Source organism: Anomaloglossus baeobatrachus (genome assembly GCF_048569485.1).
Source record: "Anomaloglossus baeobatrachus isolate aAnoBae1 chromosome 5 unlocalized genomic scaffold, aAnoBae1.hap1 SUPER_5_unloc_11, whole genome shotgun sequence".
NCBI lineage: Eukaryota > Metazoa > Chordata > Amphibia > Anura > Aromobatidae > Anomaloglossus > Anomaloglossus baeobatrachus.
In genome coordinates this window covers 455,265-580,176 of record NW_027441786.1, presented here as the reverse complement: position 1 = coordinate 580,176, position 124,912 = coordinate 455,265, and the positions used below count along the sequence as shown (strand labels likewise).

Genomic DNA, 124,912 nt, shown 5'->3' with positions numbered 1-124,912 from the left:
TTTTTTTCTATATTTCCGTTTTCTTTCTATGTGTGTTCTATGTGTCTGTGTCTATGTGTTCTGTGTCTGTGATGTGTTCTGTGTCTGTGATGTGTGTGTGTTTACTCTCTGCACGACTTCCTGTTCCTGTAATGACATCACTTCCCTGCAAAACCGCAAGCAAGTGATGCACATTACCGGAGGTAAACCGCGAAATACCGCAGGGAATAACGCAGGAAAACGCAGTGAACCGCACAGAATTTGCTGCCTGCGTTATTCCCTGCGGGATTTCATGATTAACATTGAGTCAATGGAGTGAAATCCCGCAGCGATGTGCGGAAAAGAAGTGACATGCACTTGTTTTTGCTGCGGGATTCCCGCAGCAAAACATGCAGCTGTCAAATTCCGCCTAGTGCGCACAGGATTTTTTTTCTCCATAGGATTTGCTGGTGATTCACTGCAGAGATGTTATGAACATTTTCTGCAGCGAAACATGCAGCAAATCCGCGGCAAAATCCGCGAAAAATCCGGTAAGTGCGCACATAGCCTTAGAGGGCAACAAGTTTGCATTTTTGACAGTTGAAGTTGGATTCTTGGTGTGGCAGATCCGTAAATATGTGGCATGTGTTGCAGGTGACCATGTAGATTTTATTTTCTTCCATATTGCTTAATGCAGTGTATGATGGGTGGAAAGTCTTTTGAAAGACTTTGCGATGTCCTGAAACAGCGAAACCCGGCAAGTCCCAGCAATCGATTAGCTTAAGGCGACTCTTCTCCTCTTCCCAAAATGCACTGGAAATATGCAGATGAGCTTCCTGCTTCTCCAATCCTTGGTTTTGCGATGTCCTGAAACAGCGAGACCCGGCAAGTCCCAGCAATCGATTAGCTTAAGGCGACTCTTCTCTTCCCAGAATGCACTGGAAATATGCAGATGAGCTTCCTGCTTCTCCAATCCCTGGTTTTGCGATGTCCTGAAACAGCGAGACCCGGCAAGTACCAGCAATCGATTAGCTTAAGGCGACTCTTCTCCTCTTCCCAGAATGCACTGGTAATATTCAGATGAGCTTCCTGCTTCTCCAATCCCTGGTTTTGCGATGTCCTGAAACAGCGAGACCCGGCAAGTCCCAGCAATCGATTAGCTTAAGGCTGCTTTCACACATCCGGCTTGAGCTGTGCGGCTCAATCCGGCTGTGCAAGCTATGCAACGGATGCGGTGAAAACACCGCATCCTTTGCATAAGTTTTTCCCATGCGGCCCGTCCGGTTTTTGCCGCTTGCGGCATGCTACTGAGCATGCGCAGTGGCAAAAACCGCATGCGTCGGCCGGATGCGGTTTTTGCCGCATCCGGACGCCATAGGCATGCATTGAAAAATGCGCCGCATCGACCGAATGCGGCGCGATGCGGTTTTTTTGCCGCATGAAAAAACGTGCCAGGCAACGTTTCATCCGGCCGCCGCATCGGCTAAATCTGCCGCATGCGGCAAAAACCGGACCGAACGCGAGCCCATGCGGCACAATGCGGCACTAATTAAAGTCTATGCAGAAAAAACGCAACCGGCAGCAAAAAAAACCGGTTGCGATTTTCCTGCAAAGTGCCGTATTGTGCCGCATTGCAGAAACCGGAGGTGTGAAAGCAGCCTTAGGCGACTCTTCTCCTCTTCCCAGAATGCATTGGAAATATGCAGATGAGCTTCCTGCTTCTCCAATCCCTGGTTTTGCGATGTCCTGAAACAGCGAGACCTGGCAAGTCCCAGCAATCGATTAGCTTAAGGCGACTCTTCTCCTCTTCCCAGAATGCACTGGAAATATGCAGATGAGCTTCCTGCTTCTCCAATCCCTGGTTTTGCAATGTCCTGAAACAGCGAGACCCTGCAAGTCCCAGCAATCGAGTAGCTTAAGGCGACTCTTCTCCTCTTCCCAGAATGCACTGGAAATATGCAGATGAGCTTCCTGCTTCTCCAATCCCTGGTTTTGCAATGTCCTGAAACAGCGAGACCCGGCAAGTCCCAGCAATCGATTACCTTAAGGCGACTCTTCTCCTCTTCCCAGAATGCACTGGAAATATGCTGATGAGCTTCCTGATTCTTCAATCCCTGGTTTGTCCATAGTTTAAACACAATTTTATAGTTTGGAGTTTTCCTTACAAGTTTCCCATTGTTTTTTTCTTTGTTTTTATAGTTTTATCTGCACTGTTTATCCCCATTTAATAGGTGCTCCATGGACAATGCTACCAGGTGTGTGTCTTGTCAGATGTATGCATGCCTTGAGCAGCCGTTCGAGGGTAAATATATCGGCACTCGATGCAAGCATGTTGCGTATTTGGAAGCCCAGGTAACTGATCTAAATAAGTAGCTTGCAACACTCAGGGGCATTACAAACCTGGAGAGGAGTTTAGAGCTCACTGAGCTTTCTCTGGCTGGAGCCAGTGATATGGAGGAGGGTGGAGGTGGGGAAGGTCAGGACCCAGAGGTAGGTAGCTGGGTAACAGTTAGAAGAAGAGGTAGGCGGAAAAGTGTTAGGGAGCCTAGTCCTAACCTGGCACAACCTAGTAAATATGCCTGTTTGGCTGATATTAGGAATGAAGGGCCAGGACTAGGGTCACTACAGCATTACGTTGCTCCTAGCAACCAGGAAAACGACTGCTGTAGGAAGGAGGGAAATAGGAGTGCAGCAAAGCCCAGACAGATGTTGGTGGTAGGGGACTCTATAATTAGGCAGACAGACAGGGTCATCTGTCGCTGAGACCGTGAATAGCGAACAGTGTGTTGTCTGCCAGGTGCTTGGGTTCGGCATATTGCAGATCGGATAGACAGATTGCTGGGTGGGGCTGGGGAAAACCCAGCGGTCATGGTGCACATTGGTTGGAGTTTTCCTTACAAGTTTCCCATTGTTTTTTTCTTTGCTTTTATAGTTTTATCTGCACTGTTTATCCCCATTTAATAGGTGCTCCATGGACAATGCTACCAGGTGTGTGTCTTGTCAGATGTATGCCTGCCTTGAGCAGCCGTTCGAGGGTGAATATGTCTGCTCTCGATGTCAGCGTGTTACATATTTGGAAGCCCAGGTAACTGATCTAAATATGCAGCTCACAACACTTAGGAGCATTGCAAACCTGGAGAGGAGTTTAGAGCTCACTGAGCGGCTCTGGCTGGGGCCAGTGATATGGAGGAGGGTGGAGGAGGGGAAGGTCAGGACCCAGAGGTAGGTAGCTGGGTAACAGAAGAAGAGGAAGGGGGAAAAGTGTCAGGGAGCCTAGTCCTAATCTGGCACAACCTAGTAAATATGCCTGTATGGCTGATATTAAGAACTAGGACTAGGATCGCTACAGCAGGACGTTGCTCCTAGCAACCAGGAAAATGACTGCTGTAGGAAGGAGGAAAATAGGAGTGCAGCAAAGGCCAGACAGATGTTGATGGTCGGGGACTTTATAATTAGTCGGACAGACAGGGTCATCTATCGCTGAGACCGTGAATGCTGAACAGTGCATTGTCTACCGGCTGCTCGGGTTCGGCATATTGCGGATCGGATAGACAGATTGCTGGGTGGGGTTGGGGAAAACCCAGCGGTCATGATGCACATTGGTACTAATGACAAAGTTAGAGACAGATAGAAGGTCTTTAAAAATGATTAGAGGGAACTAGGAGAGAAGCTGAAGTCCAGGACCTCCAAGGTGGTGTTTTCAGAAATACTACCGGTGTCACAAGCGTCACTAGAAAGACAGCTTAGGGAGATAAGTATGTGGCTTTTAAATTGGTGCAGGAAGGAAGGGTTCGGGTTCTTGGAGAACTGGGCCGAATTCTCAGTCGGCTACAGGCTGCACGGTAGGGACGGGCTGCACCTCAACAGGTAGGGTGCAGCTGTGCTGGGGGAGAAAATGGTCAGATGGATAGAGGAGCTTTTAAACTAGGATCTGGGGGAGGGAGGGTAGTGGAGCAAATAAGGGGATAGATAGAGCAGATAGAGACAGTGAGACAGTAGGGGTCAATGAAGGTTTGGGGGGCTTGAACATGCAAGGAAAGTAGGGAGGCAAGGAGTAAGGGCTGTGTTAATAGTATTAAATATCTACTGGCAAATGCAAGTAGTCTTGCAAAGAAAATGTATTGGAAACTCCTATGTTAATCATGGATTATGATGTAGTGGGCATTACGGAAACCGGACGAGAGCCATGACTGGGTGACAAACGTAGAGGGTTATACTACATTCAGGAAAGACAGGAAAGACAAAAAAGGTGGAGGGGTATATTTATAATATCTAACCTAAGACCTGTGCTCAATGACGACATTGGGCGGAGCTGCAACAATGTAGAGTCATTATGGGAAAATGTACATGGGGAGGGGAAGAACGGAAAGCTGCCTATTGGAGTTTGCTATAAGCCGCCTAACATACCTTAACAGGTAGAGGGTGAAATGCTGCAACAAATTGAAAAGGCAGCTAATAATAATTATAATAATAATAATAATCGGGTCCTTATTATGGGGGATTTCAACTAACCAGACAATCAGTGGGACATAAAAGTGGTAAGTTCTTATCTACAATTTAAGACAATTTCCTCTCTCGGATGGTAGATGAACCGACCAGGGGAGATAATTTGCTAGATCTGGTCCTGTCAAATAGACCAGATATAATTTCAGATCTACGGGTCCGGGAGCACTTGGGCAACAGTGATCATAATATGGTAAGCTTCAAAGTAATATTCAATAGAGCATTTGAAATGGGAAATGCTAAAACCTGGAATTTTAGGAAAGCTGATTTCAACAAATTAAAGGAAAAGCTTAAATGTTTAGATTGGGACAATGTCATGGTTACTGGGGATACCAAACATGAATGGGGCAAGTTTAATGATATACTCCTAGAGTCCTGTAAAAAACTAATACCCTTTGTTAATTACATAGTTACTTAGTTACTTAGGTTGAAAAAAGACCTAGGTCCATCTAGCTCAACCTTCCTCCACCAATTATACATTTGGTCATTTATAACCAACAATGTTTTGTGTACTGCAACCTCCTGCTCTCTGGCCTCCCTTCCAACACTCTTGCACCCCTCCAATCTATTCTAAACTCTGCGGCCCGCTTAATCCACCTCTTAATCCACCTCTCCCCCCCCGCTATTCCCCAGCCTCGCCACTCTGCCAATCCCTTCACTGGCTTCCCATCGCCCAACGACTCCAGTTCAAAACATTAACCATGACATACAAAGCCATCCACAACCTATCTCCTCCTTACATCTGTGACCTAGTCTTCTGGTACCTACCTGCACGCAACCTCAGATCCTCACAAGATCTCCTTCTCTACTCCTCTCTTATCTCCTCTTCCCACAATCGCGTACAAGATTTCTCCCGTGCCTCCCCCATACTCTGGAATGCTCTACCTCAGCATATCAGACTCTCCCCTACCATGGAAAGCTTCAAGAGGAACCTCAAGACCCACCTCTTCCAACAAGCCTACAACCTACAATAGCCCTCAGTCTAGTACACCACTGCGCAACCAGCTCTGTCCTTACCTATTGTACCATCACCCATTCCCTGTAGACTGTGAGCCCTCGTGGGCAGGGTCCTCTCTCTTCCTATACCCGTCTGTTTTGTACTGTTAATGATTGTTGTACGTATACCCGCTTTCACTTGTAAAGCGCCATGGAATAAATAATAAGAATAAATAATAATAATACTGAGGAAATCATCCAGCCCTTTTTTAAAAGCTGTTATAGTATCTGCCATTACTACCTCTTGCGGTAGGGTATTCCGCAGTTTTACTGCTCTGACTGTAAAGAACCCTTTCCTATTTAGCTGTCGGATCGCTTTTCTTCCACTCACAGTGAGTGCCCCCTGGTCTTTAGTATTGTCTTTGGAAGAAATAAGTCATGTGCCAGTCCTTTATATTAACCACACATGTATTTATACAAATAAATGAGATCTCCTCTGAGATGTCTTTTTTCTAAGCTAAACATATCTAACTTTTTCACCTCTCATCATATGGGAGGCCTTCAATTCCTTGTAGTAGTCTAGTTAGTCGCCTTTGAACTGACTAACTTCTGAATGTAATTTTTAAAATGTGGAGCCCAAAACTGGTTCCCATATTCCAGATGTGGCCTTACAAGTGATTTATAGAGGGGTAACAATACATTGGGATCACGGGATCTAATCTCTCTTTTTATACACCCTAGAATCTTGTTTGCTTTTGCAGCTGCTGCTTGACATTGAGTGCTGCTGCTGAGCTTATTTGTAATAAGAATACCCAAGTCCTTCTCCTGTTCTGTAGTCCCGAGTTTACTTCCATTTAATGTATACACAGTTATAGGATTACTCTGTCCTAAGTGCATTACTTTACATTTATCAACATTAAATCTCATTTGCCAAGTATCTGCCCATTCTGACATCGTATCCAGATTTTTTTGTAATTTTGTACTATCAAGGTCAGTTTTTAATATCCTACATAGTTTGGTGTCATCAGCAAAGATTGACGCTTTACTATCAATCCCATCCACAAGGTCATTAATAAAGAGATTAAAAAGGATCTGTCCTAGCACAGATCCCTGCGACACCCCACTGCTGACTATAGCCCATTTAGAGAATGTACCATTTATGACTACTCTTTGTTTCCTATCTTTTAGCCAATTCCTTACCCAAAAATACATAAACCCTATTAAAACTTAACATTTAATTACTCGATATTAAAAAGATTGAACACCACATAATATGAAATATGTGCACAGAGGAAAAAGGGAAAATTCCCTACAATCTCCACTCCCTCCTGTGCATTACCTAGCCGCGGAGGTTGGCACCCTATATTCTGCGCAGCGGCGCCCCCGCTCCTCGACGGCTATCCCTACTATGGCCCTGTGAGTCCCTAGCCAAGACAATAAAGTGCAGTGCAAAAAATCAATTAAAGTGCAGTGCAGACCATAAAGTGATAATGTGCCAATATGGGACTCACAGTCACCCTCTAAATGCAAGGGGGTGTCAGCCTTGTCACAATGATACTGTTCTAATAGCAGGGATATAACACTTAGCTTATGCTGCCTCTCAGGCTGCCTCAACGCGTTTCCCCATTTTCTGGTTCATCAGGAGGCCGATACAAGTCTCTTGTGGTATGATAAGACCGTGACAGTCAAAATGCTGCCAGATTCACATGATGCTAAAGGGGCCACCAGGTGAATGATTCACCCTATAACCCCTCAGACGTCCTCCAGGACCAAGCGTCACCCAATGGGCACAAGGATCCCAATTACCTTATTGATTAAAGCCGATTACCATCCTAACACAAGGTGCGGGCATTTACTTCCGCGTTCCACACCGGACCGCACGCCAGCCCACCCCCAACCACGTGGGGCCGCGTCAATGCGCTCCAGGGTGGTAACCCCGGAAGTACGCAGACGCGGCTCCCACATCCCCCTGTTCATTTCCGCGTTCCACCCTGGAGCGCACGGATGCTCCGCCCCCGTCACATGGGGCCGCGTCTACATGCGCTCCAAGGGGCGGATATCAGGGCACAACACCACTACGTCACATGCTCGTCCCACAATCTGGGAGGAGCCAAAGTGCAAGCCAGCATAACCGGGTATAACTATAATCCTACCGCACTCAAAAGCGGAGGGTATAATGCTGGCAGAGGTGTACCACACATCGGTGCCCCGATTGTTCAGATACACTATTTCCCTCTATCCATCTGGACGCACACATGCGATATCTCATGTCCGAAACAAGGGTTATTAATATAAACTGTCCCCTTATAAGAAATTGATATATTAAACAGGTAGAATGGGGAAGGGGGGGGGGGGTTATTACTTGATGTACATCATTTGCGGATCTATAAGGCACCCAGGCTGGTATCCTTTATTGCACACTGGATCCTGGAGGACAACTGAATATTATTATAAATCCATACTTATTGCTACCCCATAGACAAGGCAGCTAAGGCCATAGCTCCCCATTCGAGACCCCCATAGGTGTTACCCTGTTACAGAAAACACGCATAAGACAACTGTTCATTGATTCCATTGGGGGTCAGGGAATCAAATCTAAAAGTCCATTATGCGTGTTTTCTGTAACAGGGTAACACCTATGGGGGTCTCGAATGGGGAGCTATGGCCTTAGCTGCCTTGTCTATGGGGTAGCAATAAGTATGGATTTATAATAATATTCAGTTGTCCTCCAGGATCCAGTGTGCAATAAAGGATACCAGCCTGGGTGCCTTATAGATCCGCAAATGATGTACATCAAGTAAACCCCCCCCCCCCCCTTCCCCATTCTACCTGTTTAATATATCAATTTCTTATAAGGGGACAGTTTATATTAATAACCCTTGTTTCGGACATGAGATATCGCATGTGTGCGTCCAGATGGATAGAGGGAAATAGTGTATCTGAACAATTGGGGCACCGATGTGTGGTACACCTCTGCCAGCATTATACCCTCCGCTTTTGAGTGCGGTAGGATTATAGTTATACCCGGTCATGCTGGCTTGCACTTTGGCTCCTCCCAGATTGTGGGACGAGCATGTGACGTAGTGGTGTTGTGCCCTGATATCCGCCCCTTGGAGCGCATGTAGACGCGGCCCCATGTGACGGGGGCGGAGCATCCGTGCGCTCCAGGGTGGAACGCGGAAATGAACAGGGGGATGTGGGAGCCGCGTCTGCGTACTTCCGGGGTTACCACCCTGGAGCGCATTGACGCGGCCCCACGTGGTTGGGGGTGGGCTGGCGTGCGGTCCGGTGTGGAACGCGGAAGTAAATGCCCGCACCTTGTGTGAGGATGGTAATCGGCTTTAATCAATAAGGTAATTGGGATCCTTGTGCCCATTGGGTGACGCTTGGTCCTGGAGGACGTCTGAGGGGTTATAGGGTGAATCATTCACCTGGTGGCCCCTTTAGCATCATGTGAATCTGGCAGCATTTTGACTGTCACGGTCTTATCATACCACAAGAGACTTGTATCGGCCTCCTGATGAACCAGAAAATGGGGAAACGCGTTGAGGCAGCCTGAGAGGCAGCATAAGCTAAGTGTTATATCCCTGCTATTAGAACAGTATCATTGTGACAAGGCTGACACCCCCTTGCATTTAGAGGGTGACTGTGAGTCCCATATTGGCACATTATCACTTTATGGTCTGCACTGCACTTTAATTGATTTTTTGCACTGCACTTTATTGTCTTGGCTAGGGACTCACAGGGCCATAGTAGGGATAGCCGTCGAGGAGCGGGGGCGCCGCTGCGCAGAATATAGGGTGCCAACCTCCGCGGCTAGGTAGAGCACAGGAGGGAGTGGAGATTGTAGGGAATTTTCCCTTTTTCCTCTGTGCACATATTTCATATTATGTGGTGTTCAATCTTTTTAATATCGAGTAATTAAATGTTAAGTTTTAATAGGGTTTATGTATTTTTGTTTGACATCCCTAAACTAGTGGATTTGTTTTGACATGGACAGCTTTTTATCGGGACCCATTAACACTGATTTATGGGTAGAGGATGCCAATCAGGCGTTCTGTACTGAAGTGTTACCTGGTGATAGTAACGTTACATCCTTGAGAACACGCTTTGGAGACCTGTACTCCCTCTATAAAGAATATAGTAAATCCTGGTGGGAGATCAAGACACTAGAAAATTATCTAAAAAACAAAATAGTCCCTAAAGGACTACGGATCAATCTGTGCCCCTCCCCTCGCACCTCTAATCCACGTTTACTGGAGGCCTGGGCTAAGGAGTCGGTAGAATCATCTTTTAGATTCATGAACCTTCTCCTAATAGAGGAAAAGACACTACTTGAACAGGCCACCCTGAAACTAAATAAAAGTATTGAGGAGATCTTGAAGTTTAAATCAGAAGCAGACTTCAATAGGAGGGAGATCTCCCTTCAGGTATCCGTGGAAAAATATCAGGGTTTTCTTAAAGAAAGAAAACATTTACAGTTCCAAAGGGACCTGAGGGAGTTCAGTAATAATCAGGCATATAATTTTTCTAGCCAAAAACAATCGGACGTATCATCGTCTGATTTTGAGGTCTCTGACACTGAGAGAGCAGAAGGAGCATCTTTTAGGGGGAGGGGACAGAGGAAAGGTAGGAGGAACAAAAGATGGCAGAGACACGGAAACCAAAGCGGAAGGGCACTGAATCCAGGTATGGGACAACCTGGTCCCTCTGGGCCCTTGCAGTCTGGTGGATCTATACAGGTTGCTACACCCTCCTACCCTGCTCCCCCCACTTCCTCTTTTTTAGAGAGAAGGGTGGGGGTTCCGTACGATTTGAGGAGCAGGGTCCAGTAACTAGATATACACGTGGGGAGAATATCCCTCTGAACAAAGGCCAGATTATCAACCTGACAAACACCCGATTTAATGCACATGACTATAGTATTCTGAGGAAAGGATTGTCATTTATCCCCACCAACAAGTTTAACTGTTTTCATTGGGTTAAGGATGTGAACCTATTTTGTAGGAAATTAAAATGGAGGAGGTTTTTCCTTAGGAATGACAGAGAGAAATGTAGAGAGCTGGGACTAACAGAGGATGATCTCGAGTGTTATCAAACGCTTATGGGTTTGGCACAGGAGCAGACAGGGTTACATCAGGGCGGTTTTGGGCCCTTCACTGATCTAAGAGCGGGCAGCACTAAAATGCCACCAGGAAGCGACACAACTAGTGTGGATATTTTTCTGACCCTGGTGGAAAGAGACCTCCGTAAAATCCCAAGTAAGAACAGAGGGATGGGGTCCAATTTATCGGAGGAAGAATGGACGGCCCTGGAAAAACTTGAAAGAGACCAAAATTTGATCATAAAACCCTCTGATAAGGGGGGGAATTTGGTAATAATGGACCATAAGAGATACCTGGAGATGTGTAATGCTATACTAAATGATAAAGATACGTATGAGATCATCCCGGGAGATCCCACACAAGAATATCTTGAAACTCTGTCACAAATCCTTGAAGCAGCTAGGGAGGAAGGGATCTTGTCCCTCAATGAGTATAAATTTCTCAAACCAAACTTCCCGATAACACCTACGTTTTATTCATTGCCCAAGGTACATAAGGGGTTGGAGCCCCTTAAGGGGCGACCGATCGTATCTGGGATAGGATCATTGACCCAAAACTGTGGGATATATGTGGATCGCATCCTACGCCCCTTTGTTGACGCCTTGCCTTCATTCACCAGAGACACCATGGACCTGTTGAGGAAGTTGGATGGGGTGTCAGTAGGTAGGGATGTGCTGTTGGCCTCCATAGATGTGGAGGCGTTATACAGTAGCATCCCACATGAGAAAGGACTTGAAGCAATGCGCCATTATCTTGGTAGTCGCAATAGCGATTGTATGAGACACAATTGCTTCATGACCGACTTGATGAATTTCATCCTGCGGCACAACTTCTTTATTTTCAACAGGAAGTACTTTCACCAGCTCAGGGGCAGGGCGATGGGGAGCCCCTGTGCTCCCTCGTACGCCAACGTGTTCCTGGGCTGGTGGGAGGAAACCATTGTTTTTGGTGATGAGGAGGTTTGGTGGCACTCACGGATCATGTTATGGTCCAGGTACATCGACGATGTACTTGTACTATGGTCCGGGTCGGAAGAGGAATTTGTGAAATTTGTGGAGGTCCTGAATGTTAATGATATAGGACTCAGATTCACATCAGAGCATGATTGGACATGCCTTCCGTTTCTGGATATTTTAATCACACGCGGAGCTGATGGGAATCTTGTAACAAAAACATTTCGCAAACCGACAGCCACGAATAATCTATTGAAATGGGACAGCCACCATCCACCTCCGCTGAAGAAAGGCATCCCAAGGGGTCAGTACCTCAGGCTACGTAGGAATTGCTCCAGGCTGGAGGATTTTAGGGATCAGGCAACTGACATGACCAGAAGGTTTATGGATAGGGGTTATCCGGGGGAGGTTCTCTATCCAGCACGTGAACATGCGGAGAGGCAAAACAGGGAGAATCTATTAAATCCCCGGAGACTACATGAGGAGGGAGACTCCCTGACTAGATTGATAGGGACCTTTGACTGCCAGAATGGCCGCATCTTTGAGATTCTCAAGAGGCACTGGGGGGTGTTATTGGCGGATCCAGACATCAATAGGTTTATCCCCCAAAAGCCGAGTATCACCTATAGGAGGGGTCGTTCACTTAGGGATCATCTTGTACACAGCTTTTACAGGAAGCCCACACCATCAGGGACATGGTTGGATAGAAGGGTGTGTGGATTTTTTCGCTGTGGGGACTGCTCCTATTGTGGCTATATGAGACCATCTAAGTCAGTCAGGAGTTCATTTAATGACAGGGAGTTCTTCATAAGAGATTTCGCTAACTGCAAAACTGCGGGGGTCGTCTATGTGGCTACCTGCACCTGCCCCCTGGACTATGTGGGAAAGACTAGGAGAGAGTTCCGGAGGCGGGTGGGTGAGCATCTGGGTGACATTCGCAAAAAACGTGACACCCCCCTGGCCAGACATGTGATTGAAAAACATGGGGGAAGCCCACACCAGTTGTCCTTCTGTGTCATTGAGGTTGTTAAGCCTAACCCTAGAGGGGGTGATTTTGACAAGTGTATACTTCAAAAAGAAAGTGAATGGACTTTTAGATTTGATTCCCTGACCCCCAATGGAATCAATGAACAGTTGTCTTATGCGTGTTTTCTGTAACAGGGTAACACCTATGGGGGTCTCGAATGGGGAGCTATGGCCTTAGCTGCCTTGTCTATGGGGTAGCAATAAGTATGGATTTATAATAATATTCAGTTGTCCTCCAGGATCCAGTGTGCAATAAAGGATACCAGCCTGGGTGCCTTATAGATCCGCAAATGATGTACATCAAGTAATAACCCCCCCCCCCCCCTTCCCCATTCTACCTGTTTAATATATCAATTTCTTATAAGGGGACAGTTTATATTAATAACCCTTGTTTCGGACATGAGATATCGCATGTGTGCGTCCAGATGGATAGAGGGAAATAGTGTATCTGAACAATCGGGGCACCGATGTGTGGTACACCTCTGCCAGCATTATACCCTCCGCCTTTGAGTGCGGTAGGATTATAGTTATACCCGGTTATGCTGGCTTGCACTTTGGCTCCTCCCAGATTGTGGGACGAGCATGTGACGTAGTGGTGTTGTGCCCTGATATCCGCCCCTTGGAGCGCATGTAGACGCGGCCCCATGTGACGGGGGCGGAGCATCCGTGCGCTCCAGGGTGGAACGCGGAAATGAACAGGGGGATGTGGGAGCCGCGTCTGCGTACTTCCGGGGTTACCACCCTGGAGCGCATTGACGCGGCCCCACGTGGTTGGGGGTGGGCTGGCGTGCGGTCCGGTGTGGAACGCGGAAGTAAATGCCCGCACCTTGTGTGAGGATGGTAATTGGCTTTAATCAATAAGGTAATTGGGATCCTTGTGCCCATTGGGTGACGCTTGGTCCTGGAGGACGTCTGAGGGGTTATAGGGTGAATCATTCACCTGGTGGCCCCTTTAGCATCATGTGAATCTGGCAGCATTTTGACTGTCACGGTCTTATCATACCACAAGAGACTTGTATCGGCCTCCTGATGAACCAGAAAATGGGGAAACGCGTTGAGGCAGCCTGAGAGGCAGCATAAGCTAAGTGTTATATCCCTGCTATTAGAACAGTATCATTGTGACAAGGCTGACACCCCCTTGCATTTAGAGGGTGACTGTGAGTCCCATATTGGCACATTATCACTTTATGGTCTGCACTGCACTTTAATTGATTTTTTGCACTGCACTTTATTGTCTTGGCTAGGGACTCACAGGGCCATAGTAGGGATAGCCGTCGAGGAGCGGGGGCGCCGCTGCGCAGAATATAGGGTGCCAACCTCCGCGGCTAGGTAGAGCACAGGAGGGAGTGGAGATTGTAGGGAATTTTCCCTTTTTCCTCTGTGCACATATTTCATATTATGTGGTGTTCAATCTTTTTAATATCGAGTAATTAAATGTTACGTTTTAATAGGGTTTATGTATTTTTGTTTGACATCCCTAAACTAGTGGATTTCAATTCCTTACCCAGTTGCATATAGTTTCCCCTAGTCCTTGCTTCTGGAGCTTTAGTATAAGGCTATTATGTGGTAGAGTATCAAATGCCTTTGCAAACTTCAGATAAATCACATCAGCTGCATTACCAATATCCAGGTTTGCACTTACCCCCTCATAGAACCCCAACAAGTTGGTTAGACACGACTTATCTTTCATGAATCCATGCTGTTTGTCAGTTATTATACTATTTTCTGCAATAAATTTTTGCATGTCATCCCTTAAAATGCCCTCAAAAATGTTGCATACTACTGATGTCAGGCTTACTGGACGGTAGTTGCCTGGATCTACCCTCTTACCTTTCTTGAATATCGGTACCACATCTGCAATCCTCCAATCCTGAGGCACCAACCCTGTTACAAGCGAGTCTAAAAAGATGAGATACAGCGGTCTATTGATTACGGAGCTCAAATCCCTCAATATTTGTGGATGAATGCCATCTGGCCCTGGGGATTTGTCAATGTTTAATTTACTCAGACACAGGCGTACTTCTTCTTATGTTAAATTAATTATATCGGGTGGTGAACTTTGATTTTTCACTTGTTGAATGATCCCTGGTACAGTCAGTTCCTTGGTGAACACAGATGAGAAATGCCTATTTAATATCTCAGTCTTTTGTTTGTCCTCTATAACTAACTTGTTATTATATTTTAAGGGGCCGATACTATCCTTTGTTTTCCTTTTTGCATTAATGTATTTAAAAAAGATTTTGGGATTTATTTTAATGTCCTTGGCGATTTTTGTTTCAGTAGCTAATTTTGCTTGCTTGATTTCTTTTTTACATTTCCTATTGATATCTTTATACTTCTGATATCTTTATACTTCTGAAATGCTATTTCTGTATTCTCAGCCTTTAAGATTTTAAACACCCTTTGTTTTTGTTTTATTATACTTTGTACAGTCTTATTTATCCAAAGTGGTTTCTTTTTATTCCTGGACATTTTATTACCAGAGGGTATAAGTTTGTTACAGGACTCTAGCAGTATATCCTTAAACGTACCCCATTTATGTTCGGTATCCCCAGTTACCATGACTTTGTCCCAATCTACACATTTAAGCTCTTCCCTTAATTTGTTGAAATCAGCTTTCCTAAAATTCCAGGTTTTAGCATTTCCCCTTTGAAATGTTCTATTGAATATTACGTTGAAGATTACCATATTATGATCGCTGGTGCCCAAGTGCTCTCCGATCTGTAGATCTGAAATTGTATCTGGTCTATTTGACAGGACCAGATCTAGCAAATTATCTTCCCTTGTCAGTTCATCTACCATCTGAGAGAGGAAATCTTGAATAGTAGATAAGAACTTACATCTTTTAGCACAACCAGAATATTCTATGTCCCACTGTATGTCTGGATAGTTGAAATCCCCCCTGATTATTAATATTAGCTGCCTTTTCAATTTGTTCCAGCATTTCACCCTCTATTTGTTCAGGTATGTTAGGAGGCTTATGTGATTACCTGGACTCTGTGAATGCTTGGCAAGGGTTAAATTTCTTAAAATTCAGCCAGACATGAAGATAGTTTGTTTAGATGGGGGATAATCCCTCTTTGTTTCTACAAGACTCTTGTTGACTCATGTAATTGTTTTCGCCACTGAAGGCCAGACACGCAGATAACTCAATTATGCGAACTTCCCATTGTATTACTGTCACGCTGTACTCTAAAGGTCCAGTCACACAAAGCAACTTACCAGCGATCCCAACAACGATAGGGATCGCTGGTAAGTTGCTAGGAGGTTGCTGGTGAGATGTCACACTGCGACACTCCAGCGATCCCACCAGCAACCTGACCTGGCAGGGATCGCTGGAGCGTCGCTACACTAGTTGCTGGTGAGCTCACCAGCAACCAGTGACAAGCCCCCAGCGCCGCGTGGAAGATGCTGCGCTTGGTAACTAAGGTAAATATCGGGTAACCAACCCGATATTTACCTTGGTTACCACCGCACGGAGCTACACGTGCAGAGAGCAGGGAGCAGTGCACACTGAGCGCTGGCTCCCTGCTCTCCTAGTTACAGCACACATCGGGTTAATTAACCCGATGTGTGCTGCAGCTAAATGTGCATAGAGCAGGGAGCAGCGCACACTGCTTAGCGCTGGCTCCTTGCTCTCCTAGTTACAGCACACATCGGGTTAATTAACCCGATGTGTGCTGCAGCTAAATGTGCACAGAGCAGGGAGCAGCGCACACTGCTTAGCGCTGGCTCCTTGCTCTCCTAGTTACAGCACACATCGGGTTAATTAACCCGATGTGTGCTGCAGCTACATGTGCACAGAGCAGGAGCCGGCACTGACAGTGAGAGCGGCGGAGGCTGGTAACGAAGGTAAATATCGGGTAACCAAGGACAGGGCTTCTTGGTTACCCGATGTTTACATTGGTTACCAGCCTCCGCAGAAGCCGGCTCCTGCTGCCTGCAGATTTAGTTGTTGCTGTCTCGCTGTCACACACAGCGATCTGTGCTTCACAGCGGGACAGCAACAACTAAAAAATGGCCCAGGACATTCAGCAACAACCAACGACCTCACAGCAGGGGCCAGATTGTTGCTGGATGTCACACACAGCAACATCGCTAGCAACGTCACAAAAGTTGTTCGTTAGCAGCGATGTTGCTAGCGATGTTGCTTAGTGTGACGGGGCCTTAAGATGTACAGTAGCAGTACAGCGCAGTAATGTGGGACTGAGAGGATTCCTGAAACTATCTGAGAAGGTAGTTAGCTGGTAAACCACTAGGGGGGTGTAAAAGTGGAGGAAACGTATGAACAGGGAATTCCCTAGCAGAGGTAATACTAGTCAAGCCCACCAGATGGCAGTAGAATCGTCAGAAAGCCGTGTCACAACATGAGGTCTTGTAAGTACACAAGGGCAAAGTCTAAACGTAGTCAGAGGGAAGCAAATAGTCAGTAGCCAGGAAATCAGAGCCTAGAAGCGAGGGGGAGTGGGAAGACAAGACAGAATTAAGGTAAACAGATAAGGAACAAACAGGGAGACAGCGGGAGAGACACTGATGGAAACAAACAACAGAGGAGGTTAACAGGTCAGGTGAACACGGAGATCAGGAGGGGGCAGGGCAGACAACAGGTCACTCAAGAGCAGAACACAGCAGAGCCAGAAATATCACTGGCGAAGTCCAAGAGAAACAGTGCCCTAATAAAGCAGCCTGACCTCCAGAATGAGGCAGAAAGGATTAACCCCTAACGTGACCTGCATCAGAAGTGAAACTAAAAAAAAGGCTCAGCTCCAGCTGAGCCAGGAGTCAATCATGACAATTACTAAGTGAATTGCTAGATGTGAGGTAACATACCTGTCTCACCCTTGTCTCTGGATATTTGAATATAGCTTGAAATCTAGCCAATAAGAGCCCAGTCTTTTCCACCAATCATGAAGACCCCAATGGTCTGAATGGAGAGCTCAGGGGTATAAGAAGGAGGACTGTCCATTGCTCAGGGACTCTAGCTACATGCTACCAATCTAGGACCTGCGGATCTGATTGGCAAGCCTGGATTATAGCACTATATGGACTTCAGCACTGAATGCAAGGATTCGGCTTTGATATCCAGGACTACCTAAGGAAGAAACTCAGGTTGGGACAATTTAGTCACCTGGCTACAGACTTTGCGGACCTCTGCCAGCTTCCCAAATCTGGCATTATTCCATTCTCGGTGGGTGCCCGCCAAAAGCGGGGTGCTGCTGGATTGGAATAAGTAGCCCTGGAAGCTCTGAAGCACGGACATTCTAAATCCCTGGTGAGCCAGCGGAAGGGTGAGACTCTGTTGCCTGTTACATTTGTGTGTTTTGCTGGTTATGTGTTATGTGCCGTTAATATTTTGGGGATCCAATAAAGTATTAGTATTGTAATTCCCTCACCCTGTGTTGTCTGAGTAGTGTTCCGCCCACGGTTAAGGAGGTTGTGCGTTCAGTTGGGATGAGCTCTGAGCCACGCTGTCTTTCTAAAGGCGGCTGGGCCAGCGGACAAGAGCACCCACTGAGCCCCGTGTCTCCACAGCTTATAGCAAACTCCAATTAGAATTTTTTCATTATTCCCCTCCCCATGTACATTTACCCATACTGACTCTACATTGTTGCAGTTCCCCCCAATGTCATCATTCAACACAGGTTTTAGGTTAGATTTGATAAATATACACACCCAACCACCTTTATTGTCTTTCCTGTCCTTCCTAAATGTAGTATAACCCTGTATGTTTACCACCCAGTCATGGCTTTCATGCAGACAGGTTTCCGTAATGCCCACCACATCATAATCCATGGTTGACATAAGAGTCTCCAATTCATTCATTTTGTTTGCAAGACTTCTTGAATTTGCCAGTAGACGTTTAATAGTAATAACACATTTATTACTCCTAGCGTCCCTACGTTCATTGCAAGTCCCACCCCCCAATCCTTCATTGACCCCTACGTCTCACTGTCTCTATCTGCTCTATTCCCTTATTTGCTCCACTACCCTCCCTCCCCCCAGATCCTAGTTTAAAAGCTCCTCCATCCGTCTGACCATTTTCTCCCCCAGCACAGCTGCACCCTCCCTGTTGAGGTGCAGCCCGTCCCTACCGTAGAACATGTAGCCAACTGAGAAGTCGGCCCAGTTCTCCATGAACCCGAACCCTTCCTTCCTGCACCAATTTCTAAGCCACGTATTTATCTCCCTAAGCTCCTGCTGTCTTTTTAGTGACGCTCGTGGCACCGGTAGTATTTCTAAAAACACCACCTTGGAGGTCCTGGACTTCAGCTTCTCTCCTAGTTTCCTGTAATCATTTTTAAGGACCTTCCACCTGCCTCAAACTATGTCATTAGTACCAATGTGCACCATGACCGCTGGGTTTTCCCCAGCCCCACCCAGCAATCTGTCTATCCGATCTGCAATATGCCGAACCCAAGCACCTGGCTGGCAACACACTGTTCGCTATTCACGGTCTCGGCGACAGATGACCCTGTCTGTCTGCCTAATTATAGAGTCCACTACCACCAACATCTGTCTGGGCTTTGCTGCACTCCTATTTCCCTCCTTCCTACAGCAGTCGTTTTCCTGGTTGCTAGGAGCAACGTCCTGCTGTAGTGACCCTAGTCCTGGCCCTTCATTCCTAATATCAGCCAAACAGGCATATTTACTAGGTTGTGCCAGGTTAGGACTAGAGTTGAGCGCGGTTCGTGGTTCGTGGTTCTCCAGTTCTAGGCTCGAGTGATTTTGGGGCATGTTCTAGATCGAACTAGAACTCGAGCTTTTTGCAAAAGCTCGATAGTTCTAGAAACGTTCGAGAACGGTTCTAGCAGCCAAAAAACAGCTAAATCATAGCTTGGTTTCTGCTGTAATAGTGTAAGTCACTCTGTGAATCAAACTATTATCACATTTCAGTGTATAGTGTGCGTGAACAGCGCCTTCAGATCACTGCTGTTTCTATAATGGCGATCGCCATTTTTTTTTTTTTTTTTCTTGTCTTCCTTCCCTAAGCGCGCGCGTCTTGTGGGGCGGGCCAGCATGTCAGCCAATCACAGACACACACACAGCTAAGTGGACTTTGAGCCAGAGAAGCAACGGCATGTGTGATAGGATCTGCATGTCACATGTCCCTGCATTATAAAACCGGACATTTTCTTCACGGACGCCATTATCTGCCTTCTGCGTCTTTGGTGTCAGACATCAGTGTCGCAGCTCCGTCCTCCTGAGTCCTATAGCCGATACAGCTGTATGCGCTGCATACACAGCGCTGGACAGCATAGGGAGAGCACTTTATAGCAGTCCTTTTAAGGGCTCAAACCGGCAGGGTCAGAGTTAAGGTGACAGGTCCTGAAAACAGCGTCAGCGTCTGTGCAGCCAAGGTCAGGGATTTCCTCCCTGCATTTCACCATTAGGAGGGAATAGAAAGGCAGGCTTCCATTCCTCTACCCAGAGCACCACAATCCTGCCACTGTACCCTCTTGTCCTCTGCACACTCCAACTGATAACTAAGCCATTATACTAGCAAACACTCAGTGTACCTAGTGGCATCCTATCTGTGGCTATTGGACTTTGCTTTAGTCCCACTAGTGCCAAGACATTTGCAGAGCGCATCTGCCTGCGTTGCACACTCCAACTAATTATAACTAAGCCATTATACTAGCAAACACTCAGTGTACCTAGTGGCATCCTATACGTGGCTATTGGACTTTGCTATAGTCCCACTAGTGCCAAGACATTTGCAGCACGTCTGCCTGCGTTGCACACTCCAACTAATTATAACTAAGCATTATACTAGCAAACACTCAGTGTACCTAGTGGCATCCTATACGTGGCTATTGGACTTTGCTATAGTCCCACTAGTGCCAAGACATTTGCAGCACGTCTGCCTGCGTTGCACACTCCAACTAATTATAACTAAGCCATTATACTAGCAAACACTCAGTGTACCTAGTGGCATCCTATACGTGGCTATTGGACTTTGCTATAGTCCCACTAGTGCCAAGACATTTGCAGCGCGCATCTGCCTGCGTTGCACACTCCAACTAATTATAACTAAGCCATTATACTAGCAAACACTCAGTGTACCTAGTGGCATCCTATACGTGGCTATTGGACTTTGCTATAGTCCCACTAGTGCCAAGACATTTGCAGCGCGCATCTGCCTGCGTTGCACACTCCAACTAATTATAACTAAGCCATTATACTAGCAAACACTCAGTGTACCTAGTGGCATCCTATACGTGGCTATTGGACTTTGCTATAGTCCCACTAGTGCCAAGACATTTGCAGCGCGCATCTGCCTGCGTTGCACACTCCAACTAATTATAACTAAGCCATTATACTAGCAAACACTCAGTGTACCTAGTGGCATCCTATACGTGGCTATTGGACTTTGCTATAGTCCCACTAGTGCCAAGACATTTGCAGCACGTCTGCCTGCGTTGCACACTCCAACTAATTATAACTAAGCCATTATACTAGCAAACACTCAGTGTACCTAGTGGCATCCTATACGTGGCTATTGGACTTTGCTATAGTCCCACTAGTGCCAAGACATTTGCAGCGCGCATCTGCCTGCGTTGCACACTCCAACTAATTATAACTAAGCCATTATACTAGCAAACACTCAGTGTACCTAGTGGCATCCTATACGTGGCTATTGGACTTTGCTATAGTCCCACTAGTGCCAAGACATTTGCAGCACGTCTGCCTGCGTTGCACACTCCAACTAATTATAACTAAGCCATTATACTAGCAAACACTCAGTGTACCTAGTGGCATCCTATACGTGGCTATTGGACTTTGCTATAGTCCCACTAGTGCCAAGACATTTGCAGCACGTCTGCCTGCGTTGCACACTCCAACTAATTATAACTAAGCCATTATACTAGCAAACACTCAGTGTACCTAGTGGCATCCTATACGTGGCTATTGGACTTTGCTATAGTCCCACTAGTGCCAAGACATTTGCAGCACGTCTGCCTGCGTTGCACACTCCAACTAATTATAACTAAGCCATTATACTAGCAAACACTCAGTGTACCTAGTGGCATCCTATACGTGGCTATTGGACTTTGCTATAGTCCCACTAGTGCCAAGACATTTGCAGCGCGCATCTGCCTGCGTTGCACACTCCAACTAATTATAACTAAGCCATTATACTAGCAAACACTCAGTGTACCTAGTGGCATCCTATACGTGGCTATTGGACTTTGCTATAGTCCCACTAGTGCCAAGACATTTGCAGCACGTCTGCCTGCGTTGCACACTCCAACTAATTATAACTAAGCCATTATACTAGCAAACACTCAGTGTACCTAGTGGCATCCTATACGTGGCTATTGGACTTTGCTATAGTCCCACTAGTGCCAAGACATTTGCAGCACGTCTGCCTGCGTTGCACACTCCAACTAATTATAACTAAGCCATTATACTAGCAAACACTCAGTGTACCTAGTGGCATCCTATACGTGGCTATTGGACTTTGCTATAGTCCCACTAGTGCCAAGACATTTGCAGCACGTCTGCCTGCGTTGCACACTCCAACTAATTATAACTAAGCCATTATACTAGCAAACACTCAGTGTACCTAGTGGCATCCTATACGTGGCTATTGGACTTTGCTATAGTCCCACTAGTGCCAAGACATTTGCAGCGCGCATCTGCCTGCGTTGCACACTCCAACTAATTATAACTAAGCCATTATACTAGCAAACACTCAGTGTACCTAGTGGCATCCTATACGTGGCTATTGGACTTTGCTATAGTCCCACTAGTGCCAAGACATTTGCAGCACGTCTGCCTGCGTTGCACACTCCAACTAATTATAACTAAGCCATTATACTAGCAAACACTCAGTGTACCTAGTGGCATCCTATACGTGGCTATTGGACTTTGCTATAGTCCCACTAGTGCCAAGACATTTGCAGCACGTCTGCCTGCGTTGCACACTCCAACTAATTATAACTAAGTTGCATTGTCAGGGATATTTATTCTTTATTATTCTGCTGTTAATAAAGCTAGACCACCACTGCAATCTTCACCACCTCTCAATTTTTACTACCACATTTTCAGTCCACAATCTTGTCGCAATCAACATGAGTGGCAAAATGACAGATGCTGGTGGAAAGGGGAAGAGGCGTGGTGGAAAAGGCAAAAAAGGTTTTGTCCGTGGGGAAGGTGGCAAAGCTCCATTATCATCTGCTGAAGATAGACCATCTACCAGCAAAAGTAAGATGTCTACTACTTACCGTGGACAATCCGATGTGCTCCCTTTTTTACGGACACGAACAACAGGAAGAAAGGTAGATGATGGGCAAAAAAGGAAAATGCTTGAATGGATCTCAAGTGGTCCAACAAGTGCCCTCTCAGCCACTTCAAGTACCGCATCCAAAAAACACCAGTCCTCTGAGTTGTCATCCCAATCACACTTGATTTCTCCCAGCTCTGAAGTCTCCATCAGCCCTGCACAGTATGGTGGAACTGAGATGGCTGAGTCTGCAGAGCTGTTCAGTCACACTATAGCCTGGGAATCAGAGGTCTGCTCCCAAGCTACAGTGAGTACAGAACAGGAAATGGTCTGCAGTGATGCCCAGAACCTTTGTGACTCTGATTCAGGCCGTGAGGACCAAGTTTCTGAGCATAATGTTGACCCTTTGTCACAAACTGTAACACCTGTGGTTATAGACAATGAGGAACATATTGATGAAGATGAGACGCAGATACCCGATTGGGATGACAACTTAAATATTCGGTCAGGGCAAGAAGAGGCTCGGTCTGAGGGGGAGGGGAGTGCAAACACAACAATTGATGATGACGTTCTAGATCCCACCTACTGTCAACCCCCAGTCAGGCACTCGAGGAGGTCAACAGAGGCGGTGGAGGAGGATGCAACCGACGACGAAGTTACCTTGCGCCTTCCTGGACAGAGTCGGAGCACTGGTAGCACGTCTACAACTGCATCCTCAGCCACCACTCTGCCTATGAGCATTATTCGGGGTGGATCAACAGGTCGCATGGCCTCTAAGCCTTGCCTAGCCTGGTCCTTTTTTGACATCGAAAAAGATCGCCCAACTCATGTGATATGTAACATTTGTCATGATTCTCTTAGTAGAGGTCAAAACCTCAGCAGTTTGACAACTTCTTCCATGAATCGTCACATGAATAAATATCATAAGTCCCGGTGGGAAGCTCACCGTGCTGCAATGCGGCCTAGCGGAGCGAACCATCCACCGCCCGCCCCTTCCAGTGCATCCGCGCGCTCTTCATCTTCTAGGACTGTGGGGACAGCTGTCACACCTGTTTTTCCACGCAAAACTTCCACCACTGTAACCGCAACAGGCAGTTTGCTTGGTAGGTCGTCAGTTGGTTTGGAAGGGGAAACAAGTGAGTGTGTACAGCTCTCTCAGACATCGATAGCACCAACGTTGGATCAAGGCAACATCATGTCTCCGCCTGCACTTTCCTCACAAACCTGCATTTTTCCAGGGACACCCTACTCAACACCGTCTACACACAGCAGCCAGATCTCTGTCCCTCAGATGTGGTCAAATAAAAGGCCACTTCCTCCGACCCATGACAAAGCTAAGAGGTTGACTCTATCCCTCTGTAAGCTGTTGGCTACCGAAATGCTGCCTTTCCGCCTAGTGGACACACAGGATTTTAGAGACCTTATGTCTGTCGCTGTGCCCCAGTACCAGATGCCTAGTCGCCACTACTTCTCTAAGAAAGGTGTGCCCGCGCTACACCAGCATGTCGCACACAACATCACCGCTTCCTTGAGAAACTCTGTGTGTGAACAGGTGCATTTCACCACCGATACTTGGACCAGTAAGCATGGACAGGGACGTTACATGTCGCTGACTGGGCACTGGGTAACTATGGTGATAGATGGTGAAGGGTCTGCTGCACAAGTCTTGCCGTCCCCACGACTTGTGTGTCAATCCTCTGTCTGTCCAAGTTCCGCCACAGCTTCTGCATCCTCCACCTCATCTGGGTCCTCCACCTCCGCCCCAAGCCTGCCTGGTCAGGCCACCAGCGTTCTCACTGCGCAGAAGGAATCACGCAGCCCTCATTACTATGCTGGCAGCAGAGCGCAACGGCATCAGGCGGTCTTTAGCTTGACATGTCTTGGGAATAAGAGTCACACAGCTGAGGAGTTGTGGTCAGCTCTGCGGTCCGAGTTTAATAAATGGTTGTCTCCACTCAAACTGCAGCCTGGTAAGGCCGTGTGCGACAATGCTGCAAACCTGGGTGCGGCACTTCGCCAGGGCAAGGTGACACACGTACCTTGTATGGCTCATGTGTTGAACCTTGTCGTCCAGCAATTTTTAACACACTATCCCGGCCTAGATGGCCTTCTGAACAGGGCACGAAAACTGTCAGCTCACTTCCGCCGTTCAAGCGCCGCAGCAGAGCGACTTGCATCGCTCCAGAAGTCTTTCGGCCTGCCGGTTCATCGCCTGAAATGCGATGTGGCGACACGCTGGAATTCAACTCTCCACATGTTACAGCGACTGTGGCAGCACCGCAGAGCCCTGGTGCAATACGTCATGACGTATAGCCTGGGCCAACGAGATGCAGAGGTGGGGCAGATCACCCTGATGGAGTGGTCTCAGATCAAGGACCTATGCACCCTTCTGCACAGTTTCGACATGGCGACGAATATGTTTAGCTCTGACAATGCCATTATCAGCATGACGATTCCAGTCATTTACATGCTGGAGCACACGCTAAACACTATTCGGAGTCAGGGGGTGGGACAACATGAAGGGGAGGAACTACAGGAGGATTCATATGCGCAAGGGACAACAACATCACCAAGGTCCAGACGTTCATCATCACCAACGCAGCAGGCATGGGACCATGGGGGACAGGGATCGACAAGGGCGCATAGTAGCAGGCGAAATGTTGAGCAAGGTGCAGGAGAACATGAAGAAATGGAGGACGAACTGTCCATGGACATGGAAGACTCAGCGGATGAGGGAGACCTTGGTCAAATTTCAGTTGAAAGAGGTTGGGGGGGGGTGTCAGAGGAAGAAAGAACGGGTAGCACCTCTATGCCACAAACACAGCGTGGACTTGGTCCGCATGGCTGCGCAAGACACATGAGTGCCTTTTTGTTGCACTACCTCCAACATGACAGTCGTATTGTCAAAATTAGAAGTGATGATGACTACTGGATTGCCACACTATTAGATCCCCGGTACAAGTCCAAATTTTGTGACATAATTCCAGCCATAGAAAGGGACGCACGTATGCAGGAGTATCAGCAGAAGCTGTTACTAGATCTTAGCTCGGCTTTTCCACCAAACAACCGTGCAGGTGCAGGGAGTGAATCTCCCAGTTGTAACTTGACAAACATGGGACGGTCTCGTCATCTTCAACAGTCTACCCGTACCAGTAGGACCGTATCTGGTGCCGGTAACAGCAATTTTATGGAATCTTTTCATAATTTTTTTAGACCCTCTTTTGCAAGGCCACCAGAGACAACAAGTCTGACACATAGTCAACGGCTGGAGAGGATGATACAGAACATCGATGCCATGACTGTGCAACTGGAGCCTTGCTCCTTTTGGGCTTCAAACCTAGAAAAATGGCCAGAGCTCGCAACTTACGCCTTGGAGATTTTGTCGTGTCCAGCTGCCAGCGTTGTCTCTGAACGTGTATTCAGTGCTGCTGGGTGTGTGCTGACAGATAAGCGCACGCGTCTGTCCAGTGACAATGTGGACAGACTGACGTTCATCAAAATGAACAAGTCATGGATCCAGAAGGAATTTACTACCCCTGTGTCATCCTGGGGAGAGTAAATGCTTGTTGATTTGGAATGTGCTTGATGCAAATCAAAACATCCTGTTTGCAACTAGGGCACAAGTGCTGCCACTGATAAGGTGTCTGTGTGGGGCCCAATTTTTGGAAAAAAGGGAGACTCCGCTTGGAGTAACCCTTGCTTACATTGTTTTTAAAAGAAGCCAAGATGAACAGAGCTGGGATCAGGAAAGACTTTGCTACCTACCCCGGTGTCATCCTGGGGACGGATAAGAATGGCGTATTTTGGAATGTGCTTGATGCAAATCTAGCTGTGAAGTGTACAACTAGGGCACAAGTGCTGCCACTGAATGGGTGGGTGTGTGTGGGGCACAATTTTTGGAAAAAAAGGGAGACTCCGCTTGGAGTAACCCTTGCTTACATTGTTTTTAAAAGAAGCCAAGATGAACAAGTCATGGGTCAGCAAAGACTTTATCTACCTACCCCGGTGTCATCCTGGGGACGGATAAGAATGGCGTATTTTGGAATGTGCTTGATGCAAATCTAGCTGTGAAGTGTACAACTAGGGCACAAGTGCTGCCACTGAATGGGTGGGTGTGTGTGGGGCACAATTTTTGGAAAAAAAGGGAGACTCCGCTTGGAGTAACCCTTGCTTGCTGTGTTTTTAAAAGAAGCCAAGATGAACAGAGCTGGGATCAGGAAAGACTTTGCTACCTACCCCGGTGTCATCCTGGGGACGGATAAGAATGGCGTATTTTGGAATGTGCTTGATGCAAATCAAAACATCCTGTTTGCAACTAGGGCCCAAGTGCTGCCACTGATGGGGTGGGTGTCTGTGTGGCCCAATTTTTGGAAAAAAGGGAGACTCCGCTTGGAGTAACCCTTGCTTGCTGTGTTTTTAAAAGAAGCCAAGATGAACAGAGCTGGGATCAGGAAAGACTTTGCTACCTACCCCGGTGTCATCCTGGGGACGGATAAGAATGGCGTATTTTTGAATGTGCTTGATGCAAATCTAGCTGTGAAGTGTACAACTAGGGCACAAGTGCTGCCACTGAATGGGTGGGTGTGTGTGGGGCACAATTTTTGGAAAAAAAGGGAGACTCCGCTTGGAGTAACCCTTGCTTGCTGTGTTTTTAAAAGAAGCCAAGATGAACAGAGCTGGGATCAGGAAAGACTTTGCTACCTACCCCGGTGTCATCCTGGGGACGGATAAGAATGGCGTATTTTGGAATGTGCTTGATGCAAATCTAGCTGTGAAGTGTACAACTAGGGCACAAGTGCTGCCACTGAATGGGTGGGTGTGTGTGGGGCACAATTTTTGGAAAAAAAGGGAGACTCCGCTTGGAGTAACCCTTGCTTACATTGTTTTTAAAAGAAGCCAAGATGAACAGAGCTGGGATCAGGAAAGACTTTGCTACCTACCCCGGTGTCATCCTGGGGACGGATAAGAATGGCGTATTTTGGAATGTGCTTGATGCAAATGTAGCTGTGAAGTGTACAACTAGGGCACAAGTGCTGCCACTGAATGGGTGGGTGTGTGGGGCCCAATTTTTGGAAAAAAAGGGAGACTATGCTTGGAGTCACCTTGCGGTGTTTTACATGATTTTAGAATGGCGTGCCATGCCTATATCTGTGTGTCCTCCTCTTTTTCCTTGTCCAGCTGTTTTGTTTTCGCATGAGTATATGTCCTTGTCACTTTCCAATGTGTTTGAGTTGTTTGTCACCTTTTGGACACCTTTGAGGGTGTTTTCTAGGTGTTTTACTGTGTTTGTGATTGCCTGCCATTGTTTCCTATTGGCTCGAGTTCGGTTCGTCGAATGTTCGACGAGCCGAACTCGAACGGGAGGTCCGTTCGGCGAACCGACCTCGAGCCGAACCGGGACCGGTTCGCTCATCTCTAGTTAGGACTAGGCTCCCTAACACTTTTCCGCCTACCTCTTCTTCTAACTGTTACCCAGCTACCTACCTCTGGGTCCTGATCTTCCCCACCTCCACCCTCCTCCATATCACTGGCTCCAGCCAGAGAAAGCTCAGTGAGCTCTAAACTCCTCTCCAGGTTTGTAATGCCCCTGAGTGTTGCAAGCTACTTATTTAGATCAGTTACCAGGGCTTCCAAATACGCAAAATGCTTGCATCGAGTGCCGATATATTTACCCAATTTATATGAATCAGCTCACCGTGTAAGGCTCAATCCTGATTCCGTCCTGGAGCACGGACAGGCACTGCCACAGCCCAATGAAATGCAGAAAAAAGAGGATGTCCAGCTCTTCAGGCAAAGAATCACGTCTTTATTTCATCATGCAGACACAGAGAATGACATGACCAGCACTACGCGTTTCAGGTGAAAACACTCACCCTTAATCATGATGCTGGAGAGACGGCGCTACAGAGTTTATATGAAAATGCTAATTAGCAAAACAGATGTTTAAATCACTTAAGCACTTTACATATTCAAAAATAAAGTTACCATGAAAGTTATTACATGTAAAATAAAATGCAAATACAAATACAATATAGGTATCAATAGTTTTCTGGACTAAGTTAGGAATGTATATAAATTCTGACATATTAATTGTGGTGCACAAATATACATGTGCAGATATGACATCTACAAGTAAGTGCACATAAAATATATGCAAATGCATGACTATATATATGAATGAATCTGCACATATATGAGGATGCACACAATATTTTTTTATGTACAGAGCTACAATATATTTTTTTTTTTTTTAAAATGTATTTATCTCCCCCTCATGTGCTATTGAAAAATCATGCTACCTTTAATTACAATTTTGGGTGCAAAATGACCAGAGTTGCCTAAAATGACCCATTTTTGTGCAAGCGCTGTACTCCAATGAATTTTTAATAAATTTTTTTAGGGAAAAAAAATTTTAAGAAAAAATTTTTTTTTTATTTTTTTTATTATATAGAATTTTTTTTCCCGGTTTATTAATATTAGGCTGTACCCAACTGAGTGAGATGAAAATATATATTGTGTTCAAGCAGAGGCCACCAAATCGTATTGTGAGTTATAATTATCTGTCAGATAATACTGACAGAATAAGCAAACTCTAAAAGTGCCACAACTGGATTTTGCAATGCATTCATTTCTGATTACAGCATTTGGGATTAAATTTCAACAATTTCAAGAGGAACTAAAAATGCACCCTGCGGCTAACATGCATTCCAACCAATATGAAAGAATCCATGCGCCGAAGACAAGGCAAAGAAAATCGCATTGTGACTGAGCAGACATAACACACAGAAACCACACAAGCCGCACATAGTGTGAATTAAGATCATATTGATTAACGATAAAAAAATTTTATGTTGTAAGTGACTAGGTTACCAATAAATATTTTCAGACCTAATGCTCATGCATCTGGTCAGTATTAATGAATATGTAATTCAGGGCCGGATTAAAGGTCCAGTCACACTAAGCAACTTACCAGCGATCCCAACAACGATAGGGATCGCTGGTAAGTTGCTAGGAGGTTGCTGGTGAGCTGTCACACTGCGACGCTCCAGCGATCCCACCAGCAACCTGACCTGGCAGGGATCGCTGGAGCGTGGCTACACGAGTTGCTGGTGAGCTCACCAGCAACCAGTGACCAGCCCCCAGTCTCCTAGTTACAGCACACATCAGGTTAATTAACCCGATGTGTGCTGCAGCTAAATGTGCACAGAGCAGGGAGCAGCGCACACTGAGCGCTGGCTCCTTGCTCTCCTAGTTACAGCACACATCGGGTTAATTGCCTGATGTGTGCTGCAGCTATCTGTGCACAGAGCAGGAGCCGGCAGCACAGGCAGTGAGAGCGGAGGAGGCTGGTATCAAAGGTAAATATCGGGTAACCAAGGACAGGGCTTCTTGGTTACCCGATGTTTACATTAGTTACCAGCCTCAGCAGAAGCTGGCTCCCTGCTCACTGCACATTAGTTGTTGCTGTCTCGCTGTCACACACAGCGATCTGTGCTTCACAGCAGGACAGCAACAACTAAAAAATGGCCCAGGACATTCAGCAACAACCAACGACCTCACAGCAGGGGCCAGGTTGTTGCTGGATGTCACACACAGCAACATCGCTAGCAACGTCACAAAAGTTGTTCGTTACCAGCGATGTTGCTAGCGATGTTGCTTAGTGTGACGGGGCCTTAAGGTTGGTGGGGGCCCCTGGGCAGAAAATCTGGTGGGGGCCCCATAACGTTAACATTTTTAGCTATAACAGTAGAGCGCGAACCGTAGCATTTAGATATAAATCCAATGAACATTTATCTTATCCTGTTCTGCCACATTCAGATTTACAGTACTACAATACAGACACAGTCCAGGATAAAGGCCACTTCACACATAACGAGATCGTAAAACGAGATCGTTACTACGTCACAGTTTCTGTGACGCAAGAACGACTTCAATTGCGATCTCGTCATGTTTGACACGTACCAACGATTCACCCCCTGCTGCGAAATCGCTGATCGATGCCGAACAGCTTGGGCCATTTTTGGCTCGTTGGAGTCCTGCTGGGCTGCATGAATCTGTATGTTTGACACCCTATTTACGATTTCGTTGACGACCTAGATGAGATGCACGAAGGCGTGTTGTTGCGTCCCCGTTTCCACGCCCCTTCTGCACCCATTGGTTGGCGCTGAGAACAATAGTGTGTAGTTACGTCGCCATTTCCGCGCCCCCTCTCTGCAACGATTGGTTAGCAATGAGAACACTATTGCGTTCTGATTGGGTATCGCTTCATGCTTTGTTCCCTTTTGAGTCTTCTAGGAGCAAACCTGTGACTACATACACCCAGATTCATTCGTGCTTTGTTCCCGCTTGCTTGGTTTTCGGATCAAAGCTGCATCTTCCCTCATTCGTTCCCGAGCATGTCGCTGTATTACAGATTTATTCGTGCTTTGTTCCCGCTTGCTTGGTTTTCGGATCAAAGCCGCATCTGCACTTGTATATCCCTCATTCGTTCCCGAGCGTGTCGCTGTGAGGATCGAAACTGCGATTATTAATAGATAGCATAGACGGCTGCATTTTCTGGACGCGGTAAGTCATTTTTGAAAAGTCTTTGTTACTTGTTCCATGTTTTTGTTATAGTATGGAAAGTATTTGTGTTTATAGATAGTAATTATTTTTGTGGATCATGAAAGTGGTTGGTTGTTATCTGTATACATATTGCCTTTTGTGCGTCCATCGTCCTTTTATGTGTCCTTATCTAGTATTGCTGGCTATTTTGTCTCTCTGCTACAGCCGCCATTTTGTTTCTCTGACACAGTTACAGCCGCCATTTTGTTTCTCTGCCACAGTTACAGCCGCCATTTTGTTTCTCTGACACAGTTACAGCCGCCATTTTGTTTCTCTGACACAGTTACAGCCGCCTTTTTGTTTCTCTGACACAGTTACAGCCGCCATTTTGTTTCTCTGACACAGTTACAGCCGCCATTTTGTTTCTCTGACACAGTTACAGCCTCCATTTTGTTTCTCTGACACAGTTACAGCCGCCATTTTGTTTCTCTGACACAGTTACAGCCGCCATTTTGTTTCTCTGACACAGTTACAGCCGCCATTTTGTTTCTCTGACACAGTTACAGCCGCCATTTTGTTTCTCTGACACAGTTACAGCCGCCTTTTTGTTTCTCTGACACAGTTACAGCCGCCATTTTGTTTCTCTGACACAGTTACAGCCGCCATTTTGTTTCTCTGACACAGTTACAGCCGCCATTTTGTTTCTCTGACACAGTTACAGCCGCCATTTTGTTTCTCTGACACAGTTACAGCCGCCTTTTTGTTTCTCTGACACAGTTACAGCCGCCTTTTTGTTTCTCTGACACAGTTACAGCTGCCATTTTGTTTCTCTGACACAGTTACAGCCGCCTTTTTGTTTCTCTGACACAGTTACAGCCGCCATTTTGTTTCTCTGACACAGTTACAGCCGCCATTTTGTTTCTCTGACACCGTTACAGCCGCCATTTTGTTTCTCTGACACAGTTAGGCTATGTGCGCACTAGAGCTTTTTACCTGCGGATTTACCCGCGGATTTGCCCCGGAAATTTCTTGAGAAATGTCTGCAATCTTTGTGCAGACATTTCCCATGAAATTCAATGAGAAAAAAAAATAGCTGTGCGCACTGTGCGGATTTTTCTCAAGAAAATTTCTTGAGAAAATTTTCTCGAGAAACTTTCTTGAGAAAATGTGCATGTCCATTAATTTCCGCAGGTACCGGGGGTATTCCGGGGGTATTCCGCAGGTAGCAATGATGTGCGGTATACCCCCGGAATAGCCGCGAATTACCTGCGGGAATGATCATCGCTGCCTGCGGTTTTGCAGGAAGCGATGTCATTATGCCAGGAAGAGAAAGCGGAGCAGACGTCACACTCCCTGGACGCCGCACAGAAGCACTTCCGTGCGACCTCCAGGTGCCAGTCTGTGTCCTGCTCCAGCATCGCGGCTGCCTGCACTGCAGTGTCAGTGTCTGCCCGCAGTGTCAGCAGCCTGTCACGCTGCAGCGCAGGCAGACACTGACATCCTGCAGTGTTGGGAGCCGCGGGGATGACGATCGCTGCTGTCAGGAGGTGAGATCATTACCTGCTGTGACGATCTCCTGCCTCCTGACGTCAGCGCTGTCTATGCCCGTCTCACGAGCGGCCCGAGACTGTCACTAGCGGTGACGTCACGGGCTCTCGCGATACTTCTGACAACGCAGTCAGTGACAGCGCTGACGTCAGCAGTACAGGAGATGATCACAGAAAGTAATGATCTCATCTATGCTCCTGATGGCAGCGCTCGTCATCCCCTGCAGTGACCTGGGCTATTGATGTTAGCTCAGGTCACTGCATTGCTCTCCCAGCCAATGGGGAACATTCTGTTCTTCATTGACTGGGACAGCGACTATGGTATGGATCGCCGTGGGACCCCCCCCCCCTATTGGATTACGCCGGACGTGGATTGATTGTTCTTTTCAATAAATTGGTTAAAGAGGCTATGTGGGGAGTGTTTTTTCAAATAAAACTTTTTTGTTGTCTATTTTTTAATTACTACTGACTGGGTTGGTGATGTCGGGTATCTGATAGACGCCTGACCTCACCAACCCCAGGGCTTGATGCCAGGTGACATTACACATCTGGCATCAACCCCATATATTACCCCGTTTGCCAACGCACCAGGGCGCGGGATGAGCTGGGGCAAAGCGCCAGGATTGGCACGTCTAATGGATGCGCCACTTCTGGGGCGGCTGCGGCCTGCTATTTTTAGGCTGGGGAGTGTCCAATAACAGTGGATCTCCCTAGTCTGAGAATATCAGACCCCAGCTGTCCGCTTTACCTTGGCTGGTGATCCAATATGGGGGGACCGCACGTTTTTTGTTTTAAATTATTTATATAATTTAAAATAACAGCGTGGGGTGCCCACTGTTTTGGATTATCAGCCAAGGTGAAGCTGCCAGCGGTGGTCTGCAGGCTGCAGCCGTCTGCTTTACCCAAGCTGGCTACAAAATATGGGGGGACCTCACGTCGTTTTTTTTTAATTATTTATTTATTTTATGGCTAAATACAAGGCTAAGTACCCTTTAGTGCCACATGAAAGTCACTAAAGGGTGCCAGCTTAGAAAATGCAGGGAGGTGGAACATTATATAGGTTTTTCTCATCTATCTATCTATCTATCTATCTATCTATCTATCCCTCTATCTATCTATCTATCCATCTATCCCTCTATCTATCTATCTATCTATCCATCTATCCCTCTATCTATCTATTTATCCATCTATCCCTCTATCTATCTATCTATCTATCTATCTATCTATTCATCTATCCATCTATCCCTCTATCTATCTATCTATTCATCTATTCATCTATCTATCCCTCTATCTATCTATCTATTCATCTATCCATCTTTCCCTCTATCCATTATCTGTCTATCGATTATCTTTATTATTTATTGCAGGGACAAACCTGCGGTAAATCCGCGGTAAATCCGCGGTAAATCCGCGGCAAATCCGCATGCGTTTTTGCTGCGGATTTTTCCGCAGGTGCGGAAATCTTCCACTCCCAGAAGTTTCTCAAGAAATTTTCTTGAGAAAATTCACATTTCTAGTGCGCACATAGCCTTACAGCCGCCTTTTTGTTTCTCTGACACAGTTACAGCCGCCATTTTGTTTCTCTGACACCGTTACAGCCGCCATTTTGTTTCTCTGACACAGTTACAGCCGCCATTTTGTTTCTCTGACACAGTTACAGCCGCCATTTTGTTTCTCTGACAGTTAGAACTGGTGCACTTCTATGGGGGCGGCCATTTTAGTGTCTCTTTTACACCCCCCCAAAAAATGTGATTGGTTTATAGCAACTTTTCTCATCTTTACATGTTTTTTTGCAGTGTGGACAACATGAACGACATGCAGCGTGTTGTGCTGGGTGCTGCATTGATGTTTGAGGCCGGTCGGCTACGTGAAGTGGAACAGAGGCGTTCCAAACGAAAGCGCCGCATGTGGACCAGAGAGTGGCTGCAGAAGAGGTACAAATACTCCCACATGCAACTGCTAAGAGAGCTGCAGGAAAATAATCCTCAGGATTTCCGCAATTTTCTGCGGATGTCAGAAGAATCATTCAGCCTTTTACTCGAAAGAGTTACGCCAATTATTCAGCGCAAGAATACAGCGATGCGTGCTGCCATCCCGGCAGATGAAAGATTGGCAGTCACGCTGCGTTTCCTGGCCACCGGACGCTCCCTGCAAGACTTACATTTTTCTTCTGCAATTTCAAGGTCCCTGCTCAGCGTTCTTATTCTGGAGACATGTAGAGCAATTTTCCACAGTCTGCGTAACTACATTGAGCTCCCCAAAACTGTGGAGGAATGGCAGAAGATTGCCTCCGATTTTGAACACCTTTGGCAGTTCCCAAACTGTGGTGGTGCTTTGGACGGGAAACATGTGCGGATCACTCAACCACTGAACAGCGGCTCCTATTTTTATAACTATAAGGGCTATTTCAGCATCATCCTAATGGCCCTTGTGAATGCCAATTACGAATTTATTGCTGTTGATGTTGGCATGAATGGCAGGGTTTCTGACGGTGGGGTTTTAGAACACACAGGCTTTGGTGAACGTTTGCAAAATGGTGAACTGCACTTGCCCCCCAACTCTGACACTACCGCAAACCTTAACTTTGTATTTGTGGGCGATGAAGCCTTCCCACTTCATCCCAATCTCATGAAACCATTCCCCCAGAAAAGTCTAACGGCGGAAAGACAAAGGTTCAATTACAGATTATCAAGGGCACGCAGGGTTGTGGAAAATGCCTTTGGGATAATGGCAAATCGCTTCCGCGTTTTCCACACACCAATTAACCTGAGTCTACCATCAATTGACGCAGTTGTTTTGGCCTGTTGCGCCCTTCACAACTTTCTTCGACGGCGAGATGCTATTACGTACTGTCCAACAGGCTTTGTAGACTCTGTTGACTTAAATGGCGAAGTGGTGCTTGGCGAATGGCATTCTGAAGATCCCGCAATCGCAGGACTTCAACCATTGGCGCCCGGCAGAAATACCGATGATGCGAAGGCCTGTCGAGAAAAGTACTGCCAATATTTTAATGGTCCTGGTGCAATTACGTGGCAGCATTAGATAAACTTGTATTGAGCACATTTATTATGCTGAGTTTTATTTTCTTGTATTGATTTGTTTAAGAAACTTCCCTTCTTAATTTTAAAATATATGGTTACTTGTATTATGTTCATCACATTTATACTAATTTTAAAATATATGGTTACTTGTATTGTTATGTTCATCACATTTATACTAAAATGTCATTTTTGCAAAATGATTACTTTAATAAACAGTTGTTTTTACTTTCCACAAGATTTGTTTGTCATTCATTCACTATTAAGGGCTACTGTGGGGAGCAGTACCACCATTGCTGCCGTTACATCACCCCCGGAGGCCCCATACAGCAGCGGCGGATTAAGGTGGCGTCACGAATATAAACTACAATCACCCCCACTGAAGCCATGACTCCGGCAACCACTTACGACCCCCAGACTAGTCCGGCCCGGCACCGGGTGTCATCACCGCTATCATTGGGCCTCCTGCTCCGGATCGCACATTGAGAGTGAGCGTAGCGAACAACAGCGTGCCAAAATATGTGCCAAACCAGTTGATTTCCACCACATATTACATATGGGTGCACTAAGAAGAAATTGCACAATATATTTTATGGTGAATTTTATCTTGATACCCTAGTATAAATGCTCAATGGTATGACTAAAATTTGTTTTTTGGGTTTAAAAGTAAAATGTTCACTTTTAACTTCAACATTGCTTTTCTTTAGGTAAAACCCTGCAAAGGTTTATTTACTTCCTCAATTTGGCGTCCAGCTGTATGATGAATACATCATTTAGGGCTCTTGTACAATTATGATTTCCATGTGCCAATGCAATAAAAAAAAAACCACACAATGTTATGAATATGAAGCCGTATATATTTTCATTTGGGGTTTTTAAACGGGGACGTTTGTGCGTCCCCGAAACCTTCATCAAACGACATCTCTTTTTCGATTTTTTATAATTGTATGTGCGCTCGCAGTGTGTGCTACCACGACCCCTTGACACAGCATTTGCGTCATGGCGCGATCTCATTTCTGCAGCAAAGATCATTCTGATTTGTTAAAAGTGCATCGCACTTTCACCTTCAATCATGGCAATTGTAATATTTCACAAATCAACAATCCAGCCATGGCCGAAGATGTAATATCATCGGCCATTGGCTGGAGCAGGATCAACAACGTCCACCCCAATCTGATTGGAGCTAGCGTTCACGTGACGCTATCCGTCGAATCAGATGTGAAGAGGCGTTACCGCGGGTGACGCAACTGCGTTTGCTACGCAGACACACCAGCGAACAATGGCGGCACGCAGGAGAGCGACAGCTTGGGGAGAGGCGGAGGTCCGTTACCTAATAAGAGAAGTGGATGCTCGCGACTATGATTGCCGTGAGGCGCAAGAGCATCCACTTCTCCATAAAAAAGCGGTCTTGCGCAGGATCCAACGTGGGCTGAGGAGGAGGTTTCATTTGGAGCGCACCTGCGCCCAGATCCGCAAAAAATTAGCGGATCTGCGGTACCGCTCCAGTGCCCGGATCTCTGCCATACAAGCAGAGTTACAAAACCAAGGTAGGCGCAGATGAGTGTGCCTTGGCAACTTATAATGGTGTTCTTAAATATATATCTATCTATATATAATTATATATATCTATATATAATTATATATATATATATATATATATATATATATATTTATTATAAAAGTAAATATATAAATATATATATATAATACATATATAAATAATATATATATATATATCTATATATATATTTTTTTAAATTAAATATATATATATAATTCATATTAATTATATATATATATATAAATATAAGAAAATATACACATATAATAAATAATAAATATATAGATTTAAATGTATATATTTATGATATATATATATCCTTTTTTTAAAATAAAATTATATATATATATAATCTAGCGATCTATTATATAGATCGATAGATTATATATATATATAATATATATAATATATATATAAATATATATATATATATATATATAGATAAAATTCTAAAAATATATTTAGATATATATAATAATAAAAATAAATATATACATTTAATATATATATATATATAAATAATATATATATCTATATATAATTATAAAAATATATATAATATATATTAATTATATATATATAATTATAAAAATAAATATATACATATAATATTTAAATAATAAATATATATATTTTAATGTATATATATTTATTATATATATATATATTTTTTTTCTTTTAATTCATTAAAAGTATTTATATAATCTATCGATCTATGTAATAGATCGATAGATAGATTATATATATATAATATGTAACAGATCTATATATAGAGATCTATTGCATAGATCGATAGATACACCGACACTTGTGGTACGGGCTAATTACACTGACACTCGGGACACAGGGAAATTACGCAGACAGTAGGCTCTCTACACCAAGATTTCCCATGAACTGACAACCCTCTATCAGCACACAGTTTTCATATGTTCTGATATACCTCTTGTCCTTGGCACCCAGCTTCGCCATGCTTGGCAAAACATCATTCCCTCAGCACCCAGCTTTTCCCATATCAGAGAGAGCATGGCAAAGCTGGGTGCTGTGGGTAGTGGGCCTTTTTCCCTCAGCATAAAAAAATTCCATCTCCTGCTTGTATTTTTGTCCCCCCTCATATCTAGTTCTCCAAATACAATATTGGCCCCCACATAGCCTTCCATATAGTATAAAGGGTTCCACATAACCCTTCATATATTAGAATGCATCCCATAGTCCTCCATGAACTGTAATGAATTTCCTAGAGTTCTCCATGTAGTTTCATTCACCCCAGAGTTCTCCATATATTATACTGCACCACATAGTCCACAATGTGTTCAAATTCACCCCCATAGTCCTTGTATAAGGTAGGCTACGTAGTCCGCCATATATTTCAATGTACCCCCCACAGTCCTATATGTATCATAACGCAACCACATTAAACTTTATATTTTCTTAACAACCCCCAGAGGAGCAAGGGGCCGCAGAGGAGGGAGAGCCCCCAATGGAGCATGTGCCCCATGATCAGCCGAGCCCCCGGTGGAGCTACAGCCACCAGAGGAGGAGGAGGAGGAACACCCACAGGAGCCACCGGCCGGATCGGCCCCCGGTAATTTTTTCATATAACATTAACGCCATATAAAGTGCAAAACAAAAAGCTGTTGAGTACTATAAAGTGTTTTTTGTTTTCATAGATGCTAGTCCAGGGTCCATAAGTGCGTCTTTATCGGACGAGGGGGATAACCGTAAGTCATGAATCTCCTACTTTGTAATAATAAGCAGAAATAAAAATTATGATTTATAACTTTTACCATTCCCTCCATAGGCATACCCACTTTGGCCGAACTCATGTCCTCCCAAGGTAGCATCATCGCTTCCCAAAGAAGAATGATGTCAGCCCAGAGGAGGCTGATGGCCAAAGTGGAGCGGCATGCGGCGCTGCTGGCCCGTTATGTGGCTGGCCAAGGGGAGGGCAGCAGCAACTAACGGGTTTTTTTGTTTTTTTTCTTGTGTACATATACATGTGTGATAAAAAATTTGAAATTGATATCTGCTGTTTGGTATGTCTCATTGCATAAAGCAAGTTAACAGCTATCACCACTCACAAACTCACCACTCACAAACATCATATTACATGTAGGCATCTGTATAGATGCACCAATCTCATTATCCACGAGGGGGTGACTAGGCTTTACTGGTTGTTTGCTGTACATGAGTGTGGGGGTTGTGTGGTGGTATGCCAATGAGGGTGGAGTATGGTACAATCTCTGTAACTACCGTGTTTTGCCAGGGCATCACAACCATATGCTGAATTAAGTAACGCAGGCAGCAAGATTGAACCAACATAAATTTATTATTACAATGAAAATATAACAATCAATTAAAATTAATCTCAAATAACAAAACAACAACAATAACAAAATTTAGTTGCCCTCTTCATATTGGTTGACATATTCTGGCCGGGTGGGAGATGACAGTTGGCTTAAAAATGAATCATTTGAATACATGGGATAATGTGGGGGGGGAAACTGTGGGGGGGGATACTGTGGGGGGGGATACTGTGGGGGGTGGTCAAGCTGCAAGGTTGGTGGATGCATCCTCTTTGGTGTACTTCGCAGGGGCTGGCGAGGAATCCATGTAGTAGAATGATGGGGCTGGTTCATCTTGCATATCGTGTCATTGTCATCAAGTTCTCCTCGGCCTGCCTTTCTTAGGACTTCCAACATTAGTCTCTCGGCTTGCTCCCTCTGTGTGGAATCCAATTTGCTGAGTCTGTCCGATGCAAATGTGGCAAAGCTATCCAATGGAGTGCTTTTTGGCTGTGATAGCAGTTGGGTTGCCAAAGAATAAAATTCAGCGGATGTCACAGGGGTGTTGGCCTTCTTTTTGCGGAAATGTGTTCGCCGCATTTCACCAGAGGGTGCAGGTGCCTCATTATCCTCCACAATAGGCTCGATAGATGTGGTGGGGTTCTCATTCAATTGGGGCCTCACCATATCTGTCTGAGGGTTCTGCGGGAACAGAAAAATAAATGTTAATTAAAAGTCATACATTAATAGTTAGTAAATTTAATTAAAGTGTGACAAAATTGTATTGGAGTGTACTTATCTGAACTGGAAGGGATAACTTTTCAAAACTGCACAATAAATCATGGTAACAATAAGTTACTATTTTGTGTTCCTCAATGGCATGTACATAAAAAGTTTGAATGCTATGTACCGTGAAGCAAATAAGGTACTTACATCTACAACAGCGGAGGTGTTGTCATCGATCGGGATGTCATCGATTGGAATGTCTGCTTCCAGGTCTACGTTTCTTTGGTAGGAGCTTTCCATCCTTCGTGGTAGCTCCTGGTCCCTTGTGAAATCAAGGAGATTGAAATACCACAAGGGAGAAACATACACCTGGTCAGTGCCGGCCCCTGACTTTTTGGATTTGTCCACCTTATTAGCTTCTTTCTTGTATACAGTCCTCAAGCCTTGTATCTTCTTTTTTACTAGTTTGACATCCACTGCATCGCCTCCACTGTGTTTTTTAAAAAGCTCCACCAGTTGGGCATAGGCGACTTGTTTTTTTGTTCTGTCTGAATATTCTGCGGATTTGATTCTCCACAAGCAGGGCAGTGATTTATACAAATCCAGCAGCTCACGCACAAAGTCTTCTTTGTTATAATAAACCATCTGAAATAAAGAATGAAAAATTTATTTGTAAACATAAAAGAAGTTGCAATAAACCGATCACAATTTTTGGTTATGGTGTGGCAGAGACTAAAATGGCCGCCCCTATGTGTGGCAGAAACACAAAATGGCGGCTGTAGCTGAGAGACAAAAGAGCCAGCGATGCTAGGATAGGACACATTACAAACAGCACTATGGAGAGACCCCTCTTTAAAAGGCATTATACACACACAGATAAAAGCCAGCAACTTTAATTAACTCACATAATAAATATTAACATATATCTAACAGCAAGAACATTAATCAAAAATAAGCCCCCCCCGCCCAAAAAAAAAAAGAACTACCTTTTCAAAGAAGTGTATATCTGTCTATCAATGTAGAATCCAAGCGGAATCGCAAATACGATCTCACCGACACTCGAGAGCACTGCAGGGATAACTCCAGGTGCAGCTGCGGCTTCGATCCGAAAAACACACCAACAAAGCGACCGGGTACAATGGACGAAGGAATCAGGGTGGAGACGCAGGTTCTATCTCAAAGCAAAGCGCAAAAGAAGTGACAAAGGGTGACGCGATCCAAAATTTAACCGCTAGATACGCCCCCTGCATGCCCAATCAGAACGCAGTATTGGACACCAATCAGAGCGGAGGGTGTGGAAAAGGCGACGCCCGCCCGGCCGCCCAATCAGAACGCAGTATTGGCCGCCAATGAAAGCAGAGGGGGGTATGGAAAAGGCGACGCAAATGCACGCCTACGTGACTCACTGCATTTTACTACGCCCCTAATGGGATTGGAATCGTTAACATAGTTGCTGTGTGACAGGGTCCCAACGATTTGAAAGATCGTTATACGGGACGCATGCTCGTTCATAAACTCGTTATGTGTGACACCCAACATGCGATTTCAACAACGACTCATAAACGATCCAGAAAGTGTGACGTAGTAGCGATCTCGTTCACGATCTCGTTATGTGTGACTGGACCTTAAACAACTTACCAGCGATCCCAACAACGATAGGGATCGCTGGTAAGTTGCTAGGAGGTTGCTGGTGAGATGTCACACAGCGACGCTCCAGCGATCCCACCAGCAACCTGACCTGGCAGGGATCGCTGGAGCGTGGCTACACGAGTTGCTGGTGAGCTCACCAGCAACCAGTGACCAGCCCCCAGCGCCGCGTGGAAGATGCTGCGCTTGGTAACTAAGGTAAATATCGGGTAACCAACCCGATATTTACCTTGGTTACCAGCGCACGCAGCTACATGTGCACAGAGCAGGGAGCAGCGCACACTGAGCGCTGGCTCCTTGCTCTCCTAGTTACAGCACACATTGGGTTAATTACCCGATGTGTGCTGCAGCTACATGTGCACAGAGCAGGGAGCAGCGCACAATGCTTAGCGCTGGCTCCCTGCTCTCCTAGCTACAGCACACATCGGGTTAATTAACCCGATGTGTCCTGCAGCTACGTGTGCACAGAGCAGGATCCGGCACTGACAGTGAGAGCGGCGGAGGCTGGTAACAAAGGTAAATATCGGGTAACCAAGGACAGGGCTTCTTGGTTACCCGATGTTTACTGTGGTTACCAGCCTCCGCAGAAGCCGGCTCCTGCTGCCTGCACATTTAGTTGTTGCTGTCTCGCTGTCACACACAGCGATCTGTGCTTCACAGCGGGACAGCAACAACTAAAAAATGGCCCAGGACATTCAGCAACAACCAACGACCTCACAGCAGGGGCCAGGTTGTTGCTGGATGTCACACACAGCAACATCGCTAGCAACATCGCTGCTACGTCACAAAAGTTGTTTGTTAGCAGCGATGTTGCTAGCGATGTTGCTTAGTGTGACGGGGCCTTAAGCAACTGTGGCGCCCCTGACCTGGTCAGGCACCACTGAGTACTGCACCCATGCCGGGGACAGTACAACACAGGTGATCCAGAAGGCTGACCGAGGTGTGACTACACAGGCGCATAGTGATCAGGTCTCACACATGTACCTTTGAGAGGACCCCTGGGGATCCCAGGAGGGGGCAAAGCCTTCACCTCCACTGGAAGAGTGGAGGGGGCGAAGCCTCCATCTCCAATCGAGGGGTGTGGTGGAGAGCCTGGTTGCTAGGTGGCGTAGGCAGGCACAAGAGGGAGAAGAAAGAGAGCAGTCTGAAGCAGAGTGGGGAGGAGTGAGGAGCATGGAAGTGGAGCTCTGACAGGAGCAGCAGTGCAGGTCCCAGGAGTGAGCCGGTTTAGTGTGCAGCTCAGGAAGAGCAGAAGCAGACCCTGGAGCTGTTGCAGTCTAACAGCGTCCGCGCAGTGACTACCGACGGGGGAGAACGGTCACCTAGTAGTGCTACCCGAAATCCATCTTCAGCTAAAGAGAGAGCAACGGAGTGGGAAGTAAGGAGACTGCTAGGGAGTTACCAGGCCCAAACGGGTAGCAGGTCCCAGTGCAGGGATAGATCTACCTTTCCTTGCCAAACCTGCATGAGGGGGCACTTCACACCCCCAAGACCACACTACAGAGTCCGCAGCCACGTCGCCACAGTTAGGGCCCATAGTTCACAGGAGGCAAGCAGCCGGAGTGTCCTGGTCCAGGCTACAAGCAAACGGGCCAAAACGAAGGGGAGAGAGGCACCAGCAACTTCCCTGGGTGACCCCCATAGGGACTAAAAGTCGGGGTTACCACAAAACGCAAAGGGCTAAGGAAGGCGAGTCGGTAGTCACCCTCATCAGTCAGCCTGAAGGACACCTGGTTCCAGCCTGGTTCATCCCAGCTACGCCCGGGTTACTCACTCTGCCACCTTCTGTGAGTAAAACCCCTGAAAGACATTCTGCTTGTGTGGAGTTATTCTGCGCCTTGTGGTTCTACACACTTACACAGGGCCCTGGGGCTTGCCTCACTCTCAGGAGGCTATTACAACTGACTGCACCCACCATCAGCCCCAGGCATCCCTTAATCTGCAGTGGCGGTCCCCACTGACCGCAATTCTGAGAGTGGCGTCACGACAATCCTAAATAGAAGATCTCCTACCTGTGACCAGATCCAGCTGCGTGGAGTCCCTGAAGGTAATGCACCGACACAGCGTTTGCGGGGCTTCACATCTGGCGTCACGAACAGGATAAGGACTAGACCTGTTCAGACAGGTGACCATGTGCCTGGGCGGTCCGCTTGAAAAATTGGAAGCGCCGCCATATTGCCACCATGAAAAGCGCGCTGAAAAACAACAGCAGCCCGCGCTGGAAGAAGTTACCGCCCACGAAGAGGTGTGGCTACCCAGAGATCCCCTGCAGAGTTCTGACCTCGCAAGTGATGAGAGCGGAAGCGTTCAGAGACGTCGGGACAGAAAGGGAGCCAGAAGTCTGCTGTTAGAGGAAGGAGACGCAGAGCAAATGGCGTCTGGATGCAGAGACCCAGAGCCAGGCTCCGCTGCCTGGTGGGCCCGAGAGCTTGCTCAGTGCTGCGACCAACTAGAAACCAGGGTTCTACGGCAGCTCAGCGAGGGACGCAAGGAGCTTCTGGGGATGGCTACGGCGGTTCAGGCCTACGAGGGGAGAGCCACGCGACGAGTGCCAGACCGAGCGGCGACGACTCAGACCCCGATGCTGCTACCGATGGGTGAGTCCAGTGTTGCCCCTGCCAGCACGAGTGCCCCGACCCCTGCTGCCACGCCCGCAGTCCCTGAAGAGGCGCCCGGTGCGGCGACGCCGAACCAGGCCGCAGCCACGCCAGGTGCGGCCCGCCCAGCCCAGGCCGCCGCAGCGATGCCCGGCCCGGCCCGCAAAGAACCGGCTGCCACCGCGACCCTCATCCGCGCCGCAGGTGTGACGCTGACCCAGGCCGCCGCCATGCTAGGCCCGGCCCGCCGAGACCCCACCGCAGCAGCAACGCTCGTCCGCGCCGCAAGTGAGGTGCTGAACCAGGCCGCAGCCACGTCCGGTGCGGCCCGCCAAGCCCAGATCGCTGCAGCGACGCCCAGCCCAGCCTGCACAGATCCCATCGCAGCTGCGACGCCAATCCAGGCCGCGACAGCGACGCCGATCCAGGCCGCCGCAGCGATGCCCTGCCCGGCCCGCCAAGAACCGGCCATAGTAGCGATGCCCGCTAAGACGCCAGCTGCAACAGCGACGCTGATCCAGGCCGCCGCCATGCCAGGCGCGGCCCGCCAAGACCAGGCCGCCGCCATGCCAGGCGCGGCCCGCAAAGACAAGATTATACAAGTATTTACCCCGGCCTGCAAGGCCAGAGCAGACACCGCTCCCCAGTCCAAGGAGGTCCCTGCTAGGAAGTCTACGCTGGGGGAGGACCCCGAATACCAGAGGCTGAAGGCTGACCTAGAGGCCCAGTTCTCAAAGGAGATGGTGGACCGGTATCTGCTCCCTCCACATACCCCTCAGAAGACTCCGGCAATGTCCACACCAAAAAGTCCACCGCCCGGGCCAGCTGATGAACACTCATCCCCAGCGCTGCCACCAAAGGAGTGCTCAGAAGAACTAAGGGGGAGAGGAGGCCAGGAAGCTGAGGAGCTGACCCCGGAGCCATCAGCAGTGGATCCATGCCCAGAGCCAGAGATGTTGCCATATTCTCGCTGGGATGAAGAGGAAGATTTGTCCAGCAACCTCACCTGGGAGCCTGCCAGCAGTGAAGCAGCCACCCAGCAGAATCAAGCCCGCAAAACACGGCGCCGCAGCAGAACCAAGTTTTCCCCTGCACCGCAGTCTCCAGAGAATAAAGACGAAATAACGGCCAGAGACTTGAAGGAGAAACGATTCCTGAGAAGAGCCAAATCCCAGGTCAGAGGTCCACTTTGTCGTGGTGTAGTAGAAGATTTCAGCCTAAAATCAGGATACGGCTTCATAGTAGCACCTGGTATGAAAGAAGGCATCTTTGTCAACAGAAGAGACGTTAGAGCTCATTTGCCCAGAGAACATCCTGGAAGAAACTTATAGATGGGAGACTCAGTGGAATTCACCATGCACCAAGGAGAAAGAGGCTGGTATGCATTGGATGTTATGCCATGTCCCAGACATCCCTACAGTAGTCCTGCAAAAGAGACAGACACAGAAAAAGAAACAGATACAGAAGATACAGAGGAAAGAAAAGAAAAGGAACCCATTGATGACCAAGATAGAGAAAGCAACAGGTGCCGCAGCCCTACAGGCCCAAGCCCTGGTGAGGAGGAATCCATGTAAATAACATAAGGAATACAGCAAGTTACCAGTTTTGAAAAGTTTGCAACGTTAATGTTCAAGAATGTGCCCACATAAACTAATGTGAGAAATGAACCTTAAGGCTATGAACTGGCTATAGCCACAAACTCTCGCAGTGTACATAGTTACCCCAGAGGTACTACCACCAGAGCCAGCCTGTTTAGGGGCTTGGCTCGCCTGCAACCAGGGAGCACGTCCGTTTATGGGGCCTTGGCTCACCTGCAACCAGAGAGCACGCCTGTTTATGGGGCCTGGCTCTCCACCACAAAGAGGGTACCTGGTCAGCACCAACTGTGGAGGCCGCCTCTACATCCTGCCAGAAGAGGCTGAAGGCGCGGCTCCACCAGGCCAGGTATACCCTGAAACCACCAGCCCATGAAAGCCGCCTCTACATCCTGCCAGAAGTGGCTGAAGGCGCGGCCAACGTGAGAGGGTTTTGGGTGGGTTAACGGACTTGTGGGTGGAGGGTGGTGATGTATGGTACCAGGTGGTTTTAAAAATGTTTTACATGTTTTAACGTTTTATGCATGCATTTTAAAATGTTGTCTTGCAGCCCGAGGACGTGCTGGTGATAACTAAGGGGGAATGTGGCGCCCCTGACCTGGTCAGGCACCACTGAGTACTGCACCCATGCCGGGGACAGTACAACACAGGTGATCCAGAAGGCTGACCGAGGTGTGACTACACAGGCGCATAGTGATCAGGTCTCACACATGTACCTTTGAGAGGACCCCTGGGGATCCCAGGAGGGGGAAAAGCCTTCACCTCCACTGGAAGAGTGGAGGGGGCGAAGCCTCCATCTCCAATCGAGGGGTGTGGTGGAGAGCCTGGTTGCTAGGTGGCGTAGGCAGGCACAAGAGGGAGAAGAAAGAGAGCAGTCTGAAGCAGAGTGGGGAGGAGTGAGGAGCATGGAAGTGGAGCTCTGACAGGAGCAGCAGTGCAGGTCCCAGGAGTGAGCCGGTTTAGTGTGCAGCTCAGGAAGAGCAGAAGCAGACCCTGGAGCTGTTGCAGTCTAACAGCGTCCGCGCAGTGACTACCGACGGGGGAGAACGGTCACCTAGTAGTGCTACCCGAAATCCATCTTCAGCTAAAGAGAGAGCAACGGAGTGGGAAGTAAGGAGACTGCTAGGGAGTTACCAGGCCCAAACGGGTAGCAGGTCCCAGTGCAGGGATAGATCCACCTTTCCTTGCCAAACCTGCATGAGGGGGCACTTCACACCCCCAAGACCACACTACAGAGTCCGCAGCCACGTCGCCACAGTTAGGGCCCATAGTTCACAGGAGGCAAGCAGCCGGAGTGTCCTGGTCCAGGCTACAAGCAAACGGGCCAAAACGAAGGGGAGAGAGGCACCAGCAACTTCCCTGGGTGACCCCCATAGGGACTAAAAGTCGGGGTTACCACAAAACGCAAAGGGCTAAGGAAGGCGAGTCGGTAGTCACCCTCATCAGTCAGCCTGAAGGACACCTGGTTCCAGCCTGGTTCATCCCAGCTACGCCCGGGTTACTCACTCTGCCACCTTCTGTGAGTAAAACCCCTGAAAGACATTCTGCTTGTGTGGAGTTATTCTGCGCCTTGTGGTTCTACACACTTACACAGGGCCCTGGGGCTTGCCTCACTCTCAGGAGGCTATTACAACTGACTGCACCCACCATCAGCCCCAGGCATCCCTTAATCTGCAGTGGCGGTCCCCACTGACCGCAATTCTGAGAGTGGCGTCACGACAATCCTAAATAGAAGATCTCCTACCTGTGACCAGATCCAGCTGCGTGGAGTCCCTGAAGGTAATGCACCGACACAGTACTTGTGGGGCTTCACACAACATCGCTAGCAACATCGCTGCTAACGAACAACTTTTGTGACGTTGCTAGCGATGTTGCTGTGTGTGACATCCAGCAACAACCTGGCCCCTGCTGTGAGGTCGTTGGTTGTTGCTGAATGTCCTGGGCCATTTTTTAGTTGTTGCTGTCCCGCTGTGAAGCACAGATCGCTGTGTGTGACAGCGAGACAGCAACAACTAAATGTGCAGGCAGCAGGAGCCGGCTTCTGCGGAGGCTGGTAACCAATGTAAACATCGGGTAACCAAGAAGTCCTGTCCTTGGTTACCCGATATTTACCTTTGTTACCAGCCTCCGCCGCTCTCACTGTCAGTGCCGGCTCCTGCTCTGTGCACATGTAGCTGCAGGACACATCGGGTTAATTAACCCGATGTGTGCTGTAGCTAGGAGAGCAGGGAGCCAGCGCTAAGCATTGTGCGCTGCTCCCTGCTCTGTGCACATGTAGCTGCAGCACACATCGGGTAATTAACCCGATGTGTGCTGTAACAAGGAGAGCAGGGAGCCAGCACTCAGTGTGCGCTGCTCCCTGCTCTCTGCACGTGTAGCTCCGTGCGCTGGTAACCAAGGTAAATATCGGGTTGGTTACCCGATATTTACCTTAGTTACCAAACGCAGCATCTTCCACGCGGCGCTGGGGGCTGGTCACTGGTTGCTGGTGAGCTCACCAGCAACTCGTGTAGCGACGCTCCAGCGATCCCTGCCAGGTCAGGTTGCTGGTGGGATCGCTGGAGCGTCGCAGTGTGACATCTCACCAGCAACCTCCTAGCAACTTACCAGCGATCCCTATCGTTGTTGGGATCGCTGGTAAGTTGCTTTGTGTGACTGGACCCTTACATCCTCATACTTTTATGTATCCATAGACTAAAACATTAGGTTTCTTACACCCTTTGGGTACCGGCCTGATCTCTATATAAAAATTTTTTTTTATAGTAGTCTTATCGAGCGGTATGTGCACTTTTCCTTTGCTATATGCTCTCCCCATTTATGAGGGCTGTACTAATATAGTAACTAATTTTCATGTCCATAGATCACATTAGTTACCAGTCCAGACTCCTGATACTTGTGATGAAAAAAGCACATGTCAGATGGGCAGTCCTGCCTTCACTACATATTCTTTGATTAGGTATGTACACATCTATAGCAGTCACACCTAGTCCCTCATACCTGTACAATAAAGCTCAATAATTGTCATACTCTGCAAACCTTTCCTTCCTTTTCATAGTACCACATAGTTGACTCTCCCAGTCCGGTATTACCTTCACATTACCTGTGAGCAATCTACCGTATCTTTGATGTTTACAAAGGTATTTTCATTACTTTCCTCTTATTTGTGAAATACAGTGCCTTTTTCTCCTTCTTTTTCTCCTTCTTCATTTTTCTTTTTTCCTTTTTCTTTTTCCTTCTTTCTTATTTTCATTTTCCTCTTTCATTACCTTCATTCGTCTTCTTTCTTTACTCGTAGTGCCTGGTTCCCTTCCTCTGTGTCTGGTTCCTTCCCTTCGTTTTTCATTCCTTTTCATTCTTTTTCTCATTCCCTTTTTCCCTCTTACCTGACTCTGTACATCCCTGTTTACTTATATTTCATTCCTATTTATTTTTCTATAACCCCCTTGGATTTTTCTTTTTCTTTTTCTTCTTTTTCTTTATCTTAGTCTTTTACGTTTCTTGTACCTTCCATTCTACTTAATCTCTTCATTTTATGGCCGGATCTAGTATTCTTACATCTGTCTATTTTAGGCATTCGTGTATATCATGAAGACTTCGTTTATTTGAGTAGTTACTCGAATGCATATTTTCTTCCACAACCATATAGGTATGTCCTATGTTTTCTGTATTGATCTCAGTTAGGGTGGTCCTCTTCTCGAGTGTCGTAAACCTTCTCTTGCACATACCGTTTCATAAACAGAGCATTGTGATACAGTGTTTCTTGCTTCTAATTTTTTCAATGTGAACCTAATATCAGTGTTTATATGCTTGTTGATGCTAGTCTAATTTTTTCAAATGAGATTTCATACCATAATGCACATAAGATATATGTATTTCTGTATATGTAATAATTTTGTTTTTCTCTTTCTGTAAATTTGTATCATAGACTATCTCTGAGGAAGGCCTATATGTGAAGGCCGATACGTCAGATTTAATTTTTGGTCCTTTGCATCAATAAAACAAGCGAACTGAAGTTCAAATATCATTTGCTTCGGACTCTCACTTCTTCTTGTGTGCCCGAGTTACCTTTTGTCTTTACTACAGAGAAAAGAACCTAGATATATATATATACATACAGATACATCAGAGGACCGCCCGCTGTATTTCAAATACTGGCGGGACAATCGACATCAAATAAGCGGCAACAAAATTTAAAGCATAATGTATTAAAAGATTACTTTAAAAGTCCTGGAAGTAACAAATATCGCAACAATATAGAAATTACAAAACAAAAAGCAAAAAACGAAAAAGAGAAAAGGAATAATGCAAAAATATTTCTTGGAAATATAACAGAATGCAGAGAGTCTAGAACTGTGGGATTTACTGGGGATCGTAGTAATACACTGGCTGGAGGCGCTATCCACAGACCTATATAGGGGATCATGATAAACAATGGGAAGAGAAGAAAGGTCATGGTATTTATTGTGTTAAAAAATGGGGGGTCTATTGAAAAAATAAATTGATGATGATATTACAGAAATAGAAAAAAAATAAATAAAAATAATGAAAAACTTTGAATCTCACAATCGTGTATTATTTATCAAAGGGAAAAAGGAGAAAACTGAAGAAAACTAAAAAATTGCGTGTGTATAGTGACGGGTTGTGCAAACATTGATATGCAGTGCGAATGTTCAGAGACCACGAGCAGGAAAGTCCTTATGGGTAAGAAGTGTTGAGAGGTTTCATATAGTAGTGCAGACATAATATACAGTGTGTGTGCAGAGATCGCGTGCGGCAATCGTACATATGAGGTTAACGTACTAGAAAGAGTTCATATTAGCAAAAAAACAATATGGGTGAAAATTAATTTTTATTTTTTTTTGTATAAAGACCCTAAACAGACCCAGTTAGAAGCCATGGAGGTGGCGGTCCGCCTGCGGATTTTCATATTGTGCAAATGAAGCTGCTCAGGAAGCAATGAAGAAAAATCCATGGAGGAATGTAATTCATGAACATTTCTTCAGTTTTAAAAAGAAAAGGAATGTTAAAATAATGAATTTTAATAGAATTAAAGAATATTAGTTATTGGTGGGGAGTGTTGATGTGCACCATATATTTGTATTCCTTAGTATAGTGATTCTAGCTGTGAAGGTTCAGAAAGCGAGTGCAAGAGCAAAGCAGGAGTGCGCATGCGTGAGGAGTAACAGGAGTTCAGGTCCGTGGGAGAGAACCACACCGCGCATGCGTGGGGGATAAAAGAGTTCAGGCCGTGGTAATTACCTCACTGCGTCTGCGCAGATTACGGAAGGTTCACAAGCTTCAAATGAGAAGCCCTCCCGCATGACTACAGTGTGAAGTACAGTGCCGGAATAACCACACACAGGACCCCATAATCACGCACCCCTTCCCTCAATTAGAAACATGAATCATTAACATCAATCATATACAATTTATAGTTATATAAATGTATAAATATTAACATTATTAAAATGAAACATATTTAAAAGTCGGGACCTGAATTCAAATATAAAATTATCATAATATAAATTCGATAATATAAAACCAAGAAATCCATTAAATTGAATAAAAATATATTGATAAAATAACACAGATCTGTCATCTCATTTAAACCTATAGGCTTCAAAGTATTTAATTTGTATATCCAGAATTTTTCCTTTGTACTTAATACCTCCACTCTATTAGGGGTATTAGGAGGGATCTGTTCGATGGGGTCACCCTTAAAGCCATATTTTTATTATGAACTACCGTACAATGCCTAGAGAGTCCGTGTAGTAAAAAACAGTTTTGATATTCTGCCTGTGGGAATGAAGTCTGTTGTGGAGTGTCTGAGAGCTCCTGCCCACATACTGTTTATTACACTCGCATGGAGTGTTTGAGGGGTTCTGCCCACATACTGTTTATTACACTCGCATTCTATCAGGTATACAATAAAATAAGATTGACATCTGAGACGGCCCTCATCTGGGGTGCAGTATTTGTCACGCTCCCCGGGTCCCCTGCGCTGCCCTCCGGCTCACCTGTCACGCTCCCCGGCTCCCCTGCCTCGCTTCCCGGTTCCTTGGTCCGGTCACCGCCGCTCCCCGCTCTCCTGCCTCCATTGCCAGCGCGTCCCCGGCGTCCTGGCCCCCGCTCCCGGCGCCCGTCGGCTTCTCAGCCCCAGGCCGTCCCTGCTGCTTCCTCCTCGCAGCTTCCTGCTCTGGCTTCTGGCACTCGGGCAGCGCGCATGCGCATTAGGGCGCGCGCGCGGTCATTGACCCTTTCTTAAAGGGCCAGCGTCCATTAACAGGAAATGATGCAAACAGGTACAGGGTATAAAGGGGTTTAATGTCCAAGGGGGCGGGGCCTGATCTTCGTGTTTTCCAAGCTAGGAGTCAGGTCTCCTGGTGTTTCTTTGCTATACTCACGTATCTCTCTTCTAGAGCTGATCCTGCCTCGCCATCCGGTCCTGCTGAATCCCGAACCCCGCACGCTGTTCATCTGCCATCTGACAGTCCGCACCATCTCGGATCCCTGCGGTGACCCGTCATCTCGCTCCAAAGGTTCCGGACCCCGCCTGACATCATCTCGGCTTCCGAACCTGAGCTGCGTCACCCGGACTACCATCAGTGACTCCGTGGTCCCAGGGACTTCTCCGTTATCCTCATATGCACGGACTGTTCAGCTGCCTATAGTGCTTCAGCTACCGGACTCCTTACCACCATCTTGGAGTTCGGCCCAGTGGATCCACCTCCTGGGTCTGCCCGTCCGCCTGGCCCCGACAGTAAGATCAGGCCATGGATCCCGCTGCAGCACTAGCGGCCTTGCAAGAGGAACTCCAACGCCAGCGTGAAGTCCAGACCCGCATGCTGAACTTTATGACTTCCGTGGACGCCCGCCTGACCACGCTACAAGTCTCGGTCCCATCTTCTGCGTCCCAGGTCTCCACTAGTCAATCCATGGCTCCCGCACCCGTGGCAGCCTCTTCGGATGCTTCCAGACTCCGTTTGGCTTCACCACCCCGTTATGCCGGAGATCCCAAGACCTGCAGGGGCTTCATAAACCAATGTTCCCTTCATTTCACGCAGCTGCCACATTTGTTTGCCTCCGACCAAGCCAAGGTCGCCTTCATAATGTCTCACCTGGAGGGCGAGGCACTGGCATGGATGAACCCCTTGTGGGAGAAGGAGGACCCTATGACCAAGGATCTTCAAGAGTTCCTGCAGGCCTTTCGCAGCACCTTTGACGAGCCGGGACGCGCCTCTGCGTCTGCTTCATCCCTTCTCCGGTTACGTCAAGGAACACTGACGGTGGGTCAATACGCCATCCGTTTCCGTACTTTGGCGTCAGAACTCGGGTGGAATAACGAGGCCCTAACAGCCGCCTTCTGGGAAGGACTCTCGGGTCGCATCAAAGATGAGCTGGCAGGTCGTGACGTGCCGTCCACTCTGGATGCCCTGATTGCCCTAGCGACTCGAGTGGACATTCGTTTTCAGGAGCGCTCCAAAGAGCTGTCTCGTGAGAGACGTCCGGTACGGCATTCCTCTCCTCCGCAGAAGCCCTCCGTACTACAGTCATCAACAGCTGGGAATCCCGTCCACGAGCCCATGCAGATCGACCGAGTACGACAGTCTGAACAACGTCGAGCAGAGCGGCTCGCCAAAGGTCTCTGCTTTTACTGCGGAGAGGGCACACACCTCCTACGCTCCTGTCCTGAGAGGCCGGGAAACTCCAAAGCCTAGGGTTGGTAGGAGAGGCCACCCTAGGTGCTGGGACTCTCTCAGACCCGGTTATGTGGACTGTGCAAGTGACAACGGGAGAGACGCGGTTCACGGCTGAGGCGTACCTCGATTCCGGAGCAGCAGGCAATTTCATCCAGCAGGCCACGGTGGACAAGTACCAGGTGCCTGTTACTCCACTCGACAAGCCCCTGGTGATTGCCTCTGTGGATGGGAGACCCCTCTCTGACACCATCTCCTGGATCACCAGGCCGGTCGAACTGCGTATCGGTGCCCTGCACACCGAGAACATAGCTCTCTACGTCCTTCCACACATGTCCCATCAAATCCTGCTGGGACTTCCCTGGTTGCGGACACACGAACCATCTGTCAGCTGGGGCACTGGCGAAATCACCCGATGGGGCTCTTCGTGCCATGAGAAGTGTCTGAAGTCCATACAACCCATCCGACGACCTCCGGTTCCAGAGAACCTACCGGGACTGCCCTCGGCCTATTGGTCCTTCGCAGACGTTTTTGACAAAAAGGAATCTGAGGTACTTCCGCCGCATCGTCCTTACGATTGCGCCATCGACCTGCTCCCAGGAACAACACCACCTCGAGGACGGATATATCCGTTGTCTCCAGCCGAAACAAGGGCCATGTCTGCCTACATCACAGAGAGCCTGGCAAGGGGATTCATTCGGAGGCCCTCCTCTCCTGCGGGAGCAGGCTTCTTCTTCGTCAAGAAGAAAGAGGGCGACTTACGCCCATGCATAGATTACCGGGGATTGAATCAAATCACCGTAAAAAACAAGTACCCTCTGCCGCTCATCCCCGAATTGTTTGACCGACTTAGAGGAGCTCGTGTGTTCACCAAGCTGGATCTTCGGGGTGCCTACAATCTGGTTCGCATCCGCTCTGGGGACGAATGGAAGACCGCGTTCAATACTCGTGATGGGCATTATGAATACTGCGTGATGCCCTTCGGCCTGTGTAACGCACCAGCAGTCTTCCAAGAATTGGTGAACGACATTTTCCGGGACCTTCTTTACGTCTGTGTAGTAGTGTATCTGGATGACATCCTTGTCTTCTCTCCGGACCTCCAGACCCACAGAGAGAACGTACAGCTGGTTCTACAAAGACTGAGAGAGAATCGTCTCTACGCCAAGTACGAGAAGTGTGTCTTTGAGCAGTCTTCTCTCCCCTTCCTGGGGTACATCATCTCTGATACCGGGCTGCAGATGGATCCAAAGAAGGTCTCCTCCATCCTCAACTGGCTTCCTCCTTCTGGACTGAAGGCAATCCAACGTTGGTCACCTGCGGCCGACGCCGCATTTGACTCTCTGAAGCGGGCATTTGCCTCCTCTCCTGTACTCCACCGTCCGGAGTTAAACCGCCAGTTCACCTTGGAGGTGGATGCCTCCTCCTCGGGAGCCGGAGCAGTGCTCATGCAGAAGTCCTCCTCCGGGAAGATGGTGACCTGCGGTTTCTTCTCCAAGAGCTTTTCAGCGCCTGAACGCAACTACACCATCGGTGACCGAGAGCTATTGGCGGTCAAACTGGCTCTGGAGGAATGGCGCTACCTTCTGGAAGGAGCAGTGTATCCCGTGATTATTTATACGGACCACAAGAACCTGGAATACCTGCGGTCCGCTCAACGACTGAACCCACGGCAAGCCAGGTGGTCCTTATTCTTTGCCAGGTTTGATTTCCAGCTCCATTTCCGACCCGCGGACAAGAATGTATGCGCTGATGCCTTGTCTAGGTCTTTCATGCCCATGGAGCAGGAGGAGGAGACTACCCAACCCATCATCTCTCCTAGCAAAATCATTCCGGTGGCTCCTGTCACCCTGGCCCAGATACCGCCCGGGAAGACCTATGTCTCTGAGACTGACAGGCAAAAAGTGTTACACTGGGGTCATGCCTCGAAAACAGCCGGTCATGCTGGCCAGAAGAGAACATGGGGTGCGATTGTACGTCATTACTGGTGGCCATCCCTTCGCACGGACGTCGCTGCTTTTGTCTCTGCCTGCTCCTCTTGTGCCAGGAACAAGACGCCCAAACACCTGCCATATGGCCGTCTTCTGCCTCTGCCGATACCCTCAGTTCCGTGGCATCACATAGCGATGGACTTTATTACGGACTTGCCATTGTCCTCCGGACACACAGTCATATGGGTCGTGGTGGATCGGTTCTCTAAAATGGCTCATTTCGTCCCTATGGCTGGACTGCCCTCTGCTCAGGAACTCGCGGAAGCCTACATACAGCACATCTTCCGCTTGCATGGCTTTCCATCTCACATCGTATCCGATAGAGGAACTCAGTTCACCTCCCGCTTCTGGAGGGCGCTCTGCAAACATCTGGGAGTGACTCTGGACTTTTCCTCTGCCTACCATCCTCAGTCTAATGGCCAAGTGGAGAGGGTCAATCAAATCTTGACATCCTTCTTACGTCACTATGTCAACGCCCATCACGACGACTGGTCCACGCTTCTTCCTTGGGCTGAATTCTCCCATAACCACCACATCAGTGAGTCGTCCTCCAGCTCTCCCTTCCATGTTGTTTACGGACTTCAACCCTCCGTCCCATTGCCTATATCCCCTTCTTCGGATGTCCCTGCTGCTGATACTGTAGCCCGTGACTTCGCTACCATTTGGGACTCTGTCAAGGCGTCCCTTGGGCGTGCTTCCCTGCGGATGAAGAGACACGCAGACAAGAGACGTCTGGACCCTCCGTGTTTCTCTCCTGGAGACCTAGTCTGGCTTGCTTCCAAGTACGTCCGATTGAAGATACCATCCTACAAGCTGGGTCCTCGCTACATCGGGCCGTTTAAGGTCCTCAACAAGATCAATGAGGTCTCCTACAAGCTACAGCTCCCGGCCACGATGAAGATACCCAATTCCTTCCACGTCTCCCTGCTCAAGCCGGTTGTCCTTGGTCCCTTCTCCGCTGCTGCCAGTTCGGCTCCTCCTCCTATTGCCGATGACGACATCTATGCGGTAAGGGATATCGTGGCCATGAAGACCGTACGAGGTCGACAGTTCTTCCTGGTGGACTGGGCTGGGTATGGTCCTGAGGATAGGTCCTGGGAGCCTCGGGAGAATGTGGGCACTCCGCTGATCCGTGCCTTCCTGTCCCGGTTGCGGGGAGGGGGGCGTGGGGGGGGGTACTGTCACGCTCCCCGGGTCCCCTGCGCTGCCCTCCGGCTCACCTGTCACGCTCCCCGGCTCCCCTGCCTCGCTTCCCGGTTCCTTGGTCCGGTCACCGCCGCTCCCCGCTCTCCTGCCTCCATTGCCAGCGCGTCCCCGGCGTCCTGGCCCCCGCTCCCGGCGCCCGTCGGCTTCTCAGCCCCAGGCCGTCCCTGCTGCTTCCTCCTCGCAGCTTCCTGCTCTGGCTTCTGGCACTCGGGCAGCGCGCATGCGCATTAGGGCGCGCGCGCGGTCATTGACCCTTTCTTAAAGGGCCAGCGTCCATTAACAGGAAATGATGCAAACAGGTACAGGGTATAAAGGGGTTTAATGTCCAAGGGGGCGGGGCCTGATCTTCGTGTTTTCCAAGCTAGGAGTCAGGTCTCCTGGTGTTGCTTTGCCATACTCACGTATCTCTCTTCTAGAGCTGATCCTGCCTCGCCATCCGGTCCTGCTGAATCCCAAACCCCGCACGCTGTTCATCTGCCATCTGACAGTCCGCACCATCTCGGATCCCTGCGGTGACCCGTCATCTCGCTCCAAAGGTTCCGGACCCCGCCTGACATCATCTCGGCTTCCGAACCTGAGCTGCGTCACCCGGACTACCATCAGTGACTCCGTGGTCCCAGGGACTTCTCCGTTATCCTCATATGCACGGACTGTTCAGCTGCCTATAGTGCTTCAGCTACCGGACTCCTTACCACCATCTTGGAGTTCGGCCCAGTGGATCCACTTCCTGGGTCTGCCCGTCCGCCTGGCCCTGACAGTATTCATCTTGGATACTGAGGAGGTCATCACCGGTAAACCACTATAACAAATCTAACACATAACACGAGAGCTCTTTCACTGGGACAGGCCAGGGTAGGTGCCGGGGGTGGCCATCACAGGTATGGGACCTCCTGCCCACTAGTTCAGCAGCACAGAAGGCGGGGCACCTTCAGGGGAAGTTAGGAGCCATCTCACACAAAATTCAGTTAGTGCCAGGTTGACACCCAGGAAGGGGGTCGATAAGGCATCAGGCAGAGACGTCAGGAAAAGAAGACAGATAGGGGCCCAAGGTCCGGAGCTGGAGGCTCGACCCGGGTTCTTAGGAAGAAGGGGAATCCCAGGGTTCATGAGGAGTGCAGCAACCACCCGTGACCCATTCCACAGTCCATAAGCTAGGGTGGAAGGAAGACCACTGGAAAGGACACAGAGAAGAAAACACCAGCCTCGACTTCCTAACTATCCTGGATTGGCTGGAGACCATAACAACAGAGCACGGCACTGCAAAGGCGGTGTAATCTCAGTGAGTAAAGAACTTTGATGACTGCAATCTCTATGTTGTCCCATCACTGCTGGCGCTCCCATCATCGCACCCCTGCGCCATAGGCGATTACTACTCCCAACATCCTCCCTGGGGTCTGAGCTCTGCCTGTGGAGAGCTGTACCATCCGAGCTGCGTGATCATCCGCCCCAGAGAAGACCTCCCGCAGCGGCGGCTAATACTTGGCCACATACCACAGATGTCATCACAAATACAAACTCCACACCCCATCTCCACTATTATTGACACCGCTGGGGTCATGGAACTGGGCACGGCCGCTGTGACATCCCAAACCAATACCGGCCCGGTGACGAGTAATCCCCAAGACCCCGTGGGCACGTCATACCCATGGAACTTCTCAACCTGCTGGGGGCTACAATATTTCTCAGGGTAGGGGCCCTTCTAAAAGTGATACCTGGATGAGTAGGCATAACATCCTTTAAAATAGGATCTTTTAATAACATGTTTCAGTGTTTTTCCAAAAGATTTCTAATAAAAACACTGTCATTACTGTATGTGGTAATGACATTTGTCGTGAAATCATGCAAATTACTGGATTCAAAAGCAGCAGTTCTGGGTTTAAATTACCTTGGCTTATCTGTTACCTGGTAAGACCCTATTCTGCGCTTCTCTCCACAGTATTTCCTACGTACACTGTGATGGTCAAGCACAGACTGAGTGAGTCGCATGATGAGCGTTGAATGAACTCAGGTGAGGTCACTGAAGTCACCTGAGGTCAAGTTACCTGCAGTTACAAGTGGAGGACCGTGGTAACCTCCAGCTGTGGCCGCGGCTAACCTAAGTGACGACACCACTGATCGCTGATCAGTCTCTGCCTGAACCTCATAGCGGATAGTCATGTGGCATGATCGCACGCTGTAACTTTACATGTAGCAGGGATTGAATCGTCGTGGAACCTCGTGTAGATTATGTTAGACCTGCACGGTTATTTTGGGGATTAATAAAGTGGTAAAAGGGGGTATCCACTACATACACATCATGCACACACGGCTCTGCTACATACACATCATGCACCCACGTCTCCACTACATACACGTCATGCACACACAGCTCTGCTACATACACATCATGCACAAACGGCTCCGCTACATAAACAGCTCCGCTACGTAGACATCATACACACATAGCACTGTTCCGTACACATCGTACACATGCGTCTCTGCTCCATATACGTTATACACACATTTTCAGCAACTTGTGATCAAGACCGATCAGGTCCAAACGTCTATTTTAAAGTCGCTCAACAAATCTTCTCCTCACCTGAACTTATCAATAAAGAATTCAATAAAGCAAAGATCGAAATAAGCGTGTGAAGGGGTCACATACATACGCAACAGGGGTCACATACATATGCAATAATAGTTTAACCGTCCACTGACACCGCGCCTCATCACATCCAGGACTACACTGAGGAGCTGATCATGTGACCCTGACTCCTCCCCTCCATGTGACATCATCACAGGGCCTGTAAGCACAGAGCAGCCATATATCTAGTGTGCGGCTCTGCAGGTGGAGGTAGGTGCAGGGTATTATATATCTAGTGTGCGGCTCTGCAGGTGGAGGTAGGTGCAGGGTATTATATATCTAGTGTGCGGCTCTGCAGGTGGAGGTAGGTGCAGGGTATTATATATCTAGTGTGCGGCTCTGCAGGTGGAGGTAGGTGCAGGGTATTATATATCTAGTGTGCGGCTCTGCAGGTGGAGGTAGGTGCAGGTTATTATATATCTAGTGTGCGGCTCTGCAGGTGGAGGTAGGTGCAGGGTATTATATATCTAGTGTGCGGCTCTGCAGGTGGAGGTAGGTGCAGGGTATTATATATCTAGTGTGCGGCTCTGCAGGTGGAGGTAGGTGCAGGGTATTATATATCTAGTGTGCGGCTCTGCAGGTGGAGGTAGGTGCAGGGTATTATATATCTAGTGTGCGGCTCTGCAGGTGGAGGTAGGTGCAGGGTATTATATATCTAGTGTGCGGCTCTGCAGGTGGAGGTAGGTGCAGGTTATTATATATCTAGTGTGCGGCTCTGCAGGTGGAGGTAGGTGCGGGGTATTATATATCTAGTGTGCGGCTCTGCAGGTGGAGGTGTGTGGAGATTCCCCATTTCTGGGGCAGGCGGCATTAACCCCTTCAGCTCTGAGACTTTCTTGGAGTTTTTCTCTCGCTGATTTCTATGAATCGTGAGGTTTTTGTTCCTTTTCCTCTGATAGATACAAACGCCCCAACTATGAGAGGCCGGAAGTGAGGAAACCCGTCTGCCCTCAGTCCCCAGCCCCTTTCTGCCCTCAGTCCTCGGCCCCTTTCTGCCCTCAGTTCTCGGCCCCTTTCTGCCCTCAGTCCTCAGCCCCTTTCTGCCCTCAGTCCTCGGCCCCTTTCTGTCCTCGGTCCTCGGCCTCCTTCTGCCCTCGGTCCTCGGTTCCTTTATGCCCTCGGTCCTCGGCCCCTTTCTGCCCTCGGTCCTCGGCCCCTTTCTGCCCTCGGTCCTCGGCCCCTTTCTGCCCTCGGTCCTTGGCCCCTTTTTGCCCTCGGTCCTCGGCCCCTTTCTGCCCTCGGTCCTCGGCCCCTTTCTGCCCTCAGTCCCTGGCCTTTTTTACCCTCACACAGTATAATGTTCCCCCAGAATGTTCTCATTATATGTTTCCCCTTATTATCTCCAGTAATTGTATTATTACACCGGATTCTTTATGATGTCACATCGTCATCTTCTCCCCATTCAGGTCCCTACAATATCGGATCCTCTCAGTGGAGATCTTCTATAGAAGAGAATTCTCCTGATTGCCCCGTGAAGGATGGATATGGACAGGGACAAGATGGCGGAGAGGATATTACACCTCACCCTAGAGATCCTCTTCCGGCTTACTGGAGAGGTGAGAGATTCTGATGACGTCACATTACATCATTCTTATCTATGGGAATAACAGATGGACAGAACTGGAGAGGTGAGGACTCTGGAAATGTCTGGAGTGAGATTTAATACTGTGTCTCTCCATAACCAGGATTACACAGTAGTGAAGAAGACCTCTAGTGAGCGCTGTCAGGCCCCTGTGTCTGAGGGATGGGGAAGACCCCTGAGCCCAATCACGGGGCCTCCACCTCACCCCCCGATACATGAGGACATCAATGACCAGAAGATCCTAGAACTCACCTACAAGATGATTGAGCTGCTGACTGGAGAGGTGACACTGCTGGGAATGCTGGGACATTATACAGTAACGCTATGAAGGGATCGGGGGTGACGGTATCATTGTATGTGTCAGGTTCCTATAAGGTGTCAGGACGTCACCGTCTATTTCTCCATGGAGGAGTGGGAGTATTTAGAAGGACACAAAGATCTGTACAAGGACGTCATGATGGAGGTTCCCCAGCCCCTCACATCACCAGGTAATAGACAGGACTAAATACACACGGCCTATAATTATCTGTATGTAAGGAATGAATTCAGTCCCTGTATGTGTCTCCTCCAGGTCTATCCAGTAAGAGGACAACACCAGAGAGATGTCCCCGTCCTCTTCTCCCACAGGACTGTAAACAAGAAGACCCCGATGTTCCTCAGGATCATCAGGTAGATGGAGAGAAGGTGCCATGAAATCTCCCTATGATGTGTAGACGGCTGTGAAGGTCTTGTGCTCAGTCTTGTTTTATCCTCCAGTATTATATGTGTTATACTTGTGTAATGAGAGCGGTGGAGATGGCAGGATTAGGAGAGATAAGAGCTTTGATGATTCCTTTTAGTCCTCGTTCACACTACTGTATTTTCAGTGCTGTCCATAAAATAACACAACGTCTTGCCCTCAGACCATTGTTAGGGTATGTGCGCACTAGGCGTTTTTTTCACGCTGCGTTTTTATGTGCGTTTTTGTCTCAAAAAACGCACCTGCGGCTAAAAAACGCGACAAAAACGCATGCGTTTTTGCCGCGATTTGGTGCGTTTTTTGCTGCGTTTTTGCTCACTGCGTTTTTAATCAGTGCACAATGCCATTAAAGATTGTTGATGAAAAAAAAAAAAAAAAAAAGGTCTGATGTCATTTCCTTCTCCAAAATGTTCATTGTATGCAGGAGGGCAGACAGCTGCTGAACTAGTGTATGCAGGAGAGCAGACAGCAGCTGCAGAACTACATGGCTCAGCATCCTCCATTCACTAGTGTATGCAGGACAGCAGCTGCAGAACTACAAGGCTCAGCATCCTCCATTCACTAGTGTATGCAGGAGAGCAGACAGCAGCTGCAGAACTACAAGGCTCAGCATCCTCCATTCACTAGTGTATGCAGGAGAGCAGACAGCAGCTGCAGAACTACAAGGCTCAGCATCCTCCATTCACTAGTGTATGCAGGAGAGCAGACAGCAGCTGCAGAACTACAAGGCTCAGCATCCTCCATTCACTAGTGTATGCAGGAGAGCAGACAGCAGCTGCAGAACTACAAGGCTCAGCATCCTCCATTCACTAGTGTATGCAGGAGAGCAGACAGCAGCTGCAGAACTACAAGGCTCAGCATCCTCCATTCACTAGTGTATGCAGGAGAGCAGACAGCAGCTGCAGAACTACAAGGCTCAGCATCCTCCATCCAGGACTGTATGCAGTTTTTTGCCCAAAAAAAAAAAAAAAATGACATGGGCTTCGCCATATTTTTGTATGCTAGCCGGGTACAGCAGGCAGGTACGGGCTACCCCCAACCCCCAGCTGCCTATTTGTACCCGGCTGGGAACCAAAAATATAGAGAAGCCCTTTTTTTTTTAATTATTTCATGAATTTCATGAAATAATTAAAAAACAAAATGACGTGAGCTTCGCCTAATTTTTGTGTCCAGCCGGGTACAACTGGGCAGCTGGGGATTGGAATCCACAGTGCAGGGTGCCCAAGCTTTCTGGGCACCCCCACTGCGAATTGCAGTCCGCAGCCACCCCAGAAAATGGCGCTTTCATAGAAGCGCCATCTTCTGGCGCTGCATCCAACGCTTCCAGCTGCCCTGATGCCGGGTGGCTAGCTGGGTAATAATGGAGTTAGGGCTAGCTGTATATTATCAGCTAGCCCTAAGCCCGAAATTCATGGTGTCACGCCAATATTAGACATGGCCACCATGAATTTCTAGTAATGATAAAAAAAAAAAACCACAACACACAGAAAAATATTTTTATTAGAAATAAAACACAACACAATTAGTGACTCCATCTTTATTGAAATAAACCCCCCTCCGCAGTAATCCTGGGTTAGGGTCCCGCGCCGTCCAATCCGGATCCAATATCATCTGATCGGTTTGCTGGAAGGCAAAGCGATCAGATGACGTGTCAGGTTAAACTACGTGAATCACATGACACATCAGTTGATTGTATAAAAGCCGATTATACAATCAGCTGATGCATCAGTAGAAAAAATAAATAAATAAATAAATACTCACTTATGTGCTGATTACCGGCAGCTCCTGGAGCGATCGATTGGACGGGAGTCTGATCCTGTCCCATCGCTGCAGGAGCTGCCGGTAATCAGCTGATGAAGTCCCCTGACGGCAGGATCAGCTGATAGCCGGCCGGGCGCGAAAAAGCCGGCGACACCGCGAGAATCGATCAGCTGATGCGTCAGGTGACTGCATCAGGTGATCCACCGCCAGGTCCTGCAAGCTTCGTACGTGCCCCGGGGAGACTGCACACAGCCAGAGCGGCGGTACCGAGACAGGGGCTGGGAGCGGACATGGCACCGGGACCCTGCAGACAGGTGAGTATGACATTTTTTTTTTTTTTCTACTGTTTACTTTGGTTTTCGCCGCTGCCTCCACCTCCCGCCCAGACATGGCGCCGCACGGAGCTGACATGGCACCGGGCGGGTTGTGGACGCAGCGGTGACGGTACCGGGAGGATTCATGCTTCTGTGTTTACCAACAGAAGGAATCCTCTTCCTGTACACGTCACTGTAGTACCAACCCCTTGCGTTTATAGCTGCGTTTTTAGTCATAGAAACGCGGCTATATGCGTTTTTAATTGCGTTGTTGAACATCTCATTGAACTCAATGGGTGAAAAACGCAGAAATAATTGACATGCTGCATTTTTGTGGTCACCACAAAAACGCAGCTACAAAAAAACGCTTTGTGCGGACAGCACTTATGAAAACCGATAGACATTGCTGGGGAAGCAATGTCACTGCGTTTTCAGCACAAAAACGCGGTAAAAAACGCCGCTAAAAACGCGGCAAAAACGCCGAGTGCGCACAAGGCCTTATTGGATGTGGCAGTGCAGATGGGGATTTTTCTTTCTCACTGACTGAATCTGCGTGTGAGAATAATCCCAGCATCCTCTAGTGCCTTCTGTAAATCGGAGGAGACTCGTCCATTCAGGTCTGTGTCTGCACAAACTATCAGATTCCCACCAGCTCCACCATACAGCAGACATTGTGTTACGGATACATTGCAGTTCTGTAATGAAGGAAGCTGTAAATGGTCTTGTAAATTATTAATAGCGGCTGTAAATACCGGATTGTATATGGATGACAAATAAGAAAAGACTTGTCCTAGTTTTCTGGATGAAGCTGTGATGATTTTTTTATCCGGCCGTGTGATCCCGGTGTGTCGCTCACCTGTGGCGGTCGCCCCAGGGACATCGCTTCACCTTCTGAGACCCACAGGAGCTTCTCTTGGCTGCCGCTGGCAACAGGTATGTCAGGTTTATTTACCTGGAAGTCGTGACGCCACTCACGGTTTTCGGTCAGGGTTATGGGTGACCGCCACTGCAGGTTTAACGAGCGTCTGGGGCTGATGGAATCTGCAGTCAGGTGGTGTGGCTTCCCGTGAGTGAGGCTGGCCCCAGGGGCTTGAGTGTGTGTGGAGCAACAGGTCACAGAATAACTCAGTCGCAGTCCAAGATGTCTTTCAGCTTGTTTACTCACTTTCAGGTGTTATTGTGAGGTAACCCGGGCGATTCTGAGATGAACCAGGTGGAACCAGGTATCCTTCAGGCTGGTCTAAGGGTAACCGTTAACTCGCCTTCCTAGCACTTCTTGTTTCAGATAACCCCTGACTTGAAGTACCGTGGGATTCAGCCAGGGAAGTCGCAACTGCCTTTTCTCCCCTTTATGGCCCATTTGCTGGCAGCGTGGACCAAGTAAGATGGCTCCAGGCTCGATCCTCCTTATGGGCCCCCTCGTTGCTGCTGATGCTCGGACTCTGGTTGGTGCGGGACTTCTTGTCCCCTCACCGGCAGGTTTAGCAGACCACTAAATGGATGTCTGGCTCTAGGGACCTGTTCCTCGTGCTTGCCTAGCCACCAGAAGTCTCCATACACGACCAGCTGACTTCCTCAGCGTCTTTCTGTCGAACTTGCTGGTGACCGTTCTCCGCCGCTAATGGCTACTCCACGTGCAGGGTCTGACTAGCGTCCCGTGTGCCTGCTTGCCACCACACTCACTATCAGACTGGCTCTACTCCTCTCACTTTTCCTGACAGCCACTGCAACCTAGCTTCCAGCTCCTCCCCTACATCACTAGCTGAGATGTGGAGGAACGCCCCCTCTTGGGTCTGCCAGAGGGTCCCCTCTAGTGTGTGGGAGACCTGGTTGCTATGTGTCTGTGCGTACACACCCTATTTCAGCCTTTGGAACCACCTAGAAGCACTGACCCAGCATGTGTACAGTACTCAGTGGCGCCTGACCAGGTCAGGGGTGCCACACCGGCATTAGAGGCCGTTACATCCCGGGAAGAGACAGGATTTATCTAGAAAGTGTAAAATCTTTCCTTTCCCTGAATATTTCTGCCTCCGGTCATATTCCGTCTGCCGGTATAACGGGCTCCGCACCACAAAACTTACATCCAACTCATCAATTGTGGTGTTTTCTAAGTCACTTTTTTTGTCTTTCCTTTATTATTTTTTAGTTTCAAATTCTTCAAAATGGTGCAAGAAAAACTATTCACACCCGGTGAACTTTTCCACATTTTTTCACATTACAGCCACAAAAAATGGATTTTTATTGGGTTTTTATGTGATAACACAAAGTAGCAAACATTTGTGAAGTATAAAGGAAATTATACATGAATTTCTAAAAATGTTAAGAAATTTAACTCTGCAAATTGTGATGTACATTAGTATTCAGCCCCTGAGTGAATACTTTGCAGGACCTCCTTTCACTACAATTACTGCTGCCAATCTCTTGGGATGTGTCTACCAGCTTTGCACATCTAGAGGTGACATTTTTGTCCCTTCTACTTTATAAAACAGCTCTATCTCAGGTAAATTGGATGGAGGCGTCTGTGAAGCAATTTTCAATTCTTATTCTTTTGCTTTTAAAAATATTCATTATTCCATAAAGACCAAATTTGTGGAGTTTATGACCTAAGGGCACTTTACACGCTGCGATACTGGTACCAATATCGCTAGCGAGCGTACCCGCCCCCGTTGGTTGTGCATCACTAGCAAATTGCTGTCCGTGGCGCACAACATAGCTAGGAACAGTCACACTATACTTACCTGCCTAGCGACGTCGCTGTGGCCGGCAGACCGCCTCATTTCTAAGGGGGCAGTTCATTTGGCGTCACAGCGACGTCACTAAGCGGCCACCCAATAGAAGCGGAGGGGCGGAGATGAGTGCAACAAACATCCCGCCCACCTCCTTCCTTCCTCATTGCCGGCGGCCTCAGGTGCGATGTTGTTCCTCGTTCCTGCAGTGTCACATATAGCGATGTGTGCTGCTGCAGGAACAACGAACAACATCGTACCTGCAGCAGCAACGATTTTAGAGATTAGAATGATGTGTCAACGATCAATGATATGGTGAGTATTTTTGATCGTTAGCGGTCGTTCGTACGTTTTACACACAACAACGTCGTTAGTGAGGCCGGATGTGCATCATGAATTCCGTGACCCGAATCTTGTTAGCGAAGTCGTTGTGTGTAAAGTGGCCTTTATAGTTGTCCTGTGGACAGATTCTCCCCCTGAGCTCTGGATCTCTCCTGCTTTTCCTCTGACCACAGGCCTCTTGGCTGCTTCTCTATAATTAGTGCTCTCCTTGCTTGGGATGTTGGTTTAGGTGGACGGCCATGTCTTTGTCGTTTTGCAGTTGTGCTTTATGTGACAACCAAGCATCTGGAGATTTATGTGAGGGGTGTACTGTTCTTAATTAGGCCACACATATTGTGCCTTTGATTGGCAAAGTAAGAGAAGTTAGCCATTCTTTCATGTCAGACTGACCGGAACCCTATTGTCTGTTAAATAATGATTGCCTCAGCCTCTTTGACTACATAAATAACAGGAATATTATGCAGTCAGATTGAACTGAATCAATGAGAGAAGAGCCATCTCCCACCAATACTGTAAGACACAATAACCTGAAATGAAAACTGAGGGTATAAAAAGAGCTTTGCTCCTGTCACCACATTCATTCTGCAGGACATCAGCCTAGGATCCACATTTTCAGCTGGAGGATCACAGATATGCTTCACTGCTCATTGGTGAGCCCACAATTGTGCCTGGAGAACCCAGGTTAGGATCATTCAGTTGACTGGCTACATATCTTGCTGTGCTCAGTCATCTTTCTAAGCTTGCCGCTATCTCCTCTCAGTGGGTGCTCGTTAAAACCAGGGTTCTACTGACTGGGATAGTTAGCCCAGGAAGCCCCGAAGTCACAAAGATTCTAATCCCTCGCGAGCCAACAGATGGGTGAGATTCTGTCGCTTGTACCACCTTGTGGTCTTTCTGTAAATGTACGATACGTTTTTGCCTGTTGGTGAACCAATAACATCTTACCAAGGTGTGGTTCCCTCACCCTGTGTCGTCTGAGTAGTGTCCTGCCCACAAGGAAGGAGTGTGGGCGTTCAGTTGGATGAGCCCTGGTCTGATCGGTCTTTCTGAAGACAGCTAGGCCAGCACTCTACCGTACCCAATGACCCTCATGTCTCCATACTATACTCCTGCCATTTTTGGATGATGGATTGAAAAGTGCTTAGTGAGATGTTCAGAGCTTTGGCTATTTTTTTATAACCAAACCCTGCTTTACTCTTCTCCACAACTTTATCCCTGACCTGTCTGGTGGGTTCCTTGGTTTTCAAGATGCTGTTTGATCCCTAATGTTCTCAAACAAAACTCGTGAAATCTTCACAAAACAGCTGTAGTTATACTGAGAATAAATGATACAGGTGACTCAATTTACTAATTATGTCACTTCTGGAGGCAATTGGTCACTCAGGGGCATCATACTACAAGGGGCTTAATACAAATGCACGTCACAATATTCAGATTTATAGTTAATATAGTTATAAATATGTAGAAAACCATCTATCATTTCCTTTACACTCCACAAATACTTGTTACTTAATACTGGTATATCACATAAAATCACAAAAAAAGGCATTTACATTTGTGGGTATTACGCTAAAATAAGTGGAAACGTTCCGGGGGTGTGAATACCTTTACAAGGGGCAAAATGCCTTCATGACTCTAAAAATATTAGACTAGTTCCCTGGATCAATGTCCCATCACAAAATCTACTACTGATAACCTGCAATAATATATGTTTTAATGAAGGCATCCAAGCCCGCCTTGAATTTTTGTAGTCTATCAACATTTATCACATCATGTGTCAGAGATTTCCATATTCTCACTGCTCTTACAGTAAAGAATCCCCATCTGTGATTATGACTTAACCTCCTTGTCATCATTGCAGGCCTCAGTTGTAAAAAGCTAATTAGAAATATCTCAGTAATGCCCCTGATATACTTGTACATTGTAATAAAATTGCCCCGTAGCCTTTGTGTTTCCAAATGAATAATCCCGCGCTTGCTAACCTGTCCTCCTAGTGTAGTCCTTCCATTCCTTTAATGGTCGCTCTTCTCTGCACCCGCTCTAGTTCAGTTATGTCCTCCTCATTCACTGGAGCCCGAAATTGTGCAGAATATTCTAAGTGTGGCCGCACTAGTGACTTGTATAGAGGCAAAACTGTTCTTGTTCGGAGCATCTGTGCCTCGTTCACTGCATCCTATTATGTTATCTGCCTTGGCAGCAGCTTCCTGGCCCTGGTTGGTTTTCTCGTCCTCCCGCACACCCACGTCTTTTTCAGTGTCATTATTATGCAGTAATTTTGCAAATATTTTTTAAAAAATTGCAGTTTAAAAATCGGCCAAAAAAGTCTGCAAAGCTAAAAACCTGCAAACATACAAAAAAAACAAACAAAAAAACAAAACAAGCAAACCGATGAATATTATAAAATAGTCACGTTCCATACATGTCAAGTAAAAGCCGCTTCTTAATATTATTGGATCAAGAATCTTCATTTCGGTTCCTGCAGCCCCAAAACCATGAATTGTCGTCTCCTTCATGCCATATAAAGTCTCCAGTAATTATATTACTGTACAGGATTCTTTCTGATGTCACATCGTCATCTTCTCCACATTCAGGTCCCTACAATATCGGATCCTCTCAGTGGAGATCTTCTATATAAGAAAATTCTCCTAATTGACCTATCAAGGATGGATATGGACAGTGACAAGATGGCGGAGAGGATATTACACCTCACCCTAGAGATCCTCTTCCGGCTTACTGGAAAGGTGAGAGATTCTGATGACGTCACTTTACATCATTCTTATCTATGGGAATAAAGGCAGCGTGACACGCTACGATATGTCTGCCGATATGTCGTCGGGGGTCACGGATTCCATGACGCACATCCGGCATCGTTAGAGATATCGTAGCATGTGACAGCTACGAACGAGTGTTAACGAGCAAAAATACTCACCTTATCGTTGCTCGTTGACACGTCGTTCATTTTCATAATGTCGTTCCTCCTTCTGTGCGACGGTTGTTCATCGTTCCCGGTGCAGCACACATCGCTACGTGTGACACCGCGTGAACGAGGAACTACAGCTTACCTGCGTCCTGCCGGCAATGAGGAAGGAAGAAGGTGGGCGGAATGTTACGTCCCGCTCATCTCCGCCCCTCCGCTTCTATTGAGCGGCCACTGTGTGACGTCGCTGTGACGACGAACGTCCCTCACCCTTCAGGAAGAGGATGTTCGCCTCACACACAGCAAGGTCGTGCGGAAGGTAAGTACATGTGACGGGAATTAACAACTTTGTGCGCCACGGGCAACAAATTGCCTGTGACGCACTAACGACGGGGCGGGTGCGATCGCACGATATATCGTCGCGTGTAAAGCAACCTTTACAGATGGACAGAACTGGAGAGGTGAGGACTCTGGAAATGTCTGTAGTGAGATTTATTACTATGTCTCTCCATAACCAGGATTACACAGTAGTGAAGAAGACCTCTAGTGAGCACTGTCAGGCCCCTGAGTCTGAGGGATGGGGAAAACCCCTGAGCCCAATCACGGGGCCTCCACCTCACCTCCTGATACATGAGGACATCAATGACCAAAAGATCCTAGAACTCACCTACAAGATGATTGAGCTGCTGTCTGGAGAGGTGACACTGCTGGGAATGCTGGGACATTATACAGTAACGCTATGAAGGGATCGGGGGTGACGGTATCATTGTATGTGTCAGGTTCCTATAAGGTGTCAGGACGTCGCCATCTATTTCTCCATGGAGGAGTGGGAGTATTTAGAAGGACACAAAGATCTGTACAAGGACGTCATGATGGAGGTTCCCCAGCCCCTCACATCACCAGGTAATAGACAGGACTAAATACACACGGCCTATAATCAGGGGCGTAACGACCACGGTCGCAGCGGTCTCCACTGCGACCGGGCCCGGGCTGGTTTGGGGCCCGCGGCTGGCGCCCGCCGTTCAGAGAAACAGCCGGCTCCTCTCAGCTGTTACTTTACTTTCAAACAGTAGCGCAGCTACCGAGGGAGGGGGGGCCCATGCTCAGAGAACGCCCAACCGGAGCTGCGCTACTGTTAACTATATCAGCGCATACAGCGCACCGATATAGTTAACCTCTGCGATAGTACTGGGAAATATGATTTCCCTGCACTGCTGGATGAGCGCACGCATATATATACACCAGGATAGGCCCACACCTTGGGGGACAAATATATGTCACAATAGGGCCCAGTCTGGGAGACAAATAATGTATATATGACTTAGAACTCTACTGACCAACGTCCGGAGGTGGGCCCAGGTCTAAATTTCGCACCGGGGCCCATCGCACTCTAGTTACGCCACTGCCTATAATTATCTGTATGTAAGTAATAAATTCAGTCCCTGTATGTGTCTCCTCCAGTTCTATCCAGTAAGAGGACAACACCAGAGAGATGTCCCCGTCCTCTTCTCCCACAGGACTGTAAACAAGAAGACCCCGATGTTCCTCAGGATGTGTTTCCTCCAGCTCTATCCAGTAAGAGATATCTACTCATGTACTTTCTGCACTAATTTTGTGTTTACATTTTTAGACTTTCTGCTCTGGTTTTTTCAGCTGTATTTTCTTTGCTTCTGCTTCTTCTGCTGTTTGTTTCTAGTCCCTTCTCTATGTTGTTGTGAAGGCAACTCAAAGACCTGCAGAGGGTTCACGAATACCCTGTTTCCCTTAAAATAAGCCCTATACTAAGCCCTAGTTACAGGCAGGTCCAGCGTTCGGAGGAGTCAAACTGTGCAATTTCTCAGGAACCCCACTTTCTTAAGGACCTCATCAGTTGCATTCGGAAGTTGATTGTTTAAGGACCTTTGATGAAGTCATGTGACATGATGTAACCAAAGGTCTCTTAATTGCATGAATCTAAAAGAACTCAACAGGACACAGGCTGGCATACAGGACTGGTATTAGGTGTAAGGGAGAGCAAACTGGGCAATTTCACAGGGCCCCCATTCTCCTAGTGGCCCCAGTGTTTATATATCGATTATAGGACTGGTTAAGAACCTTTTTGACATCACATCATGTGACTAAAGGTCTCTTAATTGCAGGAGTATAAAGCTGAAGAGGAGACAGGCTGGTGTGTGTGCGTGTGTGTGTGTGTGTAGATAATAGGAAAAAAAGAGTTACAGCCGCACACTGAGATACCAAATTTTTAAACTCCCAAAAAATATCTAATAAAATTATTGCTGTAGAGAATGTGAACTACTGGCAAACTACCCTGGAAGGATTGGAGACACCTACAGAAGGAGATTTGACACCTAGACCTTGATTCTTCAAAGCAATTATGCCAGAATTCTGTCAGAAATCACTTTTCAATCAATTTTTTTGTGCAACACAGAGTTGTGAAAAAAGATTGTGCGACTAAATCATCATGGCGCGCTGTGCTGACATCACTTGTATGTCCTTCAGCTCCCAGCAGTACAAGCAGACAGGGCCTCGCCATCGCCTTTTCCACTGCGAAGAAGCTGACTATCAAGCACATGACTGTGATCAGAGGAGGTCTGATGGGTGTCGGGATAGCTCAAGGAGCTGCAGCAACCAGACACACTTTTGTTTTAGTGGACCAGACTGATGACATCTTGAAAAAGTCTGCAAAAAGTATTGAGGACAGCTTGAAAAGGGTCACTGAGAAGATGTTTGTGGACAAGCCTGAGGCTGCTTCACAGTTCATCAACAAAACCCTCTCAAACTTCAGCACAAGCACAGACCCAGCGGCCGTGGTGCACAGCAATGATCTGGTGGTGGAAGCCATAATAGAAAACTTGGAAGTGAAAAACGCACTAATCAAGACACTGGACAAATTTGCACCAGAACGCACCATATTTGCCAGCAACACATTCTTATTGGCAATAACTGACATAGCCAACTCCACAACTAGGCAGGATCAGTTTGGAGGTCTGTATTTCTTTAATCCAGTACCAATGATGACGCTGGTGGAGGTCATTAAGACACCAATGACTAGCCAAACGACTTCTGACTCTCTCATGGACTTCAATAAAGCACTGGATAAGACGCCTGTGTCATGTAACGACACCCCAGGGTTCATTGTTAACCGTCTTCTGGTACCATACCTAATGGAATTTGTGCATCTTCACGAAAGAGCTCATGCATCTAAGGAAGACATGGATGTTGCAATGAAATTGGAAGCCCATTACCCAATAGGTCCTTTTGAGCTTTTGTATTATGTTGGTCTTGACACTAGTAAATACACCATTGATGTTTGGTACCAGATGGAACCTGAAAACCCATTTTTTGCCCCCCGTGAATTACTCAATAAGCTTCGAAAGAAGACTGGAGAAGGATTTTATAAGGACAGATGGTTGGCCTGGCTGCACTGCAGAGCTATATTGTTATAGTCTCTTGTTTGCTTTGATTATGATGACCGTTGTTGTTTTTACATTGCACGGTTTTCTCAGCACTTATTAACACCGAGTGCCTTACAGTCATGATTCTCTATTTCATCAACATCCTTTTGTACCGCTGATTCCAAACATTGATACATCATAGCCATTCTACAGTCAATAAAAAATAAATGTAAATAAAAATAAATTGTGCGACTTTTGGAGGTTTCACGCCAATTTTAACCAGCTTCGCAAAAATGGACAGAGCTTGGCCAGAAGACGGGTGTGATGTCACCGCTTCTCTAATTCATAACAAACCAGAAATATCACGCCAGTCCCTGATGTCATTTTTCAGTGTACATCTCCGGTCTTGATGAATTGGAGCGCTAATGTATACCTGCACAGATAGCAAGACCATGCTACCTGCTTGGTTCCAAAGCCTAAGGGGCACTTTGCACACTACGATATCGCAGGTGCGATGTCGGTGGGGTCAAATTGAAAATGATGCACTTCCGGCATCGCATGCGACATCGTAGTGTGTAAAGGCTTGATGATACGAATAACGAGCGCAAAAGCGTCGTAATCGTATCATCGGTGCAGCGTCGGCGTAATCCATAATTACGCTGACGCGACAGTCCGATGTTGTTCCTCGCTCCTGTGGCAGCACACATCGCTGTGTGTGAAGCCGCAGGAGCGAGGAACATCTCCTACCGGCGTCACTGCGGCTTCCGTAGGATATGCGTAAGGAAGGAGGTGGGCGGGATGTTTACATCCCACTCATCTCCGCCCCTCTGCTTCGATTGGCCGCCTGCCGTGTGACGTCGCAGTGACGCCGCACGACCCGCCCCCTTAACAAGGAGGCGGGTCGCCGGCCAGAGCGACGGTCGCAGGACAGGTGAGTCCATGTGAAGCTGCCGTAGCGATAATGTTCGCTACGGCAGCTATCACAAGGATATTGCTGCTGCGACGGAGGCGGGGACTATCGCGCTCGGCATTGCAGCATCGTCCTGCGATGTCGCAGCGTGCAAAGTACCCCTAAGGATAGGCCATCAATCTTACAGTCCCGAACAAGCCCATTAAATATTTGGCTTCTGTGTCTATTATATTTTCATCTTCGAAAAAAAACCTTTTTGAAATTGTCTATGTTGTGGATCAATGTCACAACGAGATGCTTGCAGGGCATGCCAACTGTCATGGCAGCATCAGGATCTGTGGAAATTACACATTCTGGCACTCTTGCTTGCTAACTTCTCTGTTATCTGTGATCAGCGCAGGGAGACGCAGGCATCGAACCACATACTTAGTAAGACTAGCAAGAGTTATTCTCTGCTGGGCTCCTTGTTAGTGTCTTTGTTTACATGCTGTAGTGGAGCCAGTATCATTCGCTCCCCTTCTGTATATGCTGGCTGGATAATTCCATTAATTCCAGCTATAGTTTACCTATACAGGTCTGGTGAGCTGTTGTGATACATAACTAGTGGTTGTTGTGCATTATTGCTGTGAGCAGTTGTGGTGTTAACCCTTGTTGTCTTTTTGTTTCTGCCTTCCTTCTCTTGCTTTTCTCCTTAGTATCTCACTGTTTATTTCTGGGAGTTTGCAGTGTGTCTGAATTTTGGTTTTCCCATCTGTCTTAAGCCCACTTTACACGTTGCAATTAGTTGTACAATCGCATTTGCGATGTGACACGCCCAGGTTGCATATGGGATCTTATGAGATTTCACGTTGGTCGTTCATTTGCTGTCACACGAGCGTTAGTAGTCTATGTTAAATTGATCAATGTTATGTGCGATCCTTTAGATCATGTGTTCTGTGACGTATGCATTGGGCACCTTTTTTTTTTTTTTTTTTATTTATTGACTTGCCAAGCGTGTGTAATGTGTAGGGATGCGTTTTTACTATGTCATCTGCCATTCAGATCTGCTACATGGCCGCTAACAGCAGACACAGACAGCCATGTAGCAGAGCTGAATGGCAGATGACAGCAGACACAGACAGAGCCGCACTGTCAGAATGAACTCGGGTGAACTTCACCCGACTTCACGGTCATGCTGCGGCTCTGTCTGTGTCGCGTCCTGATTAGCGGTCACCAGTGAAGGACTCACCGGTGACCGCTAATCTCCTAAATTACTGAAGTTAGCAGCCCTCTCTCATACTTACCAATCCCCGATCCCCGGCGCTGCACGGCGTTCACACTGCTCCGGCGGCTTTTACTGTTTTGAAAAAGCCGGCCGCCCATTAAACAATCTCGTATTCCCTGCTTACCCCGCCCACCGGCGCCTATGATTGGTTACAGTGAGACACGCCCCCACGCTGAGTGACAGGTGTCACACTGCACCCAATCACAGCAGCCGGTGGGCGTGTCTATTCTGTGTAGTGAAATAAATAATTAAATAATTAAAAAAAACGGCGTGCGGTCCCCCCAATTTTAAAACCAGCAAGATAAAGCCATACGGCTGAAGGCTGGTATTCTCAGGATGGGGAGCTCCACGTTATGGGGAGCCCCCCAGCCTAACAATATCAGCCAACAGCCGCCCAGAATTGCCGCATACATTATATGCGACAGTTCTGGGACTGTACCCGGCTCTTCCCGATTTGCCCTGGTGCGTTGGCAAATCGGGGTAATAAGGAGTTATTGGCAGCCCATAGCTGCCAATAAGTCCTAGATTAATCATGTCAGGCGTCTATGAGACACCCTCCATGATTAATCTGTAAATTACAGTAAATAAACACACACACCCGAAAAAATCCTTTATTATAAATAAAAACACAAACATATACCCTGGTTCACCACTTTAATCAGCCCCAAAAAGCCCTCCTTGTCCGGCGTAATCCAGGATGGTCCAGCGTCGCATCCAGCGCTGCTGCATGGAGGTGACAGGAGCTGCAGCAGACACAGCCGCTCCGGTCACCTCCACACAGCTAATGAAGACAGCCGCGCGATCAGCTTCTGTCACTGAGGTTACCCGCTGTCACTGGATCCAGCGGTGGATGCAGCGGTGGCCGCGGGTAACCTCAGTGACAGCTCAGCTGATCGCGCTACTCACCTCCGCTCCGGTCAGCTTCAGTCAGCAACTGAGGTGAGTAGCGCGATCAGCTGAGCTGTCACTGAGGTTACCCGCGGCCATCGCTGCATCCACCGCTGGATCCAGTGACAGCGGGTAACCTCAGTGACAGATCAGCTGATCGCACGGCTGTCTTCATTACCTGCGTGGAGGTGACCGGAGCGGCGGTGTCTTCTGCTGCTCCTGTCACCTCCATGCAGCAGAGCTGGACGCGACGCTGGAGGACTGTGGAGTACGCCGGACATGGAGGGTTTGTCGGGGTTAATAAATTGGTAATGAGGGAATTTGTTTGTGTTTTTTATTTCTAATAAAGGATTTTTTTCGGGTGTGTGTGTTTTTTTTACTGTCACTTACAGACTAATCATGGAAGGTGTCTCATAGACGCCTGACATGATTAATCTAGGACTTATTGGCAGCTATGGGCTGCCAATAACTCCTTATTACCCCGATTTGCCAACGCACCAGGGCAAATCGGGAAGAGCCGGGTACAGCCCCAGAACTGTCGCATATAATGTATGCGGCAATTCTGGGCGGCTGTTGGCTGATATTGTTAGGCTGGGGGGCTCCCCATAACGTGGAGCTCCCCATCCTGAGAATACCAGCCTTCAGCCGTATGGCTTTATCTGGCTGGTTTTAAAATTGGGGGGGACCGCACGCCGTTTTTTTTAATTATTTATTTATTTATTTCACTACACAGTATAGACACGCCCACCGGCTGCTGTGATTGGGTGCAGTGTGACACCTGTCACTCAGCGTGGGGGCGTGTCTCACTGTAACCAATCATAGGCGCCGGTGGGCGGGGTAAGCAGGGAATACGAGATTGTTTAATGGGCGGCCGGCTTTTTCAAAACAGTAAAAGCCGCCGGAGCAGTGTGAATGCCGTGCAGAGCCGCGCCGGGGATCGGGGATCGGTGAGTATATGAGAGAGGGGGTAAGAGGGATAGACTGACATGGACAGAGAGAGAGGGACAGAGATAGTGACGGACTGACAGAGATTAGTGAATGACAGACATTGTGAGGCGCTTCAGAACACAGCTTTTCAGCTGCGCTCTGAAGCAGACCTTTTTTAAGCTGCGGTGCAGAGCGCACACCTGCGCACATAGCCTCAGACATCAAAATCGTATGAGGGATGTCACACGTTACAATTGACTAGTTTCGTACTACCAAACGTCCAATGTATGAGGAATAAACGACGTGTATGCGATCACCGTATTTTCGTTCAATATCGATCGCATGTAGGTTTCACACGCAAACACGTCACGAACGATGCCGGATGTGCGTCACTTACAACTTGACCCCGACGACGGATTGAAGGATTTATTGAAGTGTGTAAAGCAGGCTTTAGATCTCGAAATTGGACAACAGATTCAGAATAATTTGTTTCCTAATTTTATTTCTGATGTTATGGTTTATAAAAATAGCAACAAAAAGAGGAGCATATCCTCCAAAAATTAAGTAATACTTACAGCAAGATGGGCTGCAGTGCGTACATCCCCAGGCCAAAAACTAGTACTCTACCAGGATAAAGCTAAACCCCCAACAAAAGTGGAAGCATCACAGGTGCAGGAGGAGCAAATCACACACACACACACCTCCATGGAATGGAGGGGGGAGACTGCTAGATGATGAAACTGCACACTAGTGGCTTGCATAGAGCGCTGTTCACACATACAGATAACACAGTCACAAACCCGCAGCCTATTAGGTGACGCCCATACTATTAGATCAGTCGGGCTGCCAAGCCGTACCCCACTGTGTATCATGCACGGACAGACACTCTACAATGCAAGGCCCAACAGAATGGGGCCTGGCTGTATCCTGTACAAAAAAATATGAGGTTTTTGTTGGTATTTATGGCCATAAAACGTAAGCCTACAACCCTCATCACGGGACCTCATGCTTGTAGATTCACACACTACACTAAATATGAAAATAGCAACAAAAAGAGGAACATATCCTCCAAAAATTAAGTAATACTTACAGCAAGATGGGCTGCAGTGTGTACATCGCCCAAGCCAAAAACTAGTACTCTACCAGGATACAGCTAAACCCCCACTAAAGTGGAAGCATCACTGGTGCAGTTTTATCATATAGCAGTCTCCCCCCTCAATTCCATGGAGGTGTGTGTGTGATTTGCTCCACCTGCACCTGTGATGCTTCCACTTTTGTGGGGATTTAGCGGTATCCTGGTAGAGTACTAGTTTTTGGCCTAGGCGATGTACATACTGCAGCCCATCTTGCTGATGTTATGGTTTAAAAATATAAATCTACTTTCCAAATTATATCATTAAAAAATAATAACATTGTGTTTATTTTTAGCCGATGACTGTATCAGGAGTTCAAATGGACCTCTAATATCTTCAGAATTTAAAATAGATGATCAAACTATTACACATGATACATATGAAGAGCATGCTGTTGTTCCAAATATACCTCCAGTACTTCCTCGGAAAGCTCTATCATCTGATCTTTTCAAACAAGTCCAAAATTCTGATTTATCACAGCATTGTCAGCAAAATAAACGTTACAGAAGGGATGTGGGACATGAAACGGCTCCTACAAGGGAGAAACCATTTTCATGTTCAGAGTGTGAGAAATGTTTTATTTGGAAATTGGACCTTGTTACACATCAAAGAATTCACACAGGGGAGAAGCCATTTTCATGTTCAGAGTGTGGGAAATGTTTTATTCGGAAATCAGACCTTGTTAAACATCAGAAAATTCACACAGGGGAGAAGCCATTTTCATGTTCAGAATGTGGGAAATGTTTTATTCAAAAAACACATCTTGTTTGCCATCAAATATCTCACACAGGGGAGAAGCCATTTTCATGTTCAGAGTGTGGGAAATGTTTTATTCAGAAATCAGACCTTGTTAAACATCAGAAAATTCACACAGGGGAGAAGTCATTTTCTTGTTCAGAGTGTGTGAAAAGTTTTATTCAGAAATCAGATCTTGTTTACCATCAAAGATCTCACACAGGGGAGAAGCCATTTTCATGTTCAGAGTGTGAGAAATGTTTTATTCGGAAATCAGACCTTGTTAAACATCAGAAAATTCACATAGGGGAGAAGCCATTTTCATGTTCAGAGTGTGGGAAATGTTTTATCTGCAAATCAAACCTTGTTAGACATCAGAAAACTCACACAGGGGAGAAGCCGTTTTCATGCCCAGAATGTGGTGAATGTTTTACTAGGAAATCACAGCTTGTTTACCATCAAAAAAATCACACAAAATAAACCATTTTTATGTTCTGAATGTGGAAAATGTTATTTTCAGGTTGTGAATACACTGAGTGCAGAATTATTAGGCAAGTTGTATTTTAAAGGATTTTTGTTATTATTGATCAACAACTATGTTCTCAATCGACCCAAAAAACTTTTAAATATCAAAGCTTAATATTTTCGGAAGTAGGAGTGGTTTTTTTTTTAAGATTTGGCTATCTTAGGAGGATATTTGTTTGTGCAGGTAACTATTGCTGTGCAGAATTTTTAGGCAACTTAATAAAAAACAAATATATTCCCATCTCACTTGTTTATTTTCACCAGGTAAACCAATATAACTGCACAAAATTTAGAAATAAACATTTCTGACATGCAAAAACAAAACCCCAAAAAAGTAGTGACCAATATAGCCACCTTTCTTTATGATGACACTCAACAGCCGACCATCCATAGATTCTGTCAGTTTCTTGATCTGTTTAAGATAACATTGTGTGCAGCAGCCACCACAGCCTCCCAGACACTGTTCCGAGAGGTGTACTGTTTTCCCTCCCTGTAGATCTTATATTTTATGAGGGACCACAGGTTTTCTATGGGGTTCAGATCAGGTGAACAAGGGGGCCATGTCATTATTTTTTCATCTTTTAGACCTTTACTGGCCAGCCACGGTGTGGAGTAGTTGGATGCATGTGATGGAGCATTGTCCTGCATGAAAATTATGTTTTTCTTAAACGATACCGACATCTTTCTGTACCACTGCTTAAAGACGTCTTCCCAGAAACTGGCAGTAGGTCTAGGAGTTGTGCTTCACTCCATCCTCAACCCGAAAAGGTCGCACAAGTTCATCTGAGGGACCACAGGTTCTATATGGGTTCAGATCAGGTGAACAAGGGGGCCATGGCATCATTTTTTCATCCTTTAGACGTTTATTGGCCAGCCACGCTGTGGAGTAATTGGATGCATGTGATGGAGCATTGTTCTGCATGAAAATCATGTTTTTCTTGAACGATACCGACTTCTTCCTGTACCACTGCTTGAAGAAGTCTGGGAGTTGAGCTTCACTCCATACTCAACCTGAAAAGGTCTCACAAGTTCATCTTTGACAATAACAGCCCATACCAGTACCCCACCTCCACCTTGCTGGTGTCTGAGTCGGAGTGGAGCTCTCTGCCCTTTACTGATCTAGCCTCTGGACCATCCATCTGGCCCATCAAGAGTCAGTCTCATTTCATCAGTCCATAAAACCTTTGAAAAATCAGTCTTAAGATATGTCTTGGCCCAGTCTTGACATTTTCTCTTATTTTTCTTGTTCAAAGGTGGTCGTTTTTCAGCCTTCCTTACCTTGACCATGTCCCTGAGTATGGCACACCTTGTGCTTTTTGATAACCCAGTAACGTTGCAGCTCTGAAATATGGCCAAACTGGTGGCAAATGGCATCTTGGCAGCTTCACGCTTGATTTTCCTCAATTCATGGGCAGTTATTTTGCGCCTTTTTTGCCCAACACGCTTCTTGCGACCCTGTAGGCTATTTGCCATGAAATGCTTGATTGTTCGGTGATCACGCTTCAAAGGTTTTGCAATTTCAAGACTGCTGCATCCCTCTGCAAGACATCTCACAATTTTGGACTTTTCAGAGCCCGTCAAATCTCTCTTCTGACCCATTTTGCCAAAGGAAAGGAAGTTGCCTAATAATTATGCACCCCTTATATAGGGTGTTGATGTCATTACACCACACCCCTTCTCATTACAGAGACGCACATCACCTTATTTACTTAATTGGTATTTGGCTCTCAGCTTGGAGTAGGACAACATGTATAAAAATTATCATGTGATCAAAATACTAATTTGACAAATAAGTCTGCACACAGTGTATATTGACGTATAACATATCGGCTGTAACAGACAGTCATATCAGCAGACTCATTATACATGGCAAAATCCTTCTAAGCATATCTAACACATGCGACAGATACAACGCATACATATCACACTGCATAACGAGAATTGGTGTATATACATATTACACTGCATAACGAGTATTGGTGTATATACTGTACATATCACACTGCATAACAAGTATTGGTTTAAATACATATCACACTACATAACAAGTATTGGTGTATATGTAGCACACAGGGATATGGGGTACTTGGTTCCGGGTAGTGTTCGTCCTAGGAATGGTGACGATGGTGGCCGTTACCTGGTTCCGTGCACTGGGCCCTTTTTGTAATGGGGATATTTACAGGGGATTTGTGAATAAAAATATTTGTGACACCACTTGCGGTGTTGCGGCTAAGTGTAGGGAGCCGCCGCTGCAGAATGTCCTTACTGGGGCTGATGGTATAAGCAGCTAGTATGGTAGTCCCTCTGCAAGTAGGGTATTGCCTCAGCAGGTGTATGGTGCGGTGAGTGTCGAAAGAAGGAGTCCGTCAGGTATTCAATGCAACTGGTTTACTCACTTGGATGTTAACTGGTTGTCCGAAGTCGGCTGGTTTCGCCTCCAGGTCCCTTTCGTCCCAGTGTCAGTCTGGTTCTCTGGTACCTTCTTCCCCTGCACCTGTCTCTGGTAAGTGGGTCCCCGTGGTATGGAACACTGGGGATCACCGGTCTGTGGTGTGTCCACCTCTGTCCACCTGACAGTAGCGTGAACCCTGTGGGGTTGGAGTCTCTGGTCCTGTCCCCGGTTCTCCCTTTGCTACTGACTCTTCGGATTCTTTAGATTCAGAGAGGTCTCTGATGGTCCCCTTGCTGTGCAGGTGTTAACAGGTCGGCTTGAAGCTCTTTTCTGTCCTAGGGTCCTGTACCCCATAGGTGCGTAGTTCCGGGAGTACTCCACCGTACTACACCAGCAACCACCTCTCCTGGGTACCAGGTCACCGATAACCCAAATCAGGACGTTGCTCAGTCACACTTTTCACCTTCACTGTCTCCACTCTCACTGACTACCCTCCACAGTCTGCCCCTCCTACCTGGTCAACTTGTGGACTGGATTGGCTCCACCTCTAGGTGGCCATCCATTGGTCCCACCCTAGCTGGGTACCATTATATGGGGGATTTGTTGGAGAAAACTGGGATTACCTGGGTTCTTGGTGTTACCGGCACTAGGGTTCTGGTTCCCTAAGGGGGTAGGCCCTGCATCCTTGTGGGGATGCAGAACCTTGTAGCACCCTGAGGTGTTCAGGGGCGCTACATTTATACATATCACACAGCATAACGAGTATTGGTGTATATACATATCACACTACATAACGAGTATTAGTGTATTTGCATATCACAATGCATAACGAGTATCGGTGTGTATATATATATATATATATATATATATATATATATATATATATATATCTATCACACTGCATAACGAGTATTGGTGTATATACATATCACACTGCATAACGAGTATTGGTGTATATACATATCACACTGCATAACGAGTATTGGTATATATACATATCACACTGCATAACGAGTATTGGTGTATATACATATCACACTGCATAACGAGTATTGGTATATATACATATCACACTGCATTAATGAGTATTGGTATATACTGTATACAGTACTGACCAAAAGTTTGGACACACCTTCTCATTCAAAGAGGTTTTTTTATTCTCATAACTTTGAAAATTGTAGATTCACATTGAAGGCATCACAACTATAAATTAACACATGTGGAATGAAATGCCAAAAAAAGTGTGAAACAACTGAAAATATGTCTTATATTCTAGGGTCTTCAGAGTAGCCACCTTTTGCTTTGAATATTGCTTTGCACACTCTTGGCATTCTCTTGATGAGTTTCAAGAGGTAGTCACCAGAAATGGTTTTCCAACAGTTTTGAAGGCGTTCCCAAAGATGCTTAGCACTTGTTGGCCCTTTTACCTTCACTCTGCAGTCCACCTCACCCCAAACCATCTCGATTGGGTTCAGGTCTGGTGACTGTGGAGGCCAGGTCATCTCGCGTAGCACCCCATCACTCGCCTTCTTAGTCAAATAGTCCTTACACAGCCTGTAGGTGTGTTTGGGCTCATTGTCCTATTGAAAAATAAATGATGGTCCAACTAAACGCAAACCGGATGGAATAGCATGCCGCTGCAAGATGCTGTGGTAGCCATGCTGGTTCAGTATGCCTTCAAATTTGAATAAATCCCCAACAGTGTCAGCAGCAAAGCACCCCCACACCATCACATCTCCTCCTCCATGCTTCACGGTGGGAACCAGGCATGTAGAGTCCATCGGTTCACCTTTTCTGCGTCGCACAAAGACACGGTGGTTGGATCCAAAGATCTCAAATTTGGACTCATCAGACCAAGCAAGAAAAGCAGCGGTCATCACCCGGGAGTGGGTCCGTGTCGAAGAGGACATCCACGGAGGCTGCCAGGCTATTATCACCCAGTTGGCCTGTGTGCGGGAACAGCGGGAGGGGCGGGGAATGCAGGCAGAGGCCAGAGACCTGCAGCTCGCTACCTATCGCGCCCGGGGCTTGATGTACCAGGGTGTTGTGGAACGTTTTAGCATCAAAAAGGGATAGGGTTTAATTGCAGAGCCCGGCCTGAAGGAGGGAGTGTTCATTTCCCGCCGGTATGTGAGACCCCATCTCCCCAAAGGACACCCTGACCGGGATCTACATGTTGGTGACAAGGTTGCCTACACCCGGCATTATGGAGAGCGAGGCTGGTATGCCCTTGATGTGGAGGTTCTTGCAGAAAAGCCAGCCCCCGCTCCCACTATAGCACCCACTTCAGTTTCCACTGCAGCACCAGTCCCTCAGCTGCCACCAGGAGGCAATGCAGGAGCACGGGACCAGTGCACACAGACCCTAAGTGCTGATCCCAGGAGGCCAAGTGAACCTGATGGCCCCTTTCCAACCCCCTGGTAGCCATGACCTGCTATGCTACCAGTTTCTTATTGTTGACTGTTCCAGTTAATGGTGTGGAATCAAAAGGTTAAAAATAGAAATGTGATTTAAAACTGACGTTTTTAATTATTGAATATTTTTGAAACCTGGACACTAGAGAAAGTTTACTAGTTTTTATGTTTTTGATAAAAATGGACCCAGGCTGCAGGACTGGCCGCAGCCAACACAAACTCTTGTGATTGCAAATAGTTGCACCAGTAGTGCACCACCAGAGTATGCCCTACCAGTGGACCCTAATGGACACCGCCACCAGGAGAGGCCGGGTGCAGGAAAGGTCTGTGGCAGAGGTGGTCGAGACCTGGTCACCAGTGCAACCAGTGACCTGCCTCCTGACAGGGTTCTGGGACCAGGACCTTGGGGTGGTGGGTGAAGAGAGGGGTGCTCCAGTTGTTGCAACAGTTAAAGATTGAACCTCCCCTGCGTGGGAAGACCTGTTTACGTTTACTTGTTGAAAAAAAAAGTGTAAACAGTTTCACTTGCAGCCCAAGGATGTGCTGGAATTAACCAAGGGGGAATATAGCGCCCCTGAAGCCCTCAGTGTGCTACAAGGTTCTGCATCCCCACAAGGATGTGGGGCCTACCCCCTTAGGTACCCGGAAATCCAGTGGCGGTAACACCAAAAACCCAGGTAATCTCATTTTTCACCAACAATCCCCCATATAATGGTACTAGCTAGGGTCGGACCAATGGATGGCCGCCTAGAGGTGGAGCCAGTGCAGTCCACTAGTTGACCAGGTGGGAGGGGCGGACTGAGGACAGAGAAGTCAGAACACAGAAAGATGAGAGTGTGGAGAGAGTCTGAAGGGAGACAGTAGTCAGACAGAGTCTGCAGTGAAAGGGAGCAGACAAGTGACAGAGTGAGAGGAGATGTCCTGACTCGGGTTAACGGTGACCTGGTACCCAGGAGAGTGGTTGCTGGTGGAGTACAGTGGAGTACTCCCAGAACTACTCACCGATGGGGTACAGGACCCTAGGACAGGAAAGAGCTCCAAGCCGACCTGTTAACACCTGCACAGCAAGGGGACCATCAAGGACCTTGCTGACCCTAAGAATCCAAAGACTCAGTAACAAAGGGAGAACCAGGGACTGGACCAATGACTCCATCCCCACAGGGTTGACGCTACCGTCAGGCGGACAGAAGTGGACAAACCATCGGACGGGGACCCCGAGTTGCTCTACGCCACAGGGACCCATTTACCAGAGCCAAGTGCAGGGGACGAAGATACCAGAGAACCAAACTGGAACTGGAATGAAGGGGACGTGGAGGTGAAATCAGCCGGCCTCGGGCAACCAGTTATTACCAGCCAGCAGTGAGTAAAACCAGTTGCACTGAACTTTGGTGTGGACTCCCTTCTTCTAGCACCCGTCACATCACTTACCCTCTGGGGCCCGGCCCTGCTTGCGGAGGGCCTACCATCAAGGCTGCAAATAACATCAGCCCAAGTAATGACATTCTGCAGCGGCACCTCTATACCTATTACAAAATGGGTCCAGGGCACGGAACCGGGCAATGGCCACCACCGTGACATTCCCCTGATATACACTGCCAGGAACCGAGTACCCCATATCCCTGGGCGCGACAATGCCACACAGCTAGGTCAATCAATGTGTGGATGAAGGACCATCACATGAAAACCCTGTAATGGCCAGCTCAATCTCCAGACCTGAACCCCATTGAAAACCTTTAGAATGTAATCAAGAGGAAGATGGATAGTCACAAGCCATGAAACAAATAAGAACTGCTTAAATTTTTGCACCAGGAGTGTCATAAGGTCACCCAAAAGTAGTGGTGAAAAGCATTCCAAGATGTAGGAAAGCTGTGATTTAAAAATCATGTTTATTCCACAAAATATTGATTTCTGAACTTTTCCTGGGGTAAAACATTATTAGTATTGTTGTTTCTAAATGATTATGAACTTATTTTCTTTGCATTATTTGAGGTCTGAAAGTAATGCATTTTTTGTTATTTTGACCATTTCTCATTTTCAGAAAATAAATACAAAATGTTTTGCTTAGAAATTCGTAGACGTTGTTAGTAGTTTATAGAATAAAAAACAATTTACTCAAAAAATAAACCTATAAAGAGAAAAATCAGAAAAACTGACAATTTTGCAGTGGTCTCTTAATTTTTGTCTGAGCTGTATGTCCAAAGCTGATTCCTTTCGATCCATTTCCACAGGTAGGTAGGTCATTTACCATTCATGATTATATAAACTGCAGCACTCCGCATGTAGTGTATTTGGCGACCTGGATTGCGTGCCAGCTCCAATATATTGGATTCACTATTCGCAAACTTAAAATCCATACATCAGAGTATGTGAATGGTGCAAAATGCGACCTCGAAACAAATTTTCACGGGGTATGTTATGACAGGACAGGGGCCCGTTAGGCCGGCCCTCACACTCGAGACCCTGTGTTGTCCATTATCTTGGAGGTAGGCTTGATGGTAGCCAGGTCCAAGCCCCCAGTGTGACCCTGACTCCTGTCCAGGCCCTGATCTTACTCCCCCCTCTCCCACACCATTGGGGCGTCCCAGAAAACTCAAAGACAAAACCCCACAAAATGACACGGACAAGGGAGAACGTAAACTCATACCCACTGCACTCAAAACACATAGGAGACACAATATGTGTATCGGGGAACAATGAAAACGGGGAGGAAGTAACGCAGAACAGGGAAACGCTCACACCACTCAGAAGAGCAACATGGATCACCATTACCAGGATAACCACCAGAACTCGGATAGCTGGAGCTTATGCTGAAGCTATCATCTGCACATACAGTAAGAAAGCCATGCTATAAATAGGGAGGAGGCAGCTGCACATGGCAATTAGCAACCAGAGCTCCTAGTTCCTGCTCACCAGTCTGCAGGGATTAGCCCCTGCAGAGCTGAATATCAGTGAACCTGAACAAGCCGACGCCTGACTGACTGAACAATACAGAAGCCTCAGCTGTTTGTCAGGCTCTGTGGTGTGAACAGAATCCGACAACACTGTGCACACAGGTGTGTGCAGACCCAAACATTGCATGACACAAATGTTCTTTATCCGGTGTTTCCAGACATTTTTTAGAAATACATGGTCGTGATACAAAAAATATGCAAGTTTATGGTATTGATAAAATTAATGGACTGAATCGTGGGGGTAATTGGGTAACACAATTAAGTGCACATGAGATCCACTGGATTTCTCATATGGAAAATAGATTTCCCTCAGGTTTATATGATAAATCTGATTTCTTCTATTATTATTAGCAGCTGGTGAATCTTACATATACAGCTGTGTGATTAAGCTCTAATACCTGAGGGATAACAATATCATATACCATAGTGGCTCTAATTGTAGGATTTATGTTATACACAGTAAAATATGCTTTTAACATATATCACCATTGGTTATATGTATATACCCCAATACTCATTATGCAGTGTGATATTTATATACACCAATATTCATTATGCCGTGTGATAGGTATAGATGTAGGAGCCTGGGGTCGAGGAGTTAACCTGTCTCTTCGCCGGTGATGCACATCCTCTGCGTCGTCACGGAGTGGCCTGGCCCGGTTCCGTGACCCCGAGGCATACAGGAAGGAGGGTGGAGGAGGAGGGAAGGCAGAACGGGACGGGTAGTCGGCAGTGGATGATGGGGGTGACGGTGAGGAAAGTCTTCAGATAGTGACGCCACCTGTGGTACGCGGCCAGGTAGGCGGCCGCTGCTTCAGGGTCTCTCACCGAGGCAGATGTTGGGTGCAGCCGGGATGGTATCACTCCCCACAGGCAGAGTGGTCCCTGGGAGGATGGCAGGGGCACGGTAGTTCCCGGGAGCGCTGGAGCGCAGGGCGACGAAAATCAGAGTCAGATTCAACAGTTGCGAGTTCCAGGTCTTTATTTACTGGTTCAAAGCCGCACCCCGGGTAGTGGGCTCTGCCGTGAAGCTCCGGTCAATCTCGGGCAGGTTAGAGAAAGGTCCCGTATGGCAGTCTGTGGGCCCTTCCTCCGTGTGCGCTGTGTCAGTTCCTGTAGCATGAAGCACCTTGCGGACCCCCTTGGTTGTTTAAGTGTCCCAGCTCTGTCGCAGGTGAGACGGATCCTCGCTGTGGAGTCCGACTGGATCTAGACCACAAACCCTATGTATCACTATTCCTCAAGCTATGTGTGTAATGGTCAGGAAGACATGGAATCCTCCCGTCCTGAAGATTTGGTTGCCAACATGAAGTTTTCAATGTGTTTCCCGTCTGTCTTATTCTGTGTTTCCATCATATTCCTGCCCCTTTCTTCCCCGGGGGATTATAGATTAGATCTCATCAGCAGAATAGTAAGGCACGAGACTCCAGCATCTCCATCTTCAGGGGTAATCCAGAGGTTAGGAATAGCTTAAGGTCACCTAGCGTGAGGGACAGTATAGGAGCACTTTGTCCCTCATTATCCTGCAATCATATTCCGACAACAGTACAGATTATTTACTGTAGTACATTCCAGAGAACTGGTGCTAGGAATGGGAGATCCGAATTAACGAAGATGTGACAGATGTCAAAATTGGCCAACAGATTAAAAATACATTTTTTCCTAATTTAATTTCTGATGTTATGGTTTAAAAAAATAAATTAACTTTCACTTTCATTAAAAAATAATAACATTGTGTTTATTTTTAGCAGAAGAGCATGCTGTTGATCTAGATAAACCTCCAGTCCTTCCTCAGAAAGCTTTATCATCTGATATTTTCAAACAATTCCAAAATTCCGATTTATCACAGAATTGTAAGCAAAATAAAAGTTACAGAAGGGATATGGAACATGAAACGGCTCCTACAAGGGAGAAACCATTTTCATGTTCAAAATGTAAGAAATATTTTACCAGGAAATCAAATCTTGCAGAACATCAAAAAGTTCACATACACGAAAAGCCGTTTTCTTGCCCCGAATGTGAAAAATGTTTTGCTCGAAAATCAAATCTTGTTGACCATCAAAAATGTCACACAGGGGAGAAGCCATTTTCATGTCAAGAATGTGGGAAATGTTTTATTCAGAAATCACATCTTGTTAAACATCAGAAAAATCACACAGGGGAGAAACCATTTTCATGTTCAGAATGTGGGAAATGTTTTATTCAGAGATCACATCTTGTTAGACATCAGAAAAATCACACAGGGGAGAAGCCATTTTCATGTTTAGAGTGTGGGAAACGTTTTATTCAGAAATCAGATCTTGTTGAGCATCAAATAATTCACACAGGGGAGAAGCCATTTTCATGTTCAGAATGTGGGAAATGTTTTATTCAAAGATCATATCTTGTTAGACATCATAAAAAACACACAGGGAAGAAGCCATTTTCATGTTCAGAGTGTGGGAAATGGTTTTTTTGGAAATCAGATCTTGTTGAGCATCAAAGAATTCACACAGGGGAGAAACCATTTTCATGTTCAGAATGTGTGAAATGTTTTATTCAGAAATCATATCTTGTTTCGCATCAGAAAAATCACACAGGGAAGAAGCCATTTTCATGTTCAGAGTGTGGGAAATGTTTTAACTGGAAATCAGAATTTGTTGTGCATCAAAGATCTCACACAGGGGAGAAACCATTTCCATGGTCAGAATGTGGGAAATCTTTTATTCAGAAATCGGCTCTTGTTAGGCATGAAAGATCTCATAGAGGGGAGAAGCCATTTTCATGCCTGGAATGTGGCAAATGTTTTACTAGGAAATCAACTTTTGTTGATCATGGGAAAACTTCACACAGGGGATAAACCATTTTTCTGTTCTGAATATGGAAAATGTTATTCTCAGAAATCAGATCTTGTTAAACAGCTGAAGAAGCCACGCAGGGAAGGAAACTTTTTCATGTTGTGAATATTTGAAATGTTTAACTGGTAAATCAAGTCTTGCCGACCATCAGAAAACCAACAGAGCGGAGCAGCCATTCTTGCTTTCAGAATTTGCCAAATGTTTTTTATCATTAATCAGGTCCTGTTGTCAGATGACTCACATGGGAGAAACAATCATGATGTACCGTAATTCAAAGGTTTTTTTTTCCCAAAAATCAGCTACAATTGCTCAAGTAAGAATTGGTGAGGGAAAGAACCATTTTCTTTCTTTTTAAACTTATCGTATTTTTCGGACCTAGGATTTGAAGGAAGAAAATAGGGAAAAAGATTGAAGCATGAAATATGGCCATGAGGCACTGTTATGGGGAGATCTGCTGCTGACACGTTTACATGGGTAATATCCACGAATCTCTAGCGGAATGTGTTTGATGACTTTTTCTTTAAATAGTGCTTATCATAAATCTGAGGCTGTCTTTTTTATTTACTAAAGCAGTGGAGAGCCACAGATTAGTGAATTTTCTAAATACAATCCGGTACCAAAACTTTTGGAGGTGTCCCTAATGTTTCCCGAAAGGAACGTCCAGATTGTGAGATCCCACAACCCTCAGTGATCACTCTGACAGTGGAAGAGTGAGCTCTACGACCCCAGCTCTGCGGCATCCTTCTTAAGCAGTTCAGTAAAACCTTAAAAAAAGTATGTGACAGCGCTGGATTAGTTGAGAGAGGAATGTCTCGTGCTTAGAGCAGCTGCAAATATTTGTGAGATTTCGCTCTACACACTGAGATCCCACAAAATGTAAATTCAGGCTTGACTTTGCTAGTAAGTTTGGTATTTTGAGAGCCTTTAGAAATATTTGTGAAATGTTTTTATACTGAATTATATAATGTAGCGGGGTGGGGGTCCCCCAGGACGACAAAGAGGCAGTGACCCAAAACAGTCCGATCCAAACAGCTTTATTGTCCTCGCTGTACAGGTAAAGTCATCCGGAACACAGCCGGGTTACTCACAGTCCATACGATTCCCCGTCACACAGGCACTGCTTGGCGTAGGAGACGGTCTTACTATACCCCGTTTTGCTATTCCCGGGGGTCCACAGACCTGTGTTATAGTTCCACCCAGGCCTGAACTCTCCTCAGCTTCCTGCTCTGCAGCTTACAAAGCAACTCTGCCCCACCCAGGCCTTTACAAAGAGCTTTTAAATGAGAACTGTGGCCATGAGCCACCTGCATAACCCGGGCTGGAGGTTAGTGGACTGACCACTATGTAGGGCTCTAATATGTTTCTGTACGCATTCTGGGAGATACGTACCGTCCGTCACATATGAATGGCCCCACTATATCACAATATAGATAATTCACTAATCTCAGTTTGCCCACTGCTTTATTTACTAAAAAGCGCAGCCCCAGATTGGAGATAGGAACTATTAAGTATATCACATTGTATATAATTGCATTTCAAAACTTGTTGTTTTGTTAATAAATGCTTGTAAAATGTATATTCTTCATGCCTGTCTTTCTCTATTGTTTAGATGTGTTGATTTTGACTCAGAACCTCTGGAGTTGAGCTGTAGACATTTCACACAAAAATAGTAAGTTATGGGGAGATAAGGTATGCACACCAGTGACTATGTAAGGGGAATACATGAAATAGCAGAAAACTGCTGTGTGAATACTGACTTGAAAAATCCAATAGCTATATGTAAGAGTGAAAATGTGAAAAATGGAATCTGCATTACTGCCATGAACATATGAATCAAGAGAAATTTAGCTACTGAATTGATCAATGCAATAGAGCCCCAACACTACGCCAAAGTATTTCTCTACGTTGGGGTCCCTAGCTTGTGTGTGTCCTCTCATGCAGTTAAAAAACTTACCGTGTATGGGAAGCTGAGACCCAGGCTATTTATGCGTATGATATGGATTGGCAATAGGTGTGGTTGGGGAGGGTTCACAAACGAAAAACTACTAACAATAAGGAATAACGTTTGGAACACCATTCTAAGTCTGAACTGGGTGCAAAAACCTAAAAAACATCACTATGGGGAGATAAGGTATGCACACCAGTGACTATGTAAGGGGAATACATGAAATAGCAGAAACTGCTGTGTGAATACTGACTTGAAAAATCCAATAGCTATATGTAAGAGTGAAAATGTGAAAAATGGAATCTGCATTACTGCCATGAACATATGAATCAAGAGAAATTTAGCTACTGAATTGTACAAAAATAGTGAGGGGATATCGCAGAGGTGTCATGGCCGGCGGACAATCCGGTGACAGTGAGTGTTAGCAATTCCCACAGATTGGCAGCATGTGTTGTTATCTGACAGTTTTCTGTTTCTGCAGCTGTGGGCTTTGTGACCCTGAGAAACTCAGTTTTTCCTCTGAGTTGCCAGCCTTTGACTTCGTTTATAAAGCTCACCCTTGGGTGCTTTGTGTGTGGTTTATAGTTGTACCTGGCTGTGGTCTGCAGTGGTTGTCTCCTCTTGTTGTTCCAGAGACTTCTGTGAAAATTCATCCTAACATAAGTGTTTGACATTTGCTATCTACCTGGGCTCAGGTGGTAGCATTTTTGTTTCCGCTGTATTGTTTCCTTTTGTCTCCCTTAGCATTAGTGGTGTTGATGAAGAGCTCATATCTACCATCCTTACTTTGATCCCAGATCAGGGTTTGCCTATGGTGGGGTATTCCTGCTCGGCGACATGTGTGGAACCTGTATAGGGTTAGTGACGGCAGTGACGGTGAGCTGCAAGTTATTGTCAGGGGTCACCACTTCCCCTTTTCCCTAGTGATAGGGCATTATTTTCCCCTGCCCTTTGTATTGCATTATACGGCCAGTATAGTTTCTATACCCATTTCTTGCATGATACAAGGAGGCACATGCCACTCATCAAACGCTTGAGATTTATGAAGAGGCATTCACCACTTCATGAATCAAGAGTAGCCCCTGCGAAAATTAGGCTATTTATGTTATAAAAATGATCCCTTTAGAAAGGATAATTGTTGTTATAAAAAATCCAAAAGAATTTTATGTCTGATATCCAAGTGGTTATTTTTTTTATGGGGCTAACCAGAAATAGAGATGGACCCGTTGAAGTTTGGGTTCGGCTTTTTGAGCTAGACTTTAGGTAATGAATAAGAACTTACGACACTGCGTCATGTCGAAACGCGTTGGATGAACTGTGCCTTGTGGATGCTGTCTATCCATTTTTAAAGCGATGAAAATAAAGGAAAGTTTTTAATTCATCTGCCTGTGATCCGCTAGATTTTCGTTACTTTGTAGACTTTAGGTAAAGTTCAGTTCGGGATCCGAACTTGATTTGAACCCTAATGGAAGTCACTGATTGGGCAGTTTGGGTCTCCGCCCACATGCAACCGGCCATAAACAGAGCATTTCTGGGGAAGGGAGGGCGGAGTTTTTTTCTTGTACACAATATATCCTATAACGATGTTTTTTACCCCCTGTGAAAGCCATTCAAACACTGTACTTTACTGAGCACCGGGCATACCCAAACACACCGATGTTAGGTCGAGTGGTTAGGATACGAAAAGCACCCCAACTCCGAACTCAAACACTGATTTTTTTTTATAACGTCTGTGTTCAGTACGAACTTTACCCGTTCGGGTTCACTCATCTCTGCCCACAAACCTTTATTTCAAACCAGAGAGCAAGGAGGGAGAAAAGATACCCCATATGAGATGTTCAAGGAAACACTTCAAACTTGATCAGGTGCAAAAAATATGAGCAATCTTTATTAGGTACAAAAGATCCAGGTAAAATAACACCAAACCAGTGATCCAGGGGATTACAGAGGATTAAATATAAGGCCAGGTAAAAAGATAAAAACCCAGAGCACACATAGGGGCAGTCAGGTCAGAAGAATCACCATGAGAGGAAACTGCATTGTCAGCTCACACATGTGGAGAGAAACTCCCAGTAAGGAACACATGTGGACATATAAACATTGCATAGTTTACTTACTCATGGTGAGACCTCAGCAGACCGGATGCCACCGCACACCGACGCGTTTCGTATCTTCTTCAGGGCAGTGCGACATGATGTGTGACGAGAGAGAGCTATTTATATGTGCCTTGATGAGAAAAGACATGCCTAGCGTCCATTCAGGTCGCGTGCAGAGGCGGGGTTTCGTCCGGAGCGTGAGTCATCGGGAAATTCCCGGAAATGACGCGGGTAACAACAGTGTCGTCACACTGAACCCGCCCATTCCGCTTCCGGAAGCCGTCATACGGACACGCTCGGGAGGAGACCGCACTGCGCATGCGCACCACGGGCACGGCCATCTTTGTCAAGGGCACAGAGAAGGGCAAATATACACAGCGGTATGTGGCAGAGATGTAGATAAATCATCAGGGAACAAATCTAAAACAGGCAATGACGATTAGACACTGACCACCATATGTAATACTCAAGGAAAATAGATATAGATATAATACACCGTAATGGTTCATCACGTTCCACCATGATATCACAGGTATATACATATATAAGAACATCATCGTGCTCGTCCACAGAGAGATAGCAATAGGATGTCATAAGAGTGCTGTCCTGATGTTTCAGATTGTAGATGTAGTCATCCAATGGAAGTCACATATCCGTATGTAGCGCAATAAAAATGAAACAAAGATCAAAAAAGGCTCCCTCTCGGTCAAAGATGGGTAGAAACACTAACAACAAAAAATATATAAAATGTAAGATTAAAACAACAAACACACATCATAAAAAACGGAGAAAGAACGGCAAAATCATGAACACTTCAGTTAAAGTTTAAAGGAACGGAGCGAAGGATAGTTTTTCATTGAGTCCAAAGGGTGTCATTGTCCCCAATGTGACAATCCAACGACACTCGAGTTTAGCTAGCGCCTTTTTATGGTTACCACCTCTAATTCCTAATTTTAGTTTATCGATCCCTCTTACTTTCAAGGAAGAGGGGTCGCAGGCATGATGTACCTTGAAGTGTCGGGGGATGGTTTTCAAGGACTCAAGATCAGACACCTCCCCCGCAGCAATGATATCCCTAACATGCCCACGCACCCGGACACGGAACTGTCTGGATGTTAAGCCCACATATGTTAATCCACATCCGCATCCGGCTGCGTAAATCACATATTCCGTGCTGCAGCTAATGAAGTGCCTGATATCAAAAGTCCTATTCCCATCCACCGACACAAAGGTCTTTGCCCTCACGATGTTACGACATGACAGGCATGTTCCACAAGGGAAACATCCCCATCGAGGTGGTCCAATATTAAAAGGAAGAGGATTTTTGGGAGCATAATGGCTCTGCACCAAACGGTCCTTTAGGTTACGATTTTTACGAGCTGTCAATGCTGGATAACTAGGGAGTGCCAGTCTCAATGCTGGCTCCGTCATCAGAATAGGCCAGTGTTTGCGCAATATTCCCCTGATATCCTCCCATTGATTGTTATATGTTGACACAAAACGTATGGTGGTATCGTGACCTTTTTTATTTCCTTTATGAACAAGGAGTTGGTCTCTGGGTGTGTTTTTTGCCCTACCATAACCTTGTTTAATATCTCTGAGACTATAGCCTCTATCCCTGAAGCGGTTCTTAAGATCAAGTGCCTGCTGTTCAAAGGATTGTTCCGTGGAGCAGACTCTCCGAGCACGCAAGAACTGCCCCGTTGGAATCGCTCTAATAGTGGAGGGAAGATGTGCTGATGACGCGTGCAAAAGACTATTAACAGAGGTTTCTTTCCTGAAGATTGTCGTCTGAATAGTCCGATCAGGCAAAGTCATCACCTTAATATCCAAGAAGTCAACCTCTATTGGGTCCCATTTATAGGTGAGTCTGATGTTTAAATCATTGCAATTTAGGGATGTGATAAAGTCCTGGAGTTCAAGGTCGGTTCCCCTCCAGAAAATGAGGATGTCATCAATATATCTAAGCCATCACTGCACTGGGGAGGCGGCGCAGGCCCCGTCACCGAGAACCTCTCTCTCCCAAAACCCTAGAAAGAGGTTAGCGTATGACGGGACGCACGCCGCGCCCATTGCAGTGCCGCGTTTCTGGAGGAAGAACCGATCCTTGAACAGGAAGAAGTTATGAGTAAGTATATATTCCAACAATTCCAGGACTAGATTCTATATCTCAACATCCTAATTGCTCATTCTGAGAAAACACCTCGTGGTGGCCAATCCATCGCAGTGCGCAATACACGAGTACAGGGACTCCACATCAACAGTCACCAGCAACACACCACTCTCAAGTGAGATACCGTCAATCCTTCTCAGGACGTCCGAGGTGTCTCTGACAAAGGAGGGCAGCGTTTCAACTAAAGGATGTAAATAAAATTCAATAAACTTACAAATATTATCGCAAAGCCCTCGGATGCCAGAGACAATCGGGCGCCCTGGGGGACAGACAGGATTTTTATGTATCTTCGGTAATAAATAGAAAGTGGGTGTTACCGGAAATTTGATGTGGAGACCCTCATATACTCTTTTAGTAATGACACCACGCGAAAGAGCCACCCCGAGAATGTCCTCTAATTCCGACTCAAACCCTTTTATGGGGTTGCCAGATAGGGGACTATAGGTCTCCCGGTCTCGCAACTGCCTGAAGGCCTCACGTTCATATAAGTCCGTGGGCCAAATTACCACATTTCCCCCCTTGTCCGCAGGCTTTATTACAACCCCCTCCAACAATTTTAATTCGTCAATAGCTTTTTTCTGTCTTACGGAGAGGTTGTGACCACCAATTGGTCTTTTGAGGTTCCGAATATCCTCTAGGACCAGTTTGGTAAAGATATCAACCTGCGGACAGAGGGAGGAAGGTGGAAACGCAGTTGAATGAGGAAGAATAGAGGTGGGGAATTTACCCGAAGGGCCACCAGTGGACTCATCCTCAAGCTCCTTCAGAATTTTCAGCACTTCTAGATCTTCCGATGTTAATCCTTGGGTGTCTGTATTGTCTTTTGAGTGAAGTTTACACAGGATCAATTTTCTTGCAAAGAGCTGCAGATCTTTAGTCACTGTAAAATAATCCAAATTAGCATCAGGGGCAAAAGAGAGACCCAGAGTCAAAACATCAACCTGAGTTTTGGTTAAACTGTATTTAGATAAATTGATTACCTCCATCAGTTGTTTGGTTTTTTTATCCTTTGGCTGTGGAGGAGTCAATTTTCTTTTCATCTGGGGATTTCTTTCCCCCTGATGTTTGGATCTTGTTTGTATTCCCAGTCTCTCCGCAAATTGATCACTGAGGCCACTCACTGTGGGTGTCTCATCTTCTATGGAGGACATAGATGAGAAGGAGCCAGAGCGTGAACCCACATTTCTATTTTTTCTTCTCGGGGCTCTCTTCCATCTATAGACAGTTCCATTCTTATAATCTGAGAGATCTCTCTGGTATTTTTTAGTTTTAATACCTGTAATCTCCTTTTCCCACTTAGAGAAGTCCTTCTCCAGTTCCACATTAAAAGATGCCAGTTTCTCTTTGGAGAGGCACTCAGTGAATTTCGTTTGGATACTATCAATCTCCAATTCAACCTCCTTCAAAGTGCTTGCATTCTGACCCACAAGTAATTTCATGAAAGTCATGGAGCAACCATTAGAAGCCTCCTCCCACTCTTTTTTGAATTTATCCTCCTTTATTTCAAAGGAGGGGAATAGTTGTACACGGAGACCTCTGGGAATGAGGCCCTTCTGGATGTATCGCTCCATGAATGTCATATTCCACCAAAGTCTCGTTTTTTGATTTAGCAGCTGTTTAAGTCTGCCAATCAGTTTACCATTCTCCTCCGTTTCAGAATTAAAAACAGGCTCTGGATTCTCACTAAAGACCTGGTTAATTTTAGTCAGCCACGCGTCTTCGCGCGCTTTATGGTCCATGTGTCCTGCAAAAGCTGCTGTGAAAAGACACAGAAATACAATTATAGAACGAGATAGGACACATGCAAACCAATTCCACATTATATATTAGGGATAATAAAAAACCTTTATTATAGTGTAGAAGAGACAAGAACTAAAAAGGGTCTATCCCTTGATGAAGAGCAAGTAACATTTATGATACCTATGTTGAGTTTGGTAAATTTATTGGGAATTTGTCACTAAATGTTTACCACTTATTTAAAAATCAGAATAATATAAAGGGACTCTGATTTCAATGATGTGTGTTATTTATTGGGCTGCTTGCTGTAGTTTTGATAAAATCACTGTATTACCACTAGGGGATTATCACTAAAGAACTAGTAAACCTGCTGCCATGTACCCTCCATCTCCATAAGCTCTGTATAACCCCGCCTTCACCCCTGATTGGCAGCTTCCTGTCTATGCTCATTGTACACAGCTAGCTGCCAATCAGTGATGTGGGCGGGGTTATACATAGCAGTATTTCAAGAACTGATAGATCTTCAGCAGGTAAAACTAATTATTATAAAACACTTCAACAAGCAACCAAGTAAGTGCCACATCACTGGAAATGGAGTCGATTGTGCTAAAATACTCTCACTTTGTCCCACAAATACAATGGATACATTTTCCTTATTCATGGACCTTCACACACTCATATGTAAATTAACCCTTACATTTCACAATAAATAAGGATAATCCCACGACACAAAAACATTTGATACAGGATGTCATGAACAGCGCTCTGCTGCCCCCAATTGTCAGGACATTTACGCAATTAATTGACCAAAAATTAATGGATGAGGCCATGTCTGTTTCCACTAGTAGGCCAATTATTGAAAAGCTCACAGTGAAGGTATAGTATATATACAATCGTTTCTATCTCTGGAATATATCTATACATCAGAACAGTCACTGCCAACTCCACAATAATGAATAGAACTACTACTAGCTACCACCACCAATAGCTCGACTGGACATACGTTACAGGTAGGTTTGTTCCTCTTAATCTATAAACCACATCCCAAAGCTATATGCTATTAAATGTTATATATTTATTCTGAAAAGTAGGCAGTGTTCATAAAAATGTACAACAGATATTACAAAGGGGAAAAAAAACAATAGAGCATATACAATTACATAAAATAAAAGGGAATAACAAAAGAAAATTATTGAATCTGGGTCACAGATATAGCTTCAGACTTCTGGAGGGAAGGACTCCAATGGAACATAGAACAATCCTACACAGCAATGTTCCTTTCATTGAACAAGGATTATAATTAGCATTACCGTTCTATTAGCACAAGTTACACCCACATACTTCCTCTCTGGTGACTCATAACAGGGCTGGACTTACGATATCTTCGCCCCTGGAAGTCCCAGGCGGGAGATAATCTCGTCATCTTTCCTATTACAATTTTATCTGTTCATAGATAGGAGACATTGCATAGATATTTTCACCTATCTGACCAATATCCATTGGGCGGGACCCAGGCTGTCACTCAATGATTCGGATATATGATATGCATTCTCCACTTTATCACAAATTCGAAAATATGACTTTCCTATCTATTATATTGATGCAGTTCATAAAACCTCAATTCATATTTTCTTTAAGGGGAAACAAGGGATTTGAATTTCTCTGCTATTTTTCTGTTGAATTGCTGCTCTTATCTCTACCGGTCATAAATCTGTCCTTTTCTGTATTCTTCTGCATTCAAGCTGAGATTGGCCTCACATATGCTAGAGAATTCTCTTTAATTACCTGTTTCCAAAGGAGGGGGTCAGCTTCATAGGAGTCTTGTTGAGTCTTTATGGATTTTATAATTTTTATATGACACAGGACTACATATTGACATTGTTTTCAAAATGAAGCTTTTATCCCCTTACATGCCAAGGTCATTGTTTGAATACGTTCCTCTACTTGCTGCTTGAAGAGTGCAATAAAATCAGACATTTTACACTCCCATCTACAGAAAATAATCTAAATAAAAAAGAAAATGTTGCCCTAAAATCATTATGCAATGATTCAGATATACTAACTCTAATCAGCCGACAAGGGGCATGGAATAGTCATCCAAAACAGGAATGACTGTTACAGTCCCCGAAGGACAGTAGGCGTCTGGGAGTGGACCCACTGGGCCGTACACCGGACTCCCCTAGTGGAGCTAACCTGTAAGGAACCCCTATACAGGGACTGTCAGGCGCAGCCCCAGAGGGCCTAAATGAATGACTGACAGGACCAGTGGAGGTCGGCTCTTACGGGCTGGATAAGTCTCTCAATATCTGGTGCTGATGTGTACAGATTTGGCAGCACAAAGGTTGTAACTCTGACTTGTTGGCACAGAGGTGATAGCTCAGATGTGGTAGCACGGAGGTGGTAGCTCAGACGTGGCAGGCATGGAGGTGGTAGCTCAGACGTGGCAGGCACGGAAGTGGTAGCACAGATGTGGCAGCACGGAGATGGCAGTAGTAAGCAGGCTCTAGGAAGAGACATGGGTTAGAAACAGAACTGGAACTAGGACACAGCAAGCTGAACTAGACACAGTAGCATATTGGGACCTGAGAACTAGCAACACACTAACAAATAGGCAATGTTGCTGAGGCGCCTCCCCAAAGGGGAGGCAGATTTAAATTCCTTTAGGGTAATGGGTGACCTCAGGTATCACTTCTAAGTAATGAGATGCCGGCCCTTTAAGAAAGGGTGCGTTACCGCGCGCGCTCCCTATGGGCACTCACAGAAGGGCTGCGCATGGCCTGGAACCAGGAAGAGGCTGCGGCAGACCTCGGGCCAGGAAAGAAGCGCATGGAGTCGCTGCACAGGTGAGGAGAGCAGTGATTCTGCTGGGGCCTGGGAGTGGGGTTATGTGGGTGCTGCTCTGGGACCAGGACTGGGCACTACAGTGACTATATAAGGAAGCTCAGAATATTCTCTCCAACCCCATACACTAAGGAATTACAACTATGGATCCTTTTTCTACATTTAAAGTGGGTACGGAAAGTATCAGACTCCTTTAAATTTTTCATTCTTTGTTTCATTGCAGCCATTTGGTAAATTCAAAAAAGTTCATTTTTTCTCATTAATGTACACTCATGAGTGTACATTAATGACAAAAAATTGACTTTTTTTCTTGACAGAAAAAAAACAGAAATATAAACATTTTTGGAGATTTTTTTAAACAAGAAAAACAAATATCACATGGTCATAAGTATTCAGACCCTTTGTTCAGACACTCATATTTAAGTCACATGCTGTCGATTTCCTTGTGATCCTCCTTGAGATGGTTCTACAAAAAAACACATGAAGGTCTCCCAGACTATGATAAATAAGATTCTCTGTTCTGATGAAATGAAGAGAACATATTGGTGATAATTCTAAACCGTATATGTGGAGAAAACCAGGTACTGCTCCTCACCTGCCCAATACAATCCCAACAGTGAAACATGGTGGTGTTGAAATTGAAGGAAAAATGAACGTGGCCAAGTACAGAGATATTCTGGAAGAAAACCTCTTCCAGAGTGCTCTGGACCTCAGACTTGGCCGAAGGTTCACCTTCCAACAAGACAATGACCCTAAGCACACAGCTAAAATAACAAAGGAGTGGCTTCAGAACAACTCTGTGACCATTCTTGAAGAAAAAACAAAAAGCCAGCACCAAATGTGCACTTCAGCACTAAAAATTCCAAACTGTACTTATTATAAAAATTTTGAGATTTTTGGCAAAAAATTGCAATTTCTTGAGCTGCCTCGCCACGTCACGGCAAATCTCATTTGGGGCAGTCCTACACTAAAATAGTTTTATAAAATGTGCCATACGGCCTCACATATGAATAGTAGAACTGCTCTTAGCAGCACTCACCTGTTCTATTTCAATCCCGTACCCATGACTGAGTCATGGCTGTGGGCGGGACAGGTCCAAGCAAATGCTGCATGAACTAAATAGCCTGTGGACAGGGCCTGATGACTGAATGTGAACAGTCACCAACCACCAAAATCTAGACAGGTGGAATACATCCCAAATTGGGGTGCATAGCAAGGTGGGGGTCAGCCACCGACCAATTCAATGAAGAAAAAACAAAAAGCCAGCACTAAATGTGCACTTCTGCACTAAAAATTCCAAACTGCACTTATTATAAAAATTTTGAGATTTTTGGCAAAAAATTGCAATTTCTTGAGCTACCCCGCCACGTCATGGCAAATCTCATTTTTTGCCAAAAATCTCAAAATTTTTATAATAAGTACAGTTTGGAATTTTTAGTGCTGAAGTGCACATTTAGTGCTGGCTTTTTGTTTTTTGTTCATTGAATTGGTCGGTGGCTGACCCCCACCTTGCTATGCACCCCAATTTGGGATGTATTCCACCTGTCTAGATTTTGGCGGTTGGAGACTGTTCACATTCAGTCATCAGGCCCTGTCCACAGGCTATTTACTTCATGCAGCATTTGCTTGGACCTGTCCCGCCCACAGCCATGACTCAGTCATGGGTACGGGACTGAAATAGACCTATAGAATGTAAGCCCGCAAGGGCACGGCCCTCTTCCCTCTGTACTAGTCTGTCTACTGTAACTTGTATATGTATTTTGTATGTAACCCCCTTCTCATGTACAGCACCATGGAACTAATGGTGCTCTATAAATAAATAATAATAATAATACTAAATAGACCAGGTGAGTACTGCTAAGAGCAGTTCTACTATTCATATGTGAGGCCGTATGGCACATTTTATAAAAATATTTTAGTGTAGGACTGCCCCAGATGAGATTTCCCGTGACGTGGCGAGGCAGCTCAAGAAATTGCAATTTTTTGCCAAAAATCTCTTTATTGAATTTCCATTAAATAGCCATTAGTATGGCTTGGTGCGTACCATACACAAGACGCGTTTCAGACGTCGCAGCGTCCTTGATCACATAGCACCACTGAGTGCACACACGATTTACAAAGACAAGAACCGGAACTGACATAATACAATTACATGTGGATCAGTTGTTTACCATAATTAAATTACATATTATCCCACCAGGCAGTGGACTGAAGGAAAAAAAAAAGGTTTAATAAATGTTGTTTAATTCATTCTTAAGGTTCAGTCCAAATGGAACTCTAGTATTAAGAATACAAATCCATTTTGCTTCTCTGATGTGGAGTGTTTTATTTAATTCCCACCTCTCTTGGAGACAGACAACTTCTCAATAGCATTTACCGCTAAGGCATCTAGTTTGCCGTCGTGCACATTGGTGAAATGCTGAGAAGCTCCTGAGCGGCTCCTGCTACTAACATTATTAGCGTCGTACGCGTGTTCAGAGATTCTTCTCCTAAGCGCACGATTCGTGCTCCCCACATACCGAAGTCGGCAAGAAGTGCAGGTAATAGCATAAATTTCACCACACGACCCACAATTAAGAAAGGAATCAATATTATAAACCTTAGGAGTAGCGCAGGAGCTACATTTGTTTCCATTAGTCATGAATTTACATAAACCGCGCAGCTTTTTGCCGCACCTGTATGAACCTACTGTAGAAGCCAATTATCGTGACTTCCAGCCCCCACAGCAATGCGCCGGCTGGTATGGTCACTCGGAGACACAATACATCCAATGGTGCCATTTTTTTTGGAAACAAATTTAACTCCTTCTTGCAAAATATTTTTGGAGATTTCATCCGTATTGAGAATAGGTAGATGTTTTTTAACAATATTGACAATGGAATAATAATCAATGCTGTATTTCATAGAAAATACAACTGCATGATTACATCCATCTGTTCTGGAGGGTTTATTCAGTAAAAGTTGGTCCCTGGTAATATTTTTGACTAGGTGTCTAGGAAAGGGATAGATGGTGACCCCCTGACCAAACCTACTGCTGGTCCCTGGGGTCCCTCACCACCATAGATAGGTTCTGCATCTCTGCGGCCGAGCCATATACCTAGGTTTAACTACTGCTGGGCTCTAAATAGGGGAAATAGGTGGGATGAGCTCTTCATCAACCCCTCTAAAAACTAAAGAAGACAAGGAGGACACAGGAAAATGCATGAACTACTTATCTACAGGTGACACAGGTAGAAGTTCAACTGCAATACCACAGAGGAGTACAAGTCATCAGCTTGCATCCAGAGCTTGAATGAACTGACTGAATGAACTGAAAATATCACCAGCATCAGTCCAAGGAAAGAAGGTGTATTTAAGCACCCAGACAATGCTGATGATCAGTAGCTGGGTGGAAGGCGACCTCTTGCTGGGTCCAAAAGGGGAGAGATGAATCCAGCAGGAAAGCTCCTATACCAATGATTACAGACAGCAGGAACAATGGAAAGTCAGAGAGCATTCTGCACAGCCAATCACTGTGACCTTCTATGGCCAGAAACCATATGACTGTCTGTTACCTGTGACACATCCGTGACAACGGCTCTGCAGGCGGAGGTGTGTGGAGATACCCCATTATTTGTCACAGGTGACATTTGATCCCTTCAGCGCTGAGACTTTCTTCGTGTTTATCTCTCGCTGATTTCTATGAATCATGAGGTTTTTGTTCCTTTTCCTCTGATAGATACAGACGCCCCAACTATGAGAGGTCGGAAGTGAGGAAACCCGTCTGCCCTTAGTCCCCGGCCCCTTTCTGCCCTCAGTCCTCGGCCCCTTTCTGCTCTCGGTCCTCGGCCCCTTTCTGCCCTCGGTTCTCGGCCCCTTACTGCCATCGGTTCTCGGCCCCTTTCTGCCCTCGGTCCTTGGCCCCTTTTTGCCCTCAGTCCCCGGCCCCTTTCTGCCCTCGGTTTCGGACCCTTTTTGCCCTCACACAGTATAATGTTCCCCAGAATGTTCTCGTTATACGGTCATATGAAAAAGTTTGGGCACCCCTATTAATGTTAACCTTTTTTCTTTATAACAATTTGGGACTCTAGTCGCTTCCTGTAGCTTTTAATGAGTTCCTGGATCCTGGATGAAGGTATATTTGACCATTCCTGTTTACAAAACAATTCCAGTTCAGTTAAGTTTGATGGTCGCCGAGCATGGACAGCACGCTTCAAATCATCCCACAGATGTTCAATGATATTCAGGTCTGGGGACTGGGATGGCCATTCCAGAACATTGTAATTGTTCCTCTGCATGAATCCCTGAGTAGATTTGGAGCAGTGTTTTGGATCATTGTCTTGCTGAAATATCCATCCCCTGCGTAACTTCAACTTCGTCACTGATTCTTGCACATTATTGTCAAGAATCTGCTGATACTGAGTCGAATCCATGCGACCCTCAACTTTAACAAGATTCCCAGTGCCGGCATTGGCCACACAGTCCCAAAGCATGATGGAACCTCCACCTAATTTTACTGTGGGTAGCAAGTGCTTTTCTTGGAATGCTGTGGCTTTTTGCCTCCATGCATAACGCCTTTTTGTATGACCAAACAACTCAATCTTTGTTTCATCAGTCCACAGAACCTTCTTCCAAAATGTAACTGGCTTGTCCAAATGTGGTTTTGCATACCTCAGGCAACTCTGTTTGTGGCGTGCTTGCAGAAACGGCTTCTTTCGCATCACTCTCCCATACAGCTTCTCCTTGTGCAACGTGCGCTGTATTGTTGACCGATGCACATTGACACCATCTGCAGCAAGATGATGCTGCAGGTCTTTGGAGGTGGTCTGTGGATTGTCTTTGACTGTTCTCACCATTCTTCTTCTCTGCCTTTCTGATATTTTTCTTGGCCTGCCACTTCTGGGCTTAACAAGAACTGTACCTGTGTTCTTCCATTTCCTTACTATGTTCCTCACAGTGGAAACTGACAGTTTAAATCTCTGAGACAACGTTTTGTATCCTTCCCCTGAACAACTATGTTGAATAATCTTTGTTTTCAGATCATTTGAGAGTTGTTTTGAGGAGCCCATGATGCCACTCTTCATAGGAGATTCAAATAGGAGAACAACTTCCAAGTGGCCACCTTAAATACCTTTTCTCATGATTGGATACACCTGCATATGAAGTTCAAAGCTCAATGAGGTTACAAAACCAATTTAGTGCTTTAGTAAGTCAGTAAAAAGTAGGAGTGTTCAAATCAAGAAATTGATAAGGGTGCCCATACTTTTGCACCGGTCAAATTTTGTTTAAATGTGGATTGCACATTTTCTGTTAGTACAATAAACCTCATTTCAATTCAGAAATATTACTCAGTCCATCAGTTATTAGATATATGAACCTGAAATAGCAAAAACCCAAATTGTTATAAAGAAAAAAGGTTAACATTAATAGGGGCGCCCAAACTTTTTCATATGACTGTATGTTTCCCCTTATTATCTCCAGTAATTGTATTATTACAGTGGATTCTCTATGATGTTACATCGTCATATTCTCCCCATTCAGGTCCCTACAATATCGGATCCTCTCAGTGGAGATCTTCTATAGAAGAGAATTCTCCTGATTGCCCCGTGAAGGATGGATATGGACAGGGACAAGATGGCGGAGAGGATATTACACCTCACCCTAGAGATCCTCTTCCGGCTTACTGGAGAGGTGAGAGATTCTGAAGACGTCACATTACACCATTCTTATCTATGGGAATAACAGATGGACAGAACTGGAGAGGTGAGGACTCTGGAAATGTCTGGAGTGAGATTTATTACTGTGTCTCTCCATAACCAGGATTACACAGTGGTGAAGAAGACCTCTAGTGAGCGCTGTCAGGCCCCTGTGTCTGAGGGATGGGGAAGACCCCTGAGCCCAATCACGAGGCCTCCACCTCACCCCCCGATACATGAGGACATCAATGACCAGAAGATCCTAGAACTCACCTACAAGATGATTGAGCTGCTGACTGGAGAGGTGACACTGCTGGGAATGCTGGGACATTATACAGTAACGCTATGAAGGGATCGGGGGTGACGGTATCATTGTATGTGTCAGGTTCCTATAAGGTGTCAGGACGTCACCGTCTATTTCTCCATGGAGGAGTGGGAGTATTTAGAAGGACACAAAGATCTGTACAAGGACTTCATGATGGAGGCTCCCCAGCCCCTCACATCACCAGGTAATAGACAGGACTAAATACACACGGCCTATAATTATCTGTATGTAAGGAATGAATTCAGTCCCTGTATGTGTCTCCTCCAGTTCTATCCAGTAAGAGGACAACACCAGAGAGATGTCTCCGTCCTCTTCTCCCACAGGACTGTAAACAAGAAGATCCCGATGTTCCTCAGGATCATCAGGTAGATGGAGAGAAGATGACATGAAATCTCCTATGATGTGTAGACGACTGTGAAGGTCTTGTGCTCGTCTTGTTTTATCCTCCAGTATTATATGTGTTATACTTGTGTAATGAGAGCGGTGGAGATGGCAGGAATAGAGCTGATCATAGATGTGACTTCTCCATCTGTCTGTGACTTTTACAATATTTGTTTCAGGGTGAAGATCTGCCCCATATTAATACTACAGAGACATATGTAAGGGGTGATGAGTGGAGTAAAGAAGAGATTCCTACAGATAACCGCCCAGGTGAGTAGTGGCCACTAAATGCAGAGAAGTCACAGATTCTTCTCAGTCACCGGCTGTGGCTGCTTTATCAGGGTTGTAGTCCGGCCATATCAAATGAAATTGGAAATTAGAAGATGTTGATGACTCGCCCACCCCAGGGCTATGGGACACCCGGTGCCGGGCCGGACTAGTCCGGTGGTAGTCAGTGGTGGCTGGGCCCGGCTCCGTGGCCCTGGTGGGTGTCAGTAGAATATGTGGCTTGAATTAAAGTTTGTGTTCGTGACGCCACCTGTGGTCTGCGGCTATTAAGCCGCCGCTGCTGTGTAAGGCCTCCGGGGTGATGATATGGCAGCAATGGTGATACTGCTCCCCACAGGTGGAGCGGAACCCCGGGAACTCTGTTAGTGCTCGTGAGAGTCTATGGTGTTGTGTGGCTAACACGGTGCAGGGCCGACAGGCAATGAAAGAACCAGGCACAAACAACAGTCTCTTTACCTTTTCCTCTTTTACTTTGGGAAAAGTCCAGTCCTGGGAGACCGTTACAGGTGGTGATGGGGATCCGGTCGGCCTGGAAGTACTTGGGGTGATATTTCTGGCCAGCTGAGTATGAGGCCTACTCCTGTGCTTTTCTTTGTTATGATAGGACCCTGCTTCTCTGAATCCAGCAATGGCCCTCTTTGCTGCTGGGACCGATGGTACGTCCCGTCCCTTTCCCTCTGTAGTAGGCTGCGCAGGCCCTCTCTGGTGCTTCTCTGCTGGAGTCCACACCGGGCCCTGATGCTGCAGCTGTACCTTCGGGCTGTTTATGGACCAGGTGCTTGCAGCTCTCCTGCCCTTCGGATTCGGCTACCAGGGAGTAGTTTAAGCCCTGGTGGCCACAGACTCCGATGTCCGAGTCTCTTCGCTGCCTCTCTGCTACTCCTGCTTCCCTGGGTCAAGCTACTCTAGCTCTAGGCCCCAGATCCACAGGACAGCACACTCTGCGTCTGCTCACTGTCACTACTCTCTACAGACTGACTCTACTTCCTCCCTCAGGTCAGACTTGAGGAAGGGTCCCTGGAATTCCAGGTTCAGAGCTCCCCCTGCTGGCCGGAGGGCGAACTGCGGTGGATGTTAAACTTGCTGGCCAATGGACCTCCCCATTACCTCCAGGCTCAGCATTAACCCTTTGGAATGGCAATGCTGTTGTGGCGACCAGGTCCTGGGGCGCCACACTCCCCCTTAGTTAAATTCAGTACTCCCGGACTGTAGAAAACAAAACAAGACATACATGTTACAACCTTAAACAACTTTAAGAGTCCAGTGTGGCTCCCAGCCGGGTGTCCATTACACTGCTCCATGGGGGACCCGCCGCGATAAAACCCCCAACATAGGCTCTTGGCGTGCGTCAGAGCATTGATGACCCCACTCTATGCACGCCGGACGGGTTTTTCTTCAGGGGTGCTGAGCACACTGGTCCTAACTATGTACAGCTAGGTGTTGGCCACCCATAGTCCAGTGGCCCAATTGTCCATTTTCTCAATCAAAAAAAGAAAAACATTTTATACACAACATTACAGACATTTCACCTAACTATTTACATTCTAATTAGTACTCTTTCTTTTTACTCTCTATTAGAGATGAGCGAACCGGTCGCGGTTCGGCTCGAGGTTGGTTCGCCGAACGGACCTCCCGTTCGAGTTCGGTTCGTCGAACGTTCGACGAACCGAACTCGGACTGCATAGGAAACAATGGCAGGCAATCACAAACACAGAAAAACACCTAGAAAACACCCTCAAAGGTGTCCTAAAGGTGACAAACAACTCAAACACATTGGAAAGTGACAAGGACATATACTCATGCGAAAACAAAACAGCTGGACAAGGAAAAAGAGGAGGACACACAGATATAGGCATGGCACGCCCTTCTAAAATCATGTAAAACACCGCAAGGTGACTCCAAGCGGAGTCTCCCTTTTTTCCAAAAATTGGGCCACACACACACCCACCCCTTCAGTGGCAGCACTTGTGCCCCAGTTGTACACTTCACAGCTACATTTGCATCAAGCACATTCAAAAATACGCCATTCTTATCCGTCCCCAGGATGACACCGGGGTAGGTAGCAAAGTCTTTCCTGATCCCAGCTCTGTTCATCTTGGCTTCTTTTAAAAACACAGCAAGTAAGGGTTACTCCAAGTGGAGTCTCCCTTTTTTCCAAAAATTGGGCCACACAGACACCCACCCCATCAGTGGCAGCACTTGGGCCCTAGTTGCAAACAGGATGTTTTGATTTGCATCAAGCACATTCAAAAATACGCCATTCTTATCCGTCCCCAGGATGACACCGGGGTACGTAGATAAAGTCTTTGCTGATCCATGACTTGTTCATCTTGGCTTCTTTTAAAAACAATGTAAGCAAGGGTTACTCCAAGCGGAGTCTCCCTTTTTTTCCAAAAATTGGGCCACACAGACACCCACCCCATCAGTGGCAGCACTTGGGCCCTAGTTGCAAACAGGATGTTTTGATTTGCATCAAGCACATTCAAAAATACGCCATTCTTATCCGTCCCCAGGATGACACCGGGGTAGGTAGCAAAGTCTTTCCTGATCCCAGCTCTGTTCATCTTGGCTTCTTTTAAAAACACAGCAAGCAAGGGTTACTCCAAGCGGAGTCTCCCTTTTTTCCAAAAATTGGGCCACACAGACACCCACCCCATCAGTGGCAGCACTTGGGCCCTAGTTGCAAACAGGATGTTTTGATTTGCATCAAGCACATTCAAAAATACGCCATTCTTATCCGTCCCCAGGATGACACCGGGGTACGTAGATAAAGTCTTTGCTGATCCATGACTTGTTCATCTTGGCTTCTTTTAAAAACAATGTAAGCAAGGGTTACTCCAAGCGGAGTCTCCCTTTTTTTCCAAAAATTGGGCCACACAGACACCCACCCCATCAGTGGCAGCACTTGGGCCCTAGTTGCAAACAGGATGTTTTGATTTGCATCAAGCACATTCAAAAATACGCCATTCTTATCCGTCCCCAGGATGACACCGGGGTAGGTAGCAAAGTCTTTCCTGATCCCAGCTCTGTTCATCTTGGCTTCTTTTAAAAACACAGCAAGCAAGGGTTACTCCAAGCGGAGTCTCCCTTTTTTCCAAAAATTGGGCCACACAGACACCCACCCCATCAGTGGCAGCACTTGGGCCCTAGTTGCAAACAGGATGTTTTGATTTGCATCAAGCACATTCAAAAATACGCCATTCTTATCCGTCCCCAGGATGACACCGGGGTAGGTAGCAAAGTCTTTCCTGATCCCAGCTCTGTTCATCTTGGCTTCTTTTAAAAACACAGCAAGCAAGGGTTACTCCAAGCGGAGTCTCCCTTTTTTCCAAAAATTGGGCCACACAGACACCCACCCCATCAGTGGCAGCACTTGGGCCCTAGTTGCAAACAGGATGTTTTGATTTGCATCAAGCACATTCAAAAATACGCCATTCTTATCCGTCCCCAGGATGACACCGGGGTACGTAGATAAAGTCTTTGCTGATCCATGACTTGTTCATCTTGGCTTCTTTTAAAAACAATGTAAGCAAGGGTTACTCCAAGCGGAGTCTCCCTTTTTTTCCAAAAATTGGGCCACACAGACACCCACCCCATCAGTGGCAGCACTTGGGCCCTAGTTGCAAACAGGATGTTTTGATTTGCATCAAGCACATTCAAAAATACGCCATTCTTATCCGTCCCCAGGATGACACCGGGGTAGGTAGCAAAGTCTTTCCTGATCCCAGCTCTGTTCATCTTGGCTTCTTTTAAAAACACAGCAAGCAAGGGTTACTCCAAGCGGAGTCTCCCTTTTTTCCAAAAATTGGGCCCACACACACCCACCCCTTCAGTGGCAGCAGTTGTGCCCCAGTTGTACACTTCACAGCTAGATTTGCATCAAGCACATTCAAAAATACGCCATTCTTATCCGTCCCCAGGATGACACCGGGGTAGGTAGCAAAGTCTTTCCTGATCCCAGCTCTGTTCATCTTGGCTTCTTTTAAAAACACAGCAAGCAAGGGTTACTCCAAGCGGAGTCTCCCTTTTTTTCCAAAAATTGGGCCACACAGACACCCACCCCATCAGTGGCAGCACTTGGGCCCTAGTTGCAAACAGGATGTTTTGATTTGCATCAAGCACATTCAAAAATACGCCATTCTTATCCGTCCCCAGGATGACACCGGGGTAGGTAGCAAAGTCTTTCCTGATCCCAGCTCTGTTCATCTTGGCTTCTTTTAAAAACACAGCAAGCAAGGGTTACTCCAAGCGGAGTCTCCCTTTTTTCCAAAAATTGGGCCCACACACACCCACCCCTTCAGTGGCAGCAGTTGTGCCCCAGTTGTACACTTCACAGCTAGATTTGCATCAAGCACATTCAAAAATACGCCATTCTTATCCGTCCCCAGGATGACACCGGGGTAGGTAGCAAAGTCTTTCCTGATTCCAGCTCTGTTCATCTTGGCTTCTTTTAAAAACACAGCAAGCAAGGGTTACTCCAAGCGGAGTCTCCCTTTTTTCCAAAAATTGGGCCACACAGACACCCACCCCATCAGTGGCAGCACTTGGGCCCTAGTTGCAAACAGGATGTTTTGATTTGCATCAAGCACATTCCAAATACACAAGCATTTACTCTCCCCAGGATGACACAGGGGTAGTAAATTCCTTCTGGATCCATGACTTGTTCATTTTGATGAACGTCAGTCTGTCCACATTGTCACTGGACAGACGCGTGCGCTTATCTGTCAGCACACACCCAGCAGCACTGAATACACGTTCAGAGACAACGCTGGCAGCTGGACACGACAAAATCTCCAAGGCGTAACTGGAGAGCTCTGGCCATTTTTCTATGTTTGAAGCCCAAAAGGAGCAAGGCTCCAGTTGCACAGTCATGGCATCGATGTTCATTTGGAGATACTCCTGTATCATCCTCTCCAGCCGTTGAGTATGTGTCAGACTTGTTGTCTCTGGTGGCCTTGCAAAAGAGGGTCTAAAAAAATTATGAAAAGATTCCATAAAATTGCTGTTACCGGCACCAGATACGGTCCTACTGGTACGGGTAGACTGGTGAAGATGACGAGACCGTCCCATGTTTGTCAAGTTACAACTGGGAGATTCCCTCCCTGCACCTGCACGGTTGTTTGGTGGAAAAGCCGAGCTAAGATCGAGTAACAGCTTCTGCTGATACTCCTGCATACGTGCGTCCCTTTCTATGGCTGGAATTATGTCACAAAATTTGGACTTGTACCGGGGATCTAATAGTGTGGCAATCCAGTAGTCATCATCACTTCTAATTTTGACAATACGACTGTCATGTTGGAGGTAGTGCAACAAGAAGGCACTCATGTGTCTTGCGCAGCCATGCGGACCAAGTCCACGCTGTGTTTGTGGCATAGAGGTGCTAACCGTTCTTTCTTCCTCTGACATCTCCCCCCAACCTCTTTCAACTGAAATTTGACCAAGGTCTCCCTCATCCGCTGAGTCTTCCATGTCCATGGACAGTTCGTCCTCCATTTCTTCATGTTCTCCTGCACCTTGCTCAACATTTCGCCTGCTACTATGCGCCCTTGTCGATCCCTGTTCCCCATGGTCCCATGCCTGCTGCGTTGGTGATGATGAACGTCTGGATCTTGGTGATGTTGTTGTCCCTTGCACATATGAATCCTCCTGTAGTTCCTCCCCTTCATGTTGTCCCACCCCCTGACTCCGAATAGTGTTTAGCGTGTGCTCCAGCATGTAAATGACTGGAATCGTCATGCTGATAATGGCATTGTCAGAGCTAAACATATTCGTCGCCATGTCGAAACTGTGCAGAAGGGTGCATAGGTCCTTGATCTGAGACCACTCCATCAGGGTGATCTGACCCACCTCTGCATCTCGTTGGCCCAGGCTATACGTCATGACGTATTGCACCAGGGCTCGGCGGTGCTGCCACAGTCGCTGTAACATGTGTAGAGTTGAATTCCAGCGTGTCGCCACATCGCATTTCAGGCGATGAACCGGCAGGCCGAAAGACTTCTGGAGCGATGCAAGTCGCTCAGCTGCGGCGCTTGAACGCCGGAAGTGAGCAGACAGTTTTCGTGCCCTGTTCAGAAGGCCATCTAGGCCGGGATAGTGTGTTAAAAATTGCTGCACGACAAGGTTCAACACGTGAGCCATACAAGGTACGTGTGTCACCTTGCCCAGGCGAAGGGCCGCACCCAGGTTTGCAGCATTGTCGCACACGGCCTTACCAGGCTGCAGGTTGAGTGGAGACAACCATTTATTAAACTCGGACCGCAGAGCTGACCACAACTCCTCAGCTGTGTGACTCTTATTACCAAGACATGTCAAGCTAAAGACCGCCTGATGCCGTTGCGCTCGGCTGCCAGCATAGTAATGAGGCGTGCGTGATTCCTTCTGCGCAGTGAGAACGCTGGTGGCCTGACCAGGCAGGCTTTGGGCGGAGGTGGAGGACCCAGATGAGGTGGAGGATGCAGAAGCTGTGGCGGAACTTGGACAGACAGAGGATTGACACACAAGTCGTGGGGACGGCAAGACTTGTGCAGCAGACCCTTCACCATCTATCACCATAGTTACCCAGTGCCCAGTCAGCGACATGTAACGTCCCTGTCCATGCTTACTGGTCCAAGTATCGGTGGTGAAATGCACCCGTTCACACACAGAGTTTCTCAAGGAAGCGGTGATGTTGTGTGCGACATGCTGGTGTAGCGCGGGCACACCTTTCTTAGAGAAGTAGTGGCGACTAGGCATCTGGTACTGGGGCACAGCGACAGACATAAGGTCTCTAAAATCCTGTGTGTCCACTAGGCGGAAAGGCAGCATTTCGGTAGCCAACAGCTTACAGAGGGATAGAGTCAACCTCTTAGCTTTGTCATGGGTCGGAGGAAGTGGCCTTTTATTTGACCACATCTGAGGGACAGAGATCTGGCTGCTGTGTGTAGACGGTGTTGAGTAGGGTGTCCCTGGAAAAATGCAGGTTTGTGAGGAAAGTGCAGGCGGAGACATGATGTTGCCTTCATCCAACGTTGGTGCTATCGATGTCTGAGAGAGCTGTACACACTCACTTGTTTCCCCTTCCAAACCAACTGACGACCTTACAAGCAAACTGCCTGTTGCGGTTACAGTGGTGGAAGTTTTGCGTGGAAAAACAGGTGTGACAGCTGTCCCCACAGTCCTAGAAGATGAAGAGCGCGCGGATGCACTGGAAGGGGCGGGCGGTGGATGGTTCGCTCCGCTAGCCGGCATTGCAGCACGGTGAGCTTCCCACCGGGACTTATGATATTTATTCATGTGACGATTCATGGAAGAAGTTGTCAAACTGCTGAGGTTTTGACCTCTACTAACAGAATCATGACAAATGTTACATATCACATGAGTTGGGCGATCTTTTTCGATGTGAAAAAAGGCCCAGGCTAGGCAAGGCTTAGAGGCCATGCGACCTGTTGATCCACCCCGAATAATGCTCATAGGCAGAGTGGTGGCTGAGGATGCAGTTGTAGACGTGCTACCAGTGCTCCGACTCTGTCCAGGAAGGCGCAAGGTAACTTCGTCGTCGGTTGCATCCTCCTCCACCGCCTCTGTTGACCTCCTCGAGTGCCTGACTGGGGGTTGACAGTAGGTGGGATCTAGAACGTCATCATCAATTGTTGTGTTTGCACTCCCCTCCCCCTCAGACCGAGCCTCTTCTTGCCCTGACCGAATATTTAAGTTGTCATCCCAATCGGGTATCTGCGTCTCATCTTCATCAGTATGTTCCTCATTGTCTATAACCACAGGTGTTACAGTTTGTGACAAAGGGTCAACATTATGCTCAGAAACTTGGTCCTCACGGCCTGAATCTGAGTCACAAAGGTTCTGGGCATCACTGCAGACCATTTCCTGTTCTGTACTCACTGTAGCTTGGGAGCAGACCTCTGATTCCCAGGCTATAGTGTGACTGAACAGCTCTGCAGACTCAGCCATCTCAGTTCCACCATACTGTGCAGGGCTGATGGAGACTTCAGAGCTGGGAGAAATCAAGTGTGATTGGGATGACAACTCAGAGGAATGGTGTTTTTTGGATGCGGTACTTGAAGTGGCTGAGAGGGCACTTGTTGGACCACTTGAGATCCATTCAAGCATTTTCCTTTTTTGCCCATCATCTACCTTTGTTCCTCTTGTTCGTGTCCGTAAAAAAGGGAGCACATCGGATTGTCCACAATAAGTAGTAGACATCTTACTTTTGCTAGTAGATGGTCTATCTTCAGCAGATGATAATGGAGCTTTGCCACCTTCCCCACTGACAAAACATTTTTTGCCTTTTCCACCACGCCTCTTCCCCTTTCCACCAGCATCTGTCATTTTGCCACTCATGTTGATTGCGACAAGATTGTGGACTGAAAATGTGGTAGTAAAAATTGAGAGGTGGTGAAGATTGCAGTGGTGGTCTAGCTTTATTAACAGCAGAATAATAAAGAATAAATATCCCTGACAATGTAACTTAGTTATAATTCGTTGGAGTGTGCAACGCAGGCAGACGTGCTGCAAATGTCTTGGCACTAGTGGGACTATAGCAAAGTCCAATAGCCACGTATAGGATGCCACTAGGTACACTGAGTGTTTGCTAGTATAATGGCTTCGTTATAATTTGTTGTAGTGTGCAACGCAGGCAGATGCGCTCTGCAAATGTCTTGGCACTAGTGGGACTATAGCAAAGTCCAATAGCCACGTATAGGATGCCACTAGGTACACTGAGTGTGTGCTAGTATAATGGCTTCGTTATAATTAGTTGGAGTGTGCAACGCAGGCAGATGCGCTCTGCAAATGTCTTGGCACTAGTGGGACTATAGCAAAGTCCAATAGCCACGTATAGGATGCCACTAGGTACACTGAGTGTTTGCTAGTATAATGGCTTCGTTATAATTAGTTGGAGTGTGCAACGCAGGCAGATGCGCTCTGCAAATGTCTTGGCACTAGTGGGACTATAGCAAAGTCCAATAGCCACGTATAGGATGCCACTAGGTACACTGAGTGTTTGCTAGTATAATGGCTTCGTTATAATTTGTTGTAGTGTGCAACGCAGGCAGATGCGCTCTGCAAATGTCTTGGCACTAGTGGGACTATAGCAAAGTCCAATAGCCACGTATAGGATGCCACTAGGTACACTGAGTGTGTGCTAGTATAATGGCTTCGTTATAATTAGTTGGAGTGTGCAACGCAGGCAGATGCGCTCTGCAAATGTCTTGGCACTAGTGGGACTATAGCAAAGTCCAATAGCCACGTATAGGATGCCACTAGGTACACTGAGTGTTTGCTAGTATAATGGCTTCGTTATAATTTGTTGTAGTGTGCAACGCAGGCAGATGCGCTCTGCAAATGTCTTGGCACTAGTGGGACTATAGCAAAGTCCAATAGCCACGTATAGGATGCCACTAGGTACACTGAGTGTGTGCTAGTATAATGGCTTCGTTATAATTAGTTGGAGTGTGCAACGCAGGCAGATGCGCTCTGCAAATGTCTTGGCACTAGTGGGACTATAGCAAAGTCCAATAGCCACGTATAGGATGCCACTAGGTACACTGAGTGTGTGCTAGTATAATGGCTTCGTTATAATTAGTTGGAGTGTGCAACGCAGGCAGATGCGCTCTGCAAATGTCTTGGCACTAGTGGGACTATAGCAAAGTCCAATAGCCACGTATAGCCACGTGGCTATACGTGGCTATAGCAAAGTCCAATAGCCACGTATAGGATGCCACTAGGTACACTGAGTGTTTGCTAGTATAATGGCTTCGTTATAATTAGTTGGAGTGTGCAACGCAGGCAGATGCGCTCTGCAAATGTCTTGGCACTAGTGGGACTATAGCAAAGTCCAATAGCCACGTATAGGATGCCACTAGGTACACTGAGTGTTTGCTAGTATAATGGCTTCGTTATAATTAGTTGGATTGTGCAACGCAGGCAGATGCGCTCTGCAAATGTCTTGGCACTAGTGGGACTATAGCAAAGTCCAATAGCCACGTATAGGATGCCACTAGGTACACTGAGTGTTTGCTAGTATAATGGCTGAGTTTAAAAAACTTGGAGTGTGCAATGCAGGCAGATGTGCTCTGCTAATGTCTTTGCACTAGTGGGACTATAGCAAAGTCCAATAGCCACGTATAGGATGCCACTAGGTACACTGAGTGTTTGCTAGTATAATGGCTGAGTTTAAAAAACTTGGAGTGTGCAATGCAGGCAGATGTGCTCTGCTAATGTCTTTGCACTAGTGGGACTATAGCAAAGTCCAATAGCCACGTATAGGATGCCACTAGGTACACTGAGTGTTTGCTAGTATAATGGCTTCGTTATAATTAGTTGGAGTGTGCAACGCAGGCAGATGCGCTCTGCAAATGTCTTGGCACTAGAGGGACTATAGCAAAGTCCAATAGCCACGTATAGGATGCCACTAGGTACACTGAGTGTGTGCTAGTATAATGGCTTCGTTATAATTAGTTGGAGTGTGCAACGCAGGCAGATGCGCTCTGCAAATGTCTTGGCACTAGAGGGACTATAGCAAAGTCCAATAGCCACGTATAGGATGCCACTAGGTACACTGAGTGTGTGCTAGTATAATGGCTTCGTTATAATTAGTTGGAGTGTGCAACGCAGGCAGATGCGCTCTGCAAATGTCTTGGCACTAGAGGGACTATAGCAAAGTCCAATAGCCACGTATAGGATTCCACTAGGTACTGTCACGGCCAGGTGTACGGGCAGGCCCAGGAGGTGGATCCACTGGACCGAACTCCTAGATGGTAGGAAAGAGTCCGGCAGCTGGAACACTAGAAACAGCAGAACAGTCCTTGCACACGGGAATAGCGGAGAAGTCCCTGGGACCACGGAGTTATGGGTGGTAGTCCGGGTGACGCAGCTCAGGTTCGGAAGCCGAGATGATGTCAGGCGGGGTCCGGAACCTTGGGAGCAAGATGACGGGTCACCGCAGGGATCCGAGATGGTGCGGACTGTCAGGATGGCAGAAGGACAGCGTTCGGGGTTCAGGATACGGCAGACTGGATGGCGAGGCAAGCACGGCTCTACAAAGAGAGATAGGTGAGTACATGCACTGAAACACCAGGAGACCTGACTCCTAGCTTAGGGAACACGAAGATCAGGCCCCGCCCCCTTGGACAATACACCCCTTTATACCCTGTACCTGATTAGCCTCATTACCTGTTAATGGACGCTGGCCCTTTAAGAAAGGGTCAGTGACCGCGCGCGCGCCCTAATGCGCATGCGCGCAGCCCGGGTGCCAGAAGCCAGGGAAGGAGGCTGAGAAGAGGACGCAGGGGAGCCGGCCAGGGCCTGGGAAGCCGTCGGGCGCCGCGATCGGGGACCAGGGGGCCTGGGAAGGACGGGGACCGGAGGCTGGAGAGCGGGGAGCGTGGCAGGTGAGCCGGGGAGCGGGGCTGAGGACCCGGGGAGCGGAGCAGAGGACCCGGGGAGGGAAGCCAAGGACCCGGGGAGCGTGACAGTACCCCCCCCCCCCACGCCCCCCTCCCCGCAACCGGGACATGAAGGCACGGATCAGAGGAGTGCCCACGTTCTCCCTGGGCTCCCAGGACCTATCCTCAGGACCATACCCCTCCCAGTCCACCAGGAAGAACTGACGACCTCGAACGGTCTTCATGGCCACGATATCCCTTACCGCATAGATGTCGTCATCGGCAATAGGTGGAGGAGCCGGACAGGCAGCAGCGGAGAAGGGACCAAGGACGACCGGCTTGAGCAGGGAGACGTGGAAAGAGTTGGGAATCCTCATCGTGGCCGGGAGCTGTAGCTTGTAGGAGACCTCATTGATCTTGCTGAGGACCTTAAACGGCCCGATGTAGCGAGGACCCAGCTTGTAGGAAGGTATCTTCAATCGGATGTACTGGGAAGCAAGCCAGACCAGGTCACCAGGAGAGAAACACGGAGGGTCCAGACGCCTCTTGTCAGCGTGTTTCTTCATCCGCTGGGAAGCGCGTCCAAGGGACGCCTTGACAGAGTCCCAAATGGTAGCGAAGTCACGGGCTACAGTATCAGCCGCAGGGACATCCGAAGAAGGGGATATAGGCAATGGAACGGAGGGCTGAAGTCCGTAAACGACATGGAAGGGAGATTTGGAGGACGACTCACTGATATGATGGTTATGTGAGAATTCAGCCCAAGGCAGAAGCGTGGACCAGTCGTCGTGATGGGCGTTGACATAGTGACGTAAGAAGGATGTCAAGATTTGATTGACCCTCTCCACTTGGCCATTAGACTGAGGATGGTAAGCAGAAGAAAAGTCCAGAGTCACTCCCAGATGCTTGCAGAGCGCCCTCCAGAAGCGGGAGGTGAACTGAGTTCCTCTGTCGGACACGATGTGGGATGGAAAGCCATGCAAGCGGAAGATGTGATGTATATAGGCTTCCGCGAGTTCCTGAGCAGAGGGCAGTCCGGCCATAGGGACGAAGTGAGCCATTTTGGAGAACCGGTCCACCACGACCCATATGACTGTGTGTCCGGAGGATAATGGCAAGTCCGTAATAAAATCCATCGCTATGTGTTGCCACGGAACTGAGGGTATAGGCAGAGGCAGAAGACGGCCATAGGGCAGGTGTTTGGGCGTCTTGTTCCTGGCACAAGAGGAGCAGGCAGAGACATAAGCAGCGACGTCCGTGCGAAGGGATGGCCACCAGTAATGGCGTACAATCGCACCCCATGTTCTCTTCTGGCCTGCATGACCGGCTGTTTTGGAGGCATGACCCCAGTGTAACACTTTTTGCCTGTCAGTCTCAGAGACATAGGTCTTCCCGGGCGGTATCTGGGCCAGAGTGACAGGGGCCACCGGAATAATCTTGCTAGGAGGGATGATAGGTTGGGTAGTCTCTTCCTCCTGCTCCATGGGCACGAAAGACCTAGACAAGGCATCAGCGCGTACATTCTTGTCCGCGGGTCTGAAATGGAGCTGGAAGTCAAACCTGGCAAAGAATAAGGACCACCTGGCTTGCCGTGGGTTCAGTCGCTGAGCGGACCGCAGGTATTCCAGGTTCTTGTGGTCCGTGTAGATAATCACGGGGTACACTGCTCCTTCCAGGAGGTAGCGCCACTCCTCCAGAGCCAGTTTGACCGCCAATAGTTCTCGGTCACCGATGGTGTAATTACGTTCCGGCGCTGAGAAGCTCTTGGAGAAGAAACCGCAAGTCACCATCTTGCCGGAGGAGGATTTCTGCATGAGCACTGCTCCAGCCCCCGAGGAGGAGGCATCCACTTCCAAGGTGAACTGGCGGTTTAACTCCGGACGGTGGAGTACAGGAGCGGAGGCAAATGCTCGCTTCAGGGAGCAAAACGCGGCGTCGGCCGCAGGTGACCAGTCCTTTGGATTAGCCTCCTTTTTGGTCAAAGCGGAGAGAGGAGCAGTCAGGGCAGAGAAGTGAGGGATAAACTGGCGGTAGTAGTTGGCGAATCCCAGGAACCGTTGGATTGCCTTCAGTCCAGAAGGAGGAGGCCAGTTGAGTATGGAGGAGACCTTCTTTGGATCCATCTGCAGTCCAGTGCCCGAGATGATGTATCCCAGGAAAGGGAGAGAAGACTGCTCAAAGACGCACTTCTCATATTTGGCGTAAAGACGATTCTCCCTCAGTCTTTGCAGAACCAGCTGTACGTTCTCTCTATGGGTCTGGAGGTCCGGAGAGAAGATAAGGATGTCATCCAGATAAACTACGACACAGACGTAGAGGAGGTCCCGGAATATGTCGTTCACCAATTCTTGGAAGACTGCTGGTGCGTTACACAGGCCGAAGGGCATCACGCAGTATTCATAGTGCCCATCGCGAGTATTAAACGCGGTCTTCCATTCGTCCCCAGAGCGGATACGAACTAGGTTGTAGGCACCCCGAAGATCCAGCTTGGTGAACACACGGGCTCCTCTGAGCCGGTCGAACAATTCGGGGATGAGCGGCAGAGGGTACTTGTTTTTGACGGTGATCTGATTTAGACCCCGGTAGTCGATGCATGGGCGTAGGTCACCCTCTTTCTTCTTCACGAAGAAGAAGCCTGCTCCCGCAGGAGAGGAGGATCTCCGGATGAATCCTTTTGCCAGGCTCTCTGTGATGTAGGTAGACATGGCCCTGGTTTCGGCCGGAGACAACGGATATATCCGTCCTCGAGGTGGTGTTGTTCCTGGGAGCAGGTCGATGGCACAATCGTAGGGACGGTGTGGCGGAAGTACCTCAGACTCCTTCTTGTCAAAAACGTCTGCGAAGGACCAATAGGCCGAGGGCAGTTCCGGTAGGTTCTCTGGAACCGGAGGTCGTCGGATAGGTTGTATGGACTTCAGACACTTCTCATGACAAGCAGAACCCCATCGGGTGATTTCGCCAGTACCCCAGCTGACTGATGGTTCGTGTGTCCGCAACCAGGGAAGTCCCAGCAGGATCTGGTGGGACATGTGTGGAAGGACGTAGAGAGTGATGTTCTCGGTGTGCAGGGCACCGATACGCAGTTCGACCGGTCTGGTGACCCAGGAGATGGTATCAGAGAGGGGTCTCCCATCCACAGAGGCAATCACTAGGGGCTTCTCGAGTAGAGTAACAGGCAGCTGGTACTTGTCCACCGTGGCCTGCTGGATGAAATTGCCTGCTGCTCCAGAGTCGAGGTATGCCTCAGCCGTGAAGCGCGTCTCTCCCGTTGACACTTGCACAGTCCACATAACCGGGTCTGAGAGAGTCCCAGCACCTAGGGTGGCCTCTCCTACCAACCCTAGGCTTTGGAGTTTCCCGGCCTTTCCGGACAGGAGCGTAGGAGGTGAGTGTCCTCTCCGCAGTAAAAGCAGAGGCCCTTGGCGAGCCGCTCTGCTCGACGTTGTTCAGATTGCCGTACTCGGTCGATCTGCATGGGCTCGTGGACGGGAATCCCAGCTGTTGATGACTGCGATACGGAGGGCTTCTGTGGAGGAGGGGAATGTCGTACCGGACGTCTCTCCCGAGACAGCTCTTTGGAGCGCTCCTGAAAACGAATGTCCACTCGAGTTGCTAGGGCAATCAGGGCATCTAGGGTGGAGGGCACGTCACGACCCGCCAACTCATCTTTGATGCGACTCGAGAGTCCTTCCCAGAAGGCGGCTGTTAGGGCCTCATTATTCCACCCGAGTTCAGAAGCCAACGTGCGGAAACGGATGGCGTATTGGCCCACCGTCAGTGTTCCTTGACGTAAGCGGAGGAGGGATGAAGCAGACGCAGAGGCGCGTCCCGGCTCGTCAAAGGTGCTGCGGAAGGCCTGCAGGAACTCTTGAAGATCCTTGGTCATAGGGTCCTCCTTCTCCCACAACGGGTTCATCCACGCCAGTGCCTCGCCCTCCAGGTGAGACATGATGAAGGCGACCTTGGCTTGGTCGGAGGCAAACAGATGTGGCAGCTGCGTGAAGTGGAGGGAGCATTGGTTTATAAACCCCCTGCAAGTCTTGGGATCTCCGGCGTACCGGGGTGGTGAGGCCAAACGCAGTCTGGAAGCATCCGAAGAAGCGGCCACGGGAGCGGGGGACGTGGCTTGACTAGTGGCGGCTTGGGATGTTGTAGACGTGACTGCCGCTTGTAGCATGGTCAGGCGGGTGTCCACGGAAGTCATGAAGTTCAGCATGCGGGTCTGGACTTCACGCTGGCGTTGGAGTTCCTCTTGCAAGGCCGCTAGTGCTGCAGCGGGATCCATGGCCTGATCTTACTGTCACGGCCAGGTGTACGGGCAGGCCCAGGAGGTGGATCCACTGGACCGAACTCCTAGATGGTAGGAAAGAGTCCGGCAGCTGGAACACTAGAAACAGCAGAACAGTCCTTGCACACGGGAATAGCGGAGAAGTCCCTGGGACCACGGAGTTATGGGTGGTAGTCCGGGTGACGCAGCTCAGGTTCGGAAGCCGAGATGATGTCAGGCGGGGTCCGGAACCTTGGGAGCAAGATGACGGGTCACCGCAGGGATCCGAGATGGTGCGGACTGTCAGGATGGCAGAAGGACAGCGTTCGGGGTTCAGGATACGGCAGACTGGATGGCGAGGCAAGCACGGCTCTACAAAGAGAGATAGGTGAGTACATGCACTGAAACACCAGGAGACCTGACTCCTAGCTTAGGGAACACGAAGATCAGGCCCCGCCCCCTTGGACAATACACCCCTTTATACCCTGTACCTGATTAGCCTCATTACCTGTTAATGGACGCTGGCCCTTTAAGAAAGGGTCAGTGACCGCGCGCGCGCCCTAATGCGCATGCGCGCAGCCCGGGTGCCAGAAGCCAGGGAAGGAGGCTGAGAAGAGGACGCAGGGGAGCCGGCCAGGGCCTGGGAAGCCGTCGGGCGCCGCGATCGGGGACCAGGGGGCCTGGGAAGGACGGGGACCGGAGGCTGGAGAGCGGGGAGCGTGGCAGGTGAGCCGGGGAGCGGGGCTGAGGACCCGGGGAGCGGAGCAGAGGACCCGGGGAGGGAAGCCAAGGACCCGGGGAGCGTGACAGGTACACTGAGTGTGTGCTAGTATAATGGCTTCGTTATAATTAGTTGGAGTGTGCAACGCAGGCAGATGCGCTCTGCAAATGTCTTGGCACTAGTGGGACTATAGCAAAGTCCAATAGCCACGTATAGGATGCCACTAGGTACACTGAGTGTTTGCTAGTATAATGGCTTCGTTATAATTAGTTGGAGTGTGCAACGCAGGCAGATGCGCTCTGCAAATGTCTTGGCACTAGTGGGACTATAGCAAAGTCCAATAGCCACGTATAGGATGCCACTAGGTACACTGAGTGTTTGCTAGTATAATGGCTGAGTTTAAAAAACTTGGAGTGTGCAATGCAGGCAGATGTGCTCTGCTAATGTCTTTGCACTAGTGGGACTATAGCAAAGTCCAATAGCCACGTATAGGATGCCACTAGGTACACTGAGTGTTTGCTAGTATAATGGCTGAGTTTAAAAAACTTGGAGTGTGCAATGCAGGCAGATGTG

At 47.1% G+C, this 124,912-nt stretch overlaps 1 protein-coding gene and 1 pseudogene across 1 annotated transcript; both read left to right on the top strand.

Annotated features, from left to right (window-relative positions):
• The first annotated feature begins 9,389 nt into the window (after positions 1-9,389).
• LOC142258789 (uncharacterized) lies at positions 9,390-90,617 on the top strand. The gene is made up of 8 exons (XM_075331385.1): positions 9,390-9,827; positions 10,385-11,276; positions 39,067-39,117; positions 39,198-39,233; positions 71,603-71,716; positions 78,954-79,838; positions 89,721-90,316; positions 90,555-90,617. The coding sequence occupies exons 1-8, from the start codon at positions 9,390-9,392 to the stop codon at positions 90,615-90,617; spliced, it is 3,075 nt and encodes a 1,024-aa protein (XP_075187500.1).
• LOC142258783 (hydroxyacyl-coenzyme A dehydrogenase, mitochondrial pseudogene) lies at positions 72,089-73,587 on the top strand (annotated as a pseudogene).
• Positions 90,618-124,912: the final 34,295 nt, after the last annotated feature.

Coding starts and splice junctions, on each gene's coding strand:
- LOC142258789 (XM_075331385.1), top strand. CDS start 9,390: ATGGACAGCTTTTTATCGGGACCCATTAACACTGATTTATGGGTAGAG. Junction 39,234..71,602: donor CGAACTCATGTCCTCCCAAG/GTAGCATCATCG, acceptor TGTCTCCTCCAG/TTCTATCCAGTAAGAGGACA. Junction 79,839..89,720: donor ATGTTTTACTAGGAAATCAC/AGCTTGTTTACC, acceptor CTCGAAAATCAA/ATCTTGTTGACCATCAAAAA.